Source organism: Calypte anna, chromosome 2 (genome assembly GCF_003957555.1).
Source record: "Calypte anna isolate BGI_N300 chromosome 2, bCalAnn1_v1.p, whole genome shotgun sequence".
Classification (NCBI taxonomy): domain Eukaryota; kingdom Metazoa; phylum Chordata; class Aves; order Apodiformes; family Trochilidae; genus Calypte; species Calypte anna.
In genome coordinates, this window is record NC_044245.1 from 91972334 (window position 1) to 92116512 (window position 144179).

The 144179-nt window shown below is 41.5% G+C and overlaps 1 protein-coding gene across 7 annotated transcripts; it reads left to right on the forward strand.

Annotated features, from left to right (window-relative positions):
- The first annotated feature begins 1159 nt into the window (after nt 1–1159).
- ZNF516 (zinc finger protein 516) lies at nt 1160–105623 on the forward strand. Of its 7 annotated transcripts, XM_030446112.1 has the most exons (7): nt 1160–1287; nt 45701–47721; nt 90769–92241; nt 97131–97235; nt 98139–98206; nt 102699–102750; nt 104367–105623. In XM_030446112.1, the coding sequence occupies exons 2-7, from the start codon at nt 45825–45827 to the stop codon at nt 104675–104677; spliced, it is 3906 nt and encodes a 1301-aa protein (XP_030301972.1). In that variant the 5' UTR covers nt 1160–1287; nt 45701–45824; the 3' UTR covers nt 104678–105623. The 7 variants fall into 7 exon arrangements, with proteins under 7 accessions (XP_030301972.1, XP_030301966.1, XP_030301967.1 ...); XM_030446106.1 differs by lacking the exon at nt 102699–102750 and having other exon boundaries at nt 104373–104509; XM_030446107.1 differs by lacking the exons at nt 1160–1287; nt 102699–102750 and adding an exon at nt 1518–1579 and having other exon boundaries at nt 104373–104509.
- Nucleotides 105624–144179: the final 38556 nt, after the last annotated feature.

The window sequence follows — 144179 nt, forward strand, 5'->3', positions numbered from 1 at the left end:
GAGGGAGGCAGGAACGGGGCCGGGTCGGGGTGGGGGGCAGCTTTGGGGGAGGGATCGGAACCGGGGTGCTGATGGGAGGGGGGTGAGGTGGGAGGTGAGCGAGGGGGTAGGGGCTCCGCCGGGCCGGGGCGTCGAGGTAACACCGACCCTCCGTCAAAACTCCTCCGTGTCAATTCTACGTCATCGCACGTTAGGAGACAAAAGAAAGAAAGAAAGGGAAAAAAAAAAAAAAAAAAAAAAAAAAAAAAAAAAAAAAAAGCCTCCACACCCTGGATGTCTAGTACCGAGCTTTTAGCAGATTAAATTAGGCTTCCCAGCCATAGACTAAACATACTCCCCTCGCCTATGGCACACATATTTGGCGTGATTAAACTGGGCTTCGCAAACACGCAGAAAAACAAGAATTAAACTTTTCAGCCATAGGAGTGGTGGTGGTGGGGGATTGTTAGTAGGTTTTGTTTGTTTGTTTTGGTTTTTTGTTTTCTTTTTTTTTCTTTTTTTTTTTTTTTGTAAAAAAAGCCATATGGCAGATTGATTTGTTCGGAGGTCTTTCAACTTCCTCAGCGTGGCTGTTGAACAGTATTCCTCTTTGATCTTGATTGAGGACTTTAATGTTGTTGTTTCTGCGCATTTCAATAGATCCATAAATATTTTACCAGTGGAATTCGCTTCCCCCCCACCCAAAAAAAAAAAAAAAAAAAAAAGAGCAGAGGCGGGATGAAAAGTTTCTAACAGAAATGCATCTGGGGCAACTCCAGCCCGCACCTTTCGCAGCGGAGGTACGTGGGAACCAGAGCCGCACAAACGCGACTCCGCACCCGCACAACGCGGCGCCCAGGCTGCCCACCCGCCCCACCTTTACTCCCGCAGCGCCCGTCTGGCGCTGTCGGGGCCCCGGGGTGGCGGCACCCCCGCGCCCCAACTTTGCGCGGGCGGAGACAATAGTGGGGGGGCGTGCGGGCTCCTTCCTCACCGGCCAGACCATTGCGGGCGCCCGGGGGGACAGGGGGACAGGGTCGGGAGGGCGGACGCGCGGTAGCTGCGGCGGCAGCTGCGGGCGGGGCGCGGCGGCGGGCGCGGGCGCGGTGCGCGGGCGCGGCGGCCGGCGGGGGCGGTGCACGGGCGCGGGGCGCGGCGGGGCCGGCGGGGGCCGCCCCCGCCCGCGCCAGTGGGAGCCGCTCGGCGGATCATGTGCAGCCGCCGCTCGCATGCGGCGCAGGCTTCGCTTTCGGGCGGCGGGTGGCTTGGAGACCCCTTCCCCAAACCCTGCCGACGGCAGCGGAGGAGGTGAGGGGCGGCCGGGGCAGGGGAAGGAAGGAAGGAAAGAAAGAAAGAAAGAAGGGAGGGGTGTTTGTGGGGTGTGTGTATGCGTGTGGGTGCTGCGCCCCGGGGGTCCTCCGCCCCGGGGGTCCTCGGGCTGCGCCTCTGGGGGAAAGAAAAAACATAACGCAAAACAACAGAAAACAACAACAAAAAATACGAAACAAACTTCGCTCCTCCCCTTCTCCCCCCCCCCCCCCCCCCTCCCCTTCTCGGGAGAGGAGATTGTCCCCTTGGGTCACGGAGCGGCTGCAGAATGGTAACTTTGCGCTGTTTTGGGGAGAAGGAGGAGGTCGTTTTGCTGCAGTGGTGGGGTGGGGGGCTTGCGTGCGCTGGGGAGCGTTTTGGCTTTGTACGCTCTGTTCAGGGGCGGCAAAGTGGGGGGGGGGGGGGGGGGAGAGACAGGACGACCACAGCGATATTAATCCATTAAGAAACAAAGAACAAACTGCCTCACTTTAAAGCAAAATGCTTCGGCTGGTGAAGGTGGGCGATGGGTCTATGACCCCGAGTAGCCACTTACATTATTAAATGGGTTCCTTTCTCTCCCCCCTTCCCTGATAGTATTGATTCGGCATGCGGGTGAAATGCCCGATGTGTGCACCCCCACCCCCCCCCTTTGTTTTTTAGCTACTCTTCGCTACGTTGCGAGTCGGTAGCTGCATGATCCCCGTTACAGAAGTACACAGTTTATCAAAGGAAGTTGGGGGTGGGCGGGCAGAGAAAACAATTATTCACGTATAGACAGCCAGAAGGACAATGTCTCCGTAGCGATTATTTCCAGAAGAGGAAAATAGCCCATTGGATGCGGGTGGGGTGGGGAGTGAGGCATGGAGTTTAATGTATGTGTTTAAAAGAAAAGGGAAAAAAAAAAAAAAAAAAGGTGTGTGTGTGCAGAGGAGGGAGTGAAGGAGAGAGAAAAAGAACAGAAATAATGCAGTTCCAGACATTTTGTGCTATAAAAGCTTTCCTCCTCCTCTTCCCTCCCTCCTTCCCCCCCCCCCCCCCCGGACTATCCTCGGTGATAATTAGCATAGCGCCTGGTCGCGATTCTAATGCGAATTAAGGACTTGGGTGAGTTGAGGAAAGTTTGGATGGGTAAACTTTGCTATAAGGGGGGAAGGTGGGGTGTTAAAATAGGCAGGACGTGTGGGGAGGCGTGTGGAGCGTGACAGCCGGCCGTTGTTTTTCCCCTCAAACCAGCTAACCTCTGCAATTAACTGCTGGAGACAAACCCTGTGTTTTTTTAAGCCGAAAAGTGCCGGTTTGGAGTCAGTGCCATTTATTAGGAGCGTTAATAAGCTCTCAGCAGCAGACAAGGATCTTCTGGGGAATGCGCATTGTGTGTGCCCACAGTTTATCCTTTACATTACCCCTATAGATAAACGGCGGAGGCGCTCGGGCAATGGGCGTGCAAATATAATTTTGCTCGGGCTACTTTCTGAACATTAATTCTGGTCTTTATTTAATCCAGATGCAGTGTTCCCCCCCCCCCATTTGCTGCTTTATTGTTGGCTTACGTTTTCTGAAAAGGAGACTGGTGTAACCTGTGGAATTTGAAATGCAAATAAAAGCCTGTGGGAGTTGAGGCAGAACAAATCAGCATTTATAAAGTGAAAAAGATTTAATGTCTTTGAAACCATTGCGAGTTTTGTTTTTTTTGTTTTTTTTTTTTTTAAATAAATGAATCGTGACGTCAAGTCGCTTGGGAAAGAAGTTTTTTTGTTTTTTGTTTTTTTTTTTCTGAAACGCGGGTATGCGAAGTGCTTACAGGAAAAACAGATTACAAGATTAACATCTGTTAACATGATCGTTTATCTCCAGCCAAAAATAGGTCAGTCCTTTCTTAAGGAAACACGATTGCTGGGCGCATGATTAAATAATGAAATTAGGCTGATGAGTTCATACAGTAGACGCTGTGCCGACGTGCTTTAAGATCCGACCTGTGACAAAAATTCGTGATTCGGGAACCGCCGGAGAGCGGTGCGAGGTCAAAGTCCCATTTTGGGGAGAGGCGCGACTCTCGCCTCTTCCTCCTCCCGCTCCGCATCATTCCCTGCCCACCCCCCGCCTCGCACCCAGGCCGCCGGCAGCGTCTCCCCGGCCGGGTTGCCGAACTCCTTCCCTGCGGGCGGAGAAGTTTCCTCTGCGAGGAGGGGCGCGGGGGGTGCCACGGGTGGCGGGGGTGGAGGGGACCGGGGACGGAGGGACTCTCCGCCGAACCCCGGCCCGCCCGCGGTCCCCGCCCCGCCGGGGCGGCCCCAACTTGCGGCTCCGCCCCCCGCCACCGCCCGGCCCCGCTCGGCTCAGCCCCGGGGTTCGGGGCGAGGTGAGGTGGGACGCGGAGCCGGGAGGAGCCGCGGGGCCGGGCCGGGTTGGGTTTTTGCCTTTAGTCGTCCCCGGCGCTGTGCGCATCCTCCGCTCGGCCTTGTCGCTGGTAGCCCCTCGCAGTGGCGGGGTTGGGTGGGCTGGGCTGGTTTTGGAAGTGGATGCAAAACTGCCCTTAGGAAAAACATCCTCGGGCACAGCGGTACCTTCAAGATATATAAATATTTATTTATTTATTTATTCTTATTAAGTGATTTTTAAAGAAGGATCGCAGCTCTTCAGAATGATGGGCTGGCTGCTCTGGGCTGGCTCCTCGGCGGGTGGGAAGGGTTTGTGTTGTGTGTGTGTGTGTTGTGTGGGTGCCGGGGGGAAGAGGACCCAGGAAGCCTACCCCGCAAAGGGCCGCTGTGTTTTGGCCCTGTGCCATGGACTTTATTTCATGCTTGCTGCACTAAATGAGTTAACAGCCAAAGGGTTTTTCATTAACTCGACTTGGCAACCGTGTGTTTGGTTGGCTTCCCCACCCCCACTGCACACCCCCCCCCCAAAAAAAAAAAAAAAAGAAAAAGCATAATTTTAAGTAGAAGCAGCATAGCAAAATGTCGTTGATTTTGGGTGGTTTTTGAGTTGTCAGTTTTTCAGGCTCTTCTGTCAGGTTTCCTTTGTGCCCCTCTCACCAGGCACGGTGTGTGTGTGGGTTGTTAGCTGAGAGCTTTAATTTTTCAGGATGTGCATGTCTTGATTTTCGACTCATTCTTTCTCGCGGAGTGTCCTGGAGGGGACCGAGCAGGAGGATGCTGACCCCGAGGAAGAGCAGTGATCAGCACCTGCTTCCCCCTTGTGTCCCCGTGGGAGGTGTGTGGGATGGGGCCAAGGGGCACGTGTGTGTGTGTGTGTTGTGCATGCTGGGGGCATTGCTCTTCCATGCATGTGCATGTGGGGCTGGGAGAAGTGTTGCATGCAGAACCAGGTGTGTGCGTACGTGTGCATTCACATGTTGCATTGCTGCATGTGGGCCAGATGCATGTGCCTTGCAGTTCCTGCAAGTGGGGGGAGTGGGTACGCGTGTGCGCCGGGTGGGAACTGCATGGGTGCAGGTGTGTGAGTGCACGTGGTGAAGGGGAGGGAGTGCTGCATTGAGGCAGGTGCATGTGTGTGTGGTGGTGGTGGGTCCCATGGGTGGGCACAGGGGACCGTGGCACTCTGCCAGCTTCTCCAGTGGGAACCTCTGCTTTTGCCCCCGAGGCTGGCTGCTGCTGGGCTGGCCAAAAATAACTGTATTGCAAAAGGTGTTGGGTATTCTGGAGGGAAAGCAGCACCAGAGTGGAGTGATGATGATGTGAACAAGGTTTTCATCAAGGTGGGGAGTATTATAGGAGTTTTGCACCTGTAGTTTCGTCCTCAGTGGCTGGCTGGGGCAAGACTCCATGAGTGCTGCAGCTTCGTTTTTTACCAGTGTGTCCTTCAGCTCCTTCACAGCAAACCTGTGGCTGGCCTGGCTGGCCTCTCTGTACACCCTGTCTTGGGAGAAAGGGTGTCTGTGTTGTTATTTTGGAGCTTTCCCTCTGGTAAAACTGGAAGCTGAAGTTGTGTAGGAGCACATGTGGTGTAATTAGTGTTAAGGTGCAGTTATTCCAGGAGACATCCTTAGTTTCACAAGAGTAGCTGCTATAGCCCTATTGAATAAGCTCTGTACAATGAAGTGATTTGTGTGGAGCTTTGTGTTACTGGCATAGCATGCACCTTTGGTAGCTCCTAATGTAAAATATTTTAAGATATCTATAAAATTGTTGCCTGGGATTTGTTTTCAAGCCTTTAGTTCCTATAAAACACAGTGATGTTGAAGTGACATCTAGTTAGTACTATGTGGTCTGTGTGAACAACAGGGCATTATAACCCTGCTCTGAATGGTTAGTTTAATATGCAGATAGTGATTACAAAAGAAAAACAGAAAAAAACCCAAAACCATTGTCTTAAGGAACAATCCAAAGCAAGTTTAAGAAGAAGAGTGGTATTTGGTAGCACTGCTCCTATCTGGGCTCCACACAACCTTCTCAAATGCTGTATGTATAAACAATATGTATAAAGAGCTCCATACAATCTGTTGCTGAATGTGAACCCCTGCTTCTCTGTGCATTATAGGAAAGAAAATAGTTTACATACTAAGGTGAAATCTACCTATTGTTATTTGCAAGTGACCTTGGTAACAGCATAGCTGGCTGTAATGGAGGAACAGCAATGACATTCAACTTTTGTAGATTAAAGTTTTCCTGTGACAGTGACTAATGTCTTTGCTTTAAAAATGAGGTCTGTTATATGTTTTCATATGTGATCACAGTATCATGCTGTCATCAGGATTTAGTAATAGCAATTATCAGTACAGAAGTACTCATTGGAAGGAATGAATATGATTGTGCAATCATTCTGAATCTCTGTATATTCAGCTGCCCCTCTTAAGTGCAGCCATTCCTCATTTTTGCAGGCAAAGATGTTTGTGTTTTAACACTTCACAGATCTGTTTTAGAAGCAGGGACCTTGGCTTCAATTGACTGAAAAATGGGTAGCCTTTAAAATGCACCTTACTGTGGGCGATTCTGTAGTGGGTACCAGAGGGGTCAACCTGGAAGAGTATCATCTGGTGAATGATACAGTCCCCAGCTCTTGGAAACTTTGGGCCAGTCTATTTATTTGGATTTTTTTAAGGACTTTATGTACAGATCTCTTCAATAGAGTTGTCCATAGGTATCTGTGATCTTAACTGGTGAGTTTTATGCTGAGGTTCCATCTGCTGGGAAGGGACTGTATTAAATGTTGAAAGACCTCACTTTTGTGAAGATTTGAATTCATGCTTAGCTAGGTTCTTCCAGGACTTTTTTTGAGATAACATACAGTGTGCAAAATGAGCCAAGGCATAAGCTTTTGTGAGACCAGCGATGAAGTCTGTAAATGTGTACACAAACTGGAAAACTGAGTTTGAGTATATCATTTCTTGAAGTCATCAAAATTGAAAGCTGAATTACAAAGTGATTGCATTTTGCAGGAAGTAACTTGTATGAGCTTGCAAATTTTGCAAGTAAAAATGTGCCTGTTTAAGTTTTTGAGATACAAGTATGAATTTGTAGGTACATACCTCTTCAGCCTGGTTGGGGATTGGATTTCTGTGCAGAAAGGGGAAGTGGACTACTACTGGTATTTACTGTTGTGTGCTGTTCCTCAGTTGAATAAGAACATGTACAGCCATCCTATAGATTGTCTTGTTGCTTGTAAGCCCAGTTCTGTCCCCCTATCATGCATACTTGCCATTCCCATTGACTACTGGAAGTTGCATGAGGGTGTTTCTGGGTAGAATTACAGTTTCTCTAAGTGTATAGCAGAGACCCAAATCCTTAAAAATACTGACAGTTAATCAGCTAATACTTACTACACTGCTGTTTGGGGTTTTTTCTTTTAATTTTTTCTGTAGCTGTAAACTTAATCCAGATAATAAATCACTGCATGGCAAAATAATAATTAAAAAAAACCCCAACCAAAACAAAACAGAAAAAAAACCAGAAAAAAAAAGTCACATTTATTTGGGTAGATATCTGCAATATAAATATTTGAACCTTGGAGCAACATTGCTTTTTCAAAGCAGAGATCTTACATGCTGCAAATATTTATATACCTCAGTGGTAGGATAAAGCTGTTCTGACTCAGTCACTGAAGGCAAAATTCTGTTGCTTTTTTTTTTTTTCTTTTTTATCGGTTACCCGCTGTAGCTGCACTGCATATTAAGTCTCTGGGCGTCATCAGTACAGTACTAGGGAGTTAGAACGACTTAACAGATAACAACATCTCTTGATTGTCATGTCTAGATTAAAAGTAAATGAGATTTCCTTTCCTTTTCCAGTAGGAGCAATTCTAGTAAATACTACGTTAGTGAGCCCGCATTAAAACTTGCTGGTGGATTATGGGCCAGGTAGTTAACATTGCCATGGCTTTCATTAGGATGATGACTTCATTGCAAATGCTTACTTTTATTACCTAACTGTTAGTCAGCAAATGTTGGGTCTCTTGATCTGCTGAACCTGCTTGGCTATTTGAAGCCAAGGAGCTCTGGGGGTTGTTTAGGGTTTTTTGTGTGCTTGGGTTTTTTGTTGTTTTTTTTTTTTTTTTATGCCGTGATTACTCAAGGTCAGTTATTCATTTTTTGATGTTGTTTATGTCTTGGTTATGTGCAGAGGAGGCACATCAGCGTTATTGCACACTTGGTGTTAGCAGTTTCTCCTTGCATTCCTGAAACTGTGTTACGGCAACACCACTTATGCAAATGGACTCAGGGCATTAAGACTATTTTCCAAGGTTAAAGCAATCGGCGCACGGATGGACAATACCCACAGCTTTCTAAGTTGCTCCCAAACTGTTTGTTGCCTGTAAGGTTCTAGGAGGCGTTTTATAGCGTTGGTGCTGGGATGCTGTAGGATGATTCGTTTGTTTACCATTCCCTAATTGTACCTTGCACGTGGTGCCTATTGCAGGGACACTGGGACAGAGTCATCTGTTCGTGGAAACGCTGGTGTAAAGAGTTTTCAGTCTCACATCGTGGAGGAAGAGAGGGTTTTGCCTCTGGATTCAAAACCGCTTATGTTCTAATGACTACTTAAAATCCATTTTTGCTAACTTTTCATTACACTGATTGCTTATGGAGAAGAACTTAAATTGTGTCAGCAGGACATTGTGTAGCGTAACACTTGTTCAAGAAAATCCACGTTTCGTTATCGGCTGCTACAGAAGCCAGAGGCCAGGCATTGCCATTGTACAGTTGTCTTAAACCCATGGTAACTTTAGTAGAGTGGCTCTGAATTTACAGGGCTGTGTGGGGGGATGAATTTAGCACACAGCACTTAGCTCCTAATTAAAGCTTATAGTATTACATCCGTAATCAGGGCACTCTCAGAATCTCTAAGAAATTACTTGTTTCTTTGTCTGCCCATCTCCCTTTGCTTTCTTGCCATCTTGCTGTATGGCATTGGGAGCTTGCTTCTCCATGTTGGGGCTGTCATATTTATGTCCCAAAGGAAATGTTTTCCAGCAGTGTACTCCAAATTGCAAAGTAGAATGATTTTGTGGCTCCCCAAATCTTTAAGGCCAGTTTCTAAAACAATCTAGCTTTTAATCTTCTTTTCAAAGTAAAACAAGCTAGGAAGGGTATGTAATTACAATTTGTAGCTATATTTAGACTCCTGACTTGTTTCATTTATACTATAATGATAAAAACAAATACTCAGCACAGAGGCTAGACAGACAATTTTCAAACCAACAGCATCCGCTCCAGCTACTCTGCCTGTGTTTCCTACGTGTTTTTTTGGTCCTTTTCTAAATTTTTGTCTTTTTTGGCTGGGAGTGTACCAAAACTGTATGTTTCACTACATGACTGGTGGGGTGCAGAGAAAATGAGAGCTCTATCGGGCAGGTCCTGTTGGGAGTGTTTGCTGAAAATCGGATCATATGTCAGTGAGTGTTAACGTATTGCACGCACACGCACGCATGCTTTGCTTTTCTGGCAGGTAAAATAAAGGAAGAACGGTGAGTTGGCTTGTCAGTATTTTTATATTGCATGGAAAGGCTCAGGGCTTATTACAGGGATAAAGCTGATTTAATAGTAATTTTTCCTTGTCTTTTTAAAAAAAGATGGTGAGGAGGGAAGTGGGTTAGTTCTCTGCAAAGAGAGAGAGATGGGTGGCAATTGAGGTGTTTTAGTCACAATTGTAGCCTCATTTTAAAATAATCACATTTGTTTATTTTAAAATACATTTGGGAGAGAAATTAGCCACGTTCTTTGTTTTTAAAAGGGTATCATGTGTTCACTCACCATATGGTAGCATTTAACCCATACTGTATGAGCTGACAAAAAGTCCCATTTATGCTCTGTTTTATTTTGGTGTTTCAGAATGTTCTTTTTCTGAAATCTAGTATGATAAATGATGCATTTAGGATTGTGAAATGTAACTGTGCCTTTAGATGTTTTGCCTCATTGCTATAATGATACCACGTTCATGAATAAGCAATTTTTTTTTTTTTTAAATTTATTTTGTCCCTTTGAAATAATTTCCTTGAGAAATAGTCAGGCTCTGAATGTTGAAATGATTTGCAGGAAGAGTTACGAACAATAGCCAGTGACACAGTGTGTTGTGAAAGGATCGTGGGGCGAGGTGTTACGGTCTCTGCTGGCTGAAACTAGAGCTGCTCCTTTGATGGCTGAGGATGTGCTTGGAAAGACTTCCCCCCCCCTTACCCCCCACCCCCTTCCTGCTCCAGCCTTTGCACAGGGGTTGCTGAGTTGTCTATTTTAATGGATGCATTCTGGCTTCCCTTGCGGTGGACTGTGAGACACCTGTGTTGGTGAGCTGGTACCAGAACTGGCAGCCACAATTATGATAAAACCATGAGTCAGGCATCTTAAGGATTGGCTTAAACTATGCAATTAAGTGGAATAAGGTCTCTTATTTCCCTTTGGATTTGGAGCCCCTGGGAGCTTTACTTTTAGGCTTTTTTTTTTTTTTTTACCCTGTGCCATCCTAGCTATGCATATCTTCAGGGTTTCAGGAGATGGGGCTCTGCTTGGAAGGAGCACAGTAAATGGGCATTAGCCCCATACAGTGCATTTTGTGAGAACTTCCAAAAGTCAGTGGCACTCCTTACTGAGGTACCAGTTGCTCACCATCTGTCTCTTAAAGTAATTTCTTTTAATCTTGGAATACAGAAATATTTCAACAAGGTTATTCACGTGTTTGTGTGCAGTGTCGATAAGCTGAGTGAAAAACTGCTAAGCCTCTAATTTCAACGTAGTGTTTGAATACTAATGTGTACCAATTAGGAATGGCTGACATTGTAATTTATAGAAGTTGAAAGGAGCATTAAACACCACCCTTCCAATGCTAAGCACAGCTTTTCCTCCTGTGTGTAGATGCTTACATGAAACCTACGGTCTGTCTTCCAGATTGTTGTGCTAGCACCTTGATGCATCCTTGGGTAAGCTGCCAGTCTCCTGTATTATCACGTCAGCCCCTTTGCAACATCCTGTGTGTAACTGCACCTTTGGCTGATTAACACAATACTTTATTGGTACTATTTTTAATGAGTCTTTGAATGCTTATTTTAAAGCCATTTTAGAGAAATGTTTTCTTCACTACTGAGAAAAACTCTTAGGAAATTTATAAATACTTCTTTTAATTAGATTTCTTGTTTGTCTCTTTTTTCCTCCTTTCCCTCCAGATGAATTTTACCTCTGTAATGAATGCTGTGGTCTTCAATGCATAATTTATATAGGCATTAATAACGATACTTGCAAAATGTTTTAATGCCAGTTTGAGAAAACACGAGAATTTATGTTGATAACCCTGGGCCCATTAAATTTGAAAAGATTTTTAGTAGAGGGAGCCATGACTGTCGGTGGTTTGATGAAATAACCCACTTCTTCTTGTTGTGGCAAGCATATTGGAGAGTTCATCTTATCATGAAGGGTACATACCAGGTGTCAAGTGACATGCCAGACACACAGCTTTGCTTCTGAAAGACTCTTTCCAATTAGAAAGTAATGGCTTTAACGGGATCAGCCGAGTAACCGGAGTCTCTGGGTTCTCTGGTGCCAGGAGGTGTATATTTGCAAATGTTACTTATTTATCTGCTCTTTAATGAGCTGCAAAATTGTTGGTAACCTAGGGTAAATTTAGGGGACTGGTGGGGGAAAAAATACTGTGTGGAAATTGTGGGATTAATGGTTTAGCAGTTGGGATTAAAAGTAGTCTCAGCAAATTACCCTGTTGATACTGAAGCCTGGATCTGTTAATGGGGTTACAAGTAGATTGGTTTATCAGTCATTTATTTTCTAGGTTGATTAGGGATTATAGGGTGCCATGTACTTGTATCACAAAAGTAAGAAGTGCAGAAGGCTGAGATCGCTAATATTTCACTTCAAAGTTTCGTGTACTTACAAGAGGGTGTCTGGACATCAAAAAATGTGAGTAGCCTTTTCCTTCAGATTTTGGTGCTCTGAGAGTATTGTACAGGGTTGGGTTGGCTTATTAAAAATCAGGAAAACATAGTGAAAGGAATAAAGTTATCTGGAATGCATGCAGGCCACTAAGCACAAAATTTTAAATGCCTGTTGTCAAATTGTCAGCTATTATGTCTCCTACTGTTTCAGTGCCAGAACCTAAGGCATTTTTTAGTAATGATAATGCATATGATGTGCAGTCTGTGCAGTGGATGGATGATGTCTGTGTGTCTTGTTCTAATGTGCAAACAACTGGTCTTCATGTCTACCCCTGCATAACGAAGTCTTGTAACTCCCTCCTTTAAATTACAGGTCATGTGTTGTGTCTTTGAGTTAGATGTAGAATTGCCAGCTACAAAAAATGTGCCCCCTCTGAGTCTTTATAAGAAGATGAACCATGGTGGATTCACTTAGATATTACTCTTATCTTCTGCTATCTAGCTTGGGAGATGCTGTGGCTTTCTCACCCTTTGCTACCTTGTCCTGGTGTGCAGCTTGAGATAACCTGGTGACATTTATTGGCTTTTCAGTACATGCCAAGTTAAATGCAATGAAATGGCACATGAAGATTTCTTCAACTTTTTTAGCTATATTTAGAGCACTGGATAAGATTGATAGAGAGACTCGTAACTGTTTTCACTTCCTAGGCTCCGGCAGAAAAAAAGGGAAAAAGAAATTTTGGAAAGTGCTGGCCTCTTTTGATAGAAGAATGGAAGATGTTAGATAATGAAGAATGCAGTTGGGACTGGCCAGTCAGGCAGGCTAATGAAAGGAAGGAAAATGGGGTCCTTGAAATGTAAGAAATCAGGCTAATTCCTTACCCTTCCAAAGCTTAGCTCCTCTGCCCTTTAGAAGAAGCTTGTCCAAGCCTCCTACAATCTCTGGGGCTGGTGTCTGGGGGTCAGGGATTGCATCACTTCACTGGAGAGGAAGACAGCTGCTCATCCTCTTAGCGTGACTCTTCTGTGCCTGAGCTTTGTGCTCCCAAGAGGATGGGTTATCTGAGAGGCTGTGATGTGGTGAAGGATGAGCAGCCCAGGGCAGTGGCAGGATCAGGAAGCTTGTCTGAAGTTTTATTGGAGTCCTCTCTCTTCCAAGTTATGCAAATAAGTGAAAGTTGCTCTTCAGCATGTAGGAACGCTTTGGCAGTCTTGCTTGCTCAGTGGTTTGGGACACTGCCCTCCAAGTTGGTGCTTCTCTTGTACAGGAGGAAAAACAACACCATCACTCAGGAGAGTCTCTGTTCTCTGTTGTCCCTGTGGAAGAGGACACAGTCTCTTAAACTACACGCTCTTCCGCATTTAGGAATAGGGATAGGATAATCAGAAGAGTGAGTCTGACAGCTAGAAAGATGCTAGACGTGGAACAGATTTTTGTGGTTTTTAAAAGTCCTGTTTATTCTGCTTTGTTTAGTGTATTTTACACTTTGGAGAAGAGTATTTGAATTTCTCATTGTACCATGCAAAATGAAGTTTTCAGTTTGAATTTTCTCATTAATTGTCTAAAAAGAAAATATCTATGTAGGTACAGCAGTATGTGAATGCAGGGAAAACGTATGAAAAATAAAACTGTGGAGGAGCAATAGAAGTGCTTTTTACACCACCATCCCTGCTTCACTTCTGTGCTCTCAGGGTCTGGTGATTTTGACCAGAATTTTCCCATGGAGTCTTAGCAGCAAGTCTGTGCAGTTAACTGAAGACCAGATACATGGAATTATTCTTTGTGTAATTCCACCCCCAAGGTGACACCTTTGCATTTGGGAGAGTGGAGCTGTGCCAGGTTGAGTTGGTTGACTTGTAAGGATCTCTCAGCTGTTTCAGGGCTGGTGTCAGCGTCAGTCTCAGTAGAGGCGGTGAAGAGCTGGTGGAAGTAGCAGCCACAGCAGAGGCTGGAGGAGACAAAAGTGTAGGGTGTGAGGAGCTGAATGCAGCCTTAAAGGAAAGGAGGATGTCACAAGACCATATGGAAATAAGGGGGAGAGAAAATGGGTATTTGGAAGAGCTGTGGTTATCCAGGAAAGACTATGAGAATAGTTTTCCCCCGTACCTGGGGACACTGGGTTTCTCTAGGTGGGTGTCTTTGTTTCATTGGAAGTCACTGTGGCAGGGATAAGTAGTAAAGGATCTTTGTCCCTTGGTGATGCTTTTCTTCATGAGTGGTAAAGGCTGAGGAGGTGGCTGGAACTCCCTGGTTGTCATACCCCTTTACAGAGTTGCTGGATGTTGCTGCCTGCTGGGCTGGGTTAGCAGAATCCAACTGGGATCTTACCTACCAGCCACAGCATTGGCCTCCCGGGTGGTCTCTCTCACCCCACAGCAGCATGAGAAAGGAGGCAGGGAGCGTGCAGAGCTGTGTAGGAGCAGGATAGGGAGATACCTGGTGTTAATCTGGTGCCTCACACATGCAGTGTTTCTCCATTACCTGGTATCCTGGGAAGAACTACAGTGCAGATCGTTGTGGTGGTTGTTCTGGAGAGGACATGTTGAGCAGAAAAGGAGGAGTCTGGCCAAGCACATCTGTTTGCATGTGCATAAATGAATTTTTCTTCTGGGTAGTTACTTTAAAGGACTTAAAACTTGGTTCCCACTGCAAAAGTTTCTGCTTATTTTAGACCCTTGTAGCTGATTTGTTCTGCAGTCCTGGCTGCTGTGTGCTTCTGAACTTCAGCTGCTATCAGCGTTTCAAAACCTGAAGGTGGTGGAGAATTGGGATGAGTGGGTGGATGTGGCATGCTGAGCATGAGAGTTTTTGGAGGAGGAATATGAAGTGGAGCAGGTTTGTGTTCAGGGTGAAAACGGGAGTAATCTGAGTGTTGCAAGGGGCCAATGAGAAGGATGGGACTTTGCTGAGAAACTGGGCTGTTGGCACAGGAGACCTGGGAGGATGGGAGGCGGGGTGCTGGCAGCCACCTAAGGTTGATTAGTTTTTAGCACTGGCAGCAAACTTCCTTAAAAAAAGGAAACAAATAAATTGCAGTGAATGAATGAAATTAGTTAGGTTTGTGAAAGTTGCATGTCAGCAAAATGAGCCATTAAAAAAAAAAAGGGGTGGGGGCATTTGGGAAGTCTGTTCATCCCCTTTTTTTTCTGTGAATAGTTGTGAATCTGTTTTGAAAGCACATTTTCTAGATGTGACTTTTACAGCTACAGCCTCAACTTGGATTACTTATACAAAGAATGTGCGGTGTTTAATGTTCTAGTCTCTTAAATAGAAGTGATAATTTAAGATTTTAAGCTTAATTTTAAGATTTTAAGATTATAAAGGAGATATGATGCTGATGTGCAGCAGTTCCCTTTTCCAAGCTTTTGTAGTTTTTTTTCTGTTTGTTTTGTTAGCAGTCATCTTCTAAATCAGACCACAGCATGATGGTCAGGTAAAGGTGTGTGAGAATGGGCAGGCACCTGTTTTTATCTGGTGTGTAGTCAGCGGTTTAGGCTTACAGAAGATTATGATTTATCAGGGCAGTATAATTATAGCTGTTGTCATACGGTGGCACCCAGTAGCAATGATGATCTGTTGCTGTTATTTCGAGATGTGTACAAATACATCATAAGATTCAGTCCCAGGACTTGATTTTATCTTCTCTGTGTACATCTGGTTGTACGGATCCATTAATGGGCCATTAAATTTCTTCAAAGCATATCTGCTCTCAAATTAAACACTAATAAATGTTTGTTAATTACCATATCCCTCTTCACAATAGTAGGTTATTAGAATTGGATTTACTGTGCATTTTACTAGAGAAAGGGAGGAAATAGACTTGAGTTTTTCTGGCCTTTGAATGTATATCCACAGTATGAGGGAAAAATTTGGTGAAAGTCTTACTGATACTAAAAGAGTGGTTGGTTGTGTGTTGATGCTGTGCAAGTGCTTTCTGCTTTCCTCGATACCTGTCAGATGATTTCTCTGTGGTGTTTAGTCCTGCCCCAGGCTTGAAGAAGCACACCACTATGGAGCTCTGGTTTCACATTGCTCTCTGGGTGCCTAGCAGTGTGGTCAGTGCCAATGTACATGGGTCATCCCAGAAAATAACCTGACCAACTACCTGGAAAAATGAGGGTGTTTCATCTGTACGATAGCCCTTTTTTGAGTCTTGTACAGAGTACAAGCACAGTACTTTTCACAGTAGTGAAAAGATGACAATGAGAAGTCACACAAGAGATATGAGCAACCGAGGAGGAAAAAGCTTGGCACGCTATGTGACATGGGTGTATTCATGTGAGTACAGCACTAGCCTGTGGGGTGAAGTACTGCTTATGCAATTTTCCTTCACTGCAGAAGGAAGCAGGTACTCTGCTTTTGGAAACAGCAGTAGCAACTTTTTGGTTTTGGTTGTTTCAGCTTGTTATTAAGACCTGTGTGGAATAGTAAAAATGCAGAGATACAAATCTCACTTTTATGTATTTTCTGGGCAGCGCATCTGGGAGTTAAGCAGTGCTGTATCCCATGGACATGTAAATGGCTTTGTAATGTCTCGCAGACACCTGGGAGAAAATGATACAAATGCCATTGTTTTAGGACCATGTATCAGCTTGACCCCAGAGACTAAGCCTCCCTCAATTACTCTGCATTTCATCGGTGTCTCTCCGCTGACTTCAGTCATGTTGGTTAAAACTTATATTGCCCTGTGAGAGACAAGAGGTTAGCACTGTGGCATAGAAACTGTGGCAGAATGACAGGGGACTGAACCAGCAGAAGGAGCGATGCTAATAGCATGTATCTTGTGCCTCTGTGCACCTTAGCTCAACCCTCTTCTCCCTGAATTGTTCTTAGTCCTGGTATCGGTAGGTACAGCCTAAGCTGAGGTTATTCCTACCGTGAGGTCATGGCACAGGGTCATTTATCTCGCTTTCTGGCTGCTTTTCACTGTAACTCTTTCTGCCTCGTGGGTTGGTGATGAATTCACAGCTTTTAGGTTGTCACGTCTGCTCTTGTGCTTGCACACACGCACATGCGCACCACTGCAAAATAAAACCTTCAAAGGCCTCTCTGAATAATCTTTACTGACATCAGCGAGCACCTCTTACTCATCTAAACATTCGCGCTGACTTCAGAGGCACTTTCTCATGAGTAAGAGAGTTTGCCAGTGTTAGCAGTGGTTACCCAGCCTGGCTCCCCAGGGTGGTGTTGTGACTCAGCCATCCTAAGCTTGGCATTGGCTGGGCACACACGCACAGAAAAGTGTTGGTGAAAAAAGTGTTGGTGTTACCAGGTCAGGACTTGAAAAATGTGAAGTTGTTGGTTTCACTTCTGTTATTGATGCTGGCCACCTGTTAAAAAACAACCAAACAGAGTACCTGCAACATTGTAGGTACGAGTGCCTCTCTGGCTGTGAATATATTTGCTTTAACTATAAGTAAGTTGTTAGAATGATACATGACTTGTTAGGTGGTGGGAAAAGGAAGGCAATGTTGTAATGATGAGACTTCAGAAACAGAGACTGTTTTCTCTATTTCCTCAAATATAACAGAAGATGCCTAGCAACATGTTGTTAAAAAACTGCACTTGCTCACTGGAATATCTGTAAGTGGACAATAAAATTAATGCCAGAAGTAAGGATGCAATTTAATACAGTGACTTGAGAGTCCTGTAGTAATTCGGTATTTCTGCTTCTCTTATCTTGGTGAAGAGTGAAAGATGATTTCCTTTTTTTTTTTTATTTTTTATTTTTTTCCTTTTTTTTTTATTTTATTTTTTTGATTTGTTTTGCTTTGTTTTTCCCTCTCCACTTCCAGTTTGGCAGATGTTTTTTGTAGTCCTCTAGAGTTCTGAGAGTATACATTAGCAAGCATTGTACCATTGACCCTTTCAAGTAAGTTCTGATTTTTTTTTTTTTGTAATGTAAGCATAGGATATGCATGTGGAAACAAAAGTCACAGATTTATTCCAAAGCTGTAAAGGTGGATATGTGGTGTTGGCAAGAACAAGAGTAGGTACCCTAAGGCATCTTTACATTGCCAGTTGGGATTTGAGCTTTTATAAAAGTAAATTTTATTGTCTAGGTTAAAAGCCAGATTCATTGAACCAAATTAATCCCTGGTTCACTTCCAGTGTTGGCAGAGTTTAACCAGGAACAAATGTAGCTGCTTGGTTAAACATTAAAGGATGTTATTGATTTGATATTTTTAAACTAATATTAGAGTGAGTTCCAAATTAAATAGGTTTTGAAGTTTTTGTGTGAGGTTGGTTGCCATGCTACCAATAATAAAATGGATCTATATTTATTTAATTTATTTAATCAGCATACTTGCCATGAGTACAAAGCTTGTAATTTAAGGCTCGTCCTTGGTCTGGAAAGCTGATCCATTTAGGCAGATGCTGATGGCTACTTGGAAACCTATTGAACTGACTGCAAAGATTTGCGCATGTGGGTCAGTCTGTACAATTGAGGGTTTAGTTTCAGAGGCAATTAAGGATTCACTATTGCCTAATGTTAGAGCTCAAATAATTGCTTTGCTTATTGAATAGACAGTGCTTCTATTTGAAACGTTTCAACTCGGGGTGTAAAACCTGGTAACTCAGGTTAAATGGTAGGAGAAACAGTTTGTCTACTGTATGAAACCCCTTTATTTATTTATACTCATAATTCATCCATTCGTGTGTGGATTTGGAGTCCTCATGGAAACATCACAAATCTTCAGTGCCCCTAAGCCCTAGATTTAGTGCTTGATGTTCAGATGTATTTTTTATCCCTTTAAAGTGTCTGGATTGATACAGCTCCCCACTGGTTGTGTTTTTCAGCTTACACAGATGCTTAGTACCTTTCCCAAGCCAGCTGTAACTTACCCCTAATTGAGGGGTCTCAGGCAGCCCAAACAGTAGCATCATAGTTGTCCTAAGGGACACTGTCATCTTCAAGATACTTAAAAGAACAGTTAGGTATATAATTCAGTGTCAGTGTGCAGGATGGTAGCATAAGAATCATGACCAGGAGTTGAGAGAGGTGATTCTCCTTCTGCATCTCCTATTGTGAGACCCCATCTCGAGTACTGTGCCCAGTTCTGGAGCCCCCACATAAGAAGGACATGGGAAGCTGTTGGAGCAAGTCCATAGGAGGGCCGGAGGATGGATAGAGGCTGGAGCAGTTCTCCTACAAGGACAGGCTGAGAGAGTTGGGGTTGTTCAGCCTGGAGAAGAGAAGGTTCTGGAGAGACTCATCATGGTATTCCAGACCTGAAGGGGCCTAAAGGGAAGCTGGGGGAGGGACTTTCTGTAAAGGCATGTAGTGGTAGGACAGGGGTAATGGTTGCAACTGAAGGAAGGTAAATTTAGATTGGGGTTTATGAAGAAGTTATTTCTGAGAAGATATTGAGACCTGAACCAGGTTGCCCGGGAGGTTGTGGATGACTCCTCCCTGGAACTATTCAGGCCAGGTTGTAATGGGGGTTTGAGCACCTGGTGTAGTGAGAGGTGTCCCTGCCCATTGTCAAGGCGTGTTGGAAATAGATCTTTGAGGTCTCTTCCATCTCAAACCATTCTGATAGTCTGCTGCTGCTGGAAATAGGGGTCTCAGATCCTAGCTGCCACCCCACACCTGCAGGATGGCAAGAGGGCATCTGGTGCAGAGTCAGAAACTGAAGAAGCAGGTGGGAGTGTCAGTTTGCTGCAGATTTTTTCTAAAAGCAGTGAGGAGAAGGTGAAAGAAGGTTTTAAAAAAAGCTTAAGTGCCAGCTGAGTAAACGAAATAATTTAATAAATACACTCAGACATAATATAGGTGGGATCTTCTTGCCTGGTTGCTCTGCCATGCCCTGTCGTGACAGCAGGGGCGTTTGAGCTGGGAAGTATATCAGTTCATTCCTCCCCAGGTGTTCTTCTCCAGCCCTATATGGATGTCTTTTAGCCAAAAATTTCTTGCCGACCATCAGTTAATGTTTTGACACTGCCTGCTTGCATATGTGCTTAGAGGATAGTCACTGCAGGTGTCACTGCAGGTGTCACTGCCAATGAAGACTCCTTTCTGTTCTGCGTTTGGAAGACTCCAAGGCAAAGAAGTCAGTGAGAGTTTACTTGTTCTTCTTAAAGATGAAACTAGCTCATCTCCTGAAAACAGCACGAATGTTAGGATATTGATGTATGAACATTGGATTTGTCTGTTTGGAGAGGTGATTTGTACTAATATGGCACGTCTGTTTTACAAAGTTGCAGGTGAAAGAAAATAATATTAGCAAGTTTAAAAGTTTAGGCAATCCGAAATGGGGGTTTTAATATTCTCAAGAAGTGCTTGCTGCAGTGTCAGATACACCCTTTTTACCCTAAACTTCCTTCTTTTTCCCCCATACACGAGTAACTTTCATAGTTTCTGTGGCCTCAGTGGCAATTGGGCAAAATATTAAGCTCATAAGCAAGACTGATGTACTTTCTAGATTCTGTGTCAGTATCTGGAGACACATATGCATGTGGAATCCTCCCGGTTGTGTGAAAGCAGAAAAATATTCATGCTTTCAAAATACGGTTCAAATTCCAAGGTCATCTTGAGAGAGGGCAAAAAATACACTCTTTTGTCCAGCCAAAGTAGAGATGTGGGGTTTTTTTTTTTGTTTCAGCACAGTGATATATACGCTTGGGGCACAGAGATGGCTCTTCACCATGACTGTTAGAGAAGAGGTCACCTTAAGAGAGTCCTGGGCCAGGTTGTTCCTCAACCAGCTGTGCCGCTTCTTTCAGGATAGGGTTGCTATGAAATGGATGAGTAAGTATCGAGAGGTGTGGTTTTTGTTTTGTTTTGCTTTTGAATCCATACGTAATGTGTCTTTTTGTGGTTGTGACACTGATACCGATGGAGACAGGTCTGTTGAGTCATCATTAGCATGGTAGATGTCCTATGCAATTTTGTGCGAGTGAGGAGGAAGGGATTTGGTTGGGATGTAGCAATTGGTAGTGATGCTAAAATGTGATAAGACCAGGTCGATGCAATCAGCTGGGTGCAGTCAGAGTTGGTTGCCCTGTGCTTACTCTTCCTGTGGTTACTGTCAGGTGAGGCATCCTGTATGTAGGCCTGCATGTGCGTGTTTGAGCTGGGACATTGAGTACCTGGGTCTTACTGATTTAGTAATCTGGAGAGGTTTTACAGCATAGCAAAAAAAGAGTTGCATACTTCCTCAGATTAACAAAGTCTGTCTTTTAAAGCAGGGGATTAGGATGTAATTATCTGTATTTATGTAAGAATCACTTATAGTGGTGTATGCTAGGTGGCTTATATAAACAGTTTTTTATGATTGTTTCTTGTTACTTCATTTTTAAAAGCTATTATGTGGCTTTGAAGACAGTTTTAGTTTTGTTTTTTTTAATTAAAATTTGAAGATAAGAGCAAGCTGTTCTTCTCCTTTCTGTATAGGATGTGACTATTACAGTGATGCAAACTGAAAAGAAAGAGTCGTTTTGCTTTATGCTGACCGAACAACATGAAAGTTGTGTCTGTTGCTGGAGTGCCTTGTGCTGAGTTTCCTATCCATCCTTTCAAGGTGACCAGGCTTCTTGAGTGACCAGATCCCATAAAAAGAGCCCCTGTCCCTGGTGGCATGTTGTTTTCTTTTGTCACAGCAGTCGTGTGGTGGATGAGGTGGGGACATGGGGGCTTCATGCTGCAGCTATAGGGAGGGCAGCAATGTGGTGGGAAGGTGGTGGCTCGCCTCAGCCTCAAGTGTTGAGATGTTTTTCTTTGAGTTGGGGAGTGCTTTGAAGTCCTCTGGAAGACTGCATCCTCACCCCCTGCCTTCACTTTCAGGTAGGTAGGGTTTTCTACTATACTTTACCAGAAGTGTAAGTTTCTCTGTGCTTTTACAAGAAGAAAATATTCCTGTGGCCAAAACAGAAATGACATGGAGAAACCTGTTTGATTTCTTGATTCTGAGCCTGTTTGTTCTTTCAGAAGAGAAGGCTGTATTCACTTGTTTTTGTTCCGCTTGTTAAGTTTTAAATGAAAAACATGTAAATTGTACAGTTCCAAGACCACATAAAGTATATAAGCAATTGCATTGACTGGCAGAGAAGACCTGAGGGAGTTGAGAAGTGGGAACGGAGAGGAAACGAAGATCTAGTTAAATAAAAACAATGGTGCAATGAAGTTAAGGACCTTTTAACATCTTAATGCCAAAACTCAGACAACAGTGTCATTTCAGCTGCTGATTGACATACTCATTGCCTCTTTTGCAGCATCTGACTAACCATGAGGAAGTACCTGAATATCTCCTGACTGCTGATGACATTGTGGTGACCTCATGCAATGATACACCTGTTTTCTTCTCTTGGGGCACAAGCACATGTAGCTGACTGTGCTATCCTCCATCCACAGGTGGAGAGGAGCAAGCACCAGGCTCCATTTCTGTGTTGCTGCCCACCCTTGATTAAAAATTCTTGCTGCCTTCTTTGTAGATGGAAGTAGATGGAAGTACATGTCTATATGTCAAATGTTAGAGTCTTAGTCTTCAGCTAGAGGTGTGGGAAGCCCTGCCTACCTCAGGCTTGTAAAAATCGCTACCCCCACTGGGTTTTACCTGGTTTCCTTCCATTTTTGTTAGTTCTTCAGCACTTGAAGCTTGCTGCTGTTTGAATTTTGAGCGTGAAATTTTAGCTGCTAAATAAAACTCAAGTTATTTGTTTAAATTATGAGGGAAGCAGTAACAGCTTCATACTTCTTACTGTTCTGGTTATGCCTGCTAGGAAACTTCAAGGAAATATATGGAGCTGTCAAAGATGTAAAAGCAAGAGATTCTTGTTCTTGAAGAGAAGAGACTTGGAATGGCTGATGAAATGGCAGCCCTTGGGTGCTGTGGAGAAGTAAATTGAAGTCATTATGACATTATGGCAGAGAGTGGCTGATCTGCCAAACTGTCAGGGTTTGATGGACGTGGTATCTACTGACATGATGTTGCACGAGCGCCAGACAGTTTCTCTTTCTGTCAGTGCAGTGTTGATACTGCCAAGTGCCTGTTATCCCTCGAACTATTGCACGTGTGAAAAAAAGCTTCTGATCAGTATTAAAAATGGGCAATTTCTGGTTTGTGTTTATCAAATGTGTATCGATCTGTCTTTTGTTTATGGGGTGTTATATGAGGGATTTGGTGATTGAGAGGCCTGAAGTATCGGGTAACAGATAATTTTTCTAAATTAAAACAAAAACAATCATAGCAACTTAATAACTTACAAAATATAAATAGTTTCCTGACAGCTTTCCAGCATCAGTTCATTTGGGAGCTGACTTAGTAACATCCTAAAAATGAGAAAAAAAATCAAGTATCAGGAATGACTTTTTAAAAAAATCTTTAGTGTGCTTTTTATTATTATTTAATATAAATTACTTTATTTATATACCACAGCACAAAGCAAGCATCCCAAGGAAGTGATTTTTACCATGCTGCTATGACTAAATGCCTCCAAAATGGGTCTGGAAAACAGGTTCTGAAGGTGGAGACGCCAGCAGAAACAAAGTTAAAAGTTGAAAGAGCGAACCATTGACATTATGCAAGATAGCAGATGAGAAATGATTCAGTAATGGTTACAAGCATTCATAGGAGGGGAAAAAAACCCCAAACAGATTCCAAGTTAACAGTATTGATTCTACATTTTAAAAATGAACTGTAGCTTATTGCATCCAAATTGAAGAGAATACTACCCGTAGATACAAGGAGAGGTACAACGGGGAGATTTTTGCAATATGCTTAGACAACAAAGTAATACAGGAAGGATTAAAGGACTCTTCAGGTGAAGTCATCCTCTATTTAATGCTTGTGAGAAAGCACTGGCAGCTTGTAGTGTTGGCTAGGTATGTTTTGGGAGGTTAAGGATATTTCTGGCATTGTACGAGTGATTATTAAAAAGAAGATCAGAGTCTTCTATTGGCATCATCTCATACAGTTCTTTGAGAGGGAGTGTTTTTAATTTTACAGTGTCATAATTTCTAGGGTTTTGGTGGTGGGTTTTTTGTTTGTTTTTGTGTGTAATAGTTAAGCATCTCTAGAACAACACACAAATCGGTATATTCAGACAAAAACTGTAAATCTGGACGACCTAATTATAGATTTCTAAATTTGCACTTCTGGTCCTGGCATTAATATTCCTGTATCAGAAAGAGCTGAGTACTTAGAAATCCCATTGCAGTCAACGGGAATTGCAGTAATAAGCACTTGAAAAGCAAGCTCTCCTGTTAAGCACTTAAACATGATGGTTTATAGAGATACTTGAGACGTGAAAAGTGTTTGCCTAAATTAGTGACCTAGTTAATATCTCCAGAGCCAATTAACTGTTTGAAAAGTATTTACACATCATTGGGAAAATTTCAGGCTTAATTTTAAATAATTTTAAATATTGTGGGTTTTTTGCTTAGAACAGATGTGTAGAATTTAATCAAGTGTTTTAAGTACAGCCTCTGTGGGGGGGAGTTTTTACGTTTCACACTGAAATCTGATTTCACCTTTTGTTAAATCTACTGTGACGTGTTTCTACTCACACTTAACCGGTATGAGTAGTTCTGAAAATCTAAGTAGCCCCTCTGGACTTAATCAGATGTGTGTGAAGTTACTTAGTTGCGTGATTGCAGAATTGGCCCTCGTGTGTAATGTTTCAGTTAATAACCTAAGATTCATTTTGTTCCATTTGAAATAACTTCTTTCTTTAGAGATGTCTGAAAATCCTGTATTTACAGTAGAGTCCTCCCTCTGCATTTGGTTTCAGAAAGGAAAATAATTTTAGGTCAATTTTTTTTTTAGAAGGAAAAAAAGTAATAGAACAGAGTTTGGCTTTATGCTTTAGTAGGAAGTGTTGTGATATTTTCCCTATCCTTGTAAAATGTAGAGGCAAGTTTTACTGGAGAATAACGACATAAAAGCCTTAATTTAGAATTATAATTACTGCTGACTATACTGTTTGGAGCAGCATAATTGTTTTATGTGAAATGAGAACGATGAGACTCTCTCTAATGCAGGCCACTTCAGGACACTATAAATTACGTGCATCAGATACTTTTGTTTATGCAGTATACAACACAATTCGTGGAAATACATTCCTTATACATATAGTCTTAATATTTTCATAAACCAGCAGTTTTAAATATGTCCTTGTGATAGTGCCATGTGATATGGACAAGCTGTGAGGTGCAGAACCACATAGATTTCCTCAGATGATATGAAGTAGTTCCTGTTGTCAAATTTTAAACAGGATTTACTATGTATCCTTTTAAATAGCCATTCTGGGTGATACCTCTAAGTTTAGTGGTTTTTGACACTTTTTTGTCTTACTCTGCTGAAAAAAAATAGGTAATTTTCAAAGTAGCAGTTAAAGCAGGCACTAAAGGGTAGACCAGAAAAAAGTTCCTTCAGGAGCTCGCTCTGTAACCTCCTTCCTCTGTTATTTATTTATTTATTTTTATTTGGTTTTGTTTTTGGTTTTTTTTTTTTTTTTTCCTCCTGCTTTTCTACTCTGTGGGAAAGATGTTTTTAATTTTTTCCCCTTTCTGCCTATGTGTTCTTCAACAGAAATGATATGATTAACCCTTATAGGAAAAAGCAAATGAGATTTCCTAGAAGCACTGCTGAATGTTTCAAAGGAACCTCCAAAATAATATGCCTAAGTCTCTTTGGCTACGTTGAAAATTTCAGTGTACACCTCTTTCTTTGTATTGTGCACATGCAAGTCCATAAATTTCACTGTACTGTAAAACCTGCTTAATGCCTCTTCCAAGTTAAGTGTAGGCATTGAGGAGAGGTTGCTTTAGGATCACATTATTTTAGCAATATTCTGCACTGAACTTACATTGAAAAAACAATATTGCCTTTAACAGTTAGCAATGATTGATTGAAAAGAGACGTCTTAATGTGGCTTGGTGCAAGAATGAGCTGACCTCACAAAGACATTTCATTTGTGGTACTCCCTATACCAAGATTAATGTTATTAGAGTAAAATGTTGCAGTTCAGGCTAACTAATGGAAGAGTTTGATATATTGCTTATGACATAAGAGGGCTACTCTCAAAGCATGAAGTCAAGAAGACAGCTTCCCAAACAAGGATACCACTGCCTGCTTCAAAGTTACTTTGTGCCTTATGAAGTTGGGACATAGGTCTTAACTTTTATGTCTGTCCCTATAAAGTGATGACACTGGTTTTAGAAAAAGTATTTTTTCTCCCTCTGAGCAACTGCTGTAGAAGCTTGGATTTTAAGGAAGTGTCTTCATGACTGTGCATGCTTTCTTACCGTGATATCAAATAGTGACCATGATGAAATGGCTTTTAATTCCAATGAAGTTAAGAATTATTTTTTTTAAATAGTGCAGCAGTTTAACTCTAGGTCAGGCAAAGGAAAGCCACAGAGATCATGCAGTGTTATCAAAACTACACTAGCTCGTATGACAGTGAGTGGTGAACTGGCAGCACTTGCACTTTATTATGTTCAGAATTATTTTGTAAAAGAAACTACAGTTTGTATTAGAAGCAAATACTCTAGTATTAGGTGAGCAACACACTACTTTGCAATTTACATCATGTGCTTCATTGAATAATGTTTTTATTAAAACAGCCACTGCTTGCAGATCCTCTCCAGCAAGACAATTTTTAAAAAAATGTTTTTCTTTCCTTCAGTGGTAAAACAAGCAGAAATGGGCAGACTCGCTGCATGTTGCTTCTCCATTCATGGAAAAGCTGAATTCAGAACTATCAAGCGTTTCCTGTTTAAATTGCTGGGGTTTTTGTAGCCCAGAACTGGAATCAGATGAAGCAAGATCCAGCTATTTCACTCTAGCCTTGACACGTGTTTGCTTTTCTTGGCCAGATAAAAAAAAAATGTTAAGAATAAACTTTATGGCAAGGCACAAAAAGAATAATTAAAACCTTGCATGTAGTTTTTCAGTTGTTGATTGCATTTCTGTAGAAAATTGATTCAGATAATCATAACTAAAACTAATTCCAACACTCCCAAGGAAATCTTTCCTGTAGGTGCTGGAATTGATGGATGAGAAGGTATGATTTTGTGCATGTTTGGAGATTGATATTTGATCATTGTGGAGACTCTCCCTGGAAAGATTTTGTTGTGCTGAATGAATGACACCCTCTTTTGGCTTCAGCCTTTAATGAGGAATGCCTTCGGTGTCCAGCAGTGGCATTTCTTCCTTCAGGGCTTTCAGAAGTGGAGAACAAGAACAATAATGTGGTGATAACTTAATTATAAAATAGTGTGTAGATGTTGTTTCACTTAGTTGCTGAATAGACTGAAGACATGGGAATGTAAACCAGTGAAGCAATAAGCATTCTTCTAATAAAGAAGAGCTTACAAATGAAATAGCTTTTAAATTCAGTATTTCTGCACTGTGCTGAAGATACGTTGTGGTTTTATGCCCTGGGGGTCCTGATGGCTGCATCCCGCTGAGGCTGGACTTTGGGGGCTGGATGGCAATATGGTAGCCAAGGGCTGTCTGGAACAGCGACCCAGATGTTTTGCTGGCATGCAAATATGAGTGTAAGTCAATCATCTTACTCTGTAAATAGCAGACAGCCCAAGGCCCGTTGTGTGTTCCTGAAACAACAGCGGGCTGTGTGCCGGGATCTGCCTCCCCTTGAGTAGGGATGCCCCTCATGGTTACACCTTGAGGATGAGAGAATCCTTATTGCATCAGACGCTCGGGAAGTGAATTTGGGAATAGGTGCTGAATATTTGCAATCTTAGCTATGTGTTATAAAGGGTTGATTGTGCATATGTAATCCTTTAGACAAAAGCATGTGCCGGGTCTGAGGCTAGGACTGGATCCAGCTGCACTGAGAAGGAGTTTAGAAGGCAAGGGGTCCTTTCTGAACCTCATGGCTCAACGGGAGAGTCTCCCTGACAGTTTTGCCAGCCTCTGTCCTCTCTGCCGTAAATAATCAAGTGTACTTTGTTATTGAATCTTGTTAAACCACTCTCATGTTTACCATTGAACTCGGCCATCAATAAAGTATATTGTCGCTTCTCTGTTATGAGCAAAGTGCATCTCTCACTCCACCCACAACGTCACCTCAGCTGTGTGAAAAATACTGATCTAGTAGCATCAGTAACAAAATGTGAGTATTTGGTCAGAGCCCTGCACTGTGCTGGTAGAGCTGAGCAGGGCTATAAATGGCTGTTTTTGCAGTACCAGGAGTTATGGTGTAGTAGTGTCTCAGAGCCTAGCAACAGCTCTGTATGGGCACAGCTCGCTGCCTTGATGAGTGCTGCTGCACAGGTGTGGTGGCAGCAGTGGGTATGGACTATGGCAAGCAGATTCCCCAGTTTGCACATGTTGTTTTCATTTACGGTGTCAAATGCAGATGTTTAATGTTATTAATGTAAGGTAATTAATGTGAACATCTATAACTTTGCAACATCTTTGCAGTTTCTCTAACTTCAGGTTGCAGGAAGCATTAGGAGCTGTAAAAAGAGCGGTTAATAGAAGTTACTGAAAACAATCTGAGATTTAAGAAGGAAAGCTTTTTAAATTGCTCTTTTTCTCATTTAGCTGTTTACATGTATATCACAGTCTTTAAGCTACTTTATTGAGGGCTTTTATTGATTCTTGGCTAGGAGAAATACTCAAACATGGCTGCTAGGCTGATTGTTTACAATAGATTGGTCCGACTTTTTAAAAAATACAATTATTTCATGTTGTTATTCAGTTAAATTAGACCTTGATGCACTGTTACACATCTGGTCATTATTTTTCTGTGGCAGGATTTCCCTAACTGTTTGCCTTTGTTAACAGCTACCAAGTGACTCTTAGAAAATAACTAAAACTTCATTTCATAGTATTTGTGATATGATGGCTGTATTGTTGCTGGAAGGTGAAATCAAATGCTTGTTAGCCACCAAATCTCTACAGTTGAGTTTTACTCTTTAAAATAGAGAAGCTCTTGGTGGTACAGTGAAAGCTGTGAAGGCTGGTGTGTCTGTGTGTACAAAGACACTGCTAGTGTCCTCTGCTTCTTCACAGTAGCATACCATTCACTCAAGAAATTTAATGGTGTTCATGTACTGAAGCCTTTGAAAGCTCATAACATCTTTTCAAGTATCATTCCTCCAGAAAACAAAATTGCTGTAATTAATTTCCTGTGTTTTCCTTGATTGTTATTGCTCTGCTTTGAGTGTAGGACACTTGAGTTGGTCACTGGAGTCTCTCTGATTGAGATGTGATAAGGACGTCCCTGAAGCTCCTTATAGGCAGCTGCATGGTGCTTGGGTTTCAGTAAGGAAAGTGTCTGTGTTCCTGACAGCCTGTGTGACAGGAAGCTGTGACACAGAAATGGAGCAGGTAGCACAGTGAGAGGAGAGGTGTGTGATTCAAGAGTTGTGTGTTTGGGTTTTCTATTTATTTATTTATTTAAAATATCCTAGGGAACTATTTGCCTTCTCAGCTTTCAAGTTGTACCATCACTTTTTCTGGAGACTGTTGACCTCGCACATACAATCATAAAAAGACAGGGAAGGAAGTCAGTTGTGCCTTGGTGAGGTGTTTTCCCACTGTTTTACTGGAGCAGAGCTGTGCTGTGGGTGACTCTTCTGCAACTCACCAGGGAAGACAAGGCTTGGCCTGAAATTATGTGGTCACATTAAAGCAACTCCCACTCTTCAAATGGAGGTGGCTGGGCTGTAAGATCTGAACACAAGGGGGCCTTCAGGCTTTTCTTCTAAAGCAGCAGGCGGCTTGAGATTTGTTAATTGATAGTCAAGGGGAACATAAGAGGGTTTGAACTGGGTAAGGCTGAAGGTTCATGTGCTCCAGTATCCTTCCTCTGATACCACTCGGGTTAGCAGATGCTTAGGGAAGGAGTGTGAGAAATGGGAAAAACCTCTGGTGGTAACTCCTCATGGGTTACTCTCCCGATTTGATGAGTCTGCAGCTCAGTGACTTCCTAAGATAGAGGTTATGTCTATGTCTTTTTGGTTTCTTAGCCCTGGATGGGATTTCCTTTCATGAGTTTGTCCATTTTCCATGTATGAGCTTTGTCTGGAATCAGTCAGGTGGTGGTGCAATGCTAGAGAATTGCAGACTTTCTTACAATTTTGGGCAGGGTTAAGCAGGGTTTATAAAGAAGTCAGGTGCAAAAGGAAATAATTCCAAATGTATGAGGAGATAAATGCCCTGCGCTTAAAAATGGAAGTACTGACATTTCCCATCTTGTGTGGGTGTTAAGTGTGCAGTGATGGCTAAAATCAGAGTGGTACCATGGATGGTATGACCCATCTGAGATGGATGCCCATCTGAGTCAGGTTAGACTTGGGCTCACAGTTTGTAACTCAAAAAGCCTTGAGCTTGCCTAAACTTCCTGTGAAGTGGTGATATCTCTGCTAGCCCTGAGATGAGAGAATTGTATAAAGCTGCTGTAATGGAGTTCCCAAAGAGTAGTTGCCTTTTACAAGAGGTACCATGTTGCCTCATGGTGGCCAAACGCAGCATCAGAGGCTGGACCAGCCTTGGTTAGCCCAGGAATCTAAAAAACAGCAGGAGGAGGCATCTACGTAGCATCCTTGTAGTTTGCAGCACGTAGAGACATGTCATCTTCACAAGTTTGAGGGTGGTAATATATAGGGAGTAAGATGGTGAAACAGATGCTAATCTGAACCTTTATTTTCCAGCATTATTGGTGTGTCTCACAGGGTTGGCTTGCTGACTTTTTTTAATGGGATACCTAGTAATTTGGGTCAAAAGCCCCACTCCTTTCCTCTTAACTTATTTCAGTGTTAGCAGATGCTGCACCTGCCTTTAAGCTGTACCCAAGACAAACCAGTTTTGCAAAAGACAGACCCAGTGAGACATGCTGGGGTTTGCCTGCTCCCTCAGAGCTGTCCTGTCTTACAGGAGTATAATCACTATCTATTCTACTTATACTCAGGGTTATGGTTTACTAGATAACGTTGTGGCAGAAGGTCAAGGTATTTCTAGTACCATACGAGGTTTTGCAATGTTTGTGCCACATTTGCATCACAAGGGTCTTGGCAGATACAGCAAACAACTTGTGTCCTGCAGAAGTAAATGGGGCCAAGGAGAATATAACACTGGATATCTGTCAAATGGGATTTTTCATAGTTATACAGGCTCAACAAAATTAAGATGGTTTTAACATAGTTTTATCTTCAGCATTCCTAATGGTAAAATGTAGTTGAAAGCATCACAAAAAATATTCATAAACCTACCTCTGAAATGTTATATACTTAAATAATTTTTTTTTCCAAACTAAATTAAATAGTTTATTTTTACCTTTTTTTTGATTATGCATAAAACCCATGGTATAATTGAAGGCTGTGCATGCTCTGTACACCTGACCACCCACTGAATAGAGTATGTGGAGGGATTATTCTGTCTCCCTGCATTAGATGTTTATAGGTAAGCTGCTGAAGCCTTCTGAGGAGCATTTTATGGGAGAAGTGGAGAAGAGGAATACCACATCTGTTTGCTGCAGTTACGGTGTTGCCATTTAGAATGTTTTCAGTGGACAAGATAGGGATCATTTCCTGAAGCCCCTTTTTCTGCAGCCTGATGGTTGGAAAACAAAAGGTGTAAGCCTCTGAAAATAGGAAGTTCTTTGGCTTGGCAGTTGCTGGAAGAAGCTTGAGACATGACTGAGTGTGCTCTAAAAGCTCGAAAGCAAATAAACTAATCCATGGCTGGTTCATGTTTGGAAATGTCTCCTGTGATTTTGGGTGTCTCATGAGATTTGAGTGCTTGACCCATGAGGGTACGTGAATGGTCTGCGTTGGCAGTACTATAATAATAATTTTTATTGTGTTTTCTGTGCAAATTTTGACAACACCTGGTTTTGGATAGTATTTTTAAGTAACTTTATTTGCTAATTGAATTAATTACATGTTGAAAGTTCAGGAGGTACTTAAAAACCTATCAGTAGAGAAATGCAATAGAATGAAGTATGACACTTAGCATTTAGTATTAAAGCCTGTATTTAAAAATTGTGATGCTTGAAGTTCTCTTACTTGATTACAAGCCTTATATGTAGGTTTTATGAGAAAATATTCCTTATGTATAGAAAATAACTGATTATAGATAAGGTGCTCTACTTGTGAGCCCATACAACAGTAGTAATAATACTGTGTATGTTTTTTCTTTAAGAAAGTGTTTTTTACCATTAGTCATGTTGTGAGACTGGTATTCTTTTTTTTCTATATGGGAAATTTTTTCTTGCAAGGAAAAATTCACTTCAGATTATAAGCAGTGACTTTGATAAACACACCCACTAACTAAGGAATTAAATAGGGATGTTCTTATCTAAACCATCTAAATTAAAAAAAAAAAAAAATTCCAAAATAATCTAAAGTATTAGCAAACATTGTAGCTGACTATTGTAAACCCACCAAAATTAGATTACACTTGCCTAAAAACCAGCTTTTAGTCAGGCATTTTTGATTAGTTTTGCTTCATATTTCTGCTGAAGTAAAATCCTTCTCACTGTAGATTGCTTCTTTTTATTTGTATACTCTGTGTTTAGCAGTGCAAGTGGAGTAGCTATGGAGTACTAAGGGTAATGTGTATAAATTGTTTGTTTTGATAGTAAGAAGTGTCAAGGAACTTTAATGCAAGCAGCCATTTATAATACAGAGCAAGTAGAATGCTGTGCTGTTACATCTTGATTATTTAGCACTGAAGTAGAAGTACATTAAATAGTGAGTTTGTGAGTAATAAATGAGTGAGGTGCAGAAAAGTGAAAACAGTAAAAAAGACGTGTAATAAAAAATAGGGGAATGGTCTTCATGTGTGTGGCTAAGACAAACAGCATTTAAGTGTTAGGAATAGCATCACAAAGCACCCTATAATGAACCAGCCATGCTGTAATCCATGCTTATTTGTTGTGTAACAGGTTTAAGGATTTAGCTGTATGGCTCAAATTCTGCTCTCAGAGTTAAAGAGTCACAGTTATGTTTTGATTCTCTGGTGGAAAATCTACTCACTTCATCATTGCCTGGCAGAGGAAAGGAGTGTTATCTGTAGTTGCAGAATGGTAAAATGTGTGATATAAAGCAACATGCACGTGCTGGAGGAAAGTGAGTTTTGGAAAGCTTTTAAATCAGACCTATAGTCCCAGGTGTAGAAAGAGGGTAAAACCCCTCTCGAAAGAATTTGTGAAACTCACCACTATGGTTTTTGTACTTTGTTCTGCACTGCCCACTTTTTTCCAATTGCTTGTGAATTGAAGAAATATGGAGAGAAGTGGTTCCTGTGGTGGTATGTGGTACTTGAAACTTTTTTGGTTTTATCTTTCTTGCTTGTTGTTAATACCCTGTAGATGCATACAATTGGCTAGAAACCTGTGTTTCAGAAAGGTAAAGAAAAGAGAGATTAGTGACACATGATTTATGTTCATTTCTTTACTATCCGGTGATCCTTTTGGTTCACTAAGAAGTGAACTGTGAGTAGGCAGAAGATGGGATTAGTTTACTTGTGGGGCTCATGGAAAAGAATCTCCGTCAACTGCTGGCTGAACCTCTGATGAAAAGAGGGACTTTGACTCTTTGAAAAGGTGAAGTTTGACTTTATAATGATAATTTGCTCTTAGCAATTATATGAAGTCTGAACATTTGGCACTGTATGAAAGTAAACAAAAGAGGGCATATAGAAGATCTCAAGTCCCTGCCTTGAGGAATACATGTCCCAATTACAGTGTAGCAATATGTACTGTACGTATTATGCATTACAGGAAAAAAAAAAACACAACAAAACTGAGCGATGGGTTTCATTTTGTAAAGTAATTTTGAGTCATTTATGGAAAATATGCTTTTAAGAATTAATTAAAAATTGAAAAACCAGTTTTAATTCAGTGTTGAAACACGAGGTCATAAGTGGGAAACCAATAGAAAAGATGCATTAGAGGGAGTGAATCACTGCACGAAAGAATTGGGTGGAACTGTGGAGGTCCTTGAAGGAGAAGATTGGCACTTGAACCTAACATGCAAGAGGTTTAACCTGGGTGTTGGCATCCTTTGATTTTTTGGAAGAGCTAGAGGCAGTCACTTGAATAGATCTGTGAGCTTTTTGGCCAGAGTTGAGGCTGTAGTAGCTGAAGATAAAAATGCCTGGAGAATGAGTATCTGCAAGGGAATGGAACAGAAGGGGCAAGGAAGGGGCAGTTCAATTTGTGCTGAAATGTCCAGGGAGATAGGGAGCCAGTGATCAGGGACCAAGGATGCCGTGCAAGTGAAGGAGAGCCCAAATGGCAGAATTAGTCATGAAGGGCCCAAACAGTTTTGAGAGGGAGAAGAGGGTGAAGGTGCTTGTGGAAGAAGCAGAAGCGCTGGGAAGAACTGAGAAAGCAGAGGCTGAAGAGCAAGCAGGAGGAAAGGAAGAGGTGAGGAAAAGAAGTGGCCTTTGAACTGTGGCAGTGGGACAGCAATGGCTGGGGAGAGGGACCAAGAGCCTGGCAGCTGCCTGCAGGTGATTCCAGGAGGGATGTGACAGGCAGGCGGTGTGTGTGGATAGCTGGGGCTTGGAGGCAGGGTGGAGCTGAGCAGGAGAGTGGCAAGAAGGGGATCAATGCTGCAGGAGTGGTGTGGGCACCAGCGGGGTGACCAAGCACGTGTGCCGCGGCAGAAGGTGAAGTGATGGGTCTGTAGTAATGAGATTGTGGTGTTCTCTGTCCTGAGGAGCAGGTGAGGGAGGAGGGTGTTGGGGTGTGTATGTGGCACACAGCCACATTTCTTTGAAAGGAGAAATAAGGTTTAACTTACAGTATTTGGTGCTGCAAACAGATTTATGTTTCTGCTGTGTGTGATTCCTGTTTGTCTTACCAGTTGATGGATCTGTCTTGCAAGTTGTAGTGAATGGAAAGAGAAACAAACTGGCAAAAGGCTGTGCAGCAGACTTTTTTTCCTTGCAGGTTTGTTTGCTTGCTATCCTGTGATAATTTCAGGGGTTTTGTTTTGCTTTTAAGTGGTTGCTCAGCATCTGTGTGCTGAGCCTGTGGAAGAGTTTCTAAGTAAGGGGTGGGCTTTGTTCCTTTACTGTGTTTTCTTTTTGTTGTTGTGGTTTGGGTTTTTTTGCTTTTTTTTTTTTTTTGTGTGTGTTTATTTGTTTTGTTTTTTCCTCTTAGCTCTACCTTCCTGTTCCTAAGCCCAGCAAGAAACTTGTAAGTGGTTTGAGAGATGGAAGTCCATCCAGAGCCTTTTCTTTCTGGTTTTAACACAGTTTTCTGCACTTGAGTGAATTTCTGTCTGTCTCTGAATTTTTAGGGAAATTACTTGAATGCTGTAGGTGAGGGCTTGGCCCAAAGTCTTTGATTGAGTGGCAAGGGGAGGTGAAGTACATATACTTGCTAATGTGAGGATGGTGGAGTAGTTCGGAACAGAGTTGTCAGTGTTTATCTTGCCATACACACAATGTCCTGACCTGCCAAAATCTGAAGCATGCCTCACATTGTGTTGTAGTGAGGGCACAGTTAACAGGGTTGCTAAAATGTGGCTTGAAATCTTACTTATAAGCAGTGGATGGAATCTGTCTCTTGGAATAATACATTGCAGTGATGTTCCATGGAGATAGTTCAGCACTTCATACCAAAATAAGCAGGACCAACTGGCAGCTGGAAGACTAGGTTTACTTTCTCATCTCTTGGCTAGGAGCATTGAAATCCAGAAAGAGTCATCTTTTACTTTGTATTTATTCAATACACAAGACTATTGCTTTCTTCCCTTTGTGTTTAAAAAGGTCAATAAATAAAAAGTAGAGAAAAGCAATTACCTCATGGTGTAAGTCAATTAATTGCTTTATGGTAAAGCCATTTCTATTGTACTAGCCCATACCTCTTTGCTCTCCTATGCTGACAGTGATGGGCCTGTGCAAGATTGAGTGTATTTTGCAGCTGCGTTTATCGCATATGTAGTGGAAGTAGCTTTTGATGATGAGAACTGCTGAAATCTCTAAAATCATTTACTTGACTAATGAAGGAACAGCAAACATCTTTAAAAGTGCTGGTGAGCTTAGAAAGCCTCTTTCAGACTGCTGGCAATCACCTGTCTTATAACCAAATGTAAGATAAGCTCATCATCAAAAATTATGCTTGTGGATGAAGTGATTCTCAGGGGTATTGTGTACCTTAGTGGAAAGAAAGTGAAATGAAGGGTTTATCTGAAACACTGGTTCTCCACAGGCTACCCTTCAGTACTTTCCTCTGCCAGCTTGGGGATGGTGTCACTGTGCCAAAGCTGCCTGCAGTTTAAGCAGTGTGCTGAGTCCTGAGTTTCATCTGGTGCAAGGCAAACTTCAGCTTGGTTTGGGTTTTGAGAGGTGCGTATATGTCTGTGCTCAGGCCCGGGCGTGAGTCTGCGTGCTTGACATTCAGAAATGTTGCAGAGAATGGAAGAAACTGTGATTGAAAGTCCTAATTACCTGCTTAAGTTCTTAAACATTTAAGAAAGCTTCCTAAAATAGAGCTCATCCATGTTTTGTGCTTTGCAAGACCTTGCGGTGGAAGACTGTATATGTATAGGTATAGGTATAGGTATATATATATGTATATGTGTATGTATATGTGACCTAACAGCTGAAAATGAAGTTTTGGTGGTGGTGTGAGTTTTGTGTTGCTTCTCAGTGCTAAACACTGTTACCTCAGAAGGTAATGTTTAACAGAATGCTTTTATGGCTTATTGCATATTATTATCCCTCATATTTCAGGGCACAGTTCCTCTCCCTTTCCCTCTGCCCTTTCTCTCTCCCTCGCTCTCTTTTCTCACTCCTTCCTCTTTTAACTTTTTTTTTTTTTTTTTTCTTCTAAATGTGACCTTTTTTACTCTCTTAAAATGGGATTTTGAAAAGAAATAAGGAGGTATATGCCAAAAACTTGTTTCAGTGCTTTACAATTCCTTTAAAATACTTGGAGGGTGGGAGGGAAGTAAGCAAACAACTCGCTAATGTTACTTAGAAATAGTAAAGCTTAAACAGTTTATCGGGTAGCAGTCCTGTAATTCTAAATCTGTTAACAGATTAACATTTGGCAACACTTAAATTCATAAGGTTGTGATTTTACTGTAATTTGAGCAGTAGGAGATACTAGATATATGAGAAACTATTGTATTGCCTTGAATTTCTTAATTCTCCACCCAGTTTATTTCATAGCAATGTTCCACAGAAATAATCTTTCCCTGCCATTGTTCTGCTGAACGCATAGCCATAGTTAGTAAATTTGTTTGGTATTAAACATACAGCTTTTTGCATTTGAGGTCTGCTGTGGGCAAGTCATTACAGCACTGTATGTATGTCCTAAAACACTGGAATTTTTTCCTCACAGGTGTAATCGTTAGTTGTGACAAGGAGGGATTTGGGTACTTGGAACAACATTGCTTCATGTAACTTTTGCTGGGGTAGGAAAACAGCAATTTGGAATGTTTACTTTTAATTATTCTTGTGTTTTTTCTTGCCTTCAGGTCTTGATTTACACAGCACAAAGGCATGTACTGGTTTTAGCCATGAGTATAGCTTCTCATGTGGTACAGATTGATGGTGGTACTGATGGCACTCCGTGCTCTTACAGCAGCTGCGGATGTGTTTTGTGTGTTCTGTCCTGCCATGGACGACAGGGCAGATGAAAGAGGCAGCAAGGAGGGGTGGGTGTATACCTGTGCAATACCCTGTGCACTCCAACCTTTCACACCAGCTGACAATCCAGTCCCTGTTTTTCTGCATGTAATATAAAAATAATAAAACTAAGCATTTTCTTGTCATGACACTGCAAATAAAACCACACATTTCTCCCCCCCATTTTAAGATGTAAGCTGAGCAGAACATAGCAACAAATTAGCAGGAGAATACCCTGCCCATACAGTTAGAAATCATCCCCCATGCTGCAGATTTAAAAGAGCCATATTACAACTCCATGTAAATTGGTTTGCAGTGGAAACCCTAACAAGATCATTAAATATAAAAGCACTGTTGGATGCTGGGAAGATACTGTGCTGCCCATGTTTATATGCATCTCCATAGACATGCATGAATAGACAGCATCAATGCCATCGATTTGAATAAGGAGGTATACACAGTATTGAGGTGACTTTGCTTTTATTTGTAACTGACATTTTTTTGTTTATACTATCAGAGCTGTGGATGTTTCTTCAACTTAGTTTTTAATACTTGAGAATACTGAGACACTAAAGTAACTTGCTTGGTGGGTACAACTAAGTAGAAAAATGCTGTTACACTGAAGTAAAATGGAGGGCCTTTTTTATTTGTTTTGTAATGATTTTTTTTTAACCTAAGCTGATGCTTATATTCAGAATTAGTGACAGTGTTATGTGTGTCAAAATAAAAGCTTTTGACTTTCCAACATATATCATTAATGACCCCATGAAAAAAAAACAACCAAACAACAAAACACCAACACAAAAAATCACATCTGCACTAGTGCAGTTCTTGGCTTTTCTAGGGCTGATCAATAATCACATTGTGTATTCATTCCCGTTAGTCCCCTATCCTGCGGGGTCAACTTTATCCACTACTCTTTATGTTTCAGGAAAAAGGACATAGACTGCCTTATGCATTAATAATATCAGTCTCAATGTTTCCTTTGGATCTTATTTACTGTTGCCCATCAAAAAATCAGTAACTTTTTTGTTTTGGTTTGCTTTGGGTTGTTTGTTTAATTTGAAAACCTTATCTGTCAGTTTTCTGAAAAGCTTTTCTCTTGTCTTCTGGTGCTGTGTTGAGAGGTCTAGGGAAGAACTGGACAGAGGATGCCGAGGTTTGCTGTGGTTTTTCTATTTAAATGGATCCTCTCTCGATTGTGTTGTAACATGTGACAGTGACAATGGGAGAACAACAATTTCAGGGTTTCGTATCTAGATGGTAACACAGCTGCTGCAATAAAGTCGTCTTATGGTTGACCAGTTACATTTGTACAGTCATTTTTAATTAGAAGGTCTTATTTATGTTTCTTTAGAAAGTAGTTTGAAGCAAATTTAAGTATTTGGATGAAGTTAGTTCCTTTTTTCCTCCTTGCCTTGAAAGATTAATATATCTTTTTTGGGTTTTTTGTTTTGTTTTGGTTTTGGTTTTGTCCTGCAGCCAGAATAAGTAGTCTTGAAAGAATCTTGCTTTTAAAATAAGCTCTTTTTAAAATTATTATTTTGGATGATAACATAGTGGTCCCCAGCAACTGCTGTAAAATAAAGGGTTATTGTGGGTAGTTCTGTCAGTGTTAGACATCACCACTGAAGTTGAAGTCTTGTGATGGGGGCATTTTGTGGTTTCTGCATTGTTGTTTTTTTCCATGAAAGTAGTAGTGATACTGGTTCCCTTTTATTCATTTCTTCATATTAGAGGGGAAATGTAGTTTGTTCATAATGGATTATTGATTGGTCTGTGAACAGCAGAAGCCCCAAGGCCTTGTCATCAATGGTACTTACTCTCCCAATAGTGAATGCATCGCTTCATGCAGCTATTTGCAACCCCAGTCTGCAGAATATAAGCCCGTAATTGTTACTCTTGTGCAGCTCAGTTTTTAGGGAGAGGAACTCTTCATTGTCATTATGGGATTTTCCCCCTCAATTTGTTCAAATAATAGTCCCTTTGTTTTGGTAGCAAGATAAAGCTCGTCCTGGATGTTAATGATATATTTCAATTCATCGCTTAGAATACTACTGTGTAGCTAGTAAAGTACATCTCTTTGTCTCCCAGAAGACAAACACTCACAGTATGCTAAAACACAAAATATGTACTGAGTGGGTGACAGCTCTGTGTTTTTCAACATTCCCTGTAGCAGTGCAAAAGCAAACTCCTGCCCCCAGTTCCTGGACTGCTTCTTGAGGAGCCACAAAAAAGTCTGGGTTACAGCTATTTTGCTGACTTTGTTTAGACACAGATCACCTCACTGCAGATACCTATCTCCAGCTTTTTCAGCATCAGTGCTTTTATCTTTATTTTGGTGTATTCTTTCCCTGACTAAGGGTGTGATATCGCTTGAGAAAGTCCTGACTCTGCTTTCTCAGCCCTGGCTGCTGCTCGGAAGCCTGCTGCTAAAATGTCCCTGTCTCATGAAGGGATAAAGACACAAAAACACAATGTATTTGGAGGAACTCTAAATAATATCTCAGTGTCCAGACACCAAACTTAGCAAATGGGTAGAGTTTGCCCAGCTGCAGGGGAAGGCTGGTTTAAAATAATTAAACAGAAAAGTATTTCAAAATCCTGCTTAGGGATTTTTTAAAGACTGAGAGGAACAAACTAATAGACATGCCTTGTTTATTTTTCCAGGAGCTTTTTATCTTTCCAGTCTTGTGTCAGTTTTGGCAGGCCTAAATGAACTTCAGGAGGTCTGTTGTCAAGATTGCTGATTTTAATAACTGCATAGGTTTGAAAATTTGACAGTCTTCTACTACTGACTGAGGATTTTTTTGATAAATTTGTACTCTGTTAGTTTGAATTACTCGCAGATCAACACAGATCTAGGCTGCCTTTACCTTATGGCATGTTTAGTCTATAGACTGCAGAGTACCAGTATTTCCTGGAAGGGATGGGCTTACTATTTAAAAGTGTACTGGCTATTCTACCCTCTGGTGTAGACTAAAAAAATAGTATCAGCTCTGGGTCTTTGGGCCAGTGGCATGGTCCATAAGAGGCTTTTAGTAGGACTGGTGCCTAAATGAGTATGGCAGGATCAGGCCTTTACTGAAGCAGTCACCCAGTGACCCCCATGGGATCTGGGTGTTCAGAAGTAGCCATAACCCCCCAAAAAGTGAGGAGGAGGGTGTGCAGGTAGGGTGAGGAAGGACAGTGTGTGGAGGATGGTGTCTCTGCGTCTTGGGAAGAAAGGTCTCTGCAGTGCACTAAGCACAAAGGCCGGAAAGGCATTGTAAAATGTTCTGCCTTTCATCTACTCTTCTCCTGGGCTTCACTCTCTTCTGTCCTCTTTTTTGAACACAAAACCTGTTTGGCTTTTGGGCAACCTGAGCCTTCTCCAGTCAGGAGGGAGCTCTCCAGGTTGCCATTCTCTGAAAGATGCAGCTTTCTCAACTTCATCTAGATGTCTGCACCCTACGTTCCATCATTTCATCATCTCTAAGGAGTGTAGTCAGTAAGATTGTTTTTTTCCCAAGATCATGCCTCAGATGATTTTTATTTATTTATTTATTTATTTTTATCATTGTTTCTTTTGGCAGAGGAGTGAGGTGCAGTGATTTGCAGTGCATATTGAAACATCTTGGAGGTTAGAAGAATGATACCCTCTCTAGTGTGCTTACTTTTCAGATGGGACTTGAAATACTTTTGTCCAAACTGAAGGCAGTTAGTTTTAAAATACACACTGTGCTATTTGAGTAGATCTGTGTAGCTTTCCAGATTGTATATTCCAGTATGTTACTGAGCTTACCAGTCTTGCTACTCCAGCCCATGCAATACAATCAGGTTAAATTAAAAAATAGTAATAATAATTAAAAAGTGCAATTTTCTGCTTTTTTGAAACAGGAGTAATTTTTTTCTGTGATTTTTCTCTCCTCGTGAACTGCACAGGATATTTGTATATAAGAAATGAATCGGCAGTTAGTTTTTTTCAATGTGATATCCTGTGCATTCTAATATCCAATTTTCTTGTGTTGTTTGTTTTAATTTTCTTTTCTTCATTAATTGTTTTTAAGAGGCACAAAGAGTACTTAAAAGGGTCTCTCTGGCCCTGTGGGGAGTCCTCACAGCATACCTGGTCCTCTTCCAGAACATGCAGGTGGCATGAAGAGTAACAGGTATTTCAGAATGCTCCTGTTTATTTAAAGTGCTTTTTGCCTGTATTTTACCTGTGCTTCATTTCAAGACTGTGAAGGTCTTATCTTAAGGCGTGAGGATATATGCAACTGCATACTGCCTTACTTTCTGCAGATCCATCAGTGACAGGCTACCATGGCCTCAGTGGGGAAGCTATGGATGATTTTGGGAAAGGCACTGCAGGCCAAATGCATTTTCTCTCAAGCCAAGAACACTCTTCGAGTTCGTTTTGAAAACCAGAGAAGTTTCGATGCCTAAATGTTTGAAATATAGTCGATTGGTTCTCCACTGAGATGGTGGTCAGCCATTGGAACAGGCTCCCCAGGGAAGCTGTCACAGCACCAAACCTGTCAGAAGTTAAAGAACATCTGAAGGATGCTCTGGGTCACGTGGGTTAGTTTAAGGTAGCCCTGCAAGGAGCAGTATTCAACTTGGGATATTCTGTGATTCTGACAAATGCTTGGTATAAGCTTGGAGGAAAGCTTGTTTTTCCATCTGGGGATGAATAAAATTAGGTTATTTGTGTTTGTTCCCATGCAGATCAAGGCAAAAACTGTCTGCGAGGCAGTGGGTGTAGGAACAAGTCTTACTACTAAAACACTTGGCAAAGGCATTTCCCAGTGTGCCACCTCTCCTGTTCTTTGGTCTTTGTTCTTATTTCTCTTCCCCCTTGCTTCATATACCACACCTGTGTGTGAACAGTGATGGAGGTGCCTCGGTGTCTTTTAAAGGGGATGTACGCACCTCTGTGACGCTGGCCAGCAGCTTCTTACATGAGCTGCCAATCCCCCCTTCCACAAGATGAAGCTGAACTCATTCATATGCCCCTTGCAATGGAATATTGAACTGTCTTGCTCCCAAATGTGTGATGTGGCATTTAGCATAAGCTGTGATGCCATTAACATGCAAAATATTTTCAGACTGAATATTCGTTTAAACTTTACACTCACGTGCGTTTCCTTGAGGCTTCCCTCTGTGCTGGTGGGGATCTTCGTGCTGTCACAGTCTGGGAGGCATCTGCAGGCTGGATATGGCTGTGCTGTGAATTCTGTGTGACATGCTGGTGCTCAGGAATTGCAGGCTGAACATGGGCCAAAGCGATGAAAGGTTACCGGTTACCACCTGAAATTAGATTTGAAGCATTTTCTAGCAGCCTTAGGGTAGCTGGAGTTGGCCACGTCACCTATGTGGTGAAAGATAATTATTTCAGAATACTTTTAAATTTGTTATTTTTTCCAAATACAAATATTATTATTATCACAGTCAGCCAGAAAGAAAGAAGAACAATTAGGGCAAGTTTTTACTTACAGAAGAAGATTAGTGTGAGTTGATTTACCCATGGATGTCTTACATCCTTAATGCATCTTTTCATGTTGAATAATTGTTTAACAGTTAATACTAAGGTGGATATTACTAAGCCAAAATGTTATTTTTTTTACTGTTAGAATTCTTTACAAGTGTTGTTTTCCTTGTCTTGTATATTCAGTCTTCTGAATTGAAGCATTTTTGAAGCATTTTTCAAAGTTGCCAGTTTTATTTATTTGCTGCTACCTATTTTTATTTTTTTTAACTGATGAGCACTAGCTTTGCTGTTATGCAAAGAGCCTAAGAGAATTACTTCTAAGTAGCACTCAAATGATGTGAGGAGGAAATTCTAAGCTGTTTGTATATGTTTGTCTCAGCTGATTCATCTAAGCCTAGGACCGACCTCCCTGCACTGTGTAGAGTGAACACCTTTCCTCCCTGTGGAGTTTCTGTCTGTTGAAGACAGAACTTGAAATTGTTTGAGTCTTAAATGTGTATTAGGAGTTCAGATAATTCAAATCTAGGGATATTTTATTTCAACTTTTTTAGCCTAATAAAATAAATTGTTAAATTTTTAATGTTGGCCTTTTATCCTCTCTCAGGCCTAATGGAATATACAGCTAGGGGGATCTCCTGCGAGTGGCTAATATCCATTATAAATAATGCTTTCCTCATACCCTCATTTTCATAACTAAGCTTCATTAATAAAAATGCTATAAATAATTAAAGTGAAGTATGTCAAGTCTAAGCACAGGGAAGCTGCGGCCAAGTAAATAAAGGGTCTACAAAGCTTTGGATTTTTATGTGCCTGAACTGCTGCACAAAGCGTTCTTGTCCATCTAAGTTTGGCTCTTAAAGCTTTTTTGAACTTCCAGACAGGAAGCACTACAGAAAGTTGCGTTAACATGGGACCTACATTAAAAAAAAAAGTCACTAGTCTAGAAGTGAGCCTGCTAACATGCAGTGTTCTCACTGGTGTAAACTGTAAAAAATGCAGAAGTAGAAAACGTTGTCTAAAATGCCAGGAAAAATATGCTCCCAATGCTTGCAAGCATTTTTTCTACACTGGTGCAGAATATTTCAGAAGAAGCTGTTGTTTTTTCAAGTGTACCATCATCTTAAAAATGCAAGAAATTTCGCTGTCTTTTCCTTCTAATGTCTTAGGAGTTTCAGGTCAGGTTTTGCTCATAAGAAAATATAGTTCGTTACTTTGCAGACTTAGATTGCAGGTCAAATGATGTTACGCTGAATTGTTTCATTCACTCTTGCTTCATACACACTGTAAACTGCTTTTGTGTTTGTTCAGCATGTTTGTACCTTCTGGTACAGCTATGACTTGCCATGGCTGCCATCCTTCATAGACCCAGGGAAGTTTCTTCTGAGGCTGCCCTTCGATTTAGTTTTAAATGGCTTTAGTTACTCTTGTTTGTAGACTTTATGTTCATATGGACCTCTCAATTTGTGATCTGATGTGTCTGGGTTTTTTAGTCCTAATTAAAAAAAAAATCATTCAACAAATGAAGCTGCATTTTTAATATAACCTTTAGATACTGTTCTCAGCTCTCAGAGGAAAAGAGTTTGGGTAACTGCTGTTGGTAACTCTTAACATGCTGAGCAGATACTAGATGTACAAAAAATCAAACTTGGAAATGAGCAGTCATGTAGCAAATAAGAGGGCTAGATTAACTTAATTATCTTTAAGTTACCCTATAGTATGTAACTGAGAATCAGCATTGTGTCAGTTTTACCTTACTTTTTATTAGGCTCACGCTGGTGATATGGTTAGACTACTTGTTTACATACTCAGAGCGTGAGTACAATGAGGAACCTTAAAATCTGCAACTCAAGTCTGCATCATAGATTGAGTACTTATTGAGTCATAGATGACAAGTGATGGAAGTGCAAATATATAGTCTTGCTATTGTTCTGCATATTTTTTCCTGCATTTAATTTAGCTGATGCTTTCTTACTGGAGTAGTAGATAGGTTCTATATATGAGAGAATACAGTATTGTTTGATCTTAGTCATGTTTTATTAGGATGGGAAGGAGGTAGGATTTTTGTTTTATGGTTGTGGTGATTGGAAAAGAAACAATCTATGGAAATCTTTGTTGCATCTTGCATTGCTGAGGCAGATATTGACACTTGCATTTAACCACGAGGAGATACAGGAGCTTTTAAACTTCTATTAACCTGTTGCTGTTTGTTTGTTTCTTTTTTAAAATAAAAGTTATTTCTTGTTTTGTTTGCTTATGGTTAAAATTCTGTTTCTTTGAGACGGGTGGTGCTGTGGTTTTCTGTATGTCTTGTGAATATAAATCACTTAAGATACCTACAGTCATTATCACTTTACTTTGTTAGACTGAGGCTTATAATTACTCTCTGAGGGTTTTTTGCTTCATTGTCCATCAGGAAATAACTTGATTTTCCTGGATTCTTATTTTCTCTCCAATCAAAGTACTGGGTGCCCTCGGCCTCTTGCTCCTGCTCTGTGTGCCACATCAAGCACAGCAGAGCTGTCTGAGATGCAAAGTAATGCAGTTGCCAGCAGGAATATGATACTTGCTAAAGTCTCTAGGAAAGCCTTTTATCTTTGGCAAGTGAGTGTTTTACATGAAATTACACATGATGGTAAAGCCACAGATCTAAATTGTAATAACCCTCTCAAGAAATGTTTTCTTCATTTAAGGTGTATTTTTAGCAACTTCTGCCCGGTTTTGAAACAAAAAATATATTTTTAAAGTTCTTACTTTCTTAAAGTCACCGTGATACCAGTGTATGGCAGCGATATTTTCTTGTGTTTAGATTCTGCTTATTTATGAACGGTGCCTTGAATGTTTGCCGCTGAAGCCTAGAAGATCAACAAAAGGAGGGGCCACTGCTGTCGGGGCAGTAAATTGTAGTACAGTATGCTTCTGAATTCGGGGCGGGTGGAAGGAAGCTGTTGAATTAAAAATAGGAAAGCGGTTTAAATATATTTCAGAACCTACTTACACAATTTCCGTACATTTGTGTGATTTTTGTTCTTCTTTCAGGTGATTTATGCCACCTGCTCACAGAGCACACGGAAATAAATCGGTGCTTCCACTCTCTTGAGCAGCTGAAAGGAGGAACATTACCCTGAGAATGAAGCAATAAAACACCTCTCTGTAGAACCGTATGATTGAAAACACGGTCCAGCCCTCCTCTGCTGCCAGACATGCTTTTGTCCTCCTGCCCTGCTCACCCAATGTTGCAGTAATACAGATGGATCATAGCAGAGAGGCAGAAATGGAGTTACGGAGATCCTCCAGCCCGGGCAAGCTAAGCAGGAACGACATGGATGCCGACAAGACCATGTGCCACAGCTGCTGCATCTGCGGTAAAAGTTTCCCTTTCCAGAGCTCCTTGTCGCAGCACATGAGGAAGCACACGGGTGAGAAGCCCTACAAATGCCCTTACTGTGATCACAGAGCCTCCCAAAAAGGCAACTTGAAGATCCACATCCGTAGTCACAGAACAGGCACTTTAAGTCAGGGGCACGAGGTGGAGATGGGAGAGGCGCAGCTGGGGGAGATGGGTGTTTCGGAGGGCCTGGGTGGATGTACCAGCCCCACTAAAAGCACCTCTGCCTGCAACAAGATCTTGAACGGTACCACTCAGGTGGACGGCAGCAAGATCTTGTTGAGAAGCAGTAAGAAGGAGGTCACGGAGGCGGTGCCCACCGAGGAGGATGGCAAGCTGACCTCCTACCAGTGCAGCTTCTGCAAGAACAAATTTGAAAGGAAGAAGGACCTGGAGCAGCACCTGCACCAGGTACACAAACCGTTCAAGTGCAGGTTGTGTAGCTACATGACCCTGAGGGAGGAGACGCTGTTAAACCACATAGAGAAGGACCACATCACAGCTCAGGTCCCCAACGGGGAGGTCTATGCTGAGAACTGCAAGAGCGAGCTGAGTGCAGGCGAGTTTCCGTGCGAAGTCTGTGGTCAGGCCTTCAGTCAAACCTGGTTCCTGAAAGCTCACATGAAAAAGCACAGGGGGTCATTTGATCACGGGTGCCACATTTGCGGCAGGAGATTCAAAGAGCCCTGGTTTCTCAAAAACCACATGAAGTCGCACGGCCCCAAGACTGGGAGCAAAAACAAACCAAAAAATGACTTGGAGCTGATAGCCACTATCAATGACGTGATACAGGAGGAGACGATTGTCACGGGCCTCTCTCTGTATGAAGTTTGCACCAAGTGTGGAAATCTGTTTACAAATATGGAAAGCCTGAAAGCGCATAATGCTGTTCACTACCGGGCGCAGCGAGGTGGTGCTGGGGATAAAGCTGAGGGCTTAATTGATACGAGCCTAAGCTCCTCGGTAACGAAGCAGGTTTTCTTGCAGTGTCTCAATCTAAGGCCATCTGCAGGGTTGGACAGAGTTACAAGAGGACAGCCTGGGAAAAGAGTAGCTGAGTTGGATCCGGTCAGTAGCTACCAAGCTTGGCAGCTGGCCACCAAAGGAAAAGTAGTAGAGCCCTCGGAGTTTGTGAAGTATGTGGGATGGGACGAGGCCCTGGCGGATGCAGATGTGACGTATGACAAGGATAAGAGAGAGTACATCCTTGTCAACCAGGAGAAGCGCAAGCGAGACCAGGACTCGCCCAGCAACCCCAAGAAGAAGAGCTGCACCGGGGGGCGCCCAGAGAAAACCGGCGGTGCCCCGCTGGCAGAGAGCTGCCCGATTGCCCAGGGGGATCTGGACTACCGCCCCGCCTCCCGGCAGAGCCGGCGGGCTGCCCAGAACAAGTCCACCGAGTGCTTTGAGTGTGGGAAGATCTTCCGCACCTACCACCAAATGGTGCTCCACTCCCGGGTGCACCGCAAGGAGCGGAGGAGCTGTGCTGAGGGCGGGACAGCTGCCCAGCCCGACCGCTACGGATCCAGCAGCGAGGAAGGGGACTCAGGGTCTGTCAGCGGGCCCAGCACTCCCGGCTCTGCATCCGCCCCGGAGGATTCTGCCACCTCTGGCCTGGGGGAGGAGGGAGCCGAGGAGAGCTCGGAGGAGGGAGCAGCCGACCCATCGCTAGGTAAGACTGCTCCCAACCTTGCTCAGTTCGCTGTTGCTTGTCCTGGAGTCTCCTGGTGCGGGTCATGGTGATGAGCAGAGGGAGGGATGTGTGGAAACACGTGAGGTGTTTAAAGGCAGTGTGGGGTGGGGTCCTGTGCCTGCCAAGCACTTCTGGTTGTCTCAATAGGGTGGCTCGTTTCTGGACCAGGTAATGAAAGTGACATCAGAGGATGTCTTGCTTAGGTGCGAGTGAACTTAGATTTTAGTGAAGAACACCCAAGAAGCATCTTAGTTCTCGATAGCAACACTGTGTAGTGGTAGTGTCTTCCCTGGACATCTTGGGGGCTGCTTTTTCCCAGTTTATGAGTGTCCTGTGCACTATTATGACTGGGCTACAGGTACAGTAAGGACATGGCTTGTGTGGTGTAGCCCCAAAGCGAGTGAACTTGTTAATCACCAGCATGAGAGGCATTTTGCTCCTTTTCTCTGCTTCGTTTCCCAAATGTATTTATAACTCCAAAGGCTGTAATTAATCTCTCTGGATTAAAACAGTCCTCTGAGCCCAACACTGCTAAATGGAACAAATTATTCCCCAAATAGCAGCAAAGCAAATATTTAAAAGAACACCATTAAGCTCTTTTGTATCTTAAAAAAATATATTTTGTTTTTATTGTTCACCATTCTTTGTTTATAATACCCTTATAGAAATATGAGATTAACCATTCTTTCCTTACTAACCTTGCACTGGTTTGTTCGCTTGTTTGGTGAATAATCACATTTTCATACTCTGTGATTCTATTCTGTGTTATCTCATGTAAACTCAGTTCCTACCTAACAAGGTTGGGCCAGGTGATCCTTGAGGTCCCTTCCAACTTGCCATTCTATGATTCTGACTATTTTTGTTCTGAAGAACATGATTATCTTCAAGGCCATTGCAGAAAAAATAATCTGCACCCTTGTGGAAGAGGGTAGGTTTATTCAATTAACTGTGTTCTTTCGGGTTTTTGTGTAATGGTGTGCTTTTCCCACTGGCTACAGATGCTACAGCAGCAAAGCAACATTTTCCAGAATTGTGTATTAATAGATGCTTTTCATAATGTTTTGAAACAGTGTTGTATGTAGGTTTCTTGTCTTTAAGCGTCTTTCATGAAAGGCCCATGGTTTTAGGACAACCAAAGTGAAGACACTGCTTGGCAATATAACATACAAAATTTAAGGTGCAGAGAGGGAAGATGGCTCCAAAAGACTGGAATTGGGAAAAACTAAACTTACCTGTTTGTCATCAAGCTTTGAAGAAGTACTAAACTTGATTTGCTACAAATTGAATCAAGTCCTTGATGGACAAATTGGGTACATGCTAGAAATAAAATGTAAACTAGAACAAGAACTCTACTTTCTTTTATGCTTTCTTGCCCTTTTCGTAAACCACAACTCCAAAAATTCATAGTGACAATCTGACTTGAATCATTTGGCTATGATTACTTGCCCATTTAAGAGACTCAATTTGCTTTGGATTTTGGCTGTTGAATTTTGGACACTTAAGCAAATTTCCTTATTGGAACTTACATACTTACTTTGTGTGAAAATTCATCAGCTGCCACATAAAACACCTCGGTACCGTTGACACAAGATGCAATGATAAAACTGCAGCTTTGTCTTGAGTTTAATGGGGCTGCCATATTTTACTGGTGTAATGTACAGTGTTCTTACAGAAACTGCTGTGACTGAAAACCTTCTCTCTGGAGACAGGCTGGAAATACCAAGACAGTTCTTCAAGTGATACCCAAAGAGGAAAGCTGTTCTTATGCACTTTTCTTATTAAGCACTTTATTTTTAACAAGAGCTGTCTCATCTCTTTGCCTGTCCCGCTTCTTGCCTCAGCTCAAGCCCTTATTACAGGAGCAAAGGGTGAGTTAAAAATCACACAGCAGTTTCATAGAAATTTAGGTGACTGGTTTAATCAGAATCACTAGCCAACATCTGGAAACTCTTTCCTTAGGATGCCAAATTGGTCTATCTTTTTTAATAGTAAAGAAGTAGCAAATGGATGGGCATATGTGAAGGTACATATTTGAAAAAGGATGTATTTGCATTGATGGGGCTGGATGGTGGCTGCTGCATTTTATATTCACTATTAGCCAATAAATTCATTGGCTAATAAGAAACTTTTTAATTGTATGATCAAAAGAAATGTTATCCTTTCTTGTTAGAATTTATTTCAACAAAATCACTGTGTCAATGAAATATGAACATTTTTTGCAAGAGACAAAGATTTTGAGGGTTAAAACGTTTTTGGGTTTCAAGTTGTTTTTTCTCGTTTAAGGAGTTTTCATGGGTCAGTGTTCAAGATTTATGGTTCTCAATTTTCTCTATTTTGTATACATTTTAGTGGCACTGCCCTTATGTTGCTTTGTAAGGGACTGGGTTGTAGGATTTGTTTTACTCTTGGGTAGATTGCTTCTTTAACTTGTGGGTTTCTGTCCTTCCCCTATGAACAGAAACTTAAGGTGTGCAGAATACAGACCAGATTCTGTGTTTATGGGCACTTCTGCTAAAATCAGGTGTTGCGGTATGACCTTCAAGCACATCTTGTCCTAGAACTTCTGTGGTTTGCTGTCCTCTCCTGTGACTTCTTGCAGTTATTCTTGCTGCTGAAGCTTTTGTGTCAAGAGCTGTGCTCCAGCCCCATGGGCAGCATCCCTCCTCCCCAGTGGAGGCAGGCAAGTAGTGACCTTGGTTCCTGTTCCTAAGATCCCTTTTGCAGAGATATTTTTACTCAGACTGTGGTCAGGAAAATCTTGTGCTACTCGTAAGGTTATATAATATCTGTATTTTTTGGTTGGTTGGTTGGTTTGGGGTTGTTTTTTTATTTTTCTGGTAGTTTGTTGGATTTTTTTTCTTTCTTATCTTTACTTCTTCCCACCCTCCTTTGACACGTTACTGTGTTATTTTGTGTCAGAAAGGGCCTTGAGACTGCTAAGGAGTCAATGTTATGGCCTTGACTTAGCTGAAAGCACTTCTTTGTACGTTTAATTCTTAATAATCTGAGTAGTGCCGTCGACACGCAGTGCCTTGCAGCAGGGAAGCTGGCAGTGCAACTCCCTACTCACTCAGGGCCAACAGATGTTGAGGCTGAGGATGGCTGGGTCTGCAAAGTACTGATAGAGCTTACTGGGAGAAGAACAGGAATTGCTCCTTGCATGTGAAATGCCAGGGCTGGCATCTTTGCTCTTACACATTGGAAATTTCTCTACTGTGTACATAGAGTAATATTCTCAGACATCCAGGTAGTGTTCGCAAAACCAGCTTATCTATCAGCTGCCAGGGGGTAGGCTATCTGGTTATGAAATACTTTCAGTTTTATTGAAAAGAAGGTAAAAATCTGTTTTCTAGAGTTGCACAGGCTGTGTACCACGTGATACCTATCATACCAAGATACATGTATGATGTATAGATGCTTTCTGAGACAGACACCTAGGAAGAGGTGGCTCAGGGCACACTCGCTTTTTAGAGCAGCCATTAGATTCTTTTGAGGTCTTTCTGCCCCAGAAGAGTCTTAATTTTTGTTTGACATTCAACCCTCTAGCAAACTGTACATGAATTTCCACTGGGTTGCATCCAAAGCTGTTTGAACCACCTGTGAGCTGCTGCTCAGTGCTTCCCCAACTTCAAGATTGTTTTGTTTTGATTTTAATATGGTTGAGAGAGTCACATATACCTGTTGATAAAAGTGGAAGGGGAAAAGACCCTTTTTAAAATCTTCCATCCTCTCAACTAAAATGTAGTTTAAGGTATGCCAAAGAAACAAAATCAATCTGTCTGCATCCTGTGGTTAGTGTTTTTAAGGCTCAGTGTGGCTCCCCTCCTTGTTTTGTATTTAGCCAGGAGGGTGTTAGCTTGTTACATTAGGCACTGTGAACTCTTGCAGTCTTGAAATGAAGAAGGAAGTATAATTTTTGAGGTTGTGACTGCTGCTGGTGGGTGGGAGGATGAAGAAAGGAAGTGAAAATGATTTAAATACCACCTGGTACTCGGCAAACATGTAGTAAGGGCAGAGGCCTATGATACTCCAGTTGGGAGTGCCATAAAGGTACTTTTTGCATGTAAGCGCCAGACTGGGCAGGAATTTAATGTTAAAAGTAATCTGTGGAGGAGAAAAAAAGTAAAAAGAAAGGGAAGGAAAGAAAAAGGAGTGTGTATAAGAATAAGGGTTAGGAATACTGCTTCAAGCCTGACCATGGCAGTGACCAGAGAGGGGAGTGGTGCACCTGAGAGGGAATCTGCTTCTGGTGAAGGCCATCTCCTTCTCCATTTTGTTTCCTTTCTCTCCTGCTGCTTCTTTCCCTTTTTTTTTTTTTTTTTTTTTTTCCCTTCTGTCAGACTCCAGGATTCTTGAAATGTTCTAAGGAGAGACTGATACACTCCTATTTCACACATGCAGTTTTTATGATGCTGGCTAATGCAGGAAGGGGATGATTTGTACCAGGCCCTATATGAACACAGCTGTAGGCTCAAGGAGCTTATAGGCTGAATGTGTCAGGTGGACACAAGTTGTTAGACTTGCACAGAATATATATATATAAAAAAAACCCAACAAAAACCAACAAAAGAATCACCGGATATGAAAGAGTGGTGGTGTGGCTGGATTTGGCTGGTGTTGGGAATTACCAGTGGTATGGTGGAACTTGTTCAGGAGATGAGCTCTCTGAAAGGGCAAGACAAGAGGCTGGGTTCAGGAAAGAGAGAAAGGGGAATGGGGGAGGGCAGAGAGGAGTTTGCTGAAGGGAGCTGTGCTGCGCGATGAGGTTTCGAAGAGGAGAGGAGGCTGAAAAGAGGTGTAGGGTGGTTCTGGTGCCAGGGTGCTGGGTCTTCTGCACTGAGCAGTGAGTGCCCATGATGCACCATGATGAGGTGGGTAACCCCAAGAGGACTGACATCTCAAAACCAGGAGGTTGCAGTAGGTGCTTGCCTTGTGCACACTTGCTGGTTGACCCAGTGGCTTTTCGTCATCAGTCTGTAAAAAGTCTGAACTCTGAGCTCCTTCTTTTGTGTTTGTTAAATTTTTAAAACTCTTAGAAATCCATGGCCAGACTCTGATTTAGTGTCATTATCAGAAAGTTGAAGGAGCTGCCTGTGGATTGCTTACAGGTTATACAGACTGAGAGATCCAACATATACCATTTATCCCAGGTATGTTATAAGAAAATCCTATATGTCTATTTGCATACTTGAATAGAAGCATAATGTTAGTAAGCTTTGTGAAAGATGAAGAGCAGGAGAGATTTAAGAAGCATGAATTAGGACTTTGTTTTGCTCAGATGTAAATTATAAGAAATCCAAGCACCGGATCTTTAGCAAAAAGTACCCAATTTCATCAGGCTTTTGAGTTAACACATTGAAAACTGCTTTAATTTTCCAGTAAAATGGCAAGGCTGTGATTTGGGGGAGGGGAGGAGAGGAACAATAAGAATAAAGCAGCTAAGCAAGTGAAAACAGAAAATGAAAAATGTATAGTTACTCCAAAGAATAGAGAAAGATAGTCCTAGTACATGTTTTGTGTTGCCAAAGTGAGTGCATGAAACACAGCTGCCAGTATCTAGTACCAGGACTTCATTGTTCTGCTCATATGAAAAAATGTTCTTCTGTGTGCAAGGAGAACTCCTCCACTATTTGAAAATCAAACATTTTACTATGTATCTTAATCAAGTAATTACAGTTTAGATACTTGGACATTTTTTACCAAATGAAAATCTTGTTCTCTATGCACAGTCTTAAGTATGTGGAAGTTATTTAGCCCATATATTTTGCTGAATAATCATACAACAAATTAGAGAATGTCTTAGTGCTGGACAACTGGTAACTACTGCCCTAGGCTTCCAAGAAGGGACCTAGTGTCAAGGAGGACCAGTGTTTCGGTGGCTTCTGTTAGATCCCTACCATGAAGATGAAAATGTTACACAGTGATTACACACTTCACCAGTTAATTTTGGCATTGGCAAGGGAGTGGTTGTTGGAACATAAAACCCTCTCAACTTTTCAACCCTAACTAATTGTTTTAGTTGTTAATGCCAGTGGGATTAGTGCCAGGACTTTCAAATACTGCAAGTTGCTGATTCAAATCACAGGAGAAGTTGGGCAGAGGCAAGGACCCTGTGATTGCAGAAGTAAGATTCAATAGACATTGTTTAGAACTTTACGAAGTTTGAACTATTTCTTGAATTTGGTGGATCAGGACTAGAACAGTTATGTACTTTGAATGCACCTAATAATACAAGTCAGAAATTTCTCTTTCATATCTACATTGCTGTTATGCACATTGTCCAGTCCTGATGCATGAAGCAAACCCATCTGTGGTATGGTGTTTTCTCATGATCTGAAGTTTCTCTGCAAAGCACTGCGGGTTGGAACATCATTTTTGACCATTCAGGCCTGTGTTTGTCTCCACAGTAGCACTTTATTACCTCTTCCCTTCCATTTGGGCTCTTGTATGTATTCTCCTCAGGACTGCAGAGGATGTCTTCTATGTGTGACTGTATTCCTGCAGTGCTGCCATCACCAATAGCTTTTTGCTTTCATTTATCTTTAATGTGGGTTGACATGAATGCGAAGAACAATTGAAGGAACAGAACAAAATAGAAATTATGATGATCATTCCAAGGCAAGGGATCACAAGAAAAATTATAGCAGCCAGAATCACTAAAGTGTTTATTAAGGGGAGAGGAAGAGAGAAGAGCCATAGAACATCAAGAGGGGTGATTAGAGACTCCCTTTGCACATGTACCTCATACATGTGAAGTTGCTTGGCCCTTTATTTTGTGCTGATGGTGGGAGGTGTGCTTCAAGAAGCTCATGCAAAAAGTGACTGGAACAGGGCAGCAATGTTTTGGGATAATGCAGTCTGTACCCTTAAATACATTACCCTGATATCATACCAACCAAGGAACAATTTAACAATTGCCCTGTAGGCATCTTGGGTAATTTCCACTGTGTTCTTGATTACCGTGCTCTGCGTTACTAGATCCTGTTTTACTCAGTCTCATGTAATGTGGGTGGCCAGCAAGAGTGTTAAGCAGTAATTCAAGTTCCTCTTGCAATGGGACACAGTGTTGAGGAACAAGTAGCACACAACTCAAGTCAGAACTAAGACTTGCCAGCTGTGCTTGAGACACTTGAGGAGACAAGTGGCTTCTCACGGCAGAGACTGCCTTTGCTGTTGCTCAGAGAGAACTTCTCTTGCAGCAATTATTTTATATATATATAAAAAGTATAGTTATTTATTCAGCTGTTGCACTGCTTTTATTCCTTGCAAACATTTCAGTGGGGCATCTTGTTTAAGTACCAAAGAATTTTGATACAGCCTGTCAAAGATACTTCTGCATTTATCTTCAATTGTTAGTGTTTCTTTTTTGCAAGTTTTGCAGGTTACCATATACAAAACCAAGAGGCACAATTAGACAGCAGTGTTGTTTAGAGAGTTTATTGTAGCTGTAGGTCTGTGATATGACCAACCAAGCCACAGCTCATCTTGGAAGAAAATATGTACAAAGATGCTAAGGGATAGGTTCAGTAAACCTTTATTTTATCTGTTAGAAAGTGAGGAAGTGAGTGTGGTTTCTTAAAGGTAGGTGATAGGAGGCTAAACTTTGCCCTGAAGCTTGTGTTAGATGCTCAAAGCAAGATTAGTTCTTCATACTTCTGCAGCTTTTGGAAGTGTTGTCACATGAGCTGCTTCTCAGGATTGTCTGTTCCCTAATTCTAAAAATTAAAAAAAAACCAAAACCAAAACAACCCAAAACTTTTCCAAGGGTATGGAAAGCTGTGAGCCATATTGATTTAAGTTTGTGCATTCAAAAATGCCCCTTAATATTCAGCTGTAAAGGGGTTCCATTTTTCATTAGCAGGCTTTTAGCTTTTCTCCAGCAAGTATTGCATAAACATCTGCATATAGAGACGTGCACTTGGGAATCCAGCTGCACAATAATTCAGCTGTCTCAAAACCCTCGCTTCTTGACACCTACCCTGGTCTTGCTGCCTTGTAAAAGCCAGTTTAGCAATTCTGTTATTTCTTAGCTCTGGATGTTTCTATTACATCACGTTTTATAGCATATTAAATACTGTTTTGTGACATTTATAATCATAAGATTACATTGTGTAGTGCTTTTATTTTTTTTAGAAGTTTCTGATTGGTAAACAAGGGCTCCTTTCCTCCTAGATAGTAAAACAAAATTCAGGCAATGAAAATGGCAAGGGTTGTGTTTTAATCTGATTTCTAAATTTTTCCTCAGTGCTGTACCTGTGTTTAGTGGGATTGTCTTGATCTGTAAATGTCTGCTAATGGGGGACTTAATGCAGATGTCTTTGTTCAGTCTCTTTGCTCCTCTTAACATGGTAAGTCACAGTTTGTACTTCATCTTAAACCAAGAGTCAGGGTTTTTTTGTTAACTCATTAGGCTAGCAGTAGATGTTCTAAGTGGATATTGCAGACTAAGTTCTGCAGGACCTAAAATCTGGTGGAGTCCCAGGGCTGTGCAGGGTATAAAAGTAAGGTATGGTTTGGTATAGAGTTTTCTGCAGGTGCATTTTGCAAATAGAAGTTTTAGCAGGTCACTTGACTTCACTTAATTTTTAATCCAATAGTCACGTTCAGTCACTAGATTATTTTAAACAGGCTTTACTGTGGTACCAGTCATACCAGTGAAAGGCCAACTTAGCTGCAGTCAAGGAAACCCTTTACAGTAGTAGTATAACTGTTTGTGTGTTTGTTCTTATTAGTTTTCTCTTTGTTGCCTACAAGGAATCGTGGATCCAGCTAACCAGGATTTTTAGGGAGCTAAAAAACATACGATGAATTTTATTGAAACTGTATGCTATAGTTCTGGAATGGGTGTTTTGTATCCTTGTTGCACTTGGTGTGTGGCTGCTGTGCTTCCGTATTTTGTGACCTATATCAAGACACGATTTTCATTGCCGGGAATGGATTTGTAAATGTGTAGGGAACTTATTTTCATGGTGAATTTGCTTTCCTTGTTTACAGACAGCATGACTGGCAGATTGCTGAATGCTTTGGCCCAGATCCAGCAGAACTCAACTGCTGGCTTGATTTTAAGCCTAAGAGCGGTCAGGTTGGAATCATTGTTAACTGCTTTGTTGAGCCACTTGGCACCTAGTGGCTTGAGGTTAGAAAAGAATAGAGAAATCTTTAATCCATGACAGTGTAAATTGTACTGTAGCCTACGAACTTGACACAGGATAAAATGAAGGGGGAAAACAAGTCTCAGAATTGTCTTTTGTGGACTAAGTTACACTTCTGTGATAGGAAGGGCAAAGCCCTGACACTTCATCCTTTTAAAGTGCAGTGTATCTGTTGAGCATATCTGTCTATCTGAAAGACAAAAGTACTCTCTAAACTGATGCTTATGGTAGCTTGGATATGGGAACTTACTTAAAATGTATTTGGAGCATGAGATACTCCTCCTCCAATGGGACCCATGGGGGAAGATTTGCCCTCCTACTTTTTAGAACTTTGTTTTCCAGGTTGGTAATCTCAAACCTCAGAAATTATTTCACTGTTTCTCTTCAAGTAACAGAAGACTAAATAGCTGTTAAAATTATTTTTTTGTCATATCATGGCCATAATTTTAATCTTGTTTTGGAGCCATAAATTAGGGGTTGTTATTCCAAGTCAGATACCGTTGTGGTTTAATTTTTTTTTTCCTGAAAGGATACAGAATCACTGATTAATATTTATTTAATATATTTTATGACTTAATTTTGGTTTAGTTTGTAACATAAGACACCCCCAAACCTTGTGTTTCTTTGAGATAACAAATTCATCAGGCAGTTGAAGGCATCAGCTACACCTAACAAAACTTCAGAGGTGTGTGTTATCTCAGGATAGCATATGTCTTGTGGTGCCTTACTGCTTAAATAGCATTTGATGCAAGCTGCTGTCAGCAAAAACTAAGTATTTTGGGGGAAAAAAAAGCACAGCCCCAAGTGAAATGCGTGGGTTCTTTCGGAAGTGTGAATCTTGGGTCTATATGGCTTTTTTTTTTCCTTCTCCGTGAAACATTTTCTGTATATTTTAACAATAGAGGTTGCATGTGTCATGATGGTGAAAGACTGAGAACAATGAATTGAGATGGTAACAGCATGCATGTAAAAGACTTCAGCTCTTCCCATCCCTGCTGTACCCCAAGATAGTAGAGCAGATGCTGCATGAGGGCTTTGCGTTTTACATGTTTTGCTAGGTTTGTAGCAGCAGTGAAACAAAGGTGTGCTTAGTTTTCTGTGATTTAGCTTTTATTCAGTAGGTGCTAAAGCCTTTTTTTACTAGATAATGAAGCAAACAGATCCTTCTCTTCCCTTAAAAGAGAATTCAGGAAGTACAGCTTACATTGCACATGGAACACATTAATCCTAAAGCCCCCTATAATACTTCGCAGAAGTTTCTTGTCCTTACACATGGCTGTATCCACACGCACAGCAATTTCCTGGAAGCGTCTTAACCTTAAGTACTGTTGAATCCTGGAGAAGCCTTAAAAAAACACTCAAACACGGAATAGCAAGTAAAGTTGTAACAGGAAAACGTTAATCTTTACTTGGATTGTGATAGGACAACAGAGTGGGTGCCTCTAAGTTGAGGATCACTTACTTGCTACTGTGGTGCTAAATACATTTGACAAGGAAGCCTCAGTGCTGTTATTTGTGTAGAAATATGGTGTGGTTTTTTTTTTTCATTCAGCTATACACACAGAAAAGACAAATGAGTTATAATTTAAATATAATCACTTCATTTTGCAAGTGAAGTTGTTAGGGTTAATTATTTTTCTCCAGTGTTATCAGTGGACAAGTGCCTAATATTAAGGCTTGTAATAGCAATTAGGTGTTATTAATGCATAACACCTAACAATGCATAATTAGGTGTTACGTGCTGGTAAAGTCTTTTGCTAGCCTGACCTTTCTTGGTCAGCTATACTGGAGCAAGAATTTAAAAAAAATCTCTTGGGATGTATTCAGTAAGTTGAAATACTGAGTTCACTCAACCAAGGCATCATGGAAATTACTCTTCATACACTATTTACTCAAATTCCGGTCTAGCAACTTTCTTTGAGGCCTGCAGAAGCCCAAAGGAAAGAAACATGATATCTAGGGAGATGAAGGGGTTGGAATGGGCCAAAACTGTAATGTTAAATTAAAAGCTCTGACAAGCTGAAAAGTTTGAGATGGGCAAGGTAAAAATTGAGAAAGTATGTGAGTGCATGTAACAAGTATAGATTAATATATATAAATGGGGACAGGCTGATATGTGACTGTTAGAGGTACATTGAAGTGATGTAAATGACTTCTTCTGGAAGCTTGATTCCAAGCAGATCTCTGGTGCTGACAGCCCTCCAGTGATGCCTGTCATCGCAGGCAACAGAGGGTACCCAAAAGCAGAAGCCAGAAGTGTGGTCTTCTGCAATAACTACTCTGTGAAGTTGCTTTCTAACGTGAGTATGTTTGGGTCTGATGCACAGTATTGAAAGTATCATGCAGGATACTCATTGTAAGACAACCTATCTACATTTCTTTAGTTGAGGGGCTGAATTTAGAGTAAGACAAAGTGCTGTTTTTTTCTGACATACCTTGGTAGCCCTGTGGATGTTCTGGGTACTGAGTGCTGGCATTGCTGAGAGCTGTGGGGCAGTGGGTAGGACCTGGCAGGGGGCATTTCTCTTCAGTGCAGCTCATTGGAACCATCACACAGTTAAGAACTAAAGGAAGTGGTCGAAGAGTTTGTCTGGAAGGGGTTGGTGTAGATTTGAGCTCCTGTCACCTGCAAACTCTAGGTGTGTTATGTAGGGGTGGTAACAAATTGGGAGCTTTGGAAGAAAAAGCTGCATCAATGGGATAAGGAAGTAAGCAGGAGGTTGGTGTGTTACATTTGAGTAAGCGGTGTCATGGCCATAGCTTGCTAAGGGGAGAGGTGCCCCGAGGATGGCCAAGTCCTGGAGCAGCACGTTCCAGGGAGGTGGGCACACTGCAGGGAGTCAGCTTGTGCAGGCAAACAGTATTGTTTGAAGGAAGAAAATGGGTGATCACGGAGCTCACGTGGGGAGAAAGTGGAGCACCAAGGAAGGGGGCACCACAGCCGAGCATTGTCCTGTCCACGTTAGGGTGTTGGGAGTACACGGGGGCAGGAGGTTACACAGCAGCCTGAGTGAGCAGTCCCAGCACTTAAAGCTGTGCTCAGTGGCAGGGCAGCTGAAAGAAAAACAGGGTGAAGTTTCTTTTGGGTCCTGAGAACAGCAGAATCTGAAACGGGAAGGAGAACTGATAAAAACAAAGTGTAGAAATGAGGATTCCATTCTGATAAGTTGTGTGGCTTGGTGTTTCACCTGGTAAATCACAAGGATGACTATTTTTTTGTGCTTTTATATCTGTGTGCTCAAGTGTCAGGAGATGATAGTTACGTTTGGAAAAATCCTTTGCAGTAAGGCATTTGCAATTCTGCATCTGTTTCACTTTCCTGGTGTGCAGTGAAAAGGAATAAATATTTTTATCAAAAGTGTCATCAAATAGGAAGATTCAGGATGATAAAAGTGCCGGTCTTTGAAAACAGGACTGTTAAAACTGGTGTGGCTGGACCTCTTGGCTTAAACGTAGCATGTCATTTCAAAGGCACTAAAGCCAGATACATAAGTTGCCCCAGATGTTTAGATTCAGTGGAGCAGTCACACATGGTGTTTTGAACAAAGTTGTCTATAACCTAGGAATGGGTATTTTATGAATAATAGTGTAATTCCAGACATCTTTCTTTGCCTGTATTTTCGTATAAATAAATTGGCACTCGTGGCACTGTGTTTGTCAACCCACCTTCAAAATCTCAATTTGTTTTTTGTTTTTTTGTTGTTGTTGTTGTTGCAGATACTTGAAAGTACTTGCTAAATTTCTTTCCTCTGATGAAATTAACAGCTTGTTGAGAGCTAAGGTTACACACTGGATTCATAATCAGTTGTGCTTATATGGAATATTTTATTTTCTGCCTCTCTTTCATTTTGAAGGGCATTTATATAGTAACAGAACTTCCATTAACTCCTGCTTTTTATTCTTTACCCTTAAGCTATAGTACTTTGTTGCAGCATGGCAGTGTTGACCCTGGAATCAATTACTGTGCATAACAACCAGAAGACGATGAGGCTTATTCTTTAGATGTTGTTTTCCAGTAGTCTCTGTGTGCCTAAGTCTCTCCGTAGTACATGGAGCAGTAGGATAAATCTCTTTTTCATAACTTTGTAACACTACCTGGCTGAAAACAGTGATAATACTGAAAAGAGAAAGTAGGCTTCTTTGCTGATCTCTTGCTTTACAGTCCTGAGAGTGCAGCTGGCAAGACTACAGCATTCTTCCTGCATTCAGAGAGTTGGGATGTTCTCCATTAGTTTTGATGTCTGTCTCTTCCCTGGAAGTGAGTGGATGTGCAAATGTCATACAGATGTTGTATAAAAGCTTAATAACGCCTCTCAGTTAACTTTAAGCTGCAGTACTGTTCTGTTTTTACCCCTGCCCCCCACCCTAGAAGGCTTTTCTGAGAAGAGAAGGCAAATCATTTTCCCATTCTTCCCTTACTCAGGGGTTAATTACATTCTGCACTGAGACTGTACTTCAGCAAAGGCTGAATGGAAAACAAGACTCTTTTGACAAGAAGGTGGAAGTTTTTAGGCTATCTTAGATTTTCTCTTCTTAAGAAATTAGAAGTCCTTACTAATTTCGCTGAAAGGAAGAAATCCCACCGTGGAGTTCCATTTCATCCACACATTTTGCTTCAGAGACAGCTTAAATCTTGCTGCTCTTTCCTCCCATTTGGTAGCTTGTCAGGGACAGCCAGCTCAGTTAAATTATCACAGGTAAAATTGTAAGCAGGTAGCAGCAACTGGAAGACACATGAATAGTCCCGCTTAGGAAATCCCCTAGTAGTTTGGTGCTCACTTGAAGTGTAAGACCAGAAATACAGTTATGGGCAGTTAGAAAAAAGGAAGTTAATGTGGCGTTAATGTGTTGCTACATCTCTTCCCTGACTCTTTTCTCCCTGTACTTCTGAAACCAATGAAGAAATCACTTGTTTTCATTTTGTTGTATTTATTTGTATGTTTGCTTTTGTGCCCATTGACTTTTCATACTTCAGAAATTACCAGTATAATATTTTCCCCCATTATTTTTAAACATCCCCTCCAACACATCAAAATGAAATAAGCTTTTCTTTCAGGTTTTCTGAGGCTTGACATGTTTATGTTTTCAGATGAGAAAGTCTCATAATTTTTATGAACAAATATAACATGGAATTTTTTTTTTAGTCAACCAAATCATAGTGTAATGAGATTGTAAAAATCAGCTTCTAAGCTAACTCGACTTGCAATTTATGTTTGTACAAAATGCTGAACTGCATAGGTATGAGATAGCTTTGATGGTTTTGTTTGCTTGTTTTGTTTTGTTTTTTCTTCTAGAAGTGGAGTTTCTTGTCTCTTTCTGGAAAAAAATGTTACCCTTTTGAGGAGGGAAAAATTATGTAAAATGCATAATTTAATATACCACTTAAAAGAAAAAAAAAACTACCTCCTCTTATCCGTCAGCTATGTTGGTAAATAAATAGGGTGGGTGTTTTTTTCCTTGGTTCTGTTAAAGAAACAGGTTACATTTTCACAGAATTATATATTGTTTTTTTATTTGAAAGAAGCAAGTGACAATGTCACAGAATCATTTGCCAGTGGAATGCTTGGCAAAGTCCCCAAGGGAAAGCTTTAAACGGGGATCAAAACAGATGTAAAAGTAGATAATGGTATATCTGAGAACTATGAAAGTGTTTATGACAAAAATCTTCCAGCAGGGTTTACCACTGTGTGTTACTATTTTCAAGCATACGGTTGTGTCTAATTATGTAAAGCTTTTGTAAAATGCAATTAATACTATGTTCCTGAAGAGCCAGGTAACAGGATAGCTGACCCTGTATGTGAACAAATAACCTAATGTGTGTTTGTGGTGTCTGTGCAGAAATGCATGAGGAGGAGCAGATTCAGACATTCACAAACCTTTGCAAACCCAGTTTGTGGTTGAGTGTAGACTCAGGTACGTGAAAGTTGAGTGGGAAAATAGCAGAGAGACAGCCAGTCAGCTGGGAGCATGAGGTTTTAAAGTTCAGGGAAAGCATTTCTGGGTTCAGTTTCAAGCCAGAAATAAAATCAAGCTGGCAAATAGTCAGTGCGGAATTAGGGGCATTGTGACGTCTTAAAACTTCTGAACAGCTGACACCATGACCCTGTATTCCTCATTACTTATGGAAATGCTTCTTGCCAGGTTGTGAAGATGGCTGTGTCCTTGTATATATGTGTGTGTATGTATACACATACACATACACATATATATATGTATGTATGTGTGTGTGTATATATATAAATGTATATATTTGAATCACTTTTACCTCTGCATCTGCATTTTCACTAAAAACTTAACGAAAATTTGGAAGATGGAAAAGACAGCATCTGTTTATTAATACTAATAATAATGTTTATTAATATTAATATAATTGATATAAAATTAAGTACTTTAAATAATTTGTGTGAAACAAAAAGGCTGTGCTTTCCATATAAGTCTCATATTTCAGATCTAAGCCTGACTATAAAGAACAAAATATGCAATCATCACATATTAATATGTGACTGCCCTCTGATTGTGCAACAGTTTTACTAGGCTTTCTTTAAAGCGCAATTTTTTTTTCCTTAAATTATGACATTCATTTGAACTTTAGATCTTGTATTTTGCTCAGATGTTGTATGGCAAAGCTAAACTTCATAATTGATTTACTAAATGTTGCTGTCTGTATTTGCCTATCCATGTCAAATACTTTACAGGCCTTTTGATGTGATAACTAACTGAGGTAGACATGGAAGTGACAGAGTTAAGCTAGTGATAAATTGTTTTTGTGCTCTGAAATGTTTCTTTGCGTCTTTGCTTCTCTCCACCCTGCCACCATTACAAGGGCTCAGCCAGCTCAGCTGTAAATTTCTGAGTGAAAACTCTCTGTCTCTGCAACTGTCCTGTCAAATGGTAGTCCAAACCAGGTTCATCCAGTTGCCTGGAAGTCCATATCTGTAATCCTCAAGGAGTGGAGTAGCTGAGAATCCACCCCATCAAAAGCAACCACAGACTGTACAGGTGTTAAGGTGCCTACAGCCTAGCCACTGCATTCAAGCTGTTGTGCAAGAGCTTGATGTGAGAAAACTATTCTGAAGTGAAAATGGGAATGGGACTGGATTTTGCTATTTACGGGAAGCAAGTGGATGAGTACTGCTGTTTTGTTCAAGCAGGATGTTAATTAGTTTCTGGTCAAGAAGTGGAACCTCAGACTTGATAGAAATGATGAGTGGGAGGTTTTAAGAAGTACAAAACCAGTATTACTGAGCTTGCAATCCAAAAGCCCAAAGTATGCAGGCTCCAAAACTCAGTCACAATAAGCAGGATTTATCTCCTGTTAGGAAAAAGTGGGATTTGAACAAAGCCTTCTTCAGTCCATTTTTGTAACAGGCTGAGTTGGACAGAAGATGGCTTTTGGCAAAGGAAGTTTGAGTTTGTCAAAAAGACTGTAGCCATTTCTGCTTCTGTCAGACATAAGCCTAACAACTGTGCTGTCTACAGAATGTATACTACTAATTTGCCAAAGCCCAAACAGGTTTTCTGACAATCCTTACACTTCCAGTATACCCTGGCTTGCCTTATATGCAAAGAGAGTGCCTTAAGGCTGGTGTCTAGACAGGGCCTCGTGTTTCAGCAAAAGGAATTAAAAGCAGGCTCTGGTGTCCCTACATTTGCAGAGAAATCTGTCTTTTGATTACCCACCTCTCCTATTTAATGGAAAGAATGTTACATTTCTGTTGAGTCCTGGGATGTGTGAAGGTAAGGAAGGTGTTTCAGGTGTTGCTTGTCAAAAGGTGTAACTATAAACTGTGGCTTGCTCAAATGCTGCTGCTGAGCCGCTGTTTTAAGGAATAAATAGTGAGACTCCTGCTCTTAGACAATCCCATTCAATGTCTCAGGCTGTCACTGTAGTAAAGGATTATTCTGACATTATAAAGCATACAAAGTCAGCTCAGTGAGCTTGACCTTCTAAATGTAAGATGAAATTACTCTCTGTTTTGCACCCTGCAGTAAGGACTCAGTGAGTCCAAGATGGTGATTCTTTAGTTACAGTGAATTGTAAATAAGTTGCCCTGTCTTACAGGACAGTAGCTAGTAGGACCTGTTAATAGGTTCTAATTTGGTATATTAACCTTGCTCCAGATTTCAGATGTATGCTGCCATTTGCTACTGTTGGAATTAAATCCTTCGCTGGGTAATGGCTATGTCAGGATTACTACAGTGTACACGGTTTTGCAAGTCTTGGTTCCTCAGGTGTCCAGTGTAGTTTGTAAACACCTATTCCTAGCTTATTATTTACTTTAAAAGTAACATCAAAACCTAGGTCCGTGATGGTAAGGCTCTTTATTCTTTGATCACAGATCAAAGTCACTTTATCAGGAAGACGCATACTAGATGCTCGGTGCAAAATATGTAGGGGAATGTGTGAGGCAAATGCACTTCCCTAACTTCAAATCATACAAGGAAGCTTTTAAGATATTTAACACTGAAGTTTAGACTTAGCTGGTATGGTTTATTCTTAACAGTAAATTGTGCAAAATAGGTAGATACAAAATGCTGTTTTGCTACTTTACAGAGAAGAATAAATCAGCTTTTGTTTACAATCTGCTTTTCTTTTATCAGTGTTTGCATCACTGAAAATGGTCCCCTATGGTGTCCCTCCAGCCTTCATCTACAGTGCTTTTTGCTGTTGGTGAGCGGCACGTTCAGAGTTTTGAGTAATAGGCTGGGACTCAAATGGATAACCTCCATCAATTATTCATGATAGATCTCGAAGTAGCCAGTGTACAACACTGACAACATTCATACCTTTCTCCTGTAATATGAACTGTAAACGATACAGTGATTGATAGGCTACAGATGACCTTTGGTCATTTTTATTAATTCTTGTTGCTGAGTTTTATAACCTGTTTTTCATTGTTTATGCCAAGGAGCCCTGGGTTTTTAAAAGCTCTAGCTGTCCAGAGCTGGGAGGGGCTCTAGATTTACTGCTTATTACCTGTTTATATTCTTTGGACCAGTTCTTCTTCCCTTATTGTTAATAGTTGTGTCATCAGGGGGATCATAATAGGCTCTTATATATACTTAGAATAATATTAGGTGAATTAAATAAAATGTGTTCGGGGGATTCTGTACTATGGCTGATGGTGAGCATAAATGAGTAGAGATGTAGAGAATTCTTAACAAAAGCAGAGAAAAGAGGAGATGCTTGTCCTTTGCTTATAACCTGTTTCTATTTGCCTGGTAGGTTAAGAGAAAAAAACAGATTGAAGCAAGATGAGGGCTGAAGTGTTTTGTTTCCAACCTGTATGCATAAGGAAGTTTGATTGGATAATCATACATTACATACTCTGTGCTGGGAAGATCATCAGATGCAAATTTAGCATTACAGAGTAAGCTGAAGTTAAAGAGCATTTAAATCAGTTTACTCAGTATCCCACTGGAGAAGTATTTTCTGAAGTTTGAAATGAGGCAAGGTTCTTTAATTTTGTGTTTGTTTTGCTTGCAGAGTACATTTCTTATAAGCTCAGTAATTAGGGGTTTTGCGAATTTGTTTTATAGAATGTGCTGTAGGTACTACACATAAACAGCAAGTTAAAGTGTAGAACTATCAGGAGTTGACATGAAGGGCATATTTAGAAGATAAGAACAAAGTTCAGCCAGACTTGGGAGAAATCAACACTGGTCCCTGTAGTGGAAGACAGAAGGGCATGGGGAGCAGTCCTATTCCATGGCAGTAGCCAAAAAGTAACCCACAGTTGGAAGATGAGCAAGACATCTCTTTCATGGGAGGCATAGACGCACTTTGTGTTGCAGACACTGTTAGCAGAATTGTCCGTGTTAGGCTTTATAGTTATGCCACCCCCTGACCAGTACAGGTGAGATGGAAGGGTCCCTTAGTGCAGATTCAATGATGTCAGCTAGTTTGTAACTTTTTTTTTAATAGATAAAGGGGACTCGGTCTGTAACAACAAACAGCCTTGCTGGGATATCTGCATCCATGCTGACTGTCCTTTGGGTGTCTGGTTTTGGCTCCTTGCATAGATGTAGCCTTGGGGCTCTTGGCATAAGGATCCTTGCAGTGCCATCATGGCTGCTCTATCCCTATCAAGCCTGTGAGGCAGGACTTCTTGGGGAGGGATGATGGGGATGACAGTGGCTTTGCAGTAACAGCTATGCCAGGGTGAGGGTGCTGTTGTACTTCACTTTTGCTGAAGCAGGGAGCAAAAAGTGTTTGGAAACCCTGTGTTTACAAAGTCGCTTTAGTCATGGGCATTAAACAAGGAAATATCCTCCCTTCGTCTTCCTTCCAGGGAATGAGCTGGGTCAGGCTTTTGCTGGACCTGCTACAGGCATCATTCAGAAGGCAGAACCTCATGTGCTAGGTTACCAAGCAGTACTGCCTGCACGCCCTGAACCCTGACCTGCCCTCTGTGCCTCCCTCTGGGAGCCCTGGAGTGCCAGGCACCTCTCCCTTGGGGAATGCCAGTCCTTGGGTCTGATGCCTGCTATTCACTGTGAGTTGTCAGTGTAGCTGAAAGTAGGGCTGCTCTTCTCCCACCAGTCCACCTTAACAGAGCGTTAGAGGCCAGCATATTTTGTTGATCAGTGTGATTCCAATTCTGCAGTAGTATGCAGACTAACCAGATGGAGGCTTGTACCTCTTGTGATTGTAAAATTAACCAGAATCATTGATAGTTACGAGAGTGATGACGGAGACCCAGGCGCTGTCAGAACAATGTGCTTTGAGGCATGCTTAAATCTGTTAGGACAGTATTTCGTGTTGGTGCATGCTCAGTGCAATTCAATTCAGCAACACAGCAAAGCACGTCCACCTCACCCTTCAGCTGTGAGAGGGGGCATGAGGGATGAAGACTGCTTGCTACCCAGTTTGACTTGGCAAAGGGGCAGGTCCTGCTCCATTCAGAGGCACATCCAAGAAACTTTAATCACAGGCCTGGGTGTCTGTTTTTTTAGGTTTTGTTTGGTTTGAGTCTTCAGTAGATCAAAATGGGATTTTCTAGCTTTCTGAATAAAACAATTTTTTAAAAATTGGAACCTAGTGTGAGAACTTCCTGGGAATTAGTGAGGAATTTGTAAGAAACAGTGGGAAGTAACAGTGGAGAAGGCAGTGCCATCTCTGTTCTCTTCCTACCACACAGCCCACAGACGTACTGTAGATCCCTGTTCATTTACATCAGTGACTAAAGGACCTATTTAAATGAATGAACTTTATGAATTAATAAGTGCAGAGGGGGAAGAAACATGCATTACAAATGGTACTTTGTTCTTCGATGTTGAGAGTAAGAGTTTGGTTTGATATTTCATAACAAAGCACTGACTGCTGTTTGCTGTGTTTCGTAATACACCCCTGGTAACATGAGATGGCACAACAGATTCCTGCTATTAAATGGTTATTCATTCAAATGCTGTGCTACCAGCAGCTTTTTGCTTGCGTATTAATTATTAGGTGTTTGAATTACCATAACGTGGATTAGCAAAGGTTTTCCTTCACGAGTGGTGAAGCAGCAGACACTTTAGCCATTTGGTCGTCACCTACAGTTGTTCTGTGTTTGACCTTCTGAAAATAATGCCTGCTAGTGCCTCTGTAATTAAACATCTGTCAGGGTTTTCAAATTGCCCTATGAGTTTTCTATGGGGGGAGGACAGGGACTAGTTGTTGCATTTAGTGGGAAAAATGGCGTGTGTAACAGCAAAGTGTATTTTGGCTCTCTTTGCAGGAGAGCAAACTTAGGAGAGCAGCAGCTTTCTTCTCCATTTTGGCTGATGTAAATAAGCAGTAAATTTACTGAGCCATCCGGTGCAAAACTGGTGTGAGAACAGAACTCTGGGCCTCATGTGGCAGCTTGAGCAGATGGGTGCCTCTTACTATTTCTTAAAAACTGAAATGACAGGGAGATTAGGGTTTAAAAATCACAGCTTCTGTCGCATGCATTAATTAAAGGGTTTTAGTATAGTAATTTTATCGTATTGTTCTGAAGCATGTGGTCAGCTACTTTCAGTTTTTAAAGGTACTCAGCCCTTCTCTGGGATCTATGGCTGTTTGTTTAGTTAAATTCCTTATGATTAAAGCTCCCTGAGTAGTCGTTGCCTTCATATACTGAGACCAGCTCTGTTTTCTCTGTGCTACGCTGATAATGGGGTCACTGGGAGATTTCTGAATTACAGGTTCTAACCAAAGTTGCAGCGCTTCAGGGATGCTTCGCTGCTCAGCACAGTCTGATGTACCTCAGAGTACCATTGGAGCACTCGGGGCAGTGGCTCATACATTTCTATTCCTGACTTGTTTTGCTTACAGGGGAAGTTCTGTAGCAATTTTGGTTATTTCCAGTTAGGTTCAAAATACCATCTTGTTTTTGTTTTTTTGTTTTTTTTTTTTTTTAAATATGGAAAGAAGTTGGAACCCAGCCTCTGCAGTTTTCTATCAGTACTAGAATTTTTTTTTTTTTGTAAGATATGCCTGCAGTAGCCTGTCCTTTACTACTTTCGCCCTGAAAAATACAAACCTGAAGAGTTCTCAAATTTAAAAATGGAATTCATCAAGAGTACTGATTTAGCAGTCTCAAATAGGAGAGTTGGGTCTCCTCTGGGGTCTTAAGCTAATGGACTTCAACAATTGTTGCTTAAAGAAAAAGGCTCTTATTGTAACTGTCATGAAAGTTTTATTTGAAAATGTCAGTCCTGTGGATACTATGGATTTGTTAGTTGTTTTACTTCTTCCGTCAAAACTTGACATACCCTGGAAGAGCAGGTGTTTGTGGAATGAACTCCTTCTAGGGAATTAACTAATTAAGAACATAGGGCTTCTACCTTCTTCCAAATGGTATATCCTGAGGGTGCAGTGTGGTGTCAGGACTCTTCTTGGCAGTACTTTGATATACGTGCAGGTTAAGAGTGGGTGAAGACCTGTAAACGTCTGCCAAGCCTGTGATCTGGTGCTGGAGTTCAGCAAGAGGAAGAGCTGCCAATCCAACAGCTTTTCTATTCTCCTTTAAAACTGAGGATTGAGAGATGACATCCATTTCCAGCAATTTGCTGGAGAGCCTGTGCTGGTACCAGTTCAGGGAATGAGTAGGCAGAGGTGATTTATCCTTTCCATCTCTGGCCAGCATCACCTGGTAGACACAGGCTTTCTGTCTGGGATATGCAGATACTGTCATCAGCTCTGAGACTGACTTAGTGATGAGAATTAAAATTCTGATGAACAGAAGTTGTGCATCTTGTTCTATTTATTGATTTTTTTTTTTTGAAATTCGTTCTTTTGGCCAAGGTGGGAAGTCCCATGCCCAGCAGTTGGGAGCAGCACCTTGCAGTAGCTGATCTGTTCTTTCATAGAATCATAGAAAGATTTTGCCTTATTAAGTGCTACAGCTCCTTGTAACAAGCTATTAAGCTGTTAGAGCAGACTGATCTATCTTTAGACTGTATTGACCCATTATCACCCTGCATCTTCATGTCTTATAGGCTGCACCAAATAAGGGATTTCTTAGATCCTATTAGAAACAGGAAGGAGCTTGGTAAAAAAAGGTAGTTTGGCATCAGCCCTCAGCAAGACAATCGCAGTAAGAAGGGGCTGTTGATGGTGTTGCCTTTGGGGAAATAAAAAACCTTCTCAGGGGGTGTTTCAGAGAGAGGTGAGACTTGTTCAGTGGTGGATCTCCATTTTGAGGGTGCAGCCATCTCTTGAAGGGAGTCTGCAGAATGCAGAAAACTAAATCTATAGAGATTTGGGTTTGAGAAGACTATCAGGATAGAGAAACTCTTCACAACCCCTCCTGGATCCTTTCAACTTGGATTATAGAACCAGTCAGCCCAGAATTTGTATCAGCTTAAGCTGATACATTATATTTCTCATACCTGATTTTATACTGAAGGCTAGAAAAATTTCATGAGAGCTTCTTAAAATAGTCTAAGATCCAAATATGCATATTTTGAAAGTACTGCTTGTAGTAGTGTGGTATTATAAAGTTTAAAACACTGGTTTCCACACAAAATAATTAATTTCTCGTGATTCTTTAATGTTGTTAGACAAAGTGTGGCTTTGTTTTTTGTGTATTTTTTTTCAGCCTAGTAACAAGATGACTCAGACAGTAAACTGGATAATTGGGTTACAGAAAATGAGAACTTTAGTTCTGTGTTCTTAACATTACAGCTTAAATTTGCAACAACAGTAGTGGGTCAATTTTGAACCAAAATAAAGTACGTATAAAAAATTCAGCTCCATAGTAAAGGCACTTCTGATTAGAAATATGGTAAAACAGTACAGTAACAATTCCTTTTCTAGGTAAACAGGACGAGGAGTTTTTTAGAAGAGCTGTTATGGTACTTGCACTTCTAATTTGTTTGAAAACAAGGATTGTATTAAATCACAATGTTAAAAGTACTGCATAATCTTAAATGTTTTAAATTGCTTTTATTGAGATTTCCAGGGTAGAAAACCCTACTTCACTTTCAAGTCCAACACGAAGAAGCAAGAAAACATCTAACACAAGATAACTGCCAGTAATACTCAGCCATATGAAATTCTTTGTAGTTTAATTGAAGTCTGAATATTATGTTTAGGCTTAGGCAGCATGAATTGCTTGGGCAAGAGTTATTGCCTGAAAGAAGTTTTTCAGCTTTCTAAAAGCACAAATACAATGCAGTGAAAGTATAAAGAAAGTTGAGAAAAACTTAAAGAGCAGGTTTCAGAGACATTGGGGGAACGAGAAGGGCAAAGATAAAGTGCTGTTTATTTTAAATTTGCCTTTTTTTTTTTTTCTTTTTGGTATTGACTGGGACTTTTTTACCTTACGTACTCATTAAAGCTTCACAGTGACTATTTAACTTGAATAGAATGAGGGAGTAACCAGGCTACAAACTGATCTGAACATGCAGTGGTAGTAAATGATGAAGACTGGATATGACAAGGAGTTAGAATCAGTATGGCTGTTCTCAGTGCATTACATCTTCAAAAATTGGCAGTTTATTAATGTACTGAGTTCCCTGTCCTTGCTGGAGCGGGTGGTCAGGGAGCCACAACTGAACTTGAGGCAGAGACTTTTATGTGGAGAATCGAGTCAGGTAGAGGGCTTATCTTCTCATTTTAGTTGGAGCTAAGGGACACTCCTGAGTAACACTGCTCCTCTTCCAGAGGATAGACAGCTTTAATCTCAGAGGGACTGAGCAGCTTTCTCATGGTTTTTTATGGGACTAAAGTATGTGGTAAAACCAAAAACTGTAACTTGGAATCTGTTTGGATGCCTTTAACTACAAAATCATCCCCACCCTCTGAGGCACATTTTTTTCTTGTGAGGAAGAGAATAGAGACAGACAAAAGGACAGAGGAAGAATGCTAGTGAGTAGCAAGAAGGAATAGTTGCTGAGATACTGGAAGGGTGTAAATAACTCCAGAAGTCATCTTTATGGTTTTGTCTAAGACAAAACTAGGTGTAATGAACTTTTCCACAGGTTGGGTAAAACAGAAAGATAGAAAGATTCAAAGAGGAAAGGCAAAGGAAAGAAGAGCATTAGGGTAAAGGCCTTCTGAGGGAATTTAGCAGAGATTGAAAGGGTGACTCAGGTTCACAGTTTTTGGAAGGCTCTTGCTGCTGAATTCTGTGTGCTCCTGTGGTGGATGGCTTTCACACCTGAGGCTTTAAACACAGACCACTGATATCCAGAGGCAGTGTTAAGGATTCCCTTTTCAGGGGAAGCCTGCTTGAAAACCCCAAGCAAGATGAAAACAAGTAAATCATTGTGTAGAATTTCTTAATTGTAGACAAAAGAAAAATTTTAAAGGCTCTTTCTTTAAAAAAAAATTAAGGAAAAAAACCGGAGGGTGCACAGTTGTCAACAGTGAGCTTGGGAAGGACAGTATTTCATCAACAAGTATACAAGATTAAAATGGAGTCTTGGAAAGTCCCTGGTAAGCTCTGTGCTCATTTCTGCTCTGATATTTTTCAGGAAACTAATGCAAGAATTATTCTGTAAATTAAACCTGAATCTTTAAAACAGGCAATTTTTTTAGAATTTACTTTGAAAGTGACTCTTTTCATTAAACTCCTATAAAACATCCTAAAGCTGCATGTTCTGACTTTGTTACTGTTGCTTTCCATTCCCCCCCACAAAAAATAAATGGAAAAGTGGAGCATCAGGAAAGAGTTGGTGGTTTGCTCTCATTCCTCAGTATGCTGAAATGGAAAATAGATGCCAATGGGAGTACCAAGTGTGCTTGGGGGCCTAGTGACAGTATTTCCATGTTTTGCAGAATGTGATGAAATACAGTTCTCTCCTGAAGGCATATGAAGTATGTTTTAATGTTAAAAATAGGAGTATTGAAAGTCCTTTATTGCTTTAACAAACCCAGACCTTTGTATCAGAGACTCCTCCCCCTCAATGCTTGATTTTTATTTTTTTTTTTGCCAAAAATAAAGACTTGGCTCCATATATCCTACTCCTGCTATTTGTCTTAGGTTTGAAATTTAATTCAGACTATAAAAGCTCACTTTTCTTTAGTACGTTTGGCAAAATACGAAGTTTTTTATTCATATGCCATATCCAAATACTTTGTGTTGCTTCATTGTCTTAGCGTGTCTTCCTCTGACCATGAACCAGCAGTCTAGAGTAGTTTAAAGCTGACCTGGTTGTAAATATTGCATACCATCTCCATAGAGAGCTGCTTTCTCGTGCACGCTACTGCTTAGTAGTTTACTTTCTTCTTAGTTGTACATAAGTGAAGCTTCTCTCAGTCGTACAGCACTTCAAATCTGCAAGAAAGTTCTCTGAATTAGCACTCAGCAGGCCAAGGTTTTTACATTGGTGAGGTCTTTGTATTTTCTTCTCCCCCCTTTCCCTGTTTTCCCCAGTGGCTGCACTAGCAAAAGTTCAAGTGATCATTTTCTGCAGAGAGTCGCATGTGGGCTGATGACCGTGCATGAAGAATGAATCTCTGGAAAGAAAGAGAGAGATTGGCATTACCTCATCCTAGTGCTGACAGCCCAAACTCTGGCCTGTTTTGATGGAGATTTTTCTGCATAGCAGGAGCAGTGAACAGAAGTCAAAACTTTTGTGGAGGAAGTTTTGCTTCCCCTAAAATGGTTACTTTTCTACCATTTGTGAAAATGGTTCTTCTTATAAAGTAACCTGTGTTAGCCTGGGGGGAGTATTTATTTCAAGGGAGCTTTAGTTAAAAAAAATAAATGAAAAAATGGGTATAATGCAGCATGCAATGTAGAAAGCCCCATAAAACCAGCATACTCTCTGTTCCTGTTGTTTCTCTAGTAATACCCCAAATCGCTGGACGTAGACACAGCTTCAGTGATGAGAAGGTTTTTATTGTCTTAATTTTCTTGGTGGTCGCACTTTGGTCCAAGGTGAGTTGCTCACTGTTATTTAGCATGTGAACGTACCTCGGTCCTGCAGGAAGTGCTGGTTTGAGAAGATGGAGCCACGCTGGCACGTGCCCTGCACTCAGTCACTGGATGACTCGGTGTCCCCATTGCACATAGGCATAATGGCACGTATGGTTTTGGTTATGGATGGCAGAGCAGTTCAGTACAGAGGCTTTCCCAGAGTGGGGACTAGGTTTCAAGTTCACATCTGGGGAAAGGTGTAATGGAGAAGGCCTGTGGGATGCTGGCTGTCACTTCCCAATCCTGTGACGCGTTCTCCTCCTCTAGTGCTGGAGGGGTGCGTTTGTATCTGTCCTTCAGAAGTGTGGAAGGTGCTCACATGAACACCAGTGACTTGATGGACACGGTCCGTGTAATCAGCACAAATTCAGTGCAGGAATGGGGCTGCTGTGAGTGGGTGGTGAAGCAGGAAGAAACCCAACTGAGGACTTCTTTTCCTGGATGCACAGTCCTGCCTGGCACTGCTTTTGCCTGGAGAAGTTTCTTGGTGGCTTTTTGCTTTTTAATATACTTACTATAATTTTTCTGCTATTTTTCCCCCTCCCCAGCTTGCCTCCAGAGGACCCAGCTGAGGCCATGGGTGCCGAGGAGGACTGAAGGTGTGCATGACCATAGCAGGGAGGTCTCCACCTGCACTGGGTTAGTTATTCTTAGTGCTGCTGTTCTTCAGCAGCAGCTGTGGGAGTAGTCACCTATGGTTTGGTTGTTTTTTTTTTTTTATGGTGACTTTTATTCAATTATTTTTTCCCCCCTGTTGTTCATTTAGGGGTGTTACTGCCTGTTGGGCAGGGTTTTGGAGCAGGAAGACAGGCTGACAAAGAAGAGAGTTGGGGTTGTTCAGCCTGGACAGGTTTCCGGGGGGACCTTAGAGCATCTTGGTCCTGGAGGGGCCCACAGGAAAACTGGGGAGGGACTTTTTATCATGGCATGGAGTGATAGGAGGAGGGTGAGCTGTTTGAAGCTTAAAGAGGGTGGGTTTAGAGTAGGTATTAGGAAGAAATAGTTGATCGGGATGGTTTGTGACACTGACACGGGTTGCATAGGGAACATTACAGACGCCCCCTCCCTGGAGGCGTCCAGGGCCAGGCTGGGGCTTTGAACTTGGATCGTCTTTAAAGTCCGTTCCAACCCAAAGCGTTCTGTCATCCTAGGAGGCCCAGGTAGCTCGGGAACCGGCATAAGGCAAAGACAACAGCTCCATCTCGCCAAGGGTGGCGGCTTGGGGAGAGGGGTGTGAGTTTGGGAATTGGATCCAGGCCGGGGCGGCCCAGCCCGGCCCCGAAAGCCGCCGCAGCAGCAGCAACGGGCGGCGGGGGCGCGCGGGGCTCATCCGCTGGGCGGCAGCGCCACCTGGCGGCTGCGTGTGGAGCGGACGGCGCCGGGTCCGACCCACAACCGCCCTTCTCCGCTTCATCTTCACCCTGATCGCCCTCACCTTCGTCGCCCTCACCTTCATCGCCCTCACCCTCATCGCCCTCACCCTCATCGCCCTCACCCTCATCGCCCTCACCTTCATCGCTCTCACCTTCATCACCCTCACCTTCATCTCCCTCACCTTCATCACTTTCACTACTCTCACCCTCACCTTCATCACCTTCACCTTCATCACCTTCACCTTCATCACCTTCACCTTCATCACCTTCACCTTCAACACCCTGTCCCTGTCCCTCACCCTCAACTTCAGCTTCAACTTCACCCTCATCTTCATCTTCAACTTCACCCTCATTTTCATCTTCCTCATCTCCTCACTAATCTCAGTGTTACGAGTGCGCTTCAGCCACATGTCCTTTGGGGCTCAGATGTGGTGAACGCTCTTGTGGCAGGACAAAGGATCAGATGGGGTGGACAGGACTATAACTTCATCGGGTGGGGTTTTAACCATCGGGTGACAGCATGGGGAAGTGCACCTGGGTGGTGCCGAGCGTGTCACTGCCTTCATGGGGACCCGTAACTCCCCTGGCTGCCAAACCTCCCCCCATAAGTACTTTGCTGTCGAGGCTGGTGGTCACCTGGAACTTGCATGGAGTCAGGCGTGCACGGGTGGATTAAGCCATGGATTAAATACGTCTCGGTGAATAGATTTTAAATGACACGGGCTTCGCAGGAGGATTTTCAAAATGCTTTGTTTTCCTGACGTTGGCCTAGTTTGTGTTTTTGCCAGAGTATTTTTTGGGGTAGTAGGTACTTCTCTGTGTGGTGTTACTGGGGACACACATGTGCATATATGCCATGCAACTGTTTGCTTTTCTGATGTTGGAACTATTTGGGCAAGCATCTGGTTTTTTTCTGAATGATTTTCTGCTATTTAAGAATCAGAATGAACCAGATTAATTTTTTAAGCCCATTCTTCTCCAGGCAAGTTTTATTTCTGTCTGGAAGCACTCTTAGGGAATCAGCTGGGGCTGGGAGGGGAGGTTTCCTGCCTTTTCTAACAGAAGTGTGTGGATGAATGGCACGTAAATTATGTGTAGGTGATGGGATGAGCTCTATCTTTATTAACTTTAACTTATTTTTTTTCCCTTCCCTGTGGAGTTTTATATGCATAGAAAACACAAAACATAAAAATCAAAACAGAGCCTGCAACTGATAAATGGCTCAGGTGGTAGAGTGGGAAGGTAGTTTGGTTACCCCCATTCCCCTTACCCTTCCTCAGAACACTCTTTAACCCTGCCATAGTTGCTCTGGCCAGACCCATCATGTGCTGCTGTGAAAGCAGATGGCCTTCCTAAATTTACAAAACAGCAGGTCCCTGTAAGACCTGGATGCTGGGTAATATTTAACACTTAAGTTCCTCAAGAGAAGTGTCGATACTGTTTCTTGCAAAAATATACCAGACCTCAGCCCTTGCCCAAGAGCTAATGTATCTTGTTCCTTGTTGGCACAAGAGTGCTTCTCCGTCCCACCAAGTTCGCACATCTGGTAAGAGCTGTACACTGAAGTGGCAAGCATCTTTTTGTCTGAGGACACACCATATAGGTAACCCATTGTCATATGTTAAAAATCTTCCTTTGTTGATTCTTGTGGCAAGTGCAGGGATTTTTCATGCTGCTTTCTGTGGGCTTGCTCTCAATATGTCAAAAGATGGCAGTGAGGTAAACTGAGCCTCTTGCCCAAAATGGTGTTCAGAAGCTACTGCAGGTGCATGTTTAGAAGCTTTGTTCTGTCAAACCAAGTTTGTAAGTGGCCCTTAAGCATACCGTCCTACTTTTTTGTAAGATATGTAACAGAACAAACTCTGGGGAAAGGAAAATAATCTTTCCAGCCTTTCTGTATGTGTGTGTTGGTTTTTCTTAATCCATTTGAAAAGGAGAAATTCCAATTCAAGCCAGCCTGTGGCAGTGTTTTTCAGCGTTTCTTTTGCTTCTCCTGAGTTTAAAGCTTTTAAGCCTTGGTGCTAATTGGAAAAGTTGGGAAGCTTCCTATGCTTTATATGCAATAATTATTTTCAGTATTTAATAATGGTTTAGCATTTTAAAACAGCTCTTATTAAAATGAATGTGTGATATAAATAATCATGACTCACAGGTGCAGAATGACTACTTTGTTGTGTATGAATCTTATTTTCAAAGTGATGTGTTGCTGTTGCTGTTTTTCAAATGGATTTGATATCTTCCCCCATTCTCCTTTACCATAAAAATGTTTCTGTTATTTGAAAGATTCAATAAAGCACATTTACAGCTGATTCTTCTTTTTTTTTAAACGCATCTTTGAGACATCCTCTTGTCTCCTGACCTTTCTGAACTACATCATGCACTGTGGGATGATTCTCATCTGACTTCCCTCTCAAACAGAAGACTTCCTCTTTTTTGAAATGGAAAGCCTACACGCCAGAGATTAATAGATGTTGAGATTTTTTTGTCTTTTAAATTACGTCTTTAATTTTTTTTTCCTTTCTTATTTTCCAAGTTATTAAGATGCTAAGAAGTAAGAATTCAAGTGAGCCCAAAACTTCGGTGCTCTCTTGAGCTTTCAAATTTACTTCTTGGTACAAAAGGAAGAATATCAGGAAACACGCTAAAAATTCCAAATCCTTTTTAGAAGCCACTGTGCAGCTGCCCTTTCTGCTGCCATGCTGGTGGTGGTGGTGGTAGGTTCCAGCCTGCTTTGTTTATTAGCTCTTAAAGGGGATTATGGAAGTTGCCAGTAAGTGGCTGATGTTTTTAGTCATCTTCTTAAGTCTGTCACAGAGCTGTTTCAAGCCAGGCCTGAATGGCCATTTACTTAGCTGGAAGTGCCTCCTGTAGTTATTGTTACAGTTTCCTCTGTTCCTACACAAAGGAGCAAGGGAGGACACTGGTAAGAAAGGGAAGTGGAAAGGAAAAGCTATTTAGCTAGCAATTAGCCAGCCAGCCTGCCAATGCCACCACCCTGTGAGGTTAATAAGAGCAAATTCTGTGGATGGTGAGCTGGAGGCTGGGTGGAGGGGAGCTGGGTCTGGCAGGCAGGACCTCCAGGACCTCGAGCCTCCTGTCTTGAGGCCCTTGGCTCAGGACTGTGGGTTGGGTGACACATGCTCAGTGCATTTGGTGCCGTTCACTTGCAGTGGGTACTGAGTCAGTGGCCTTGGCCAAGTGGCCAGGGGCTGCCCTTGTGGCTGTGGCCACATCTTTCCTGGTAGCTCTGGTTCCCTTTGGTCCATCTGGAGCAAATCTGTTCAAATCATTTTTTGATCTGTCAGTAACATAGAGCTTTCCTGTACCCTGAGAGAACTCTACAAATCTCACACCTTGCTGGGGTCAGTCCCTCAGCTGTCCTGCTGAACTGCTGGGGTGGTGGTGATGGTGATAATTGTGATCCAGCAATCTTACTCCTTACCCAGGGCATCCAGTTTCCAGCAGTGATAGTTCAGTCTGTCTTGGATTTGATCTGACTTGTTGGTTTTCCTATTCCTGCCCTATTTTCTTTGACTCTCTTTCCAAAGTCCTCTTTCCTTGGAAAGCCTGAGAAAGATTACTAACACAAGAGAGCAGATTTTCTGGCCAGGTACTGTATAACCAGTGAATATTAAAATTCTAATAATACTTATTAACTAAGTTCACCTTTCCCTGATGTTTCACTGCATATGGTGTGACTGGCATACACAGTAGAGATCCTTGACTGCCTTAAGTCTGTGAACAGAGCCACCAGCTATGGTAGTGTGGCCTTCAGCAGGAGAAACAACGTAAATTAGGTCATGCAGAGCATCTTATTTCTGTAGCTGTGCTACCTCTGGTACCTCATTGGGCTTCCTGGCTGTAGCTTAAGTATTTCAGTGGAGTGCTATATTACAGCACAGCAGTAGGCTTTATAGTACATAGCAATACACTACCCATGCTTAACAAATGGTAGAAGAAGTGAAATACTGGATAAGGAATGTTAAGCTATATAGGGTGGCTGCCAGTCCTCAGTCTTGGCCTAGAAAGCCTTTCTCCTTAATTCACTTGAAGGAAGAAGAACAGGAGGTGGTCAAGAAGATGCTCTGGAGCAGATACTGTGGCAAGTCTGACTATGGGAAAGAAAGGGAAGGTCTCCAGGAAGACTTACTTACTCCTTGGGTCTGGATTTGGAGTGGCTGTACAGGCAGGCTGCCACTTGCTTAAAAAAAAAACCAAAAACCCCCAAAAATCTGAGTCATAATTTTCTATTTTCTCTGCAAATAGTTTTAATGCATCAAAACTAATTGTGCTTTTCTTTCTGAGCTTTAAACTGAAAAAAAAAATGAAACAAAAAAATCCCACCTCAAAACCTAAGAGTTACAACACCCCCTCTACTCAATTCCAACCCTCTCCAGTTTAATTATATGCCCTGCTGTTTTAATAGTCATATGCACTTTCTTCCTTCTACCTGCAGCAAACTTCAAAGGCAAGACCACACACGCAGAAATGCCTAGCAGAGTGTACTAGAAGTACTCTTCTTAGGTTTTGGGCCAGTTCATACAGTATTGCTATTAACTCTGGAATGATGACAAGACTGTGTTACAGTCAAATTGGTATCATCTGGTCTAATCACTTCCTAATTTTGCAGAGCATTCCAGGGGGTTTATACCCCATAATTTTATTTAAGTGTATTGTAAGCAGCAACATTTAAGGCAATGCCAAATTGTGCAGCTTTCATTTTGGCAAGGAGTCTCTGCAGACGTTTCTGTATTGGTTCAGCGTACATATTAATCTCTCCCTCTATTTATTCTGTAATCCGTAGGTAGGTACCAACCATTCTCTCCCCTTCTTCCAGGATCCAGATAGTGAAGTAGGGTTGTGAAGGAGCCTTTATATTAGTGCCTTTACTCCAATTTCATCCATGAGTGGGAGTGACAGACCTTTTCTTTGGCATCTGCTTGTGCACTTTGCCATTATGTTTCCTAAAGGAAGAAAAGTAGGTTTGAAGTTTCGTAAGGTGGGTGCAAAAGCTGTGTGTTATGTGGACAATTCACTTTGGTTTCTTGGCACTCCTCCTGGCACAGCTGTATCTGGAGCAGCCCTGCGTGAGGTGGGAAGACATCAGATGGTCTTGAAGCTCCCAGGGCAGAAAGGGACCATGGACATTACCAGGAAGCCCAGTCCCCAGTCTCAGAAGGGACAGTGCTGGGGATGTGAGGAGGATGCAGCAATTGCATGGGCAGTGGGTGTGTTAGTTGCAGTCTTGCTGTGTGAGGCTGGATATTCCAGTGTTCCCTCCTTGAAGCTCTTTACTTCAAGGACAAGCTTTCTTCTCAACTGGCAAAAGCTCTGCTGAAGTCTTACCTGTCCTTGGGTCAAGCTAATGTGGTTGATGGGTGAAAAAGGCACTGGGAAATACTCTGATAACAGGAGCTGCAGAGAAATACGTGTTATTTTGTGGGGCTTTCCCCCTGCTGCTGGGCAGAGCTTAAGCTCATGTACCTTTATGAGAAATACAGATGTGAAAGGATTGGTAAGTCATTACTAGCTGTGCAGCTGCCCAAAATTCCTATGTACCAGGTATATAACGACTTAAAATCCGACTGAGGAGGTACAGAGTGATGTAATGAACACTGAAAATGTTATGTCTGTAGCATGCTGCCAGCATCTTCCATTTTTCCCACATGTGCATTTTCATTTCATTTCATGGTCTGCTGTGGATTCTTTTCTTCTATCACCGTCAAATAAAGTCTGTGTTAGTTCTGGAAGGGCTCATACCTGGGAGAGAGATCCCAAAGCACCTTGTGCTCAAAGAGCATTTGTGGTTGGGCTTCAGTTCAGCTTGTCACACTTAGAATCATAGAATCATAGAATCATAGAATTGGCCGGGTTGGAAGGGACCTCAGAGATCATCTAGTCCAACCCTTGACCCACCGGAGCAGTTGCTAGACCATGGCACTGAGTGCCACATCCAGTCTTTTTTTAAATGTCTCCAGGGACGGAGAATCTACCACCTCACCGGGCAGTCCATTCCATAGCCTAATCACCCTCTCCGTGAAGAAATTCTTTCTAATATCTAACCTAAAGCTCCCCTGGCACAACTTAAGACTGTGTCCTCTTGTCTTGTTGAAGGTCGTCTGTGAAAAGAGTCCAGTTCCCACCTCGCTACAGCCTCCTTTCAGGTAGTTGTAGACAGCAATGAGGTCTCCCCTGAGCCTCCTCTTCTTCAGGCTGAACAGCCCCAGCTCTCTCAGCCTCTCCTCATAGGGTCTGTGCTCGAGTCCCTTCACCAGCCTGGTTGCCCTCCTTTGGACCTGTTCCAGGACCTCTACATCCTTCTTAAACTGAGGGGCCCAGAACTGGACACAGTACTCGAGGTGTGGCCTCACCAGCGCTGAGTACAGGGGAAGAATCACCTCCCTGGACCTGCTGGTGACGCTGTTCCTGATACAGGCCAGGATGCCATTGGCCTTCTTGGCCACCTGGGCACACTGCTGGCTCATGTTCAGTTTCTTGTCGATGCAGACTCCCAGGTCCCTTTCTGCCTGGCTGCTCTCCAGCCACTCTGTCCCCAGCCTGTAGCGCTGCATGGGGTTGTTGTGGCCAAAGTGCAGGACCCGGCACTTGGCCTTATTGAACCTCATCCCGTCGGAATCGGCCCAGCTCTCTAGTCTGTCCAGGTCCCTCTGCAGAGCCCTCCTGCCTTCGAGTTGGTCCACACTTCCTCCCAGCTTGGTGTCATCTGCGAATTTGCTGATGATGGACTCAATCCCTTCGTCTAAGTCGTCGATAAAGATATTAAACAGAATTGGGCCCAATACTGATCCCTGGGGGACACCACTAGTGACCGGCCGCCAACTGGATGCAGCCCTGTTCACCACCACTCTCTGGGCCCGGCCCTCCAGCCAGTTCCTAACCCAGCACAGGGTGCTCCTGTCCAAGCTGTGGGCTGACAGCTTTTTCAGGAGGATGCTGTGGGAGACAGTGTCAAAGGCTTTGCTGAAATCCAGGTAGACCACATCCACCGCCTTCCCCTCATCCACCAAACGGGTCACCTGATCATAAAAGGAGATCAGGTTGGTCAGGCAGGACCTGCCCTTCCTAAACCCGTGCTGGCTGGGTCTGATCCCTTGCCCATCCTGCAGGTGCTGTGTGATTGCACTGAGGATGATCTGCTCCATAACCCTGCCAGGCACTGAGGTCAGGCTGACGGGCCTGTAGTTTCCCGGGTCCTCCTTCCGGCCCTTTTTGTGGATTGGCGTGACATTCGCCAACTTCCAATCGTCTGGGATGTCCCCCGTGAGCCAGGAATATGATATGCATCCTCTGCAAAGTGGAGGGTGATGGAAAAATACTATGTGAGGGATGAGTGGAGTAATTTGCACATGGGGCTGTTCTTGAAGCCACTTGGCCTTTCAAAGTCTTCTAGCATCAGTGCCCTAGATAACAACAAAGCCAAATACTCTTTTAAGGAAAAGTTACATACAGATAGATGGATGAAAAAGTTCACTGTGAACTCTCAGGTTTGTTTTTTATCATGCTTCTGGTACTTCACAACATGCAGTTCAGCCTGACAGATTTTGGATGTGATACCCTTTCCTGCCTAGTGCTCTGTGTTTGAATTTCCAATAGCCTTGCTGGCTTTTGCATCTGTGGCTGTGTAGATGGCAAATGGTTTCAGTCCTCCACCTTCCTTTAAAAAAAAAAAAAAAAAAAAAAAAAAAGTAGTCCTTGAAATGTGACATAACTCTAAAGCATTTCTGCTGTGCAAAGGAATTTGTAATTTTACTGAGCTAGGGAATATCTTGTAGAAAGGGGTCTTTTGTGTGCTATACCATAACTGTTCTCAGGTTCAGGTTTCACTTATTTTAGAAGGTTAAGTTTAAAATTTAATCATCTAACATTTTTGTGGGTTTTTTCCTGATCATTTTGGTGACCTTTCAGATTCTTTCCAAAAGGCAAAAGTAGTGCATTCAGTGTCTCTGATGATAACAATGACAACAGTAATAATTATCATCATGTAAAATAATTAAAAGAATCCGAACATGAGGAGTCCACAACTGAACAAACTTTGAATTAGTTTAATAGTTGTCTGTTCATGCTTTTTGCTGCCTGGATTGTAAGAGCTCAGTGGGTTTTGTTTTCATAAGCAGCAGGTTTCCCCCTGGACAATGCCAAAGAGATCAGTCAAATGGAGACTGGGGAGCATTAGGAGCAGTGGGCTTGGCTGTCCTGTCCTGCTTTCACCCCCTTTGGTTTCCCCCAGTTCTGTAGAGGGAAGGAGGCAAACTACCTGACAGTGTCCTTAAGCTATTTGCACCCAACTTTGGGTCATGGTGGTACTGTGTTTTAAGTGTTTGACTACAAGGGTAAAAACTAACTTGCAAGTGAAGGTAGAAATTGCAGAGGATAAACTTAGTGAAATGAAGCAAATGAGATGTTGGAATAAATCCATATGTAGTTCTTCCAGGAATAAAGAGAAGCCTGAAAACAAATGTGCTAGAAAAACAGCTCAAAAAAAAAAAAAAATAGCATGGTCATAAAAAAAGTTTAATCTTGGGCTCCAGGCATTAGTGATTTAATCATCATGGCAACAGCAGTAGTACCATTTACAAAGAGTGGAAGGAAGAATGGTAAATTTCATTAAGGTCTCTAAAAGCCTTAAAATTGCTTTGGTCAGGTAATAATTTCTCCTCTGTGGGCCTGCTTCCAGAGAAACAGGGATACAAAGCTGCAGGTCTTCTCGCTCTGCTTGTGAAGTCATAACTTTTTCACAGTCCTTTTCCTTAAGACCGAATAATAACTGAATAATGACTGAATAATAACTGAATAAGCTGAAAGCTGACAGTTGCCATTGTGCATCCTTGTCCTGCAATTCGGGACCATGAGATTAAAAAGTCAATGAAAAGTCATTTTAGGAACTGTAGTGCTTAGATGTAGAAAAGGAGAATGGAGAGTGGAGCTTATGCCAAAGGGATAGTAGTTCTCATAGGTAAACCCATGATCTGGGTTTATTTGCTGGGTGGAAATACAGTGTTGTTAGAAAAGCACAGCTGAGGGCTAGAAGTGAAAAGGTAACTCCGTTACATCTAGCCACAAGAAAAATGGGGAAGAATATTCTACAAAAGGAAAAGCAGTATGTTATAAAGCAGAAGCACCCAACTTATGCCCAGACGAAGGCAGGACTTCTTGGAGCACCTGGGACTTGTTCTCTGTGCCTTCCTGGGCTGCAGTGCAGGATGGTGTTTCCCCCTGGCATAGCTGAAGTGGAGCCTGTGCCAGGCAGGGTGAGCTGACTGACTGAGAAACCATCTCTGTCAGCCAGCATCTCAGTTGCAAAAGCTGTATTAGGTTTCTGGCCTGTTAAAAACCTCAAACCTCAGCTAAAAACACTATCAGTTCTAAAATAGTTCTGAGAGGAAGCAGAGCTAGAAGTTGATCATGTGCTTTCTACCCTTCAGTGTCACCCTTTTACCTGCTGCCCTGCCCTGCAGTACCAAGTGCTCCAGGGTGATCCCCCATCATTTATTTTTCTGAATTATTAAGGAGCTGGTTTAGCTGCTTCTGAGAACTTCTAACGTGTAAAGCAAGATGAGCTTTGCAGATGAGAAGCTGGATCTTGTATCAAAACAGCTCAACTTTTTCTTCACAGCATTTCTGTGCAGCATGTGGACTTGTGCTGTAAGAAAACCTGAGGGTTTATAGGGGTTGTTTTTCACCCTGTGCTCACTTTGTTACCGTGCTGGGGACCTGCCAAGTGGCACAACCAGAGCAGACAGCAGGGAAGGTGGTGGATAGCATGTGGAGGTTGAGAACTAGACATGCAGGCAGCTTAACAGCCAGAATGTGGCTGGTGTAAGACTAATCATCCTCTGCAAAACAGTTACCCAGTCTCTTTGAACAGCCTGACCTCAGCTCAGATGATAAACCTGCTGCTAAGAAGAGTGATGTTGAATGCTCCAGGAGTCCTTTCCTTAGGTAACCAAATACAAAATAATGTGTGAAAGGAAGGCTGCATGCAAGTGTAGTGTGTGGATATTAGCTTACGAGGGGCTTGGGTTTACTGTGCTGGAAAAGGAAAGGTGTGAGTCATGCTTTCTTTCTCCTCATGAAAAGGATGGATTTTTATCATGCATTGATAATCCATGTTTCATCTGTACTAGTTTTACAGTCCAAGTGGTGATCCACCTTTTCACCCTTGACACCCTTGATCCACCCTTGACATTTATTCTGCAAGATTCAAACACACAGTTAGTTTTTTCCCCCCTGTTTATCCTGAGTTTGTGCACCTGTATCTGTTGTGATAAACTCCACTGCTCAGGATGGCAGAATTCTCTCTTTTGGAGCTTGGCCCTCCTGGAGAGGCTGCAGGCATTGGCTTGTCACCCTCCTATCTCCCCTCAACCACATGAGGGATGTTTAACCCCTCATCTTTATTTTCTGGTCAGTTACTTCTCTGTTGTTATTTTCTGAACTCCTTTTGACTTGTCCATATTTGCAGATCAGCCCAAATATTCTTAGGGTGCTGAGTATTTTCATTGGTCCTTCCTTTCACAGGAAAAAAGGTTTCAGTTTTCTGCTACCAACCTCCATTGTTTCCTTTTTTCCCACTGCCATGTCCCATTGTGTTGTGCTTACTATGGGCTTTTACATAGTGCCCACTAATATGGTATATGTATTTTGGTTTTATACATATATGTTTATATTTTTGTATTAGATGTAAAATAATGCAACCAGCATACGATTTCATGTACATCGTATTCAGAGGGGTATTTTTATTTTTACAATGTAAGCTTTTATTTGTAAAATGTAAGCTGAAGGATCTCACCTAGTACACTCATATTTAACTTGCTGTCTAATGTAACATCTGCTATTTTCAACATTGCTGCTTTCCAAATTTCGCCCTCCCGCTGCATGGGTTTTTTCAGACTGTTTCCCTTTACTTGTCTTAGTCTGTATTATTGGGGATTTTGTTGGTTTCTTTTGTTGTTTTTTCTCCTTATTTTTGGTTTTGTTTCCAGAATGAGTCTCATTTGATTATTTTCAGACTGCATTGTTATTTTGAAGCTCCTCCAAATGTGGTATTTCCTGGAGATTTAAGTTAGCATGCTGTCTAGAGTCTCTTCTGGATCGTTAAAGAAAATACCAAGTGAAATAGGACCTAATACAGGTCTTTGCAATATCACACCTTCTTCTAATGTTATACGTTTCTTTTATCATGATTTATTTGCAGCCAGTTTTCAAATCGAGCCACAGCATTCATCTCAAAGTGCAAATTGCTATCAAATGTTTACTAAAAATCAAACACATCACATCTGCTCCTTTCCTAGTGCTGTAATGCTAGCCAGAAAAGGGGCCAATTTCTAGCCAGTTCTCTTCTGAATAGAAATCACAGTTTCATTGTCCTCAGGCTTGTAGCCTGGTTTACTTTATAGGAAGCCTCATGAATTAAAACATCTGTACAGCCTGTTCTGAAATTCAGTTTTGTGGAGAAACAGAGCTGGGGAGGAAACAAGTGGAGCTTATGTGTGTGAGGTGGAGAAAGAGAGGAAAGGGATATGTGTGTGAAGCGAGAAGGGGAGTCACTTTTATCTGCCTGTGTAAGGTATGTAACTAATGGGTGGCATTTAAATGTATTTCTGAAGAACTGGTTGAATCCCTGAACTCTCCTCTCTCTGTCTAAGCCATGGTGCAACCATCGTTGGATGTTCTGTGCTGTCCTGTTTTGTTCTCTTGTGGTCTGTGATGCCATCAACACTTGAAGCTGTGGCCAATCTGAAGACAGTGCAAGGCATCAGCAGCCACCTCTTCCCTGGGCACCTTGTGAAATTCATCCACTTCAGCTGTTGGCTGGGTATCCATGGCACAGAAAAGCTGTTAACACTTTAGAGATATGTTACTTTCTCACTCTTAAGTGCTATAGGTGAATGGCTGGTTTGGGTAAGGAACAAAGAAATTGAGTAAAACATAAGGAGATAACAGGGACTGTAGGGTAAAGAGTGAAACCATTCTTTGCCAAGAACTTTTTCAGTGGGGAATGTGAGTTATAGCCCCTGGAGTTCATGCAAAAGGTGTCCCATTCGTGACTTTTTTCTTTGACTTGGCCATAATAAAATCTTGAAAGTTTCTGGTGACAGTAATGCCTGCACTGCTCTGGTTAGGATAATGTTTTATACCAGTGATTTAAAAGGATTGTTAGCACTCCTTTTCAGCTGGGGCAAGAGGCTGGGAGCAGGTAGAAATAAATTTAATATACTTTTCTAAAAAGACTACCTGTATTACTGCGTTTCATGCCATTTCCTTCTTGCCTGCATCCCCTCTTACTCCCTGTGTTTTGCTATCTGCCCTGCCCCTCCCCCATGCTATCTCCCCACCCATGACGGGGAGGATGAGATGTGGCAGCTTTGCAGCCTGGGTGTTGGTATCTGGAGGTTCCTGGTGGAGAGAAGGATGATGCTAGGGAAGAGTTCAAGCTGTGCTTTGTGCTGGTGAAGAATATGAGTTGGCCTACAGGTGAAAAGCATGTCTGTCCAAATCTTGGGGAAGGAGGATAGGGGTTTGGTTTTGTTTTCACTAGAAGTGCAGCTCAATTAACACAAATACTGCTGGTGAGGCTCCTGATATAAGCTTATAGAATTGTTCCTAGAATGTTTCAGTGTTGTTCATGTGAGACATCAGAGGAACTGAATCTAGCAAGATGCTCTGAAGAGATGTTAGAAGCTATGGTTTGTAATAACCTTACAAATTTTCATACATTGTACTGTCAGTGTATACCTTCTGCACTGTTACAGCTGCAGGTCTAGATGCGCCTCAGAAATGCCTTCATTATTTTCCTACTCTGTGCTACATTTTCCACCTGGAAAACCCCTTTTTCTTTAGCTGCACTAAAGCAGTAAGACTAGAAGTACTGTAGCAACCTTGAGGTTTGCAGTCCTGGGCTCTATATTCATGCTTATTGGGACACATGAGAACATGGTATGTCTCTGCTTCCTCCTCCCCTTGCCAAGTACAGACCTAAACTGAACATTTCAGAACCAAAGACCAAGTCCAGACCTAAGCTGTGCCACCTCACACTCTGTTTGCCCTTGTCCTCTTTGCTGAAACAGTGTGTTACATAGATTTTTACAAAGTCAGAAAACATTAAGGAGTGTTCGAGGTACACAGAGCTACCTGGGACTCACAGGTGTCTGCTTGATGCACACCTTCATCAGTGCTGTGCAGGTGGAGCAAGCAGAGGCTGCAGCCCCCAGTCCTGCTGGCCCTGAGAGTGACCCAACTTCACTGTGCTGCTTCATCTGCTTTGTGCAGCCTGTGGGTCCATTCAGACTCTTCTGGGTATTGCTATGACTGGGTGTTGTCGTTTTGCTTTGCTTTATTATTTACTATGGTGATCAAAGGAGCCACTCCATAGGATTGTAAAGAGAAGTCTTGAAATCTTATTTAAGAGCACAAATATTTTGGACTTTGACAGATGTGCTTTGAAAATAACACAGATGTGCAGTGTCAGATTTCACTGCTGCATGCAGTGTCTTTTGTTTCAAACTGTAAATTAGGCTAGTGGTGCTAGGCATGTGCTTTCTCAAAGCCTTGCCCTCTGCAACACAGGAAAAACAAGTTTCTGGTTTGTGGGTGTTTTTTTTCTTCCTTAATATACCTGCTTAGAGAGATTGAAAGGAAAATTATCTTAGCAGACTGAGCTAAGGGTTTTTTTTTAACCTGATTACCTTGAATTAAACAAAAGCCTAAGAATTTTTTGCTGGAATTTAAAGTGGTGTTCAGTGGACTTTGTTTGCAGTGTAACTCCAGCTGGACACACTTATTGCATTGCATGGTGCAGAATAATGCCCGTGGAGTTGTGCTGCACTAAGAAAAACAGTACTTGGTTTTCTGAAGCAGGTGCTTTTATGTGTTGATGCAAGAGGATATGCAGCTCTGGAGCAGTTCACTCCTTTTCCATTCTCACCCCTCCTACGGATGTGGTGATCACTGTGGACTACTGACATTTTAGATGGAGCATAGTCTCCTTACACTTGCCTGGCAGTGGCTCATTAACTGCGTGTGAATTGAAACTGAAAGTTTGTCAGATGATTCAATTCAGTCACATGTTAAATGGATTCAGTGCAGTAAGCATTACTGCTGTGATGAAAATCTCTGTGGAATTGATTTGTGAACTGATTTGGAGGGATTTAACAGCTTCATCAGCAGCTCCAAGAGATCAGCATCAGGAGAGTGGGCAGAGGTAGCTGTGCTCCCAGCAAAACAAACCCTATTCTTGTCTTTCCCCTTAAATGGCTTTAATTACTGCCCAGTATGTTCCCTTTCCAGGACATGTGTTAGGTAGATAAATTTATTCTGGAGAGCTGAGAGGTGAAGAAGAAGATGGGAAGAACTGAAAGTCTGGTTTGAATTCTGTAATCTAAAAGGCTGAAAATGTTGGATTCCTTATCTCTCAGTGGATTGAGCAGTCATAAAATTTTCCTAAAGTTTGAGTCAAATGTAAAAGTATGTTTAAAAAAACCTCACATATCTGCCTTAAACTAATGGATGGAAAATTTCCATCCTCCATAGCTCATCTTTTGTACTTGGCTACTGCAAAAGTTCCTCTTAAGTGAGCAATTTATTTCGTGTGCTTTACCTGCTTATTGCTTAGTTTCTGTCTGGAGCCAATTTTTATTGCTGAGTTATAAACCCTTTGAAAATAGGGGCTTGTAATGGAAGTGCTGACAGACCTTTAACTAGGTCAGTCTTATCTGGCTCCATTATCTTTCCTTTTGTAAAGCATTAAATGGTTGCATATTTGTTTATTTTTCTCACAGTCCCAGAATTTTAATGTGGCTATATTATTGAATTGTTCTTTCTTCAAAATGTCATGAACATGCAGCATTAGAGAGTTTGCCTGGACTTCACAGTCATCTTCAAAAGTAAATTGAACTGTAGTGTCTTATTTCAAGATTTTCTTGCTTATACAGTACATTTAGTCTGTAGCATGTCATTACAGTACTAATACCACTTTTTGCTTTTTCTCCTGATAATCTTGAATCTTGCTCTGTCTTTTGGGCTTCTTTCTGCATCAAATAATGATAATGGGTTGTGGTTTGTTCTTTGTTTTTTTTTTGTCCCATTCAGATGAAAAGCCATACCACTGCAACTTTTCTGAAGAGGAAACCCAAATGGTAACATCTCAATTGGATGAGCACCCAAAGCTGGGAAACCGCAATTCCAGAGGCAACGAGGCCAGGGATTCTAAACCAGAGATTCCTGCCCTGGTGTCAGCACTGGACAGTGTCATCAAGGAGCCCTTTTTGAAATACCAAGACTTCAAAGGTTCTGCAGACATAAAGATGCCAGCATTTCACCACAGCCAAGGGCTTCCTTGCTCCAGTCGCATTGCTAGCTTTGCTATGGCCCCAGGCCAGACATCTTCAAACTTGGTAATGGACTTGAAAACATCACTTGAAATGCAGGCTTGTCACGCTAGAGAAAATTTGCTAGACTTAAACAGGGAGCATCCTCTAATAGAAAAAGGTGCTGAAATTCAAGAGGCAGCTCCACTTGATTTGAGTGAAAAATCAACAAGGGATAATTCATGCAATAAAAATCTGAATACATCCTTGCAGGCTGCTTTAATTGTCTACCCGTGTCCGTTCTGCAGTCACAAGACCTACTACCCTGAAGTCCTGTGGATGCACAAAAGAATTTTGCACAAAATCAGCTGTAACTCCATGGTCCCCCCTTGGGTTCAACAGAATGGATTCAAGAGTATTAAGAACAACTTGGTCTTTCTGGCAAGGAGTGGGCGTACCGGCCCCCCTCCCGTTCTTGGTGGCAAGGAATGCCAGCCTTTGCCTGTTGCCAGATTTACTCGCACTCAAGTGCCAAGTGCATTGCCAGGGTCCAAAAGCAGTTCCCTTTCTGGTGGGATTTCTGCAAAGTCCGGGAGCACACACCAGTCGAAGGACGGTCACGCCTTCAGCCACTGTGGCCCACGCTTATCCGGTCCGGATGGGTACAGGCAGCCCAAGTTGAACCATTCCCAGGAGCAATACGGCATAGCAGCACAACAAAAAAGTAAATACGAAGCAAATCCCAAACCTATGCAAACAGGATCCTATAGCAGAGGTGTAACGCCTACTCAGACGGTCATATCCAGGCCTAGCACACAGCCCGCCCACAGCAAGCAAGTGGAAAAGTACATGGTTCCCCAGGGAAGTACAAGTTTTGGCTCTCCAGGTAAGCACTGTGCATCTGACACCATGAAGGCCAAATTCAGCCCTCTGCCACAGTATCACCCTCTGTGTAAGAGTGAGCAGTACACTAAATATGAAGATCCATCAGTGCCTCCGAGGGAATCTCACATGAAGGCAGGGAGTGAGATGAGGACATTGGCAAACTGCACAGCACGAGCGAGTCCACTGCTGCAGCCCCAGCCCAGCACCGCGGGAGTTTCCCCAGCTTTACACTCCAGCAAACAGGATCTGGGATCGGATGGGCATGAGAAACATTTGGACGTTTTAAATATCTTTAAAACATACATTCCAAAGGACCTTGCTTCATTGTACCAAACCTGCGGTGCCAACAGCCCTGTCCTGGATCACACAGGTAAGATTTTCATCAGCCCTTCTGTAGCTGAGGGTACTGCTTGCTTGCTCTCATTCAGAGCCTCAACATGCTGTTTAAGTTTCTTCCTTCTCTCCCTTTAATGGCTGGGATTACAAGTTCAATGTTTTTGTCTTTTCTGTATAGGCACGGATAAGGTTTTTTTACTGATCTCCAACAATGCAGCATCCCACCCCGTGCACTGTGTGACATTTCCATCGCAGGTTAAATGTATCTGATTCCACCTGGAGTATCACTCTTCTTTTGTCCCCTTGCTTCCAGCAGGCTAGAGTTACACAGATGTGCTGTCACATGAAGATCTCACTGATATGCTGGTGCTGCCACACATCATCTTCTTTTTGCTTCAGGCAAAATAAACATCCTCTGGGGCTTATCTGTGATGTTATTTTGGAGGTTTTGTTCAATTTCATCTGCAAGCAAGTCTTCCAACAACAGAGATTATCACTTAACAGTGTCCTTTGTCTTTCTTGACAAAAGTCTTAAGATCTTTCTTGTCCATATCAAAGACTGCTATCGTATTTTTCAAATAATTCTTTTGATCTGTTTCTGTGTTTATAATTAATAAGAGATAGGGCTGAATAAGTGCCTGCTAATACACATAAGGAAGAAAGGCAGTTGTGCAAATCACTAGCTTAAAAGTTCAGAGACTTAGAAAGTATCAGAGCTCTCCTGTCTCTTGCCAGTTAAATGCCATGTAAAAAGAAGGAAGAAAAGAAACAATAAAACCCAAACAGAAATATTTGCATTTGAAACCATACTCTTCTCTGATGAACTGCCAGAATTAGTTTGCCTCAGTGGAAACTAAAAATCACACTGATACATTACTCTCAAGATGGGTGGGTGGGTGTGTAAGATTGTAGAATGGGAGCCATAGCCTCAGCTGTCACCATTCATAAATGCTTCTTCTCTTTGTAGAAGTTGTGCTAGAACTGAACTGTACATGGGAAGAGCACGCATTCCAGACCAGTGTTCTAGTGTCCTCACCAGAGATAATGCTCTCTGTTTTGTCAAAGCATTTGTGAAATGGAGTTTGTGACCCCATTCTGCAAGTAGGACCAAACCCAGGATATTTGGAAGCTGGTAGTCTGGGAACAGCAATCGGCTAAGTGCCCAGAAGGTGTGTGCTGGCTGACTGCTCTGACAGCTGTGAGGCAAGGAAGGAGCCATAGTGTTTGGTCAAGTCTTGGAGGAAGGCCTTTAGGAGAAGACAGAAAACCTATTTGAAATAGTCCATAAAGTGTACCTTTCAGTCACTCCATTGTCAGTTTTGCTCAGTCATTTAAAGAGTAATGCTGTGCAGGAGCTGGCTGTTACTTATTACTATGGAGTAGATTGTTTCACAGGTGGTTAGAGGCTGCATGATGATTGTAACTAGCATGAGGCATCTGGGTTTTGTTAAGGAAGCAGAGGAGGACATGCTTGGTTTCTGAAACTGCAGGGTCAGCGTTCCTGGTTTTGTCTGGTTGGCTCTGCTTTTGCCATGTCAGTGCCCAGGAGTTGGTTCTCTAAAGTTTATCCCTGCCTGCTTCCTGCTCTGAATAGCAGCTAAGTGTTCCACCACGGACTTGGGGTACCTCCAAGTGCGTGCCCTTCTTGATCTTATGTAATACTACATTGGGTTATCCTGCTCTGAGAACCTTACTGATCCAGCGAGCTCCCAGCCTTGTTAATAGGGTTGGAGAGAAACAGGAAAAACCACGAACTGGAAGATGGCTTGGTGAGTGTAGGCACCAGAAGAATAATGAGGCCCATTGGGCAAAGTAGAGTAGGGGCAGGATTTCCAAGGAGGTCTTAAAGGAGGGATTTCATTGCCAAAATGTTTTTGCTAGGCACTGATTTCCAGAGACACTTTTAACTGGAAGTTATTTAGTGCCCATCTCTGCTTTGAAATATCTTTCATTCCAAGTGTTTTATAGCTGTCAATTTTCAGAATTTGAAACCTCTTTTTTATGTAGCTTTTTATCTTATATACATGTTCCAGGCTGTTGATGGTTCTCCAAACCAATTAGCATGATGGCTGTTTTTCACAGCACTAAAATAAAAAGCTGCTGCAGGTAAAAGGAAGGAGATCCTACCAATTACAAAAAGAGGAGGGTAAATGAACCTTGTCTGAAATAACACACAGCCCTCTGCATCACTATGCATCATACAATTTAGTCTTAATATGGCAATCATGGCATAAAGGACAACCAAAAATTAATTCCGCTTAGGTACACTATTTGTCATGTATTTTTTTCCCAAGAGAATGTTCCAAATAGACTTTGCTTTGGTGTTTGGTGTACAGTCTCATCTTGGATCACACTAGAGTATTTTAGTGCAGTATTCAACTTCTTTCAGAGTGGTTGGATTAATTTCTAGGATCCTTTCTTGTCCATTTGTGCTTACTCCAGTGTGTCCTTGGAAAAGAGAGTTGTGCTACCTATCGTTGTGATACAGCTGCAAACTCAAAGCTTGCTGCGCTTCAGCTCAGTTTGTTTCACACTGCCCAATCTTCCCTTCTAGAGAGAATCTTACTGTTATATTTAATAGTGGTTGTTTATTTTATTCATTATATTTACATGAATCGCCATATTCTGAAAGGATGGGTTATGGCAGCAGATGCACTCTTTCCCTCGGGCTCTTTTGTAACCAGCTTTGAGCATCAGTTTCACAGGAGCTCCCATTCAGATAGTCATGTTCATTTACATTAATTTTCTAACACCTGTAGTCATCTACCCTCTTTTGTACACATATAGGATAACCTGAGTAATGTTTCAGGGGGATGTTGCCTTGCAGCAGTAATGCCCATTGCTCAAAGCTCCGAACTATCAAAAGCCTTGTGGTGCTTCTTAGGAACAATGGCAAATATATCTGGAAGCAATAATTTTTTTTCCACCTGTTTTTTTTAAAATAACTACCATAAAGTCAGTGCCAGGGAGAGGTTAGATGACAGTCCAAACCTGCTCATCTTTGGCATTTGTACAGGGTACATTGGCTTACAACAGCATCCTCAGCCTTCCCTGATGTATGACTGAAGTGGGAGCACTGCTTCCATCCAGGCTGTCTGACTGGCTGCTGAGACAAGCGTATTCACCTTCCCTGTACAGAGCCAGACATGGAGTATGGAGAGATTAAATGCCTTTCTAGAGGTGACAGAAAACCAGCCGAGGAAACCAGGTGTCCAAGGCTCCAAGAGAGCCACTCTGCTGGTAGCAGAGCCCTGCTCTATTTGTCCCTACTCTTCCAGTGAGCAGCACATTGGTACAGCAGAAGCTGGAAAATCTGCTTTTATCTTGACTGCCTTGTAAGGCAAATCATCTCACGATATTACAATGAAGCTCTCATTGAAATTAAGGTGGTTTCCCTTCTCCCCTTCTCCCCCCCCCCCCATTATGGGTGTCTGTGGATTTGCCCCTAAATCATTATTTTCCATATGACAGATGGGAATTTAATTGTTAAAAGTGTGTTCAACTGCATTATACAGACTGTGCTGCCACCTGCAGGAGGTGCTATTATAAAAAGAGAAAACCATTTGTGTTTGGTTTGGTTTTGATTTGGTTTTGTTTGTTTGGTGTTTTTTGGGGTTTGTTTGGTTTTGGGTTTTTTGTTTGGTTTGGTTTTGGTTTGTTGGGGTTTTTTGTTTTGATTTTTTTTCAGCCAGGCATTTTTTTCCAGTATATGCTGTGGTAAAAGCCATTGCAGCACCATTGCCATACCAGCAGAGTAAATGGAAGCCCATCTTCTTTTCCATTCATTTTCAGGTAGAGCACCTGTATTTTGGATGAGCGTCCTGCAGTTTATTTTTCCCTTGTGTTGTGTTTTTGTTGATTTTGTTGGGGTTTTTTTATTGGGTTTTTTTTGTTTGTTTTGTGCCACTTTATGTTCACAATTTTACTCTTTTTAAATGCTGTAAGGGGGGAAAATGAAAAAAAAAGCTGAAACTACTTCAACCCCTTGAGAATTTATTTAAAAGCCAAAGTATTCCAGTGGCAAATGGAAACATCAGTTCTTTCCTTCTGAGGAAGGCCTTTTACCAAAATAGAAAAGATTATGTTGAAACGTGGTTTGTTGGTTGTTGGGTTTTTTTTTTTTTGGTTTTTTTTTAATAACAAAAAAAGCCCAATAAAAGTCAAATGTGTCTTTTTTGATCAGCAGCAAAAAGACAAAGACCAGCCCTTTAAGTCAGATGCTGTAAACTGACCTTTGGAGAAAAAGGAGAGGTTTGAGTGGTTTTCCACAAATGCTAATGGCCTAGAAAACATGTTTACCCAGGGCTGGGGGATGGCTGCTGCGCTGCTACCAGCTCAAAATGTCCGGAATGACACTTTCATTCACAGATGTCTTTCTTCTGTGCCTCAGAGGTCCAGGGTCAAAGCAGCACCGGCAGGCAGGTAGGCAGGGGCGAAAGGTTTGATCAGTCTGTGATGGCTCCGCTCGCTCTGCATTTGTCTCTGAGGTATTGCTGCCCGGGGGGGACAGTCGGGCTCTGGTCCTACTCACTTCCTATTATCCATGTGACTTGTCTCCGCCACGCTGGAGTCACTTTGATTTGCCTGATGTACTGCTTGACAAAGCTGGGTGATGGCTGAGAAGTGGATCCAGCTGCTCTGAAAAGCGCACACCTGACATGCCAGTCCTGGTGCGGGCACATCACGGGGAGCGTTTTTTAATTCGATGTAATTTATGCATTCTTGCAGTCCTGTGTGTGCCTGGCCTGTCAGCCAGTGCCTAGATGAAGGCTGACAGTTGTCATCCAGGGCCTGAAGGTAGCCTCACATAATGACACATTAGACATACTAATGATGTTTTCTTCTGGCATAATGTTTTCTTCTCAACTTTCCTCTCTCTTCTCTCCCCCGCCCCCTCCTCCCCTCCCTCCCGCCCAACTACAGGGATGCTCAGGACACAAACACGCCAAGGAGACTGTGTCTGCAGAGAATGTGGAAAAGGCTTTACCCAACCCAGTCACCTCAGGACTCATCAGAGGTCCCACGCAGGTACCTTTTCACACTTGCTCTCAATTTCTCCCTTTACCGCTTGCCTGCATTTGGATCCAGCTAACAAAATGCCAAGAATTACATTTTGCATATTGTGCTAACCCAAGTAATTCCAGTACCTAAATGTAATAGACAGGTTTTTTATTTTTATGACTATTGCTCTTGTTCTCTGGATATTGCTTACCTGATCCCTGCCCGAACACCATAAAATTGCAATGCATTTAAGAGAAGTTTGTTTGCAAATGTTTTATTTTAATTAGAGAGTAGGGTACTCAGAAATGAATATGCTAATGAATTCTGTTGCCACTAGCACAAATTGAAATCAAAGTACCCCTTTCAGCACAACATAAGGCTTTGTTTTGCCTCGTCGTTGCTGTTGACAGGAACATTTTTGTGGGAAACAAGATTTTCCCACAGCCTGGTCAGCTCTAAAATGGGAAATCCCTGCCAGCCATTTTTAACCTGGTGCTGCAGTCTGTGGTTGAGGCTGTAGGAACCACCAGTGTCAAGAGACCTCCTGAGCATTGCACGAGATAGTGAGACTAGCGGGTTCCTCCTGAAAAGTGTGAATGATGCATGCATAAGCCAGTCTAATGCTAAATGACAGAGGCCAAATGGTAAGTAATGCAAGAAGTGGGTCCTTTTACACATACACTGATAATTAATGTTGTCAGTGATTGCTTTCTTCAGCGCCGAAGTCTGAATTAAAAAGGGCAGTGGCCCTAGGCTGCCATTAGCACACTCTCTTACAGTAAGTGTTACGGTAAATTGGTATTTTCCGGCCACAGGCTAGTAGCTGGTGTCTTTTTTTGAACGTGGTTAATCTGTAATGGTCTCAAATAATGTACACACACTAACGAAGCTTGAATGTTCATCTGTTAACAAGCCCCCTTGTTCCCACAGTGGTATTTGAGTCTAATGGACTCCGAGGTACTGAAGTTCACACCACCTCCGCAGATGCCCCAAAACAAGTATGTTTTACAATTAATTGGATGTTTGGTTTTTAATGTGGTAGCTGGGAAAAAGTTGCACAGTAATGCTTGTCACTAAAGTGCTGACTATTTTATGACATGTATAAATACTAATGGTGTTTCTTGAATTTTAGCTTTTAAATTTTTTGAGCATTGTATCTGTCTGCTATATTGAGAGCCAGTTATAATAGTAGGACAGGTAGTTCAAATAAATATGTTACCAGCTTATCTGGGGGACTGGGTGGGATAGGTAACTCTGTAACACGCAGTGATATGTAACAGTGAGATAGTACACAAAGAATTAATATAAATTATTAGCTTTTACAACTGACATACATTCTGCTGCAACAGTGCAATCTATAGTCTATGTTTTTCCGAGGAGTACCCTGTTATCCAGTACTTGGCCTTTGAAAGGCTCTTTTTTTAGTTTATTTTTGACTACAGCAGTTTTCCTACTTCCTCCTTTCTCTTACTAAACAATTGCAGGTGATTTTGGCCATTCTTAAGAGGATGCATCTCCATGCTAGTCCTACCTTTGTGAAGTTTAGGAGTGAATTTCTAGTTTCTCAATGAACATCCTCACTGGGCACCACCACAGCACATAGTTCATATGCCGCACCCTTCATGGCTGCCACAGGAGTATCTGAGTTGCTGTCAGGGGTAAACAGTGGCCAACAAACCTTCTTCATAAAGCTTTGCTTTTGTGGAATGATAGCAGCAAAGTTATATTATAGTTGGAGAACTAGATGAAAGTGTGCTCCTTGTGATACTTATCTAATAAAATGTTGCAGAGACTTACCTCTCAGTAGAAATACGTGACAGAGTGAAACGCTGCAGCTCTGCAAACTAGCTCAACTAGTTTTTGGTTCTCATCAGTTTGGTGATGCAGATTTACTAAATCTAAGCATCTTTAAAATGCTCTTTCATCTCTTTTTGCTTATGGTTTTCTCTCATGTGTAAGTGAGATGGGATTCTGAAGGCATCTGGGCTTTTTTCCTCTAGAAGACAGTCTAAAATCATAGCTGGAAATGCATTTCCAGAAAATTCCGAAGTGGCCATATCTATCTAAAAAGAGATGTGGCAGCTCAGTCCACGTCTGGACTCCTTTGTAATTTGGTTTATATTGCCACACAATAAATTTACTCATAATCTTGTCTTTGTAAACTGCTGCTGTGCCAGAATTTATTGACTAACTTCTTCCACAGCAAATGTGGTTTGTTTTTGCAGTCAAAGTCTGTGTCAATCTGTCTTCCAAGTATTTGATTAAATCACCATCTCTCAATACATCAGAATACTTGGTAGGGGTGAGCTTCCTGAATTGCTTCGTCTCTTGCCACTCAGTATTTCTTCCACAGAAGCTGCAGCATGATCACTTCCTCCAGGAGATAGTTCCCTTTCTTTTGTCTTGTTTGTTCCTCAGTGTCAGCCTTTGCCACAGTTTGTCAGCATCTGTGTCAGCTAGGATTATTCAGTTGTCTGCTGTTTTGCTTGTTCTCACTGTGAGCAAGCTTTGTGCTTCCCCCAGAAGGCTCCACCTGCACAGTCCCTGGGCCTTAGAGAGGGAATATGCTCATTTTTACCTGCAGCTGTAGGGGCCTTCAGAAACACAGAAATGAGCTTGCACTGAGAAGGATGCCTGCAGCATTCTGGTAACATTATGATTTCCCACTTTAAACATTGTCACTCTGTGTCTTCATTGCATTTCTTAATTGGGCACAGATCTATTCATGAGAGTTTACAGTGTAGAGTCAGTACAAGTTACTGAAGTGCCATTGCACATGCTATGAGCAAGAAACAATAGTTGCCAAGTACAGCAGACTGAGAATGAAAGAGTTTTCTTTTGAATGTTAAGAGGAAATGATTCACTTTACATGTTTCCTCCTCACAGGTAAAATCTCTTCGCTTGAGTAGTCTGCTAAAGAGTAAAACTGTTAATGTTAGTATTTCACAGTTCCCCCATTCCCTTCAGTAGTCAACCAGAAAATCATCTCTAAAGGTTTCTTTTATGAAAGAATGTTAGGTAGGGATTTTAAAATCCCCCAGTGTAGTAGCTTACAACAGTGCTACATGGCATAGCAGTTTTCTCACAGAATAGTTCTGTTTCTGCATTTTAAAAATAGGTTCTACAGCCAGGCTTTTTAAAAAATGAGCCAGTTAAATCTAAATTCAGGTGTCTAAATAGGAAACCACCAACAGGAGAGGCAGGTGTTCACCATCACTGAAAAGCAGGCCACCTATAGGGGCATGTGTGACATGCTCACCCAGTTTGATGATAATAGCACTGGGCTATGTTTCATGCTTTATTATCAGCACAAGTGAAAGATAAACAAAATGTAGCAAGTAAGATGTTAATTGCCTTCATAACATTATTTACTGAGGTTTCTTACTTCGACCTAAACACTTTAAAAACCAAAGGAGGACGTTGTTACATCAAATTAATTTCCCATGAACTCTGGTACTTTTCCTACTCCTTTGTCTAAAGGACAAAAAGTGCTCATTACATACCCTGAGTCAATACAATCTGTGTAAAGTAATGTAAATTCTCTTGAAATGCTGCCATTTTAAACATACTAAATATTCTGAGTATTTTTATAAATGCTAAATATCTCAATATATCCATAATTAAGCTTGCTTATCCACAATGAATATGTATCTTAATTTGGAATACACTAAGCAGCATCCAAAGACCTGATTTGATAGGCATGAATTCTGGGAGCTCACTACAGTTGCTTACACAGGGCAAGACAAAAGCTGGTTCCCCTTCAGAAGGGTCCCTGCAACTGTATTATCTTTAAGCTGCTGCAGCTCTCAAACCAAAGCTCTTCTGAAGCCTGGGTCAATTCAGAGGCACTGCCTGATGCTGTAGGATTGCAGCCAGAAGGCCAGTTCCCAAGTGCACTCAGCAGCCCAGGAGTCAGTCTCTAGCCTGCTTTTACAAAATGGTGACAGCAGTGGTAGCAGTTTCTAATACATATGCCTTGGGTTTAACTTCTGCTACTGCATTTTTAAAAACATACAATAACTTGGCCTGCTTTAGCAATATAGTTTGTCTTCTGTCAGTACTGTGTCAAATAATAGGCTTTCAAAATTTAAGGGACAAGTAATTGGGTGTTCAGAAGACATGACCTACTGGTTAGCAACAGGGAAGTGTTCTGTCTAATCAAGAATATGTGTATGTGAAGCGTATTTGCAGGGCTGGAGCCAGAGACTATCAGGTTCTCTGCCTTTTGTGTGAGTGAAACAAGCAAAACTCCCCAAACTTCAACCTTTACCCTCTCTGGAAAGAAACCCTTTTACTCACAAAAAGTCAATTAAAAGCTATGGCCCAGGAAAAGAAATTAACTGTTGGGATGAACTCTGGTTGAAGCCTTCCCTATAGCAGAAGGCAGTGTTAGTCCCTTTCCATGAAAGAGCTGTGGACACTGCAGTTCTTTGGCCTCATTCACTGAAAGGAGAGGTGTGACACAGGTAAACCACCTTCATTAGGGAATCTGGAAGCCTTAGTTTTCTCCACTCTAAGAAATTTAATTTTTTTTTTCAATGTTAAAATACTTGAGATAGCATGAATGTGAATAGTCAGAATTTGGGGGCTAGACAGATTTGAAAGAAACCTCACGTAAACAGTATGCATATATACACAAACATTGTAAAAAAAGCACTGGGGAAAGGTAAGGGGGACATCTGTTACTTCTAATATTTTCATACTCCAACAGCACTACAGCCCAGCTTGTCCTAAAACAGCTTTGGAGGGAATGGGAGGACGCAAAAGAACACAAAACCCACAAAAAAAGTTAAAAAGCTATTTTAACCATTAGTTTCTGAGTTTTGGTTGGCTTTAGTTAGTTTGCCTTTGAGATTTTAGCACTGTCTCTTAGAAGTTCTATTTATGACATTTGTTCATATGAAATGCCTTGCCCCAGTTCCTTGCCGAGTTTCTGCTAAAGATCATGATTAATAGTTCAGTCCTCATTATTGCAAATGTTATTTTTAAATAGTTATTCTGAGAACAAGAATTCCATTAATCAAAATAATAGATAATGAACAAATAAATGGCAACCTAATTTGTCTCGTTCATACATATGGAGATTATAATGCAAACAATCAAGGAATCATGGAGGCTGCTCTACCAGCATCTGAGTAATATGAATGTACTGTATGTCCATTAGCTTGTGAGCATTTCAGGCAGGATTAGCAGCTGCAGTTCTTGTCCCAACACTTTCCCCCTGCCAGCGAGCTGGAAGAACTATCTGTGCTCCAAACTGATATTTTATATTTTATTTCAATGACATGTGATAATCTGTCTCCGGTACCCTTAACATGCACACAAACTGATTTTTCCCTGTTAATTGGTGAAAAGCCCTAGAAGTTGGTATGAAAGTAGCTTTTGGCACGGAAGCTGTAGGTTTCACTTAAAGATCCTTCTAGTTTTCTGTATTAAAATACTGAAAGTGAAGAAAGCCTACTTTTCAAATTGGTAGACATTTCACTTCAGGAAGAATTCAGTCCACCTATGGATCAGCTGGTTCAAAATCTGACTGTCCCCTCGTGCTAGGGAGCCACTGGGTGGGTTTTGGCACATGTGAAGCTCAGATGTTTGTTTCCCAGTGACATCAGAGGGTTCTGGCCACGCTCTCACCCATCTCATCCCTGGCCCCTGCCAGCTGGGACAAGGATGGGTGACCCCTTTCATGGGTCTGTGAGCCAGCTTCAGTGCCTGGACCTTGCAGGCCACATCTCTGCCTCCCAGCCACCCCTCAGACTATGCTAAAGTAACAACCCAATTACACCCCTTTTTTTTGTTTTCTTTTTTTCTTCCAGTTCTTACCCAGGGAAACTGGGACAAGGTGCCTGCCATCCCTTCCCCTCCCTCCTTCTCCCCCTCCTTCCTTGGCTTGGCGAAACCCTGCTGTGCTCCCCTGTGTACGTAGTGCTGGTTCGATACGAGACGTTTTAATGATTAATGCCTCCTCCTGGAATTGTGGCTCTGTCTCTCAGGCATGATGCAGCCGTGCAAAAATGTAAAGCATCTTTCTTGGTTTACTGCAGGAAATTCAGCATCCAACTAAGGAAGTTTTATCACATCTCTCACTCAGTTACTGTTTCCTACATTTCAAATATAGTGCCGTCTGTACAGCAGCTTTTTTTTTCTTTAATTTTGTTGCAAATCTTTCCGACTTAAAACCAAACTTTGACTGGTAAATGTCATGAATCTCAGGCCAGTTTTAATTAGGAATTTTCTAAATCTATTAACAAAAGAGATGCACTTAATACATTATGTCAACCAGAGCTGGGCTTTCTTTAGCTATTTCGAGGGCTGCCATAGGCACAGCTTGAAACTTGCTTGGATTTTACATGAGTGCCATATATTATGTTGCATTAATTTAAAATGGTCTGTTTCACTTCATCAAGACTTTAGCTTAAGGATAATGCATTTATGTAAGATTAATCTTGCCATGTTGTTTTAGGATCAGGATTGTAAACTGCATTGTTCCGACAGTGATGTTCTAAATGTCATTTTAAAGCTTTTCTTGGGAGCTGCAGGCTCCCACTTATTCATGATGTTATCTTTAATTTCCCTTGATTTTAGAATATCCCTGCTATTTTTTTCAGCATGGTAATTATACATTAAACTTGGCTAAAAAAAAAAATAAAAAAATACAAGGAATATGACAAGGGGAGGGAGGGGGGGGAGAAAAGCTGCCTTAGCATTTGACAGACCCGTGCAAAAATTCAGTTTTTCTTCCTTCAGCTGTCTGTGTGACCTCAAACTTCAGCCTTTTAAAAAATCCTGATCTAGTTACGAATCCCTTTCTGCTAGCTCAGTATTCCTCTTTTTGGAGGCCTCTTCTTCCCCTCGTTCCTCTTAGCCTTCTCTGAACTGCTCCATCAACTGCTGTCACTTGCTCTTCTAGTCCGTCAGGGGCTGTATATGGGCCTGACACACTTCTGTCTTGTTGGAGCCGATTGAAAAAAAGACCCCCCAAAAACCTTCTGACGTGGTGGGGCCACAAGGAGCATCCTAAAGGGGGACGAAAACACCAAGCAGGGTTTGCTGGAGCATCGCGCCTGAGTGTGGAGGCCAGGAATGAGATTTTTTTTTAATCTATATTTTTATTTTTATTTTATTTTATTTTTTTATTTCCCCCCTCTCTCGTCCTTCTTGCAGGGGAGAGATCACGGCGGAGGCCCGGAGGTCGCCCACACGCTGCCTCTCCGGAAGGGAACTTAGAGCCCCGTCGGAGGAGCCCCCGCCGCGCCGGGGAGCAGCGGGAGGAGCGGCAGCCCCTCCAGCAGCGGCAGAGCTGCTGCCTCCCTGACAGACACCGCCGAGCCCGGAGCCGCCGTGCGAGACCGAAACCAGAGCTCTGCCAGGAAAGGGTGGGGGGAGGAGGATGGGGGTGCCTCTGCGCTGTTAATCATTTTAAAACAAATGAAGATGCTACACGAGATATATATAAATTGACGTACTAATCAGTCCCCTGGTTCCTTATTTCCTTTGTAATAAACAGTGGAGTTGGCAAGCGCTGTGGCAGCACGAGGCATCTGTATTAATCAAGAGAAGTTTGAGACACTGGAAAAATTAAACTTTATGTGATTTGGACAGCATGAAGAAGTTAAGCACTGTAACGAAAACCTCCCTGATGCTCGCAATGACTATTTGATACGTTTGAAAAACAGCGGTGGATTCGAGGGCTGGAGAAGTATTAATTAATGAGACTGCCACTGCCTGTCATGCTGAACAGCAAATTAAAAAAAAAACCCCAACAAAACAGAGAGAGGAAGAATGGGGGGTGTGCAGGGAAAAGGTGGCATTCGGTGCTGAGAAAGCAATGCTTGATGAAGGATTAAAGGGACTAAAGAGAAAGACCGTCATTCTGCAATGGTTTGTTTCATTACAGTTTGGGGACCACTTGCATTTCTAGTGCTCTTGCTCTTGACTGTGCACCATTAATAGTATGTGAATATGGAAATTGAAACACTTCCAGAGAAAAGCTTCTATTCTGCTTTGGAAAAGAAAAGCTAGTCGAACACTAAGAAAAAAAAAAAAAAGAACAGGCTTCTGTGTTTTACTCTCAGGACCTTTTTTTTGTAACAGGGCTACTTTCTTCGACCTGATCACAAAGGAAGTCTTCACATTAAAAAAAAAAAAAAAAAAAAATGCTTAGCTGTCTTAATGCCGCTGATCCATATGTTTAGAAGAGAAAAGGTGTTACTGAACAAGTTCAGGCAGCCCTGGGCCCATAAATGAACTCTCTGCTCCTGCAGTGGGTTCAGCGGGCCAGCTACCATTCCTCCTTGGGCTTGGTGACATTTTGGAAAAACGAGGAACTTCTTTTGTGGTGGCAGGTTAATGTTGATGTAAACGTGTCATGTCTTGTATTTGGTGATCACTGGTGGTGTTAGGAAAAAAAAAAAGCAAAAAAAAGCAAAAAAAAAAAAAAAAAAGCTTTATATACCTCTTCTACAGTAACTCTTTAACTGCAAGTTTTCAAGGTGGGGTTGTGGCACATAACAGGTTGTTAAACCATGCAGTGTAAGCAATTAAAAATGTATTCCACAGATACAGATATTTTCTTTTCTTATTGCTGTGACACTATGTGTGATGGTAATACTTCTGAGAGTTTCAGATTTTGCACATATAATTTTATGCATTATCAAAATTTACTGCTGCCTTGAAAGAAAACGTTCTGTGAAAGTTTTTGCAAAAGCTTTACTAGTTTTTTTTTTAAATTGTAACATTTTGTAAAGGCAGGAAATGAATTTAAAGAAGAAAAAAACTAGCATGCTAAATATATTTTTCAAAAAAGCAATAATTTTACATGTACAGAAATAATGCTAACCTTTAATACAGGTGTGAGCAACAGTTTACTTAATACAATAATGGAATAGTGCTGTTTTTGTAGAAATGAGCTTCTGACACAAAAAATTGTTTAAAAAAAAAAAAAGCAGAAAAAAACCTTACAGCGTGATCTTTCTGTTCTAACAGTTTTGGTGGGTGGGGAGGGGGTTGCTTTTATAAAAATCTAGTCAGTAATTGATTCTGGATACTACTTGTAACTTGTTTAAAATTACTTGACGGTTTTTGTTACTTTGCAACACTTGCAACAATGCAAATTAACTTTCTTATGTATTTTTTTTAACTAGTTTTTCCTTATGCTATTACACCAGATGTGTACCAGAATTCTCTGTAAGTCTTGGTGTAGTTAGGAATGTCTGTGCAAAGACTTCTAAGTGACTGTAATTAACTGTTTTGTACAGTTCTTCTGAGGGAGGTTGCATAGATTCATTCCACTGTACACCAAAAAAAAAAAAAAAAAAAAAAAAAAAAGGAGGAAAAAAGAAAAATACTTTGCTGTGTTGCTTAATAATTATCATTTTGGGTTTGCACTAGCTTTCTCAGTTTGTTTTGGGGTTTTGGTTTTTTTTTTATTTCCTTTTGTCTTGTTGCTTTTCTGAGTCATTTTCCATGAGTGAAGGTAATGGTGACAGTTCAGGAATGCAAAAAGCTAGTTGCTTAGCCTATTTGTGTTTTAGTTATTAAAAATCTTCTGTACCCAAAATGGCACGAAAGTGTAGTGTACATTTGTAATTTCTCTTTTCTTTTTTAAGTTGTATTTTTTTGGCAGGCTGATCTAGAAAATCTGAGTTAGTGTGTAGAGCCAAAAGCTTCATTCTGGACCTTTTCTTCCAGAATCTGACAGAGAAGCTCTTGCTGTCACTGCCATTACCAGGGTACTAATCAGCAAAGTTTACAATCATAATTTAGCTCCACGAAGAACAACAGTAGGGGAAATCAGTTTAAATAATTATATGCTGTGTATAGCGCAAAAATGAGACTTTCACTTAATTAAACAAGAAATAAGAGTGGGTTGGGAAAGCCAACCTTAAAGACCATCTGTTTTCAGAAGTGAATCCCACGATTTCAGTTTTCTTTATCGTTGTGTTGTATTGATTTGTTACTTTAGTTAGGCCATAGTATTTAAAATTAATTGTGTTTCTTATTTATTTAGTCAGTGGGCTTTGATCAGTTCTTTTAAGCAAAATAACTTTTTTTTTGGCATGATGTAATCCTGTAAAGCCCTTTTATGACTGTTACAGGGACTTTCTACTACCTCTACCAGTCTACTGTTTCTTCTTCTTAACAGGTTTTTATGGTGTTGCAAGTCTAATGTAACTTAGACAATAAAGGGTTTCATTATCTACGCTGCAGATTCTCAGTGTATCTGCCATCTCTTCCTCTTTCTTTCTCTCTCCCTCTCTCTGTTGTTTTGGGTTTTTTTGGTGTGGTTTATTATAGCTAAAGTGTAGAAGATCTTTTATTATAGCTGAAGTGAAAGAAAGACGTTCCATGCCAGAGTATTTTTGTATACTGAATGTTGTGCACTGACCAAAAGTCAAAAGTTGGAGAAACACAGCTCATCAGGTATTGCATTGCCCCCGTGCTGTTTGCGGTCTTGAAATTCCTTCTGTCAGAAACGTTATGAATGAATTGGTACATACTGGAAATCGCAAAGCAAATTCAAAAGCCAAAACAGTTTTTAGTTTTATATTTCAAAACCACTTCGAGTCTTTCAGAAAAAGCCTTGGCGTAAATTGATTCTCCCATCCTATGGAAGATTCTGCTTACATGAAATCAGCGAAGTAGGAAAATTACTCTTTGGAAAATAGCATCTTTTGTTGGTGCAAAAGATAAGTGACTGCCACTTAAAAATCTGTAACCGGAGACATTTCCAGGTGTTGACATCATGGGCATTTCATGGTGGCCCTTGCAGATGTGTTGCCACCTTCTAGTACTCTATGGTGCTACCTGTCATGGGATGCATGTGCTCATTTGTCACACTCAACATGTCACAGTGTGCATGACACTGTGAGTTGTTTTACTAAACAACATCCTTGTAGTGGAAGCGCATCCTCCCACTTGCTCGTTTTCAAGCTGAAAGGATCCATGACCTAACCACTGTTCAATTTTGTTCTCCTTCCTTCCTGTATTCCTATGCTAAGCCACTTAAAACAGATCTCAGCAGCTCCAACAGGATTGCTGGGATTCACTGACACATTTAGGGATTTCTCCTTGAAAAAACAGTCTGTGGTGAGAAGACCTAGAACAAAGAAGTGAGGTTTTTATTAAGTTCCTGCTAGATAAAATGTGTGGGTTAAAAGTAGAAAAGGTTGCATTTTATGTCAAATTAAGTTTCCCTCTCACCCTGCAAGCCAGTATTTTTTAAGCCAGCAGTAACATGCAAAGGACTGAATTGCTCAGAGTCCTCTTCCTTCATCTCTTGCTGTGTTTGACAGCCTCATTCTTCAGGGCAATCCCGTGGTTGGAGGCGAAGCTCGTATGGATTCACTCACTGGGAGTTTATAGTGCAAAGAGTGCCTGGACGATCCCAATACTTAGAAACTAAAATGAAAGAGAGTACATTAATATAAAAATTCCTTCCACTGTAGTTTTTCATTAATTATAAATCATGAAACAATTGTTTCTGGAGCAGCTAGGAGTGTGAAACTGTTGAAGATCAGTGGAAGCATAGATGTACTCCCCTATTAAGTGCTTTCTGTGGGGCTGTGTGTATGCTGGCTTTCATGAGCAGTGCCATAACTGTGTTGAAATCCTTAATTGTCTCAAGGTGGACAGTAGCTGTTAAAAATTTATGGATAGTGGTATTTTTTTTCTTTAGGATCATTAGTATTGCTTTTGGGAGGGGAAAAAAAAACAAACCCTCAACCAACCCAACCCTAAACCCTAGAAAAAAAAAATCACATCATTTAAGGCTGGGGGACAAAGGACAAAACACAGATGGGAAAAAAATTCTTACATTCTGGGTATAAGCAATGTTATTGCCAAATATTAGTAAAAGTGAGGGACGCTTACTATTGAAAGGTGGAAAAGGATGTTGTGTTGGGAGTAGAAAGCAGGCACAGAGCAGAGGATGGTTTGGTTGTGGCTGGAGTAAAGGGATCAAGAGCTTTTGTGTAACCCAACTCTATGGGTTTCTGTGCTGAAGTGGATGTTGCCTACAGGGCCATGAGAAAAAGACAGAGAAAACATGAAATATCAAGGAAGGGGCTAAAGGGCTCTGAAATTTGAGTAAGTAAATGGAAAGCAATGTATGAGAAAGGCTGAAGCTGAGGATGGGACTGAGGAGAAGTCAGGAGTGGTGCAAGAGGTTTGTAGGAGAATTGCCAAAGAGTGGAAACTGCCAAAAAGGGTAAAGTCAACAGTGAGAGAGATGAAGCAGAAGCTCCGGGACCTGACCAGAAGAGGTCTGTGCCCATTGCAGACCTCATTGCAAAGGGCTTCTGTGTGGATGAAAGGGAGACAGGATGTGAAAGGCAATTTCTGGGGTGACAGCTTAGAAACTTGAGAATATAATAACATAATTTAACTTGGTGAATCATGTTACTCTGCAAAAATGTTCTTCTGTGGCATGAGCCTGAATGATGTTCTGACAGAACATAAGGGAATGCCTTTTTGGATCTTTATTCTCTTGACTGAAGGGTGAACCAGAGTTAGGACTACATAATTATGAGTAGTTGAGACTGAACTGAAGGGTCTTTCCAATACCCAAGGGGTTTTGAAAAGCATATTGCTCTTTTCGAGAAGCAAGCAGACTCTGATTAGCCCCAAGCAGGAGAGGAATAAAAAAATCCAAGGCAGGCAAGAAGGCACAGTGTTTTAAGCAGATGCTGAGCTGGAGCAATCCTTTGAGGATGCTAGAGGGTACATTCAGATAGCATTCTCTAACACAGAATATTTTAAGATGCCTCATAATATGTTGGATAAAAGCTGGGGATGCTCAAAGCACTTAAGAAAAAATATCTGATGTTAAAATGGCTTCGATACTTGGCTATCTCCTTCATGATATACTTTGTGTCCAAATTTAAGTTGTGGTTCATGTAAGATGGGTACCGATGGCTTGATTTATTTCTTTCTGAGTCATCAGCATTATCTACAAAGGTGAGTTACTTGTCAAGAGTTTAGAAAATGTGAGGTACCCAAGTTCCCTTTCTCTAAGTTAAAACCTTTGTGTGTCATATTTCATCATCATCAACCCAAGTACTGCAGGAATCTTAAGATTTTTTCTAAGAAGAGAAAATGATTTATGTTTCTTCTAAATACTCTTTGTTCTGCTATGAGGTCAAGGGGGAAGTGGCCCTCTGGTTCATCTTACCCCCAGAATTCAGCTTACTTTCTGGGACAGGGCAGTCTTGTGCCTTGCCTGGGACAATTAACAAGCCACTGGTGGATTCTGAGACCCAGGGTTTGCCATGGAATGCTGGAGTGGTGCTCTGATAAACACACTTCTACCGGGGATCTCTCTTGGCAAAGGTAGGTTGTGAACTGAGCCATTTCTTGCTTTTACAAGGTTTTTTACATGAGAGTTGTGCTGATGCTGCAGGGACACTGGGTGTGTTCTTCCAGATGGGAGTTTACCCATGGAGGACTGTGGATGGACTTCAGTGGCAACAAATACAGTAATATTTGAGGTTTGTTTTCTTTGGTTTTTGGTTTGGGTTTTTTTGTTGTTTTTTGGTTGTTGTTGTTGTTGTTTGTTTACCCTGAGCATGCAATGAGAGTAGTTCAAGAGCCAGCAGCCTCCAACAACCTTAGCTCTGTGTGTGTGTCTGTGTATAAAATTTAAGCTCTTCCTGGAGGACTCTGCATGTGATGAGGAGCAGACTGTATTCAGTGCCTTCTGGAACAGCACTGTGCAAGTCTGTGTTCACCATGTGCAAGAAAGGTCTCCAAAGCATTTGGTGGAGGTCATTTATTTATAGGCAGACTTGACCTGCAAGAAGCTTGTAGGAACTCCCAGAGCTTGGCTGAGCGCAGTGCTAGGGTTAAATCCAGGCAGTTTCAAGGGAAATTCCAGCAAATTCACCGTTTGTTATTGCTGAAGATAACCTCATGGGTGATTTTATACATCTGGTTCTTCAGTCACTCAGTGTTGTAGGTGATGTTTGACAAAGCAGTTTGCCAAGGTTGAGGGTAGGGGTGAGGACAGGTAGGGAGCAAGTGTAAAAAATGACATTTTGCTCTCCTTTGCTGCTGGAGAGGCTGATTTACTTCGCAGCACATGGTGTGTGAGCTACTCCATTTCCTCTGCCACGCCTGAAAGTTTTAGTGATTTCAGGGTTGGAAACATCTAAGGAATTCCCTACAAAGTTATCAAAGTTATTTTTATTTTGGTTTTCCCACAGCACGTGGTGTGAGAAATTACACAGCTAGTAAGGGTAGGCAAGTAGAAGAGGAATAGCCCCAGTGGCAGCAGTGTTGCTGTTAAACTGCTGCTTTTTCAGAGCATGACAATAAATGATTTGGTAACTTGAGTTCATTCTCCTTTACTTGGTTCTCTTAAATAGCGACTCTAAAATGAGGCACAGCTGGAGGCACCATTAAACCCACCTGAATTTTGCTTCTCAAGTTGTATTTTTAGAGTTATTTGCAGAAAATTAGTCTTTATTAAGACTGAGAGATTTTAGAAAAAGAAAAACAAGGCCTTTAGTTTAGATAAATTATTTTGATTGTAGCCAGAATTACATTGCTTCAGAAACTTGAACTTCCAAGAACCAGGTGAATGCTGAGGTGGCATGTGAAGAAGCCCCATGGCTATAAACCTAGCCAGGTTTTGACTCACCCATATCATTTCTGAGGCTGGTTTGGTCAATGTGACTCCAGAGGATACAGGTGCCTTACAGAGCCTCCTCTGGTAATTTTTCTTGCTACTTTCAGCAGAATAATTTTCTTTGTGAGACTACAGTTTCCTTTAGGTAGGCCTTTCAGGTGGGTGTCTGTCTGTGCTGGGCACTGTATGGTAAAGAGACATTATCTGATGGGAAAGCTGTGTGTGGATTGCCATGCAGAAGTGACTCTGAGTTCTGCTTGAGGGCAAATTCACCCTCTGCCCACCTCACTTACCTGCTTGAGTGCCTTTCAGCTGCCTGTGAGGCAAGCCTAGATGCTGCTTTGAGAAATGTGATGCACAGGGGACACAGGCAGTGCTCTAAAGGCATTACCTGCCATGGGGGTGGACCCTGGCACTCTGAGTTTCAGCCAAATGACTGCTCTGACTGCATCCAAGGTATGAAATAAATCATGCTGGCTGTCTGGTGGACATTGCTGTCTACAAGGGCAGGTGGGATCCGTAGGCTTTCACAGCTCAGGTAAAATGTAGGCATGGAGGAAGGCTCCTTCCGGAGCACAGGATGATGAGAGACGGAGCAGGACCAGTATAGAGGAAGAGTATCTGCTCACTACCCTGCAACCATTTGTAAAGAGAGATGATGTGGCCTTTCTATGCTTCCAGAAGATGCTCTAACAGGAGGATGTTGAGCTGAGGGCCTGTGTAGACTGAAGAATTTGGCAGTCTTAACCTGCCCAGGTAATGATGTGGAAAGTTTGATACTTCAATGTATCTATAGAGCCTTTAAGTATTGTTCTTATTTATCCTGTATATCCATGTGTCCACGTCACTTTTGTACTGTTGGAAGGATGCAAGCTGTTTCTGAAAAGAGACTGAAAGCTATTGGAGTTTTTTCCTTCTCCAACATGGAAAAAAGAGAAAACTGTTCTCCTCCCTTCCTGCGTTTATTTGAAGCAACTGCATTACCATCAGTAGGATATTTTGCATAGTTGCACGGCTGAGGACAAATTTGTTCTCCAGCCAGTGATATGTGGAAACTTGATATATGCCTATTTGCATAGTTATTGTATGAAGGGAGGGGGTTGGAACAGGGTTTGTAAAATGGTCCTGTGCCCTACACACATCTGTGAAAACTGTGATACCAGTCCTAAAGCCAAGCTAGGTAAATCGAAGGGTTAGTGTGAAGGTGATGTCAGACATTAGCTTGCAATGTTTTCACTGGAGGTTGTTTGTTTTTTGGTTTTTTTTTTGGCAAGAAACGCATCTTTAAAAAAAAACCCAACAAAAATTCCTGAAAAATAACAAAAAAAAGGAAAAAAAAAATCTTGCAATAAAGTAGTCTCAGAAGATGGAGGTAAACAGGTGTAGTTGTCCCAGTAAATCAATTATGAAGCAGCAATGAAAATGATACTTAATATACTTTAAAAGATTTGGCTTTAGTATGGAAATGATACCAGTTGAAGTGAAAGCAATCCTATCTACGTGGGAAAATGGCATTGAAATACTCTTTCTTTCTGCTGCCTTTTGTTAATAAGAGAGGCTTGAATTATGCATTAGCAAGCTACAGAGTTATGGAAGATAATACAGCAAGGTTATGAACCCAAAACAAAAGAAGGGGAAATGAGGTTCAACTCAGTAATGTATCACTTAAAACATATATAAATTATTATAATGCTTTGCACATTATAAAGACAGTAGTCACATACTTAAATGAGAACAGAGCAATTGCTTTGAGTTTTTCTTCAAATATTAATTTAGGCATGGTAATTAGTTCTTCTTGGGAAGCCTTGCAATTTTCAGTATGTTTAGAGTTTTGTGGAGTATTCTAGAAAATGACTCTTAAGTAGATGTACTTGAGATGGAGGATTTTACATAGATTTCAATTTGTATTCACATGAATGGAATTTTGAATTGCTGGCTGTGAACAGTCATCTCCTCTTTGGACAGAGATGGCCAAAGCAGTACTAATACTAAATAGTAAATATTTGGAAGAAAAACAGTAAGTGCAAAATTATTCGCAGCATTTTTACAACCTTACTTTTCTTTTATAATCAATTTTGCTTCCTAAATTGACAAATGAGAAAGGGAAGCAAAAATTCATCATGTAGTTGATTTGCTATCTGCTGGTAGTTAGGAAAGCACATTTCTCCAAAGCCTTTCCCCTGAGTGATGTCCAGGTGCTGTTACCAACCCCATGCTGGTGCTTCTTCTGATCTTGGTGCTCACCCCAGCCTTTGCAGAAGAAGCCCACACTTCAGCCTGACCTGAGCAGCTTCAGGTTTATTTGTTGTGTTGCTTTTTATCTGTACAGGAGGAACCTTCTTCCTAGGTCAGTCTTGTTTGGGGGTAGAGTGCTTGCTCTCTGGTTCCCAAAGATGGAGTGGCATGGGGCGGAGGGTGTCTGGGGGGGAAAGAGCTGCTGTTGAAATTAGTGATCAATGGGATTATTAAACTGTTGCTTCTCTGGGCCCATTATGACCCTAAAATTTTCTGTGATGTTGGCTTCGAGGCCCTCAGCTGCCCCACCGCAAGTGGCACTTGGGCTTGGGTAGATGTTGGAGATGTGGTTGTTCACATCCTTCTTAAACATATGGAGCAGATTTGCATCTTAGTTGATGTGGAGCAGTGAGACTGCCACAATCCAGTTGAGATATGGCCTTTCCCTGTTGCTCAGCTTCGGAGGCATTTTGGAGCACATCTGCCTCACTCATCTATGCAGGGCTATGGCCACCGCTGTGTCCGCTGCCAACACGGACAATCATGGCCACAGCCACCTCCTGCTCACAGAAATGCTCTGCTATTGAGGCTGTCTGCCCTTCTGCACTGCAGGGAAAAATGACTGCATGCTTTTTTTTTTTTGATGCTCTTGCTAATAATGGAACTAATTTTTTTTTATTATTATTATTTTTAAATAGGATTCTGGGCAGACATCAAGTAGAGAAATGTTAACTACAGCAGTTTTGGATTGTTTTTTTTAAATAGAGAAATGGGGACTTTGAAAACAAGGTCATCTGATGGCTGAAGCTGTTCACTAAATCAATGAGAGACATCTGATGTGCACTCACAGTTCCCTGAGCTGTATCATTAAACAAGTGCAAGTTAACCAACCTTCAGTCCACTGTTATTTGCTTTTAATTACAGCTGAGGAGCTGCTTAAGAAAGCTCTTGGGAAAAGCAAACCATTTCTCGAAGAGAGGACTAGGGAGTCCAAGGTAAGCATTTACCAGTTGCCAAGAATCTTTATATCCATTTAGTGTCTCATTATTTGGTGAATAAACCACCTGGCATTGCTTAGAAAAACATCAGTATAATTCCTTTCCAAGACAGACCTAATTGTATAGCTGTATGTGGACATTATTTTCTTCCACACCCAATCTGAGAGCTGGGAGCACATGCCATATAGTTCCATTCTCTTTTCATTTTAAAAACAATGTGCTTTAAAAAATGAGTAATTGAAGGGAAGTGGTACTGTGTTTGGCTGCTCATGCTGCTAACTGCCTTGCTTAAGGAAGGTGCCAGATGAACCTTCACAAAAGAAGTCAAAAAGCACAGGCTTGCCCCAGCATTACTGTGCTCAGCAATGGATGGTTATGATGAGGAAAACAGGAAACTTTGGGATTGTCCTTCGTGTGGTGACTTTCCAGGCTCATAGACTAAGGTTCCATTGTCTCAAATTAGTTATCAAGAAGCCTCTTCATTTTCTTCCATCTTATTGCATAGTTACAGACTCCCAGGCACATAATCATGAAGACGGTGGATCTTGCTCATGAGAGGACTGGTAATTCCTCACCTCTGATCATTCTCACTAGCTGCAAATTTTGGGAACTGATTCCCAAGAGCATTCAGTGGAAGCTGCTTGGGATGTTCCAGGGATATATGAATAGTTTCTTAATTTTATTCAGATGAGGAACTGCTGCATATTGCACTAGGGATGGAGACTTTTTAAATTTGGGTTTCAGTCCTTGGAGTATGGTTCACTGCCTGAAATTAACCCTGACAGCCATGGATGCACAGATGACTTTGACTAAGCAGCTTCCACCTGGAAGAAGCAACATTTTGGGGTCACTGAGGGAAAGAGGTAAATGCATCCTTATCCTTATGTTATAGCCAATACCAGTAAAACCTGTAGCAGGGCTGAGTCCTCAGGTTCTGATGTACTGCAGGTGTGAAGGCCACAACTTCATCCACCTGTTTGCTTCTGCTTGTGCCTATCTCCTTGTTGCTGAGGTGTAGCTCCCATAGGTTGCTTTTGGTGAGTTTTTGGTTTCAAGCAGGCTCTGGGAACAATGGAAAATTGTGGCTTGTGGAGGGTTGATGGCTTTTTTGGACTTGCTATGGTACACAATGTCTTCTGGAGCTCAGAGTTTGATGTGGAATGGAAATAGTGAGAACATACAACCTGTACAGCCTAGGGGTGAGCTGTCTGAGCCATCCATGAGAGGTGTGTCCTAATTTTCCTGCTACACAGCCTGAATCACACTACAGTTTTCATCAGATTTTTAGAATTTTCAGACTCTCGGAAAATTTAATGTCAATTTAACAGAAGTAATGTTTGGTCTATAAAACATAACAAAGCTTTAAGAAAAACAACAGGGGCAGTAAGGAGGATACATATAGTTTCTGGGTAGGAAGTGCTTCATAACAGAGGGGTGTCAGACCAGTTTTGGGTCTGCTGTAGGCTGAGGAAAAAAGCTGCTGCTGCTCTTCATAAAAGCAGGAGCCGTCCTTGCTCTTCATTTTCAGTACTTATTATCTTTACTGCATTCATATTTTTATATTTTGCTTTTGGAAGACATGTGGACAGAATACTCTCTTCCCCCTGATCTCACTGTGATTACCTAGCATAAATCTCCCTTTATAATCTTATCACTGGGCAATTCAGTTATTTTAAATGTGAGCCTTCTTGCCCACTAATCAGTTCAACTTCAGGTTTTTAAAAGTGCTATTTCATAATTTTGCACATTCCAATTCCTTCTGAGTGTCCAGCCCAGCTCTGCCTTCACTTTTCCCCCTCTCCTTCCTTTCTGACAAGGCAGGCTCTTTCTTTCACCCACAGTCTTGGCATTCCTTCCAAGCTGATGCATATAGTCATTTGTAATCAAGGCTGTAAAGTGTATTTAAAGCTGTACTCCACTATCCATGGATATTTGAATCATAAATGAGAGTATTGTCCTGCCTGTGCTCTCGCTTATTCTTTCAGCCGTAATAGATCCTTTCATTTGTGCTCAATTAGCTTTTCCACTTCTGCATTCAGACCCTGAAAGTCTCCACTCTTTTCTTCAGGTTTTAAATGCTGATGCTGTGGCCACATTTGCCTCTCCCCCGTAATTTGCTTAATTCTTTTGTGCCACAGATTTTGCTGAATATGGTTTGTTTGTTTTGACAAACCCAAACACCACAACTGTGTTGTGCCATAAGATAAAAATTTTCCCTTTAATTATTGCTGAGGTGCTGTGGCTCTGGGCTGGACCTCTTAGGTGTCTGGGGTTTTGTGCCTCCATGTTGAAATATAACCAGAATTTTTCAAGAAGACTGGTTTTGGAAGGTTGGAGAGATTTTTAATTACTATTATTATTATCATTATAATTTTATACTCTGGTAGATAATCCATCCCCCTGCCATCCATGGCCCCTGTGGTGCCTGCTTTGCCCTCCTGGGCTGGGCCACCAACACCTCAGTGGTGCCACCAGCTGCTCCTTATGAGGCTTCGCAGCTCCCCTTGCACTTCAGCCTGGTGCAAATTTGTCCCTCTGCCAACTTGTTTTTTGCTGACACAATTGAAAGTGGAATTAGAGTCTTCTTGCAAACCACTGTTTCCTTTTCTCTTTGTTTCCACTCCCAGTTTTTGTTTCTTGGGAGGTTTTTTGGTTTGGTTTTTTGTTTTTTTGTTGTTTTTTTTTTTTAGTTGGTTGGTTTTGGGATTTGTTTTGTGCCGTTCTTTTCTCAGAAGAAAAAAAGGCAAACTCAGAGAAAATTAACCAGCTTCACTTCCTTGCTTTGTACTGCCAAATGTGCACAATACTTTTTTAGTGTGACCAAATTTGTTGGTTGGTTGGTTGGTTTGGGTTTTTTGTTTGTTTGTTTGTTTGTTGGTGGGGTTTTTTTTGTTTTTTGTTTTGTTTTGTTTTGTTTTTTTGCTCTGGAAGTATTTTTAAGGGAATTCTACTTCAAACAAAGCTAGCATGTTTAAACAAATGTTTCTCTTGTTTCTCTTCAGTACTGAGCCCTGGGATAACGTTGCAGGCAGAATAATTGATGTTTCTTTGGAACTAACAGCTTGGAAATTATTTTGTGATTGTTTTCCCTTTGGAAGACAATGGTGGCCTTTCTATCTGGGACTGTCTGTGGATAGAGGGAGAATCCTTTTGGTTTCTGTTTTGGATGAAATTTGTCTTTAGTGCTTGTGAAGGTTTCTGCTATGTAAAACTGAATAACAGAGGAACTAATCTCAAGTTTATTTCTCCTGCTAGAGATAGGCATCCCTGAGTTTCCCTGAATTTTACTCTGAAGTTTTCCTATCCTGGGATATCCTAGATCTAAAAAATCCAATTTATTTTATCTCTGACAGACCAAAATGGAGAGTTTCACTTTGTGTGTAAGTGCATCAAAACCAGGGAGAGAGCAGGAGAAAGACACTGGAAGTGTTAGGATATTTGTCTGGGATGTGAATCTGAAAGCAAGCCAGGAAAATGCACCAGGTAGCAACACCTTGGTTGCCCTGCATTTGGTGAGGAGGATTTAGAGAAAGAACTCTGTCCCTAATTCTCACCAGTAAGAGATGACTAATTTTAGCAATAAAGTATCGTGGTCGGCTGCAGTATCAGAGGCACCAGAGCTTGTTGAACAGAACTTTCTAGAGCAGTTAGCTCTCTCCTTTGTGGACATCAAATAAAGCCAGATTGAATTTTCATATTTAGAGATATCTAAAGTAGAAGCCCCTTCCCCTTCCCTTCCATTTAGAATGAAATTGAAAACTCCCCCAGACTTCATTTATTTGCCACATCTCATTTGACAGCTCTGAAATGTTTAATTTTTTGTGAATCCACAATTTTTATAGATCCCCAAAGAGACCCATATAAATAAAAAAACCCCATGGCATCACTATTCAAAGCCTTTATATATATATATATATATATATATATATATAAATTTATGTTGCTATTCTTTTCTCTTGTCACATTTCTCATTGTGGGACCCTACTTACCTATAAGGAAACACAATTTCAAAACCTATAATTTCCTCCTGAAAGGAGCGTCAATGTAGGCCTCTGCTGATACAGATTTTTCCACATAAACTGACCTTGTGCAGCATTTCTACTTAGTGAATGAAAATCAGTGCAGAGAGCCAACCGTGTACAAGTCTCAGCGGCCTCATTTAATTATATGCACTTTAAGGATAGACTGTTAAGGAGGAACATTGCTTGTATGATGGTGAATAGTGAGTGATTCAGGCTGACAAAGCACAGTAGAGTCACTGGGCATATATCCCACTCTACAGATTTCCATGGCTGCAAGTCCTGGGTTATCCTCCCTTTTTGTACCTCTCTGCCCTGCACATAACAATTATATCTCATCTTCAGAGTTACTGTAATTTGTATATTGCATGCTGCAGTCATAATATCTAATATATATAATATATATCAATATATTATTTTTCTTTGGGTTTATTTTCAGTTTGGACTTTGAGTTTCAGACTCCTGACAGTAGGGAATGATTCCCTCTTCTCAGTCCCTGGTGAAGGGACTCGAGCACAGACCCTACGAGGAGAGGCTGAGGAAGCTGGGGCTGTTCAGTCTGGAGAAGAGGAGGCTCAGGGGAGACCTCATCGCTCTCTACAACTCCCTGAAAGGAGGGGGTAGCCAGGGGGGGGTTGGTCTCTTTTCCCAGACGACTTTCAGCAAGACAAGAGGGCACAGTCTCAAGTTGTGCCGGGGAAGGTTTAGGTTGGATATTAGAAAGAATTTATTTACCGAGAGGGTGATCAGACATTGGAATGGGCTGCCTAGGGAAGTAGTGGATTCTCCATCCCTGGAGATACTTAAAAAGAGACTGGATGTGGCACTCAGTGCCATAGTCTAGCAACCACAACGGTGGTGCAAGGGTTGGGCTTGATGATCTCTGAGGTTCCTTCCAACCCAGCCAATTCTATGATTCTATGGTCACCATCCTTTTCCCATGACAGATGTGTACCAATGCTGTAATTGTTGGTGACAACCTACAACACTCCAGTGAGGTTGGTTGCTTGCTCTAAACACAGATCTGTATTTCTGTGTCTTTTATATTCCTTTGTATCCCAAGTTCTCCACAGTTTGAGGATGGACTAAGAGGCAGACAAAAGCCAGGGAAAGAGAACACTGGAAGAAAAATGTGATGCAGATCAAGAAGTATTGGTTGTCAGCAGTGCACCAAAAACAATGTAGAGGGACTGGAATGTCAGGAAGCCTGAGCCTGACTGGTGATATAGAAGAGAGGATCTCTTTTTGTTTTGGAAGGTGCTCAAACATGGCAAGAAAAGCAAAGTGTTCAATTTCTGACTGCCCCTGTGCTGTCTGAAAGCATGCTCATGCCTGGACCCTTTGGTATATCTCCTTCAGGCATCTACCAAACCAGAATCACCTGGAAGCAAAGCAGAAGTTCTTGGGATACAACCCCACTTGTATTTCACATTTTCAAATATGAAAACTTAAAACTACCTGTAAGGTGCAAGCTGTCAGTTGCACCCATGGATGGGTGCGTGGTGGCACAGGCAACACGTTGCCACAGTCATTGGCCCAGATCTCCAGGAGGTCTTGAACCAGAGATGAGATCTAAGGATGGATTTTCTTCTCTGAGAAGAGAGACTCTTATCAGTATTTTTACCATAGTGTTTTGGTATTTAATATGCAAGGATTTGACTAAGTACTACAGTATAATCTTCTCACAATATTCCCTTTGTCCCATGAAATTATTGTATCCAGTCTTAAAGTGTTAAATATGTCACTATTTGGGTAGAGTATCATAAAACTCAGTTTATAACATTAAAACTCAAAACTGGCACAATGTTATCAATCACATTACTTCGTATTTTTCAACTTCCTTCATTTTTCTTTAATTTTGCATTTTCATACAACAAATTGAGATTAAAGCTGCAGCCTCCCGTTCAAGGTCCCTTGGTGGTGAATGGCAGTAAAGTTACAAGTAAAGTGATAACACAACAAATCACACAGAAATCTAATATTTAATAACATTTCAGACAGATTACAGAGATTTAAGACCCTGAGTTATAATCAGCATCGGATCAGGGCAGATATGCTAGTAATTGCAGAGGGAAATGCTTTCATCTCCTCAAAATTAATGCAGATTGTCAGTGGAAGAGTGGAAATAGACTGAACAGCTAGTATAAAAGTCAGATTTCTTTCTGGAAGGATTTTTTAAAAATTTCTCATGTGCTCTCAGAGCCACCCTGTGAACTCTGTGTTACATTGTTTGCATTTAACTGAGGAAACATTACTTTCTCCATTCCCTTCCATTCCCCTCCCCATCACCTCTCTGGTTGGTGCTGGTACTACACATCTTTCATACAGACTTCTACATTTTGTGAACAAATGTAAGGAAAACTTCCCTAGAAATGAAAAAAGCCCCCAAAAAGGGCTTTAAATGCTCTGATGCATTTCTACTTCTTTTCTGCTTCTTAAATATATTTCTCCTGAATTTTATTTTTAGAACACAAGTATGTAGCAAAATTGTATTTTTATTCAGCTCATAAAGGACTAAATCTCCTTTTGAAAATTAGTTCAACTGACAATGAGCTGATGGCCAAGTTGCACAATAATGAAGAAAAAAAAAAGTTACACTTGAGTTAGTGGGCCTTTCTTTGCACGTAACGTACATATCAATTACTTAGTGATGCATTATACGGTATAATCTAATTCAGCATGTCAAACTTTTCAACCCAATTTATACATTCAGCTGCATCGGCCTCTGCATCATTTACACCAAGTAATTTTTAGCTTCTCTAGAAATCAGCTCCTATGGAAAAAAATTGGCTAGATTTATCGTATGTGTTATACACTGGGACCTAGTTTGCTCAGTGAGGAAAATGAATGCAGGGAGTTTCACACAGGAGAACTAGATATTGTGTATTGTATTTTGTATGCTGAGCCTTTTTCTTTCTTTTTGCTCTTTTTCTTTTCCCCCCTCCAATAGAGCTATCCGGTCTTGAATATGTCAGCATGCCTTGAATGTGCAGTCACATTCTGAGGTATGTCTTTGAACTCTTCAATGGTGCTTTGCATTTCTTTGAGACCTTTTATGAGAAGGAAATAGAGAAATGTGGACTAAAATGCTGTGAGGTTGTCTCATTATTTCTCTTCCATTAAAAAAAAAAAAAAAAAAGTGTTAGTTTTTGTTAGACAGGGACACCTCTGTTATATAGTATATTCAGCATCTACTGTGCATGGCTCCACACTGATGCTTGCAGACAGCATGGGGTATGGTGTACCAATTTAGAAGGCCAAGACAATAATTCTGTATCTGCTCCAAACAAAGAAATTATCATCCTCAGCTAGCAATTACTTTGACAAAAGGATAAATTGATTTTCAACATCTAACTCATTCCTGTCCTTTTTTTAAAAAAATTATTTTTTAAAATACTATGAAGACCCACAAACCCAACACAAAATCTTAGAGCGAGATGAAGACTAATGGCTGGTAATCAGAGGATAATAAAGTGTGACCAGAAAGATTAGAAGCTCCCCTGCAGCTCTAATTAAGCCAATAGGAAATGTATCTGCAGAAGGGTGGCAAAACGGGACCTGTGAATGCTTGCTTATTTTCTGGGCAGGATTCTGTCACCCTTCCTCAGGTAAACTAACATTTTGCTGCCTAAATGGCAGCAGGTGGTTGAATTGTAGGGTCACAGTGTGGCATTTGGTTAGTTTCAGCAGGAAAAAACTTGTGCCAGAACTTTCAATGGACAACATTTGGGCTACAGTCATAGAATCATAGAATCGACTGGGTTGGAAGGGACCTCAGAGATCATCAAGTCCAACCCTTAACTATCTCTGTACTACAGGGATGTCAAGTGTGTCACCAGCCAGAGAGATACAAATTAAAGATATTGAAGGAGAAATTTCACAAAGGGTTATTCTGGAACATAAAAAGGGAAGCCAATAAAATTTGGTACAGAGGAGTACTCAGAAATTGTGCTAATATATTTTATGAGGTTTCTGTTAATGAAATTTATGGTTTAACATATTTGATTTTTACATGTGTTAAGCATGAAGAGGAAAGAGGACAATCTCAGATTTTCTAGAATGAAGGCTATTTTTTTTTTTTTTTTGCTCATCGTTACACATTCATCCCTTGCTCAGTGACTGTGTTTATCTTTTAAGCTATGGAGAGCATGGTTTTACTATCTCAGTTAATTCTTGGCTCTAAGACCCATAAAGTGTAATGCATTAAAGAAGGTTCATTTTTAAAATCTATTTTGCACATGCTCTTTTGACAGAAACATTCCACAAGCGGATATGTTTTTTACACTGTATGAGGGGCACAACGTCTGACAGACATTACTGTATAACTTGAAGTAAAAGTATTGATGTAAAATGCAAGGTTGTATACATGGGATTTCATCCAGAGCACTCAGCCAAAAGAAATACTGAACCACTGGTAAATCATCCAAATGAGTTAAGTATTGTGTGTGGTTTTGTTATTTTAAGCAAATGCACTGTATTTGTTTCTGGAACTAAAAGGGATCAGTCAAGCAAATGTTTCCGTGAAAGGAAAAAAATATATGTTCATAAAACTCACACTGCCTCACTTTCTTGGTGGCAAAGTATTTAAAATAATTGTTCAACAGAAGACTAAACATTTTCTTGGAAAACTCATTTAACTCAAGAATTAGCCATATAGGGTGTCCACTGCACTCTGTAAAATAATAAACCTCATTCTTTCTTTCTCTGTTTTACCTTTAATACACAGCTACCTTTATAAAAACCATATGTAACACGAAACTCCGGCATTTTCAACAACCCAACAACCCGAACCTACAAAGAATTAGACTAAGAAAAACATTTGGTTGGTTTTCAGTTTAAATTAGGGGTGAGGGAGTGGAATGAGGGGCGAGGTACAAGCAAATGGTACATCTCAGCCCAGGCTGAGTGTTGGATTGCCAAAACAGGGGCTTTCAATAGGAACAAACAGAACTTGCCTCAGCTTTTACACTCTTCTCCAATTTTCTGTGAGTATAGGGATTAAGTAGCTACTGCAGCTCATACGTGAATGGTTTCTCTTCCAGATGTGAAACATCTTCCAGACAGCTTGGCTGGGAGCTTTGGAAACATCTGCTGCTCTCTCTTCTCTCATCCAGATTGTGATGGGTGTAATGGGCAAAGAGTAGGGGTTAATTCCTGGGTATTATTGTTGTTTTCTTTTCAGTAGGAGTTGGAAGTGCTTTTTGCATGCTTTGCATTTGCTCTTATGGGTAGTGAAACACAGCAGTGTAAACATACACAGTGTTTATGGGGGGTAACTCTGGTGGCTAACACATCTTCAAGATGTTTCTAGGGAGATTTTAGCCAAGGACAATTTGACATGCAGTCTGGGGCAGTGTGTGCAGGGCACAACAGAAAAATATTAAGGATGTCTTTTGAGGTCTCTCAAATCTTGACTCACTGAGGGAGGGTTCATTACTGGTATAATTCAGGGCAACCACACGTGTGACCCAGTAACCTAAGAATTTCTTCCATCAACCACATGTTGCTGGAGTAGATCAAGCTGGGACCATGCCATTTCTTGGTTTTAAAATGGCAGCTACCAACTGCCTTGATTCTCTGTTAATCAAGGATTGGCATTCTGGGGTCATTAATGGGAACACGTGAGACTTGCAGAAATGGAAGAGGGACTCTCCCTGCTGCAGGCTACTGCCTTTTCCTTACTCTTCACCAAACAAGTCTCAGTCCCAGCACCACTGATGAGCTCATACACAGCATATAAAGACAATGCTCTAGCTGTATTTTCTAGGTTCACCTTGCTTACCCCCACAAAAAAAGACCCAAAGAACCCACTTTGGAAGAAATTTCACTGGACAGTACTTACAGCTAAAAAAGATTGAAGAGATTTTCACTCCATGATACAGAAAGACCAGAGCATAGAATTATTTTTTCACTATTCTTTATAAATCAAATGCTTCATTAGTATTTAAAAACATAAAGAGACCCCATTCTGTTCAGGGGATTATTTTTTAAATAATCCTACTCACCTATTTGAGATAAAATACATTTCAGTTAAGTGTCTTATTGGTGTATTTTTTGCACCTGTAGCCAAAAAGAGCTACTTTGGCATAGATTTCACCACTTGGAAAGAGCAGAGACCTAAAAACAGAGAGAGCATGGTTTCAGTTGTATCATTGCAGGCTAGGGCACAGTGCATCCATTACCAACAGCTGGAAAATGAGACAATGACCAAAAGTGGCATTATTGTATTTCTCATGGATGCTTTACTGGAAAAGTTCAGAGAAGTGGAGGCATTCATGACAGAGACAGCTCAACAGGGATTTTTCACTTTGTCACATGATGGTTTTAAAATTTTTCTGCCAAGATATGTCAGCAGTGAGCTGAGCAGCTTGAGTCAAGTGAAAAAATCACTGCACACAGATTGTTTAGGTCCCCATCCAGCACTGCAATATACACACGTACCTACAAATTGTAAATGTATCTTTTGAGAAATCATGCCCTTTAGTGTTTGTCACTTACTTTATCTATATCCCTGGTTTCTGCCTCGAAGTGAGGTCAGTAGATGTTTGTATGGCTACTACAACCCCCTCTTTGCAGGAAGGGACAGCAGGGTCCCAGCTGGATACCAAACCTCACACAGTCCAGAAGGTGGTGATTTCCTCTCTCTTGTCTCCATTTGTTCACCTGCCCTACAACCTGCTCTGTTCAGCAACTTCTCTCTCAGCCATCTCCTGAGTAAGGGTATTTCTACACAACACCTTTTTCAGGCAGAACCACCCACACACTGGGCTGATCAAACATCTCTTGGCTACCATGAGCCTAAGCTCATCATCCTGGCAGACACCTTACCTGCTGCTGCTCCCTGCAGCACTAATAAACCCCTGTGTGTGCATGCTGGTCACAGAATCACAGAATTATTCATGGTTGAAAAAGATCTCTAAGATCACCACATCCAACCATCAGCCTCTCCCCTCTCCTCAGTAAAAAAAAGTTTATATTTATATATATTACATGTTATATAACACCATGCACACTACAGCATGTCCTGAATCATAGAAAGTGAAGTGCCTCATCTACATGGTTTTTAAATACCTCCAGGGATTGTGACTCCACCACCTCCCTGGGCAGCCCGTTCCAGGGCCTGACTACTCTTTCAGTAAAGAAATCCTTCCTAATATCTAGACTAATATCTGGTCTGCTCAGTGGGCAGGCAAGTCAAGCTGTGGCAACTCAGATGGAAGGCAGAAAATGCCTATGTCAGCCAGGAAAATATCATGGAGGCTGTATCTGTCTGCTCAAGTTTCCATGCTCAAATGCCTTCTTTAGTGTTACTGTTTTAAGTGAAATCTAACCTTGATTATGTGGCAGGGACCTATTAGGTTATTTGACTGTCGGGTGCTAAATACATTTGCAGTGGAGTATTTGATTATAAAATGTTAACAGCATTTGCGGTATTGCCATAATAGCTACTAACAAGGCCTTACTGTGCCACTCATTTTACAAATTTGGAGTAAAAGACAGTCCTTGTCTCCCAGACTGTGAGGTTTCAAGTGAGACACGTCTGAGTGCTGAACATGAGCACAGAGAAACTCAGTAACTCGCCCGAAGTCTCAATAGCCAGTCAGAGGGAGTGCCAGGGATTAAAAAAAATGCTCCCTCAGCCCTGGTTGTGCTATGCTCACTTGATCACTTAATTTTTAAATAAATCTGGTGTTTAAAGTGCTGTTTATAATTATCATTCCAAGGGAAGTTGATAAGGTCAGTGCACAAGCACCTAAGACAGAAGAGAATTGTATCTGAAGGTGCTGTTGTGCGCAGGCAGTGCAAACATGGGTGGGGAATAAATTTTGAAGAAGGGTGGTGTAATAAACTGAGTTAACCTGTGAAGTGGGAAAAATACTGGATCTTCATGTCTGAGCAAGTGTCAGGCTGGGCGGGAGCACTGAAGCAGAGGAGGGAGAAGCACAGGGGAGAACAGACGGACTTGTCTTCTGCTCTTGCAGCCACAGTCTCCTGTGCAGGGGAAGGCTGCAGCATTTCTGAACACAGTGAATGTCCTGAAGCTGCAAGGCAGATAAATAGAATAATCCACTAAAAACCACATGCAGGGTTGAGAGATGTGTCTGTATATACAAACACAGAAATTTCACCTATGGTAGAAAGTTGACCGAAATTTTATTTCCTTCTTTAACTGAGAATATGTGATTCTCATTCAGTTTTCAAGAGAAGATAAAAACATCTCATCTAACTAAACCACAGTGGGTATCTGGTACATGAAAGCTGCATGAGTTAACTGATGGGAAATGGTAGGGATCTAGTGGCAATTCTTCTCAGTCCTGACTTCAACAGTGGTTCCTTCCACTCAGTAGCAAGGACTGATCATTCCTTGAATTTATTCATCATTCTCTGTTTAAATTTGAAAAATACATCACATATTCTCCTGAATATTGTAGTTTTACATAGCTAGATTTTAAGGAAAATAAAAAAGAGTTGAGAATTCACTTGAGGAACAGGTAACGCATATAGTATTTATCTTAATAAAATGATTTCTAAAATTCAATTAATTTTTAATACAATTTGAAACTGTGCAACATGAGATTCTGTCTTCTCTTGCTGAAGGTGGTGACAATGCGTTCCCTGACTTCTACCTAAACATGGTTTCCTTGGCTCTCATTTTAGTAAACATTTTTGTTTCAACTTAAGATTCCTATTGGTGTCCAACTGTCTAAAGTGGGTGTAAAAGATTTAATGAATGAGGATTAATTGCTAGTTATCCTTTCCATTGCTGGCCTGTGTGGAACATGCCAGCTCAGTTCTTTTTCTTCATCTTAAAAAAAAAAAAAAAAAAAGAAATTCTCTTTTTTGGAGTGCTGTCCCATTTGTCCATTTGAACTTTGAAAAATTGGGCATGCCTGAGGCTGCCAGAAGTTGTCAGGCTCAGAGGTGTCTGTAGGCTAGCCTGACAAACAGTCAAGGAGTATCCACATGCCATCTGTTCTTTTTGACCAGCCCTGTGAGAAAGTCTGCTTTTAAAGTGGTTTTACTGCTTTGATCCCATTCCTCCATTTCTTTTACTGCTTCTTACTGTTATCTGTTATTTTTCATTGTTTTCCATTATTAATCCTTCCTTACCCTTGATATGTCCCCCTGGGCTCTTATTCTCTAGGTGGTGAGTGAGCACTGTCCCATGCATAAAGCTTCTTTTGTCATCAGGGGATGAATGATGAGGTTTCTTTTCTAAAATCTCAGAAAAACTCAGAAAACTGGCTCTCATCTGTGTCCCTGTAGAGCAACCTCAACACCTATTGATGCACTTTTGGTATGTTGCTCACTCTAGGTATTAATGTGCACTGGGGCAGTGCCACATCAGGATGAGAGTGACAGAGATCCTTCCTTGGGCATCTGAGGGTCAGGTGTACCAGGTATCACGTTCACCTGGCAGTGTCCTGCCTCCTACAACTTATGAGTACAATTTTGGAGAACTAGTAGTATTTCAAAACATGAATGGGAGACATGGATAGACCCATGATGCTTGTTTCAGTGTGTCCTGCTGTTGATCACTCCTCACCTCAGATTCTCATAGGAATTGCCCTCAGCTTTGCTCCTGAGTTTGTGCGATTGTTGGCTCTGTGATCCTGATCCTGCAGAATGGAAAATTGCTCTCTGCCTTTCTTCTGGTTCTGCTGTGCACTAGCATATGTGAGAGGTAAAATAAGATGGAGCACGTGCAAACTGACCCATGTAAGTTTGGCAACCCCGGGGGCTTTTGAAGCCTGATCAATGAGGATGCCCACACCAGACCTGATGTTCCAGTAAAATGGCATTTTCTAAGTAGATAGTTATTTAAGCCTTCTGACTAACACAGATAGGGTTTTTGATGTCTCTTATGCTTAGAAAGGTATTGCTCCTCTATGGTAAGAAAGATAGAGCTAAAGGGTCAGGTTTTCTTCTTTGGGGTATGACTAGATCTGTGCTCTCAATTTCAGCCCCTAATGCCTTGAAATACTTTGTTGAATTGAAAAAGTCAAGTTTACTATCACCTGACATACAGTTTGTGTCTTGGAAGTCTTTCCCTGTCACTGCCAGCTTAAAGGTGAGATTGTATCTTTCTGCTCCCCTGGAAGATGGGTTGGTTCTAAGCCATTGCAGCATACCACCCAAATAAGGCTTCTCTCCGCCCTTTATGGCTGACTTGCACTTAAACCAGGAGATACATTTAAGTGCTTGACCTCTGTCCCCCAGAACTTCAGCCTCCAGGTGAAACAATGCACAGCCCTGACATCAAAAGTCAAGTTTTATACTGGGAGGAGGCCAGGCCATTCAGACACGCTCAGCTCAGAGAGAAACTACAGGAACTGCACATTTGTTTCTATGTTAAGGCAAGACAGACCTGTAGAGATGAAGTCTTATTGACTATGGATCAATCTGCCACTGCTCTGTCCCTGCAGGAATCATCACCCCAGACTCCCATTGATGTTTGCAGGACATCAAGGAGCTCCTGTTACATCTGAGTTTATGAAACACTGGGACGTGGAAATAATGGTGGAATTGGCAGGGAGGTGGCTGATACTGCTCTTTAAACAAAGGATTTTGAGACTGACTTCTAGGTGCAAAACCCACTTAGAACCACTAGCCATTGTTTGTTACGTGTCTGGCTGGCCTGTCTCTTGGCTTCTCATCTCCTTTTACTGTTTTTAATCACTTCAGCAATGTTGGATTGTAAATGAAAAGGAACTGGGGACCAAAAATGTCCACTAGCCTATATTCATGCTCATGTATTCATTAAGCATAAGGAGGCAGAACCTAAATAATTATTTTGGAAAATATAAGATGAAAATCTCTCAAGCTTTGGCTAGGGGGGACATATGACCACCCAAAGTCAAAATGTGTGCGTGGAAAATACCCCTGTCAAGTATTATATTTGCTGTGTGTATTCCCTGGCACTCACTGACATACAAATTTATTACCTCAGCAGGAAGACTGCAGGCTAAATGATTTTCTGGCTGGAATTTCATTTGACTCAAAGGACAGGACATCCTGGTGAAGCTCTGTGATGGTACAGAGGAGCCCCCATTGCACCAGAATGCCACTTTTGTCATCTCTGTTGGAATTTGCATGCAGGTAAGAGAGTTGTAACCAATCTGAACAAAACATAGGTGCTCTTTCACTGTGTATCACTGAGAGAACTTCAGTTCAGTTGAGGTCCTCTCAAATGGACACAGGACTAATTCTAGTTGTGCATTGTGAATTTTATACCCTATAAAAGGGTTTTCCTTGAAATTCAGGAGAATTTCAAGAGCACCCCAAGTACTGGAATATCTGGGAAACCATCTTAATATTGTTTGACAGATCCTCCCTGCTGAACTAAATCAACCAATTAGTCATGCTAATGCTCATTAATGACATTTCTCTGAGAAGAACGGTGCAATTTGGCTTTATTTCCAAATTTTAGCAACAGAAAATAACGTATATTGATCCACTGGTGCAAATGAATGATGTTTCTGTGCTGCTGAAACTCAAAAAGTGCATGAGTGGTTACACCTTGCTACCATCTGCTGAGGCAAAGACTTGGTGGTAATCTTGCACCTTCCAGTAAAATTTCATGATATGGATCCCAGCAGAGACCATTAAATCAAACTTGATACAAGCATGGCTACTTCTCTGAGAAAAATATAGCAAGCCTAGAGAAAAACTAGCCATTGCTCATCTAGTCTAAACCTCTAATTGCACCAGTGTCCACCTCCTATTTGTGCTCAATTATGAGTCCATTTTGAAAGGGCAGTTCGTCTTCAATGGGTTAACTGATGCCACATTAATAGAGGAGCTATAACATGACAAACAAATATAGTTTAATGCACCCTACTTGGAATGCAGAGTTCATATGTATTCCAGACAAAAGGCCAAACAAATTTACAACACTTCATGCATTTCTATAGCAGAGCATTTTTTTACTGAAGGATATGTAAATCCTGCACTAATCAGAGGTTCTGGGGTTCCAAATGCCACTAAAGGTTATGACCTGAAGCCCTGCTAATAGATGACTGAGGGCGTAGAGTAAGTAGTTCTGAATGACAGCAACCACAGGGTGTTTTGCATGAAAAGTAACCTCTAATAAATGACCTCTGCTTTTTTTCCTTTCAAAACTGTGACAGTAATGAATATGAAAGGGGGAGCTTTTTACACACCGGGTGTTATTTACACCTAAATTCTGCGAGAATCTGGATGGTATCTGAGGGCTTCAGTTAAGCTGAAAAAGGAGGGAAGGGTATTTTCTCTGTCTTAACAAACACTGCTGCACTTCTGCTGACTTCATTAATGACCCCCTTTTTAAACAGTGCAACCACACAACAAGGTCATGTTATTGAAGGAAACATGTCCTCCTTCATTATGTATATGTATGTGTGTGTATAAATGTCTGTATGTATATGTATATATGTTTACAGGATGGGTCACAGGCTTTATGTGAAATCTCTTGGCTTGCTGATAGATGCATTCAAATTTCTGCTATTTTCTGACCTTTAGTTAGCCAGAACACTGTGTCTTTTGTGGGATGAGAAAAGCAAGGGTATTTTCAACGGCAGAGAGTTTCTCCTAGTAGGTTATATTTGCCCTTGGATTTTTTGCAACAAAAGAGCTCTGAGATTTTTTTTTCTTAAATGCGACCAGAACCAGACCTCCAGAAAAAAAAAAAAAAAAAGAAAGAAAATTCTTTGAATGATGATGATAAATCAGTGAAACTTTCCACATCTTCCTGGAGAAACTGGAGTGGGAATACAGCAATTATGAATAAATCATCTTGTCTATGCTCCTTCCATTTCAGGATTGTTCCCAGTCACATACATTGCTTTACCCTACCCGCCCTTCATGTTAATCACTTGCAATGTGTCTTTTACTGCTTTTCAGAACTCCCTTCCTGGTTTCAGTGTGTAAGGGCAGACCAGGATGCAGGAGACAGGCAGGCAGGAGGATGTTGCTGCTCTGTGCAGGTGGGAGCTGAGCCCTGCAGGTCCCTATTACCACCATACCAGCTGAGGGGCTCTCTGGGGACACTGCTGTGGCAGAAGAAACCATTTGTGCAGCCTACACTTAACAATATAAATACTAGGGTCATGTCAGAGATCCCTGAGGGAGGAGGAACTTGGGTCCTTACACCCCATCTTGGCCTTTCTTGACAGTCCTGCCCAATAGGTGTATGAAGGTCCCAGCACCTTCAGGTCCCATTCTTGCTGCTGAAAGAAGCCCAGGCCTTGGTGGTGCCACCACCACCAAACTCTGCTGTGCACAGACAGCCTCAGGACATATCAGCCTGACATCATGTATGGTGCCAGGCTGGCTCTGACACTCCCCTTTAAACCCCCAGAAACCCCATTAGCTTCCCAATGCAAATGCTGTTTATTTGGGATTTGAGCATGTGAGCATCCAGCATGTAGCCTATGAAGAGGCTCTTCCTTAGCAGGATCTTTTGCCTGATGTTCAGCACAAGTTTTTTTTTTTTTCTTTTCTCGATATTATCCAAATATTTTTTCATTAGTTAATGAAATGTTACATAATGTTTTATGTGTAGATCATAGTTATGTTTGTTCAGGTATGACTGCCATTTTGTGAGGTGGCAATTTTGCTTGAGTAAGGAGGTCAAAGCAGGGCTTTAAAATGTACTCCTCGTAAACAATTAAAGAGCTTTTCTTTATTTACATGTTTACACAGCCCTCAATCCATCGTGTAAAGCTTTCTCTGCCTTAAACCCAAATCTCCAGGGTGTACTCCATGCCTGGGGAAATTGGATGGCTCAGAGAAATGATAAAGAGATATCCGTCCATCCACCTATCTGTCATTTTTTATACCATGCTCATTACCATGGTCTCTGAGCTCCTATTACACGTATAGAGCCTTTCTCAGTTCGATACAGAGCTGGCTGGCAGAGACAGTAAAGCCATCATTATTTTCTGAAGAGCACAAGCCTGTGGAAGGACCAGTTGCTCAGGCTGCAGTGGCCATTTGGCAGCAGCCAGTTTGTACAGAATACAAATCCCTTTTATTAGCTGCCTGGGAAGTCTGGTTTGGCTTCTGGAAGATGCACTTCAAATGGACTATATGCAGAGAGTTAGCCTTAGGTATCAACATTGCTGCTCCCACATTCACTTCACGTCACCTCAAGAGAGAGGCTACCTCTTCCCTGCCTCCCTGACAGCTGCTTACCAGGAGGGGGACTTCAACTCTGAAAAAGCATCAAAAAGACCTGGCAACTTTAACTTGGATAGACTGTCCAAGGGACTCTTCAAATTAACAGAAATAGCTACATTTCTCATCCTGTTGCGGATAACTGTTTGGCCACTTTCAGGCCATGTCATCACACATTTGTCTCGTTCATACCCTGGGGTCCACCTGTTTCTTTGCAAAATTCACTTATTGTCTTTTGACTTGTGCTTCAATTTTCAGCTCTTGAGTGTGGCATCTTATTATTAGGTTGTATTCAGAGACAGCCATGGTGGGGGCCTGATCCTTGACAAGGACCTGTGGGCACTCAGCAGACAAATATTATTTAACACTGAGCATTACTAAGACTAAAGTAACAGCAGCACTCTGCAGCTCGCTCCAAGGCTGACTCTATTACAGCTGCTATTGCCAGTGATTGTACCAGCACTATTAGCCATCCTGTTGCCCATTTGTTTTAATATTTTTTGCCTCCTGTGTGAGAAGGAGAAGTTTCAAATCCATCTTAGTTTGCCTTCCAGCTCTGTCAGAGATGCAGCAGCTGTCTGGAGTGCCCTGTGCTCCCTGGAGGTGGGATGTAGCAGCATGGCCTGTACACATCACTGGGGTGTAGCCTCCAGGATCTATAGGGTGGATGGAAGCTCCAAACATATACTTTCTTCTCCCTCTCCCATTCCTGTGTCATGGAACAGCAGAGAAACAGGAAGAGGGGTAATTTTTTTTCTCCTTTATTGGTAAGAGGCAGAGTAGTCTGTCCCAGATCACCAGCCTGAGAATGAACATTGGGCCTAAATCTCTGACTTGCCCCTTCTCTACCACAAGCATCCCTCTCATTCAATACCCCACTCATCCTAGCCTGGCTAAGACATGCTGTAGTCTACTCTCAGTTTTAATTTAGAAATGGACACAAGATTCATCAGTCAGTCAGCTGGAGTGGCAGCTGGCAATAATTTCATGAAATGTATCCAAGACTGAAACAGGAGAAAGACTGTGGTTCTGAAATAAATGTAGGGGAAAAAATTATAAATGGCAAACGAAGAGCTGGAACCCCCCTCAGGCCAGACTCTGACATGGCTTGGCAGATCATCCTTATCAGAAATGGGGACGTTTTGCTTCAGTCTTTCCTGATCTTCACTCACAGAATTCTCCTGACACCATTACAGGCCAGCTGAGTAGAGCCCTGACAAAACTCAAAACGATTAGCTTAACTTGAAATGATTCATGGAAATGTTTCAAGTTTGACAGGTTTGTGGTGGAAGTTTGCCTTTTTTTCCTGATCAGTTGTTAGGCCCCTGGGCTTCTAGCCACAATTTTGGGATTCTTTTAGAGCTGGAGTCCTTTGCAGCCTTGGAGGACCTTATTTTAGGACTGAAAACTGACTGATGACTGACTGATGCTCCAAAAAGAGACGATGTGACCTCATACAGCACTCTGAACTTTTTACTTTCTCTTTCCTTCCTATAGTCATTTAATGGAGGCAACAAAAATTAGTTTTCTAATAATATACAATAGAAATGTGTTTTCTTTAAAAGATTACACATCAGATTTTCAACTCTTTCCAACCAGCCCAACTCAATTGAGACTTCTGATTCATTCCAGCCTAAGGAAGAAATCGGGCAATTTTGATTTTAACTTCCTCTCCTAAGAACAGTCCTTTCAATCCTGAAATCTGCAGATGAAGAGTAAAATTCTAAAAAACCTACTCAGCCTGGCCATGACTTGGCTGCAGGACCCTGACAGCAGCAGTCTCACACAGTGCCGTAAAGAGGCGATTAAAAGTTTTACTATCTGTTTTATCATCCTGGTTTTTACAATAAGGAGAGCTGTCATAGTTTAAGGATTATTTTACCTATGTCTATTAATTTTGTTTCATTGTCTTTTTAAGTCTTACTCCCATTTTGTGCTGCTTAGGTTCTGCCCTTTTCAACTCCTCACAGACGAGTGGGGAAGCAAGAGCAGACTGGGCAACAAATTGGGGTGAGAGAGAATGTGAAACCTGAGCTTCCATGTCAAGCTCTTCCTTTACCTGGGAGAAATGAATACCCCACAATTTTTATTTTTCTGCATTTTTATGGTGCCTCTGCGTCTTACAATAAACTGTTGCTGCTTACATGGTCCAGCTGTTCAACTATATTGCTCTCTGATTATTTGTGTGTATTTTAATGGTCCTGGAAACCCAGGCAAAGGTACAGTCAACATACTGAGATAAATGTAGGTAAAGCAGCAGTGAGGTGGGTTTTGTCTGATGTTTGGAGGAAAGTAAAGGGAGACAGGGTGGAAATGGAGACAATGGGGCAAGAGAAGGCATGATATGGAAAGGCAAAAAGCAGAGATTCAAGTAGAGACTCTAGAACGTTTTAAAAGGCACCTTTTGGGGGTGTTTTGAGCTGCTTTGGTAGTTTTGAAAATCTCAGCAAATAAATATTTGTACCATTATATACCTAAATTATTTCAAACTTGTATATATCACAGCTTTAAACTTTATGCTTTGGAGACAGGAAGAATTGTGCAGGCTTTTCTTTCATATGGACAAGAAAAGTTCTTGAAATACTCAGGTTGGGGTGGGAGTGAGGATGGTATGTTTTCCAGGTGTCATGCAAGTTCAGAAGTCTTGCAATTTAAAAACACAGCTAAATACTGAAAATTTGTCCTGGGAATATTCCTTCCAATTTATTAAAGAATTAGGGTCCAGCTGTGCTTACTTTCCATGATGGTTTACTTTGGGGACATTTTTCATTTGCTTTTCCAGCAGTTTCTCTATCAGAAACATTGTTTTAAATGCCACAGTTGTCAAATCAATGAACTAAAACAGTATCACATGGCTTAATTTGAACAAGTAATGCACTTGGAATTTCAGATTTGAAATAACAGGCTTCCTGATCTGTTCACTGTCCCTCAGCAGTTGAAAACAGAGAAATTGGAGTAACATTAGGCTATGTCATATCCCACAGGACTGTGCAGAAGGTGGGGGGGTAGGGGGGTAGGGAGAGGACATTTATGCTTATGTGTATAACCTGGAAGTATCTAAAATTCAAATCTCAGCCAAAAACTTGCTGTTTTTTCTATATCTGTCTGTCTGTCTATCTGCCTATCTATCTATCTATCTATCTATATTTAATTTTGTCTCCGAAGAGTTTACCCAAAGTCCATCTAAGTTTCAATGGACTTTGATTAGAGTTTAATAGGTTTGCTGTTACCATCAACTTAAAAAAAAAAAAAAAAAAAAAAAAGAGAGAGAGAAACTCTCAGTGATGTCAAGAGGAGTAAGGTCCTTTGCTTTAGTCTGACAATCTGATACCATTATAGAAAGGCCCTTTACCACACACACTTTATTTAGTTAAAATACCAGGAAATACCTCAGGAGGAGTGTCCACAAGCTGAGGCACCCACAACTGGGTCTACAGCTGAAATCAAGGTGATGAGTGTGGAGCTGTGGGTGAAGGTCATGGAGCAGTTCTTTCTCCATATTATTCCCCCTAATCCAGCAGTTTGCTGTCCTCTGCCTTTTCTTCTTTTCCTATTTTCTTCACAGCCCTCCTACCCCCCAACACTTGTTAGTATAGCCCTGAAAAGTACCATAGAAGTTTGCAAAGCACCAAAACCTATCAGCTCCCTCTCTAAGCTCCTTTCCTGTCCTTGATGAACATGGGATGTCAGGGATGAACCAGCCAGGGGCAGCTCAGTGCCTGAGGAAGTATGGGACTGCTGTCAGGGTGTGACTGGTAGGATGCTTTCAGAAGGCAGTTTTGCTTCAGGTTTTTCTTTTGTGTTATAAAGCATTGATCAAATAGGCAAAATAGATCACTTACACTAAATGTCTGGAAAATCAAAGTACTAAAGAGGATATTTTTTGGTTAATTTTAAAGAATCTCCTTTACTGACCCTTGTGGCTTAACCTTCATTACAACTGGGAAATATTCACCAAGCACTTGGCTAGTTTCATCAGAAATGTTTCATTTCTAGCATGCGAGGGTTTTTGTTCTTTTTTGTCTTTTTTTTTTTTTTTTTCTTTTTTCCTTTCTTTTTCTTTTTTTTTCTTCTGCTGAGTATCAAACTCTTTTCCTTCAAAGATGAATAAAAAATCATGTGCTATGTAGGTGTGTGTTTGAAAAGAATATTTTAAAAATAATTATTTGCATTAAGGTGATAAGGAGGAAGACATGAAAAAGATTACAGAAATGGTTTAAAAATTGCTAAGATTTGAGTTTACTTGACTTATCTTTTGACATCTTAATCTTCAGTGTTCACGTTTTCAAGCATTAGCTTGCAGTCATTGCAATTAGAATTTATGTTCAAAAAATAACATGACTGCTAAACATCCTAGCAAATCTTTGCAAGTCAAGGTTTAAGAAAAGGTACTGACACAGTGTGAGTATTGTTTAATTATGAGATGTTGGTGAAAAAGATGTCTTTCACTGAGGAATGTTGGAGAGCATATTTTGATAATTTTTTTTTCTTATAAGCATTCTCACCGAAGTCACAAATCTTCTCTGACTCATGCCAGTCACAGCTCAGGTCCATCCACTTCAGTGCAGTCTGTATCCCATGACATGACAGAAGTGAATCTAGCCATTCATCATATCACACTGCCATACTATCACTTTACCAGACTTTCCAACTCTTGTCACCTACTTGTCCTACTCCAGTCACTGAAAAAAGAATTTTTTTTTCTTTTTTCTTTTTTTCTTCTTCTTTTTTTTTTTTTTTTTCTTTTGGCATGCTTAATTACATGCCACCAAATCCTCAGATGAGCATTCACACTAGTGAAACTTTTCTTGGTTGTAGAACTAGTCTTTAAACTTTAGAACTAGTCTTTAAACTGTAGAACTGTCTTTAAATCTTGCTAAATTCTGGCCTGGACATGCTCAGAGGGCTGTGGTCAAGAATACTGGTTTTACTTGTACCATGCAAGACACCGTGTATAATTTGTCCTTCCTGAGATGGCATGTTTTGTTGTTTTTTTTTTTCTTTTAATGTTTGTGGCACTTTTGGAATACATTGTTATTTGAGTTCGCAAAGAAAGATCAAGTCAGTGCAGAATATGAGGTATATTAAGCTGTGTGTTGGTAGTTCTGTGGTCTGAACTGGCATGTAATAAGTCTTCAGATACAGTCCATATGCTCTCACTGGCTCTCACTGATGCAGTTCTCAGTAGTCAAGGCATTTCCTTACATGAAAATATCCATCATGTACATTCAGGGATGACAGTGGAGATACCACACCTGAGGTTCATTCCATAAGAATGTGAAACAACTCCAAACTTGCCATGATCCTCAAAGTGTCCTTGGTCTGTAACATTTTCTCCATTTTGGTTTACCAACTCTGATTTTACAGCCCTTCTGAAACTCTCTTCCCACAATGAGATAGGCAGTTCTCTCCTTGATGGGTATCCAGGTGTTCTCAAGCAATGGGATTGCAAGAGAAATGTAATCCATTTAGGGATGTATCTGCATGATGATAGCTTTGGACACTGTCAACTGCCTGCTTTGAGACACAAATAGAGGCAAAGAGCAAACATCAAGGAGTTCCTTCACCATGGATCTAACAACAGGGAGCTAATTTCATCAGACTGCTTGAAATTTCCCACACTTAATGATACAATTTTAAACCCAGAACATGAATTACAGCAGGCTCTGACCAAGATCAGTTACTGAAATGAAAGAGTTGGTCCAGTCCTCTGAAGACACAGACCTCCTGGCCCTAAACCAGTTCTTCTGAGATTCTTCCAGGTGTGCTGAAAAAAAACCCTTCTACAAACTCTGAATACAGGAGAATATTCAGTGGTCCCTCTTCCCAATCTAGCTGTTGAAACAGAGAACAACATAGAGGAGGTAAGGTAGTGATACCACAGTGACAACATTATTCTGTCTGCAGTATCAAAGCTGTTGAATGCTGATACTACCTTAGTGTTTATAGTACTAGTATTTTCCTGTGACCTTCACCAATCTCCAAAAAGCTGGGGCAATCATATCTGTGACCTTTCCACTTTGGCAGAGGAAAGGACAGTGTTCTTGTCTTCTTTCAGTTAGTAACACTCCTCTCTCTACCCAGAAGCACAGCAAAGTAGACCCGTCTAGCATGGGATCAGCATCAGTAGGCTCAAGAAAGGGAGGAAAGAAGTCCCATGGCAGGGGGTACCACCACTTTGCCAGGCCACCAGCACCATCTCTGGGTTCCTGTCCATCAGAAATGAAGTCATCCTGCAGGAATCCCAACCAACACTTGCGTTACCAGAGTGCTGCAAAAGACCACACGGAGCGGTGTTGTGCTCCTGGTGTATCCAAACCCCCTGAGGCAAAATCAGTGGTTCTGTGGTATTTTTAGGTGCTCACACTTGCTTCTCCTGTACCATGGCATAAACTAGAGGAATTTACTGTTGTGCCTGTCAGTCAAGCAGTCACCAGTCAAGGCAGGCAGTTTTAATTCAATGGTAGTAATATAAGTTGTTATTGAGAGGTGGGCCTACACAAACATCAGGAAGTTCAGGAAGGCCAAGTGCAAGGTCCTGCATGTGTGCTGGGGCAATCCCAAGCCCCAGATTGGGACAGATTGTGTGGAGAGTGGATTGAAAACATCCCTAAGGAAAGGGACTTCAGGGTGTTGGTTGATGAAAAGCTCAACATGATCTGGCAATGTGCACTTGCAGCCCAGAAGACAGCTGTATTCTGTGCTATAATAAAAGAAGTACGGCCAGCAGGTCAAGGGAGGTGATTCTATTCCTCTACTCCACTCTTGTGAGACCCCACCTGGAGTACTGTGTCCAGCCCTGAAGCCCCCACCATAAAAAGGTGCACATAAATGTGCATTTAATGCATGTATATCAATGGTATTTTAAGAATCATCCCCAAATAAGTTGTGTTGAAAACAAATGAATTTGTTCCCAGCTTGGGCATTCAGAATCCTTTTGTATCATGCTTGGCTTCTTTGTTATACTGGAGGCAACTTGCTAACTACAGTTTTTCATTTTATATTAAATTGTATATGTATAGGTTTGATTATAATTAATTTTTAAGGTGCATGATTATGTATTTCAATCAGCAGGAAAAGGCTACCTAAATGAAATCTGTGAGGAAGGTTTGAGAATTTTCTTGCTCTATTTATGTTGCAGGAAGAGTGGACCAGATTTCAGATGAATCTGAAGTACTAGGTGTTCAAGCAGCATTTAGATTTGGCACTTCAGGACATGGTTTTGTGGTTGTGGTGGTTGGATTATCGTTGTACTTGATGACTTTGAAGGTCTTTTCCAACAGTAATAATTCTATGATTTGACCAGAGTATGGAAGAAGCCTTTTTTCTCCAGGTTACAGAAATAAAGCTGTAGTAGCAGTATTCCCAGCAGCAGATATTTCTCACTTGAAACAGAACTACAGGGAAGAGAAGACAGGAGCAATGGCTACCAATAAGCTTAAGAATGGGCTCTTATCTGTATCTGTTGATTTCCTTTCTTGTTGAAGATACTTTCTTAGATTGAGGGTTAAGCAAGGAAGATAGCTATGCTTCTTGAGAAGATACTTAAACAGCTTTTCTACACTGCTCCAAAGATGAGATGGCTTTCCAGTTATACACCTAGACATGGTATCTTAAGAGAAAGGCTGTGTTCTGAAAAGCCATACCTATAAATGCTCTTTTTTGTGACATTGCTTCCATCTTTCTGAACAGTCACCTCAAAATGTATTTTGCTGGCCTAAAAGTGACTTCCTTTGTCTCCTTAAAATTTTTCTAACAAGAGAGAGATGATAACATGGTTTGATTGGACACCGAGTGCTTTGTTTGACTTGGTTACAGATGGAGATGGACAATCTTCTGGTGTCCACCACTTGAGATGAGGTTTGAATGGCCAGGATCTAGGTATGCTTCATCCACCAAGATAGTAAGATCAATTCAGGATTAGTGGCAACAGGGTGTAAACCCGGGGTGGGGACTTTCCTGTTGCAGGGAAGATACTGGAGAATGATCACAGGGGTGCATCAACAACCACTATAACTCTAGTGACTTCCTAGCCCATATTTGTCCTGATTCAAATAAGACCTGATTCTTAGTGATCTTCCACCTGTATTCTTTTCAGCAGTGGACTAAGGATGTTTAGAAAACCCCAGACTTCTTAAGTGTCTGTTCCTAACAGAAGTGCTTGTCAAAAAAGTTAGATACATGGGTGGGATAAAGTTGCCTAAATATCAGTTTCTAGTACCATTTTAGGTGTTCTTGACTATTCAAGAAGTGGCAATAGGTCACTTCTCTAGAAAAATGTGGGTTTTCTGTAGCTTGTATGTCATCTCTTTCAGATCATGCATCTATTTTGGAAAACCCACAGCATCTAAGGTAGTTCTAGAAATATATGTTCAGGAACCTAAAACGTTCCTATGGTGTTTATCAGGGAGAAAGGCTAATGGGAGACTCGCCATTACACACGAAATGTTTATACACTTAATGTATACTGAAGAGCAAGAAGCATCTACCCTCCCTCTCTGCTCCCCCTTTCACACCAGCCCCTTCTCTACCAGTGATGAGAGCAGCTTCTGTAAAGAATTGTAAAGCTTTTTAATATTTTGATTTTGCTTATTTACTGTCTCTGGGGAGAGCAGGTGGCAGTACTGAATAGCTTCACAAGCAGGAGGTACATTAGTGGAGGTCATGACTCCACAGCACGCCCTTTCCACTGCTGGCCTTCCTCTGTCGACAGATCAAAGTTTGCGGGCATTTTGTGGGGCAAGGAAGGGAAAGATTGTGTTTTTGTTCACTGTCTCTGCTCATAGGGGCCTGTTGAAAGCTCATTTCTGACAGCAATTACAACTCCTTGGGCCTTTTTGGCAGAGGGTTGTGCTGTCAGCCGAGGCTTGGATTTTGGATTCTTGTGCCTGTTTTTAAAAGAACAAAAACATGAGTGAAGACACTCTATCCAAAAGACTTGGGAAAACACCAAAACAAATAAAAATAATTGAGGACAGATTTGTAGAGGCCCAAACCACATGCATTGTAACTCTGTTGGCCCAACAAATGATATCTCATCATCACCTACTCAGTCTAAATAAAGCCATCTCCCTGTGAGGACATCTGACCCAGAAATTGTGCAGGCACAGGCTGGAGCATGCTGTGTGATTCACCTCCTGCTTTCTGAAGCAGCTTGGTTCAGAATAAGCTTCTATGAAGAACAAAGGGGTGAGGACTGTGAACTGGTGAACTTCCCTTCTCCTACACCTGCCCGCCCTGCTGGCCTGCTTGAAAAAGGGCAAAACTATGCTTCTGAAAAGTGCCTTCCTAACTCTCTTGCCTGCAGCTGCCTAAAATGGAGTCACAGAATCATGAGGGTTGGAAGGGACCTTAAAGATCACCCGGTCCCAAACCCCCTGCATGAGCAGAGACACCTCACGCTAGTACAGGTTGCTCAAAGCCCCATCCAGCCTGGACTGGAACACTTCCAGGGAGGGGGCAGCCACAACTTCCCTGGGCAACCTGTGCCAATGTCTCACCACCCTCTCACTAAAGAACGTCTTCCTAATGTCTATATCCTAATATCCTAATATATCCTAATATCCTGCTATATCCTAATATCTAATCTAATCTCTAACGAAGCGGAAAGGCACACGTCTCCCTCAGCTGCACCGAGAGTTTCTGTCAGGCGCGTTCTTTCTCCAACACCCGCGCTTCCTCCAGCTTTCCGAGGAGGAAAGCAGCCCCTCCGCACCCGGCCCTTTGGAAAGCGCGGGAGACGCTTCGCCGAGAGGGGGCGGGCGAGGGGCGGCGGGAGGAGCGGTGGCCCCGAATCCCCGCGGGTGCCAGGGGAGCTGCTCCCGCCTGCGGCCACACGGTGTCGCCCGCGCCGCTCGGCTGCGCCCCGCGCCGCTCCCTGCGGCCTGCCCGGGCCCCGGCACCCCGCCCTCCGCCGGGGGCTCACGGCAGTGCCAGCCAGCACTGAATGGCAGGAGAAAAAATCCCCGTAGGTTTTATTTCATGTTGTGGTGACTTATTTAGTGTTATTGTTTAATTTTCTTTTTTTTCTTATTTATCTTTTTTTTTTTTTTAATTTTTAATTGGATTTTATTTTGTATAGTTTTACGGTTTTATTTTATGTTTTGTTTGGGGTTTACTATTTTATTTTATTTTCTTTTTTTTTAATTTTTAATTGGATTTTATTTTGTATAGTTTTACGTTTTTACTTTATGTTTTGTTTGGGGTTTACTATTTTATTTTATTTTATTTTGTATCTATGTCTTATTCTATATTTTATTTTATTTTAGTATTTTATTTTGTATTTTTAAATTGTATTTAATTTTATATTTTATATTTTATATTTTATATTTTGTATTTTATATTTTATATTATTTTATATTTTATATTTTACATTTTATATTATTTCTTATAGTTTCTTCTATCTTAATCTACTTTATTCTATTTTAATCTATTTTATTTTATTTATTTTATTTTAGATATTTTTTTTGGCTCAGCCCTGTCGCACTTCAGCCACAGCTTCCAGGGCTGGCTGCGTGCGGCAGGCAAGGCAAAACCAAGGGGTAAATGTAGAGACTTGTGTGCTCGTGGGACGATCACATGGAGGAGAAGACACCAGCTCCTGCTGGTTAATAAAGTTTATTCATAACCTTAATTCCAGTTTATTAACTTTAGGTATAACAAGTTGTGCAGTAATTGTGGTTGTTAAGGGAGCACTGGGCAGTTTTTTCCTAGAGGGTATCAAATTCTGTGTTATTATTATACATGCACTAAATCTCCATTAAAAGGCTTTCTGTAAATGTTTCAAGGCTATGCCAGATAGAAGGGTACTTCATCTTGGTTTCCAAACAGGGTATTATCTATTTTAAACTCCCTGCAATAACAGTTACCTTATTTGTCTCTCAGCAAAAAATACAGTGGCTTACAAACGCCTTTTTTTTTTTTTTTTTTTTTTTTG

Bases quoted from the DNA above. Each gene is read 5' to 3' on its own strand.
- ZNF516 (XM_030446112.1), top strand. From the start codon at position 45,825: ATGATTGAAAACACGGTCCAGCCCTCCTCTGCTGCCAGACATGCTTTT. The intron at 47,722-90,768 runs GTAAGACTGCTC...TGTCCCATTCAG, and splicing joins AGCAGCCGACCCATCGCTAG to ATGAAAAGCCATACCACTGC. The intron at 97,236-98,138 runs GTACCTTTTCAC...TTGTTCCCACAG, and splicing joins TCATCAGAGGTCCCACGCAG to TGGTATTTGAGTCTAATGGA.